Raw genomic sequence first — 143,194 nt, 5'->3', positions numbered from 1 at the left:
AGCCGCCATGGATTATTCAATAGATGGCGACCAATTAGGTAGCACACTTGGAAATCAAAAATATGACAATTAATTTTTGAGTCAAAAGCATATTGATCCAATGCTGTTGGAAATGAGTCACTCCCATCCAAGAAACACCACATATTTTGAATAACATAAATTGATCTATGTAGTTCAAAATATGACGATCTCACCCCACTCGTTGATCTATGTTGTTCAAAAGATGTGGTGTTTCTTGGATGGGAGTGACTCATTTCCAACACTGGATCAATATGCTTTTTGAGTCGAAAATTAACTGTCATATTTTTGCTCTCCAAGCGTGCCACCTAAGAGGTCACCATCTATTGAATAATCTACGGTGGCTATCTATATTGATTTGCCCTATTGACTAACGTCATGGTTTCTCTAAAAAAATTAACTAGAATTCAGGGGATTATATTTAACATTTTCTTGGAGAAAAAATAATAAATATTTTTTTTGAAAAGTTGAAAATGGCACCACACAAAAAATTGGATATTAGGAAGAGTCGAAAATCGTTCTTAAATGTGCTAGGAAAAAAAGAGTGGTAGGCACAATTTTCAATTTTTAATTTAAAAAAATTTTGGTTTTTGAAAAATTGATTTTGGTTCATTTTGATAAAATCTAAAAAATTGTTACTTTTTTACAAAATATTTCTTTAATGGATTTTATTTATATAATTTTTCCTAAAAATAAATAATATACATTTTGATTTTATATATTATGCAATATAGTTTATGAATCGTAATAATTTGATTATCCCAGGTGGCATACTCGATCGACTCTTCAGACGTGACAAACTTGAGAACCATAGATGTATACATCTCGAGATACACTTTTTATGGGAAAATACAGTCATGTATCCCAAGGTACACAAATATACAAGGACCAAACTTGTCACATTAGGGGAGTCAATTGAGAATACCACGTGAGATAGTCAAATTATCACAATTCATAGTTTATATATATATATTTTATCAAAATGAATTGGGGTGGACTAAGATTGTTTCAAAAATATTGATTTTTTTGGTTTGGTTCATATCCGGAATACTACATATCATCATATCAAACCAGATCTACACTTGAAAATGACAGATCCAATCAGATCTAGACCAAATCCGAATTAATAAATTTCATATCAGGTTGGTATTGATCCGAACAACGTGATCCATTTACAACTCTAAATGTTACTACCACTCAAAGTCTCAACCACCAAAGTAGTCTTTTTTCCATCCGACACGTACTATATTGAGATTGAACGAACGCGTCAAAGTCTCAACCACCAAAGAAATCTTTCTTCCCCTCGACACGTAATACATTAAAAAATGGAAACGCTAGAATGACACAGGGCATTTACTGCGATTCTCACAAATCTGACGTGGGATGTGCACATAACCATAGATGTGTTTCATCGCGATATCAGTAAAAGTCATCTATGATTATGTATGTATTTCCATGTCAGAATTGTGAGAATCACAGTAAACCCTGTGTCACCAACTCAAAATAACAAATATATAAAAAGCACTTTTCAAACCTCAAAATAACACATTTAGGCTTTCCATCCAACGTATAGATGAGATGAGAGAAAAAAACATATTTTTCTTAGAAATCGATTTTGAATTTGTAGGAATTAATCCAAATTTTTAGAAATCCAAGTTCTTGGGACTTCTTCTAAATATCCTCCTATCTCAACCGTACCTTTGATGGAGAGCTTCATATGCCTAGAGATTCTGATCTCCAATGGTGATATTGATAACCTCAATAATCATGTGTTTGACTTTTTAGGTAAATTACAAGTGTATCATCATCATAGAGTTACATTTTTGTAAAGAAATATGAATCAAGAAAAAACATTTATGGTCTGTGCACACCACCAAGACATCACAGTATTGTAGGAAGTCAATTTAGCACAACTCGATCATAAATATAACCACTAAAGAGCTAAATAATATCTTGACTTGTATCTTGGTGAAAAATATTTATAGTTCTTATATACTTTTATGTCAAGATGTGCGATATGAGGTACGATGTTAAGGTCACTTCAACATTATTCATAAAATATTTAAAAAAAAGTTCTATAGTACAAAATTATAAGATAACAAATTCGTGGTTCAAGTTATTTATGAAAGAATGATGATTGTGGAAGAGTAGGTTTGCACATTGAAGCTGCTGAACAACTACCCATCTTTAATACTTGAAAATTTTGTTTATTCTCGATTAAATGATAGTTTAGTGAATATTTATGATACCTCACTGCACATAAAAGAATGATGATGTTAATTGATGTAGCTCCCCTATCATGATAGAAATTGATCGAAATATCCTCATCTTAGACCTCTTACCAAAAACACTTGGCTTTGACCTAGAGTTTTGATTTAAAAAAACTGCCTTTTGTTCTCCCTAAGATTAGATCAAATCTCTTGAATTTTTTTGTTTTTCTATTGTTTGACATATAAATCAGGAAAGTTAATGAAGTTTTTTTTTTCTTTAATCTTAGATGACTTTACCCAATAAATTAAGGGTTTTTTAGGGGGAAAAAATCGAGGATTGCCTTATTAACTAAAGTGTTTACTCTAAAGATTAGTTGATCTATTGATTGTTGGGAATTTTCTTTCCAGGGGGAAATGAATTCTCATGTTTGCCCCAGGGAAAATTTCAAGAATTGAGCATACATGTGGTCTGGAATGGGAAAACATCTTCCCATCAAAGAAGATAATACTTTGGATGGGAAAAATGTTTTTCAAGGAAAATGAGTAATCACATAACTTGAAAATCATATTTTCCTTGAAAATCATTTCATTACTTGGCAATAGCTCAAACATCAAGGATATGAAAATTTTGCCGTTAAAGCTATAAATCTTTGATAAATCACGTACCTTCAAATTTAAATAAACAAACAATTAAAATGTATATACATACAATATAAACTTTTAAATATTAAAATGTATATACACTTAAATTCAACCCTCATTTAAGTGTGGGAGTGGGGTTTCAAATCCTCCTATCTGGGTGTCGTACACAATCCGGACTCTGCTTAGAAATGGACTCTCGCGACCTACTTCGCAAGTCATCAGAACTTCGTCTACGTCACATGTATTTTGTGTATATCCAAGATCTTTCTTTTGTGTAGTTTATTGATGAACCTAGGGGTGTACAAAATACCCGTTACCCCCATAAACCCAGCTTGAAAAGCATGCTAGAAATCGACCCGATCTTGAAAAATACCCAAACACAGCTTAATTTGATTCAATTACGATTTCTCTGACCTAGAACCGACCCAAACCCGTAATTAACCAACCTGTAAAATACCAAATACTCGAAAAATATTTAGAAATGTTTAATATAATTTGCATATACTATATTTTTTTATAAATATTTTTAATGTAGAAAGATTTATATATTTTTAAATTTGAACTTTAGTTTAGATTTATATTTTCAAGTTAAACTAATCTATATAAATAAATCAAATTTTAAATTTTAATATATGTCACATGAATATGTACCCGTAAAATACCCAGAAAAATTGGATTTGGATAAGGTACGGGTATATCCTTTTGATCTTTACCTATACTCAAAAATTAATAAGTTGGTTCTGATTTAATATACTCGTACCCAAAAAATCGGGTTGGGTTCGATTCTGGGTACTTGAATGTACGCCCTTAGATGAAACTTCAAACTTTTGTATGTGGCTTGTGCTAAATAAACATGTCTAAATTACGAATAATATTGAAGTGACCTTAAGATTGTACCTCATACCTCACTTTCTTAACGTGAAAGTATGTAGGAACCATAGATACTTTTTCACTCATTTCTTAAAAATAATTTCTCAAACTACTTTTTTTTTTTACGGGCCTCATGTGCCATCTCACCTGACACGTGTATAACATTAAATAGTTACCTTTCTCAAATTATTTATCTCCTCCTAATTACTTTCTTTATCTCTTTATTGACTTCTTAAACCAACTGACATGACCAATTGATTATATCATACAACTAACAATTTATAATCCAAAGCATTCAATCCACTAACGAATAAGATAGAAAGTGATACACAAATTCCGAAGGGATCAATGCCTTTAATTTTAATCAATTTCATAATAGAACCTTTAATGAGTATCATCATCATCTCATCTCAGCCAAAGTCAGATACTTGATGTTGAATGATGTGGAGTTATTAGAAAATTATATCCACATGAGGTAGTTAGGCCAGCCAAACATTCGCACAAAATGATCCATAAAAGTTGACTAGTTATTTTGAAACTTGGATGAGTTCACTCAATTCAAATGGATTTCAAGGAAACTCGGGCGGGTTAATGATATTTGAAATTTGGTTTGACTACTGTTGTAGCTAAAGCCTTTAGAAATAGAAATAGAAATTAAATAAATATATTTTATAAAATTTAAAATATTTTCATATATTAATAATATTTGCTGTATATGTTTTATTTTCCCCAGTAAAGTTAAGTATTCCGAGTTTTTGAGTTGACTTGACTCGTTGAAAGCTTTGTTCCTCACTAATATGGTACGGGTTGCGTTCCAGTGCTGAGTGGGCAATAATGACGAGCTGTCGGTCAAGTCAGGTGGGCTGACCCTTTAGTACAGACCATCCAATTTGGAATAATAAGGGCCATGTTTACACTGATTATCATTGTCAAAGCCTTATCTAAACATTTTGTTTCAGACTCAATCATGTTCAGAGTCACGTTTTCTATTATTAAAATTTATTCTTTTTTAAAATCGGCAACTTGTACATTCTTTTGTAATTCAACTTATAATGGAGACTTCGTTGAACTTGTCTTTACGAAAGAGAAAATCTGTAATTTGTCTTGGGATTGATGAAAAGATTTTATTTTTTATGATTTTATTTTGATCCAAATTTTTCAATCCTAAAAATGTATATATAAAAATACTCTGACTTTCAAATTACTTAATGTGAAATAAGAATTTTAATTTCTTGTTTGACATTTATTTAAAAAAATAATAACTTGTAGCATTTTTTTAATAGGATTTTGAGGGTTTTGACTTTAATGATTGTTATTCTATCCATCTAGCCTTACGAGATAGATGACACCATTTCCTAACCGTAAAGGGTAGCACACATTCCCAACATGATCCTTGAAGTCGGGTAAAATTACATATTTCCATTTGTTTGACTTCTAACTTCGAATATGAATGTATTATAATTGAACAATGGACACAACTGTCAGTACCTAACTTCGAAGATGGACTTCAGATGCCTGAAGATAACACTATTATCTTTTCAGTAAATTTCGATTTATCCTCTAATATTTTCCAAATCATCATCTCAAACGACTTTCTCTTAATTTTTCATTTATTGTAGTTACTCCCACATTTTCTCCAATTTGTCTATTTTTAATATTTCTCCTTTTTTTTTTTTTTTTTTGGTACTCTTATATTTAACTCCCTATAGATTTCATGTTATACAATCAAACTATATGATAAATTATCTATTCTCACAAAATTCCAATCCTTTCTAAAAAATAATTTATTAAGAAAGATGTTCTAGCCATATGAGCTACTGGGCCACCCAAATTGTTATTAGTTGTTGATCTTTATAAACATTGATATAACCTAAAAAGGAAAATCAATTGAAGTTGAAAAATTGATCCGCCAAACTTAAATGAAATTTTAGGCCAATATTTTATATCGTTGAATTACTCTCGAGTGAGTTTTCAAGAATGACTTGACATATACAATTGGTCCTCTAAAACATTTATAATCAATTTTATTTTGTCCAAAACCTTACCAAAATCAATCTAGCCCATATGGACCTGATTAGGACTTGACCATACCAGACCCAATAGGGGCTAAGGTTGGGGTCAGGGCATATAAAGTAGTATAAAGGCTTAGCTCTACGTAGGTCTGTGTCTTAGAAAAAATTACTTAAAAGACCCTCGAAGAGGGATTTCTTTCCAAATAGTCCCTAAATTTTCGATGGTAACTTGGCAAGACATTTAGTAAAATTTTCTTTTATAAATGATCTCTCATTATTGGCGAACACAACGCTTTTATTATTATTATTATTGTCAAGTTCACCACTTTTATATACTGTCGAACTCGACGTTTTTTATTTATTATCGAGATCACAATTTTTATTATCGAACTCACTACTATTTACTATCGAGTTCACCACTTTTATTTATTGTCAAACTTGACACTTTTAATTTACCGTCGAGTTCACCACTTTTTATTTATTGTAGAACTCGACACTAGTAATATAAACCCACCCATTTTTAATTTTTGAGTTTTTCGACTAAAATATTTGGAAAGATCGACTAAAAACTTGAGACATCGACTTGTTTAGATGATTTCAACCCCAAAAAACCATTCTCGGTCGATTTTCATCCAAAAACTAATAAATAAAAATGAGAAAATCCTAAACTTTTTACGTACTTCTTCAAAATGTTTATATACAAAAAAAGAGTGTTGCTTTTTGAACTCAACCTGATAGGAAAATTAAAAAACTCATTGACGTGGCATAGGCAAAGAATCGTAGATTCTTTCCCTTGAAATACATGATCGACCTGTCATCTATAGTTGTGTATTCTGAGAGTACAGTTGTGTACCCCAACCGAAAGAATCTACAGTTCTTTTCGCATGACACGTCAATGAGTTTTGAGTCCGATTGTCAGGATGAGTTCAAAAATAAAACCTTGAAAATGGTTTCTTCTTCTTTCTTAAATCCTTTCTGACGAAATGGAGTCATCGAAATTCGATTAAGATACCAAAAATTCTAAATTTTTTATTACGAAAACAGCGAGTTCAAACAGTTAGAACATTCAGTTGGGAAACATGTGGGAGATTAGATCCAAGGACAGTTAAGAAAAGAAAAGTCTACTAAATGAAAAATTAAGAGACCGCCTCAAACTTAAGGACTATTTATAAAGAGGGCCCTCCATGAGCGTCCTTTAAGTAATTTTCCTTAAATACAATAAATTTGTTTGTCCATGTGCGCTCCATGTGGAGGCATTTGCCCCATTACATCATAGAAGAAATTGGAACTTAATTCAAACAGCTATTGCCTAAAAAGTAGAAAACAAAATTCCTTCCCATAATAAACCCTTGGCCACATACACCCCCCTAAATTATTAGGAATTTTTGAAGAAAGTGATGTGAGTAGCATAGTGGCACAGTCAGATCCAAGAATAATTTGATTGAGAAAAATCTATATAATAAAATACAATGGTAGATCCCACTCTTTTTATCTGAAGATTTTTACCTATAGACAATATACCTGGAGGAATTTTTTTTACATTTTTTCTTTACTTTTTCCCAAAAGTACCTTTAATTTTATTCTATTCCTTCTTTTGCCCTTTTCCAAAATCACCCCTCTCTTCAACTTTATTGTCTTTCCCTTTCATTTTTTTTTAAATAAACCATCAAAATGAAAAAAAAAATATTATTGATTTTGAAAAATACATATTTTATGTATTAAGTATAATATAAGATATAATATTAATACTTATTTAAAATTTGTTTTTTTAATAATTAAAGTTAAGTATGCTATAACAATTTAAGGTAAGATCATTTTGAGCTGCCAATCTAGAGTTTGGGACTTAAGATTGCGCATGGAAAGAGTTGGAAAATAATTTCCATTGAAAAAAGCAATTGTCAACCCTAGTCTGAAAAATGCTTGGCTTGGAGGGGAAAGGTTTTACTCGCCTCCTAATATTCTCTCACGATTACCCTCACGTCCAAAACTAAAAACTCAACTCTCTTTTTGATATTTTCTTTGGTGCAATCAAATCGTAGATTTATTTTTCTCATGACCATGTTCTCCACGAAATCTATGCAATCACTAATACCCTTGTTCAAAATTCAAGTATACGACATTACATGATTTTCAACCATTTCAATCCGGGACTTGTGAAAAATGACTAAGATATACACCCTCACCTTCAACCTCTCATCATTTTAAAATCCTCGTAAATTTGTACAGTTAAATGATTGGCCCTCGTCTTCAACCTTGAGATTCTATCTTCTTTGACCATTATTAGGATTAAAAAGTTTTTAACAAGATATTGAAGATAATGTTGAAGATTGAAGTTTACAAAAATGACTTTATAAGGAAATATTAATTCTGATTGACAGTACCAAAGTTTTTATTAACTCGATTGATATTTCAAAAAAGAGTCGTGCTGGAGTGACTTCAAGATTGTACCTCATACCCCACATCTTGACGTGAAAGTGTGTAGGAACCATAGAGGTGCCATGTGAGGTACACTCAGGTCACTTCAGCATTATTCTTCAAAAAATTCAGGTGTCATCTCAGATACCTCATGAATCAATGTGATTCACATTTGAACATGTCATCCCCATCGCCTTGAAGTTGGGGATGACTCACCCGAGTCACCTTGTTTAATGAGGACTTGCTATTAAACCATATACTCATTAATATATTTATGGGAAGAGTGGTTGTTGGTTATTGCCGACAATGTAGGGGTTGTGTTTTGCTCAAGATTCATAATGCACGACAGATATATAAATATCAATCAAGCAAGCTCATTAATTTGCATGAATGCTCATTAATAGTTAAATCTATAAATTTTTATTTTTCCCTTTAGTAGAACAAATAAAATATCCTCATTGGTGATTTGTATTAATGGACATGCAGCAATCTCATTAATTGAGATGACAAGGTCATGGGTCAGGCTATCGGTGGATCAGATCGTATCAGACCTGAAATTTGATCCATTTAGAACTGATAGCTTCATATCAGGTCTTGAGAAGGTTTTGATCCGATTTGTAGCTTACCATATCCTTTATGAATCAACCCAGTTTTGATTTCATATAATGCGAGAAAGTATGTAAATTATATTATATATTTTGTTTAAATTTATGAAATTTATCTTTATTTTGCGTCTAAAATTGGTTTTGGACCCAACTGGTCTAATTCACATTATATCACAATGATGCCCAATGGGGTTAGGCGTAGGGCAATAAGTATTGTGGTTTGTAGAGTTTAATGGTATTGGTCAATGCGGCTCTGTGATATTTCTTTATTTTAGGATTTTTCATGTAAATCTTGTGTTATGGTTGATTTTTTTTTATTTTTTATGATTTATTCTCTTTAACTCTTCGCATCATGTGTTGAGATTGGAGCTTTTCCAGACAATAAGTGACACCAACGATGATTTCATTGTTTTATACTTAAAAAAGGGTTCAAATTTTCGTTGACACGGGTTCACATTATTATATTTTTAAATAATAATAAAATGATGAAATATTTACTATAAAAACAAGAAGATTGAATATCGTTGATGCAAATCAAATTAATTAATTTTTTAAATTATAAAAATACCATTTCATTATAGTTAGTGACACACCACATGGTAAAGTTAGAATATATTCATTTGAAAAAACCTTTAGCTAAAGGAAGGTGAATAAGCTTTTAGAAAAAAAAAAATACAATTAAAAGTAAAAGTAAAAAAACAAAAAAAAAAAGAAAAGAAGAAGTAACATTTATAAAAATAATTTTTTTAATATAAAACATTTTGACCCTAAGTGATTTTATGAATCCTAAATAAACAAAATTATCATTTTACCACATTTATTAGTCAAATATTCCTAATAGATTTTTTTTTTTTTTTTTTTAACCAAGGGTTTTCATGTTGAAACAATGGTATTTTAGACATTTATTATGAGCGAATTTTGATATTGAGCAATTGGGAGAAAAGTTGTTCTCCTCTTCAGAGTTGTGGGCTCCAATCACTGACCACCACCTGTCCATCTGTAAACGGAAGTAAAAAAAATACATTCCAAAATCCAAATGGCACTCAAAAGTAGTATGCATAGATTTTCCAAAAATGGCAATTGGGTAAATGGACTTCGATTCTCACATTGCTGATGTGAAGGTGCACACAGAACCACAGCCATAGATGTTTTTCACTCGTATCTCGATGAAAAGCATGTATGGACATCTTCTGTCTTAGTCGATTGCCTATATGTTACACCCCATGGGCCAATGTCCATATTAACCCCAGAGCCCTACCATCCACGATTTTAAATCTTGGAAAAACATACTTCTTGGCTCATTCATGAATGAGACCAAGATCACTCTCACACGTCGGTCTCTGACTATTTTTAAAATCATGTTTCCATAAGTCTACAAAACTCAATTTTCATGAATGTACACAAAATTTACATGGTTCGGTAGTATGCCTACCTCATTGATGAGATTCAGATCAATTCACTATATCCTTGAAAGCAATTATAGCCCTAGAAATCCTTAACCATCAAATTCATGATAAGAGAAAGTCCTTTCTTTATTTTAAACCCTAATCTCTTAACAAAGAGAACCATAAAATAAAAAATCCAAAGTACTCATATTTGTTTGATTGGGTTTTCAGATCTAGTCATGGATTGGATTGCATAAATTCAGGATTAATATTTGATTAATAATAGAAAAAAAAAAACTTCTCAAACAATAACTACACATCAGATTTGGGGTCAATTTGCAAACAATCCAATGATGATTGGTTCAGATCTGAAACCAATCGTAAGCATCGGATCATAACATTGTCAAATCCAATTCTTATAGAAACCTCAATATTATCATCCAAATCCAATCCAATTCAATACCAATCAATCAGGATGGGATTCTTGTCAAATCGAGTCATGTTTGATAAAAAATCAATCCAATATATTATTAAATCAGATCCTTATTTGATTTAATACACATTCTTTAAGTGGAAAAATAAATAAAATAAAATTATCCTAATAAAAAAAGTAGTTAGAAAGTGGATCCAACCAAATATGGAGAAATTAAGAAAGAAATTGACCACAGTCAAGACTTAAGACCTACCTTCCAGCATTTGTTGCACCAGATCTATACTTAAAGGCCCACATCATGACTCTCTTGAGGACATGTCGTTTCCATACTTTATGGTACAACGTATTAAATTGCAATAAATAGAATCACCCAATCAGGACGGGACAGGCGTACTCAAACAAATCTGATAAATATACGACAAATTCCCTCGTTTAATACTCTACATTGTGTGAAAATATTTGTTTCCGCATTTGGAAAATGCTGCGCTGACTTAGTTCGACACTGCAATAATGGCCTAATGAGTAAGAGTTATTCTAAACTGACTTTGCTCGACACTGAGTTGACATGACAATAGACAGTGAATCATAGATCTTTTTACTCTCGAAAAAAGGGAAAAAATCTATGACTTTCTGTGCGCAGTTTCTATTGATGTCTGTTCAGCATTTTTCCCATGAGCAGTAAATACTTATCATCCAACGTATTTAATTTGAATAATGCTGAACTGACTTTCCTTGATATTGCACCCAGTACTGTATTGACGTGGCAGAGGGTAGAGAATCTGTTTAGAAAGACTTTAATTTATTTAAATGACACCAGTTCTGTTTAATAAGGACCTTTTGATCAGTATTAGGTCAAACCTGAAATCTGATCCATTCCAATCCAATAATGAGTTCGGATCAAGAATTCGGGTTCTAGTTAGGACCAAATTTGATAAGAATCCGATTTGGTAATCATCATATCCATTTAGGATCAAACATCTCCTGATTCGATAATGTATTTGAATTCTCTCTTTTTTTACTCTTTTTTCCTTTTTCTTTTGGATGGTAAGTGATGTATATTTATATTTATAATTAATTTAGATGAATAGTATGTGCTATATTTTATATATACTTTTATTAAATTGAATCGGGTTGGATTAGGGTATACCAAAAATATGGATTTTATGCTTCAAATCAAGAACAATAAATATATTCTCGATTGGTTCCTGACGTAAAATGCCTTATCTGATTGGATCTAGGACTTGATAGATGGTGAATCATGCATCGACGAACCTAGTACTCTTGGAGGAAATAGTGCTTTCATGTATGTCTTTTTCTTTCAAGCCTACAAGGAGGGGCATTGTCAGGATTTCATTGATTTCTCCCGTATTTTCTAACCATTTTGTAAGACCAGTAGCTTCACTTTTGGTATAACTTTATGCTAAAAAAATTTATGTCCAAAACAATACTCTCAACCAATTGATAGGTCTAGCATTTCACCTGAGTGAGTCGCCGTAGGGTTCAATCCCATGATGGGTAAGTTTCTTCAATATACGTTGGCAGAGAAGTATATTGATCACCACACCTAGAAAATTGAATTTATACGGTCCCCCTTCAAAGTAAAATTTATACCCTTTGAAAGGTGGTCTTGATTAGGGTAGCATCCTGAGCGGACTGTCCCTAACTCAATCCAATGGATGGACGAGCCTGGGCCGAGTTATGTGAGACACTTGTCTGTATTTTCAAAGTGATGACAAGCTACTCTTGACCTAGGATTTCTCTAGGGAACTAATTAATTGAAGAGTCATGTTGGAGTGACCTTAAGATTGTACCTCATATCGCACATCTTGACATGAAAGTGTGTAGGAGCCATAGATGCTTTTTGACTCGTCTATAGATGAAAAGCATATACTTTCACCTCAGGATGTTCCATATGTGGTACAATCTTAAGGTCACTTCAGCATTATTCTTAAGTAAAATGATCTATGTACTCTTATTTTCATTCTTTTGGCAAAAATCCTCAATTATTCTCCCCAAAATCCATTCTCTCCAACAACCTCTAATTAAGTATTTTTACTCTCATATTCAACCCAAGGTTTGATTTTCTTCCATCTTCAAATCTTAAGAACAAGATAAGACTTTTGAAGAAGTTGGAAATCGTGATCTTTTTAATAGAAAAATCAAGAGTTTGAAGATAATGGATTATTGTTAATCAGTACATAGGGTTTCATATTTGGTCGATCTTCATGTACATACGTGGATTGAACTGATTTGAAACCCGACAGAATTATCTGATGGCTGGTATGCTATTAGTGACAAAATTCCTTTTCATTACACAATTGAATGCATGAGTTGGCATACAAGTACATCATTAGATATAAGGAAGACAGTGTTAAATAGGTTGAAAAACCATTACAATAATGGCCCTATTTGAAAATAGTGAAAATTTATTATTATTATTGGGGTGGGGTGGGGCAAGGGTTGCGACCTGGGCAGGTCAGAAGGTAGACAAGGCTCAACTCAAGTGGTAGAGTTCTCAACTTGAGTCCAATTCACTGAGCATCAAACCTAAACTCATTAACCCATGCTCACCCCAAGCTTGTGCCTCCGAATTCAGGTTGAGCTCAGGTTAGGCCGAGCTTCATGTTCAAGAAATATGTTACATATACGTAGATTTAGCAACCTTGAACTCAACTTAACCTGAGCATTGAGCCTAAGCACATTAACTCATACTCAGCCCAAGTTTGTGCTTCTGAATTCGGGTTGAGGTCAGGTTAGATCGAGCTCCATCTTCATCTTTAAAAAATCTGTACATGTCTATATATATAGTACAACAATAGACGCAAAGGAAACAAATAAAAAAGAAAAATAGTGTTATCTTCTTGCCTTGCATCAAATATACGTAGTAAAAATAATTAAAAACTACTTTAAAAATAAACAAAAATGTACAATTAGTATAAAATATTTATGTTGCATAGTCTTGAGTTCGGGTTGAACTAGGTTATCAAGCCTTATGCTTCAATCCAAATTAAGGTCAGATTGAATCATTCTAACCTGGATCAACTCATGTTTTAGTTGTATAACTCAGCCTAGGAATGAGGTTGAGGTTAGCCTGACTTTTGGCCATAGATTGAATATGAGGGCATTTCGGTCATTTTCAAAGATTCTCTAGACTGAGCTCAAGGGGCATGTTATCAATTTGAAATAGTCAACAAAATCTTGAGTGGTATATTTGTACATCTTCACCCCACCAGGGGTTAGCTGAGATGGTAAGAATGACTAAGTTCCCTTCTCAAGTCACACCTTCGAGTCTCTATATTTAACTACCATCACCTCCAGGTGCATGGTACATGCGGCCCGCCAACATCTCCCTTTTTAGAGTGGTCAGTGCTTACAACCTCATAACTTAGGTAGTTGGCCATAAATTAAAGCACCGTTGATTCTTTATCAATGGGACCTACTAAATAAAAGATAATTTATGAGTCTTTTTGTTTGTCACATGGCTTATCACATGGCTCATCACATGGTTCAAAAATACGTATTAAATACTCATTGTGAGTAAGTTTGTTTTTTTTTTCCCGATAAATCCAACAATTTGGTGCTCTTAGTACGATCAATTCGCCCAGACTTCTGATGTCAAAGTTAAATTCTCTGTACTTTTTTATTTGAATCACATAAAAAATGCCAGTACCGTAAGGCCTATCCTTATATTGACATTTTCCTCCTTGTTTTTTCTAGCATTTTTTCATATTCCTCCATCGATTTTAGTTGATCATGATCACCATTTCTCTGATAATCTCGTCATCAATTACATTCCAATGAGATAATAAAATAAAAATCTATAACACTCTTTAGTCGATGTAGGATAATTCTATTAATACGAATTTTTATATCTATTTATCCATAAGTCTTTTTGTAATGAGTTCAATAATTTGTTGCAAGCGAGATTTGAACCCAAATCTTTTGTATCATCACCCAAAGACTTTACCAAATAAGCCAGTTAACACTTCTTTTTTTATGATAGGGGTGTTCGGACTCATATCCAACTCGAGGGATTAGATGAACCAGGGTCGGAACCAAGGCTTATGGGACCCTCTCCTGGGCTCATACTAGGTATCGAACAAGCTAGCTCGCACTTGATAATTAATACAAGATTTTTTATTAAATGCTATGAAATAATATATAAAGAAAGATTTGAAAGAACATGAATAAAAATAATGAAAGCAAATACAAGAGTAATAAAAGACTTGAGTTTGTACAAAGCAAAATAAAGAACAATTAATTTTGTAGACCCTATTGGTACGTGTGAGACTTTGTCAAACTCGATTCATGAGAAAAATTGTAATTAGAAATGTTTTAAATATACAAATATTTGAGGCACCCCTTGTTTTCAAAATGATGATTTACCCACTTGACCAAATTCTAAGCTCAAAGATCAATAGAAAATGAGATAAATACCCATCTTCAACTTCTCACCAAAAACCTTTGATTTTCCTCTCTAAAACTAATCATCTTTTACGGTGAGGGTAAATTTTTTGCTTCCTTCATCTTCAATCTTTAGATTTTCTCTTTTTCAAACTTTGAACATCAAGAAAAAAAGTAAGATTTTTGGATTAAAAAAATTAATAAAAATCAAAGTTTTATCATAAACGAGATTGAATCAGTTAAAAAAAGTTTATCCTAAGTATTCAAAAACTTGAAGATAAAAGATTTTTAATGAGAGAAATTGAGGGTTTTCGTCTCCTTATTAAGGAATCAATTGTTAATGACCGGCCATATTTGGCAGATCAATCATTAAGGGTAAAGCTAGCTACACTCCTTTCTGACCCGACGACAAGAATGGAATGTACGAGCCAAGTCAACCAAAGGTTGAAGACAAGGGGATTTAGGTTATTTTCATTAGTCTTTCGTTGTAGACCGAGGTCAAGGGGGTCATATATTATCAGCTTGACAATAGGACCATCTCAAATAATAACCAAAATAGTGGAGGGGTATGATTCAAATAGTGTCCTAAGTAATGTGGTACAGTTTTGTCTCTCTTGGGTAGGGTGTGGTTGACCTTGATTTGTCCTCCTCATCACCATAATATCAAGTTTAATTTATCTTCTCTGGCTACAGCACCGAACACTCCTCCATGTGGTAGGTTTCAATCTAATTTCCCTTTAATGTGGTCACCTATAAAACAAAATTAAAAATAAAAATTTAATGTAGAAACCTAACTTCACCTATTGTTGATTAAAATTTTAATATGGCAAAAATTGGGGATCTGAAAGTTCTATTATAACTTTTGAATTATTCGATTATGACAGATTAAAAATCATAAATAGGAGATGTCCCACGGGGATTGTTATCTTGGATCTCTTTTATATATAAAATCATTTTATTTTATTATATAATATAGGCCTACATTGCTCATGCAAGAGGTGGGGGATGTTCCATGAGAATTTGTTATCTTGGATATATTATATATAAAGAAATCATTTTATTTTATTAATAAGTAGATTTTATTGAAAAAGTGCTCGAAAAGATAGATGAACATGGGTTTTATTAACGTGTGTCCAATACTTGTTAAAGTGCAATAAATAAACCTTGGAAATTAGAATCTGAGGGTATTTTGGTATTATAAAATATAAAAAAAAATTTGTTAACGTGTGATAGACAGATGAACATGATTTCTATTAACGTGTGCCTGGGCCCACGTTAAAGTGCGATAAATAAACTTTGGGTGCCCTACAGGCATACATTAAAGTTCAATAAATACACTTTGAAAATTGGAATGTTAGGGTATTTTTGATATAAAATCTAATTTCCAAAGTGTATTTATTGTCCTTTACCATGTGTCCAAAGGGCACACATTAACAAGACCCGATGTACATTGCCAAGAGAATCAAAACTAAATGGTTAAAGTGAAAGAATATTTTTGAAGTATTATGTTACTATGTTGAACATTGAAGAGATGAGAATTAGGTCTGTAAATGGGCCCGGTTTCGGCCTGCATGACCCAATATATGGACTGGATTTAAGTAGTGTTACTTGACCTATTTAGGTTTTCGGCTAGACTCAAGCTTGGGAACTAGGCCCGTCATGCAGCCCAATAATTTGAATTTCTTTTTTTAAGGAAAAGAAATCTATTAATTGTAATTATAATATATTATATATTTTTATTTTATACATGCCGGCCAAACTAGGATTGAACCTTGACATCATTTTGCCAACAAACTCGAATTGGGCTAAGATTTTCAGGCCCAATTAGAAGAAACATTTAAATTGAAGATTCTAAAAAAGTGATAGAAACACCCAAAGTACATAGATGGAGAAAGTAAAATAGATATGAACTCATTTGAATAACAAAAGACTTCGCTATTCGTTTATCCGACCCACAAAATTTATGTTAAGGATGTGTTTTAGCATACATGTGTCATAATATTTACAAACTAATGGAGGGGAAATTATCAAAATAGCACAAACTTTTTAGAAAATTCCCGAACCAACCCATTATAAATTAAAAAGTTTTTCCAAATTGAAAGTTTTGTCTCCTTGACTATTGTCTTCTCTTTTAAACTGATGATAAATGACCTCAACGTTGTGTTTGGACTGAGAGAAATGGAGAGAAGAAGAGAAAATAAATGAATTTCTTTCCATTTCTCTTGTTTGGATTGTTTAGTAGGGAGAGAAATGAAAGAATTGGAGAGGAGTAAAACGGTGAGTTTTCTCTCTCCAAAAGTGCAGAGAAACCCTTTTAAAATTTCAATTCTGCCCCTAGATCTTTTTTAAGACATTTTAAATTTTCAAATTCCAATCAGAACCCAATCCATGACAGCCCTAATTTCAGGCCCATTTATAACAAGTCTGGCCCAAGAACTAAAACAGGCAAAGCCCACCAGAAGAAAATCATTATCAAGGACAATGATCCAGTAATGGGCCTACTTTATATTTTCGAGTCCATTAAGCCTGTAATTTGCTATACAACAAACAATCAAGATACCATGAACTAGTAAACGAATTTGATATATTTGACTGCTGAAAAGGATTAAAGAAATGGGTATCTTTCCCTCTAGAGAGGTCAGCGCGGATCAGGTCTGGATCAGACATTAAAATCCTAACCCAAACCTGGCCCGCGTAATAGTCAGAATGGACCAGGCCCAATAAAATTAGTTGTGTCCAGACCCGACCCAACCCTGAAGATGTTCGACCTATTTTGAAGTTGGGCAAGCCAGCATATCTTAATTTATAAATATAGCTATAAAATATTATAAATAAAAGTATAATATAAGTTATTTATTTAGGGTTATGGGCCTTGATCAAAGTCTCATACACGATTTTGAATTTTCGATATTTCTTTTTTTATTTCTCATCATACTCTCGACTAATTTTTTTAAATCTGTTTGTTTATTTATTTATTTATTGTATCTTAAATGTTTTGGCCCTCTTAAAAAATCAGATTGGGAAGAGGTTGATGGATTCATTAAAAAAAATAGTAGTAAAGGGAAAGAACATAAAAGATAAAGGAGGAGATTAGAGAAAATAGTAAACAAAATCGAACAACGGGAGAAAAATAAGAGGATCATCATTCTCATTGTCATTGTCACCTACAATATAATTATTACTTCACCGTTAAATGTTATAATGATTTTAAATCTTGTCCGAGACCAAGATAACTCACCTAATTCATTCTGACATCGTCCATGAACGAGATGGATAGACAAGGCATCTCACGTGCAAAATCTCACAAAACAAACAAGATGACTCAAACGAGATTTATATGTTCAAAATCTCGTCTGAACCAGTAAAACTCATCCGAATCAACTGGGATTTGGTATACTTAACTTTTAAAAAATTAATTTTTTAAATATTTATTATCTAAAAAAAATGATTTTATGATTAAACGTCTTCTAATCTACCTTATTTTATAAAAATTTATAATTATATTATATATATATGAATAAATAAGTATACACCAAGTAATCTCATCCATGAACGAGACCAGGCGTCAAACTGAGTTTCGAAACCATGGATCATATTAGTACTTCAAATTTTGTCTTTTTCGGGCTTCCCATTCTCCTTTCGGAGTCTTAAACTTAGATCATCATAATGTTCACTTTCCTTGATGCATTTATTTTCGTCATTTGTTCTATCTTGATTTTACTTATCTTAAAATTCATAATTTCTAACATGATTTAAAAACTCATCCGGGATCAAGATGATTGGTGTGAGTCAACCAAATCATCGAGGCTATTGGGTGAGAAAGTCAATGTGAATCATCTATTCATTGACTCGTATGAGATGACTTGTCCAATTTTTGGAAATATTAGTCCAGAGTTTTCATAAACTCGATTGAGTCAACCAGTGTTGAAGAAAATAAAATCTTTAGATTGAAGTGTCGATGGGGAGTCAATTGGCAAATCAGTGATTAATTCATCTATTTAATCGTTTTGCAAAATTCAAAGACTTATGTGTGGAATCCAAAAAATTTTATAGGGCATATCGGGTTTGCCCAGACAGACCGTTAGATGGGTCAAGCGTGGGTCACTCACATTAACAGCCCTAAGCTCAATATCAAACGGAGGTCAAAGTTTTGTCCTATATAAGTTAAAGTGATTTATAAATTAACAGTAAAAATTAACGGTTCTCACTTTTCACTTGGGGTTAGAAGTTTCAAAATGAGCTGTGTTGGGTTATGTCTTCTAGTTTTGTATATGAAGAGTTGTCGTGTATTCAACCCAGATCATTTGATGATCCGCTAACGATTCGTATATCCTCTTTGTAATATTAAATATATAAAAGATAAGAGATGAAATCCTAGATAGGTTAGATAGATATGCGAGAGTCAGAGAGTAATTATAAGCATGTTCTTCTTTGATTATTATAGTAAAATCGTCGTTTTCACCTGTGAATGTAAGTCTATATTTTGACAAAATCACGTATATCTTATATCTTGTGAGATTATTTATATTTTTATTGATTTATACTTAAAATCTAAAGGTTTTCTCGAATAAATTAATTTTTTATGATTATCATCTCTTCAAAGTATCAATTTATTTCGAAACTTTTAACCAACATAAGACAAAACACTCTTGCTACCTTATTGGCTATTGAACTGGACCCAATAAATAATTGAATAACTCTGGTTTTTGTCAAAAGACATAAAAGCTTTTCTCCACCGTAGCTACTCCCATTTATCAAATGACACGTTTAATGACTTTCCCCGACATTGATAGGGACCAATCAACATCCATACTTACTGGTGGAAATCAACATTTCTTATTATAATTAAGTAATAATTATCAAATTGATTTTTTTTTTTTTTTTTTTTTGTAAATTCAAACATGCTTAGAATCATTAAATAGGGTAAAAGAATGTAAAATAATCAGGGTCAATTAAGTAATAATTATCAAATTGATTTATTATTTTTTTTAATTCAAACATGCTTAGAATCATTAAATAGAGTAAAAGAATGTAAAATAATCAGGGCCACGGAAAAGAACATCGTATGTGCACAACTCAATTATGGATGTCGATGGGTCTACACCGATTAGGTTCCTAGGAATTAGACTATAACCTTTAATTTTTCTTGGTTCTCAATGGAATCAGAATCGGAACCGTCAAAATTGTTTTCTTTAAATGGTGCCAACTCTCCATTTCTATCTTCTTAATCAGTTGGATTCCAAGAGACCGGATACAATTAATTCCAATAAAAATAAAAATAAAAGGACCTAAAATCACCTTATTGATTTTAATTTTAGTTTAGTTCCAATTAATTGGGTGGTTTGTTGTTTTTTTTTTTCTTATCATGAGTATTCCTACCCTTTGGGTGAGACTAATCCCACGATCACACGCACTGCCCCTTTGAAAAGTCCTACGTGCAACTAGTTGAGTCAAGGGTCAACTGGACCCTAGAGGGTGGTCCCAAGAAATTTATAGCTTCGTGGGGTTTTGAATATTTGACCTACCCTTCCTTAGGAGCTTATCAAGGTTCGACTTGTCACTAGACCAATCCCATGGGGTTCAATTAATTGGGGACTCATTGATGACCCTACAATTGATAACCATAATTTTAAAACTCCATCAAATTCAAAAATTGGGTAAGTACCATTTGCTATTGTGAGTACACGTTCTCATTGATTCAAACCAAAACTAATGCAAATTGGCTGATTTTTTGAAAAAAGTTTTGATTTTCCGACGCCCCCTCAGACATACACTACTTGACGTGGTGTGAGTTAGAATCATGGATTTTTCTCGGGATACACAATTGTACATCTCCATAAATATGTGCAGTTATGTATCTTGAGGAAAGGATTATAATTCTAGCACATGCCACTCCAGCAGGCATATGGGAGCATATGTCAAAGGTCAAAGGGTATTCTTTTGAAAACTCAATAATTCAAATTGGTTTGTACCGGTTGAGATGTTTGCTTGTTTGTTTTATAATTATATAAATGTATTCTTAAGAATTTAATTGTTTATATAATTGAGATTATGTGATTGTATCATCTTCTATTAAAATAGTTCATAATTCACAAACTCATTTTAAAAAAATATATAAATGTAAGCTATCAATTAAATTTGAATCTTTTGAATCTTGGATTGACCAAGTTGGGATCAATTGGTTCGAACCATACATGGCCAACACCAAATCCACATTTCAAAACCATGTTACCAACCGATTGGGCCAGATTTGAGCACTTGATAAATTATATATTTTAGTTTATTTAAATATAAAATATTTATTTAAATCTTACGTAAAATTGGATTTGATCAACGCCAAAGATTGGTGAGATGGCCAACACTACATCTTGGGAAGTGAACGTCTTGAGTTTGAATCTTCCCTTAGAGGTCACACTCAACGATTTATCCCAAAAATTTCCTAATGCATGTGGGGGAGGAGATTGTATATGCCCTGAGAATTAGTTGTGTGTTCTAAACACCCCAAATAGACAGATATCTTGATTAAAAATAAAACTAGATCTTTACGAAAAAGTGATCAACTTTTGGTGAATTTACAATTCTGACTCACTGGTCATATTAATTAGCAAATCGTGAACGATAACAAATTCAGAGGATTTTAAAGAGACTATTTTGCAGGTTTGAAGTCACTTTAAACCTTAGAAATAGTCACTTTGTTCTCAATTTTTTTTTTAATGAAAATTTAATTATTTATATTTTAATAATTAAAATGAAAAGTGACCAGAATCATAAATAGTTCATTTTCAGCTCACAAAATAATTATTCACCCTAAAATAATATAATCATACATGATTTGATTGTTATCGAATAGATTTAAATCATAATATTAAGATCCGATTAAACCTCAATATGACAAGGTTTCAATCCAATAAGTATCAGGGGGAGAGAGAGAGAGAGAGAGAGACTCATTCTATTAATATTAACAAAAGGCCTACATCTTTAAACGCGTGATAAAAAACTAATGGTTTCAGTGAGACCAATTAAACATTAGAAATTGTTTAGAGAGAGAGAGAGAGAGAGAGAGAGAAAACAACAATGTGAGGAGATATATAAAGGAATTAAAAGACAGGAAGTCGCATAAACGCATCAGATTCGATTAGTTTGCGGATGAGAAGTAGAGATAATGGGAGGAGAAAAAGTAGCTTTTTGTTCCTTTCTTTCATTCATCTTATCTTAATTTTTTTTTATATTAAAAAAAAAAAAACATATATATATATATGAAGAAAGAAATGAGTATCGAATCAAATCGGGCATTTGTTCCCTAACAATCCGATTCTATTCTCCACTCAAAAAGTATGACAAATTATGATGGACCACCTTTAGATCAATCAAGATCATTGAGTCATCAATCTTCTTTGACAATTAATAACATTTGACCCCTTCAACATTAAATATCCTAGGCCTCATCACCTTGTCCATGAATTGGTTTTGTCGATTACAATTATATAATAACTCGGACAAATTTTGTTAATTTGGAAAAGTTTCTTTTTTTTAAAAAAAATTGGCAAATTTTGGGATGAAATAATAGACCAAAAAATTGGGCATAATCAAATCGGATTTTAACAAATCCGAACTGATCTGATAAGGAATTTATTAAACCAAAATCAAATGCCCAATCCTACCTGAAAAATCAATATTTTTAGACCATCTTAATCCAATCCGATTCAATTTAAGAAGAATATAATTTCAACACATAATTTTTTGATAGGTATAAGGTTAGTGGTTAGTAAATAAAGTTGACTTCAAGAGGATTTAGGCCTAGGGTGTGGGAACAACACTCTACATATCTTATCATTCAGTCGTGATAATTTGACACCCCCACATGACATACTCAATCGATTCCTTGATGTGCGGTGTGTCAGAACGATAAATTTTCTTTCATTGAGACACACAACTGCACATACTTATGGGAATGTGTGATTGTATATCCCGAGACATAAAAATGATCTATGGTTCTGGCACACCCCATGTTAGGGGAGTCGGTTGAGTATGGCACGTCGGGGAGTCGTATCAATAGCACTCCTTACCAGTTAGCTAAGTTGACACTTCCTAAACACATAATTGGATTGGTCATTATCTATTGGAAAATAATTGATTTAAAATCGACTTGATAAGTTATCGATTCAATCCTAATCAAGAATCGTATATTTCACCAAACAACATAAATGATGAAAACTACCTTTGAAGATCTCTCTCTCCACTTGCGCGAGTCTTAACAAGCATACATACAAATGCATTAAAGAAGCCCATGCGAGTTCCAATCAGATGGCATAAAGATTCCTAAAATGACATACTTTTAGTTAGGAGTCATGCTGGGGTGACACAATGATGTGGTGGTCCACATATAACCATAGATGCTTTTCCACGAGACACGAATAAAAAGCATCTACGGCTATGTGCACGTCATCACTTCATTTTTGTCATCTTTGTGTCTCCATCTGTGTCATTCCAGCATTTTCCTTTAGTTAAATCTAGTCCAAAGGAATGACCAATAAGTTTGATATTATTGTCATGCCATGTGGCACTTATGTCAAGAAATATGAGTTGGAGAAGAAAATACATAATTCCTAGCGATTTGTACTGCTCTTATTTTTACAATTTTTTTAAAATCTAGGGATATATTTTATCAAAAAGTTTTTTTTAACCTGAAAATATTTTCTCTGAATTCATTAACATCCCTTCCCTTAGAAAATTTTATGGTTCATTTGTTAGGAAAACTGATCCCATGGAACCTAAATTTCTCAACCATCTCAACGGTTCCATTGGACTTTCAAAATTTCTAATACTCATCCCATAAAGAAGTGAACGAAGGCATAGTTTACTCTGTCAAATTGACTCAACATTTGGATGAGTTGACTCAACTTAATTGTATTTCAAGGTGACTCGGTTCACAAATTAGATAAAATCAACTTATACAAAATGATGGAATCACATCAAATGTTAGACCAATTTTATTTTATTTTTAATAAATAGATAAATAATATGGTGGCGACTAGAAATGAACTAAGGACCATGGTTTAAAATATCGTATCGATTAAATGTTTCGATTAATGAGAATATCGATTCGATATCAACCTATACATTCGATATAAACCAAATACATTCACTATTTCGAGGCCAATGTTTTATATTGATCTGGACCAATATCGATATGTATACATTCCAATATTTTAGATCATGCTAAAGACTATGGTATCATCATCAATAGATTTTACCAACTAGATTAGTTGGTATCTTATATAGAGTTGTGATAATATGACGCCCCATCTGACATGCACCCATCATAGAACCGTAGATCATTTGTCTGTGATGGGGGTGTGTGTCAAAGGGGGGGGGGGGGGGTATCAGAAAATCATTACACTTATATATAATACATTTTTATAGAGAATGAAAAATAATTTTTTTTTAAATTAAATATTAAAATGTTTATAAATTAATATATTTTTATTTGACTCATCCGAGTTGAGTTGAAACAATATCAAAGCAATGACGTCATATATCCTCTAAAACTTATTTTATTCTAAAATTAATAATAGTGGGCCAGCCGAGTGATACTTTCTCAATACTCATCTCTCTTTCTCTCTCACTCATGGCATTAAAAGTTTAAAACCATCTTCTCTAATTCTCTTCTTGATAGCTAATATCACTTTCGAAGACAAATGAAAGGAATCGATCTCTTCTGTTCATCTCCAGCTTCAACAGCCATATGTGTGAACATGGACCAACGGTCCATGGTTCGCCATGGCGGTCGAGCCATAGACCGACACAACCCACACCTCAGAGACGGTCGAAGAGCAGCTAGAGCGCTTATTCCTTCTTCCTCTAATTCTCAACCATCCACAAAGCCTACTAATAAATCTTACCATCAAAAGAGTAGGAAGAGTTCAAAAAAGTCAAATGACCTTATTAGCCCTCCTGGGTCGTCTCGATATCTCTTGAGTGAAACTCCTGTCTTTGACGTGTTATCGGAATTCGAACCGGTTTCTGTGTTGGACCCGATTGCTTCATTGGTTCCGGTCCAACCGGCTAAACCTTGGTTTGTTAAGGCAGATGATGAATCTCCTGCTTTGAAACCTTCTTCTTCAACTAGATCTCCTGACCAGGTTTTTTTTTTCAAATTAAATTCTCTCTCTCTCTCTTTTGTTATAAAAATTAGTACAAATTTATTTTTTATTATTATTATTATTAGAGAGCTTCTATTGCCATGCCAAATTTTACTAACAGCATTCCAAGATGTTTGTGAATTCTACGGTGATTTACATATGGATTGGAGTGCTGTTAGTTAAAGTTGGTGTGGCAATAGAATCTCTTTATTATTATTATTGTGACCTGAAAGAGTTTTGGCAGGTTGTGGTTTTGAGGGTTTCTTTACACTGCAAAGGCTGTGAAGGGAAAGTGAGGAAACACATTTCTAGAATGCAAGGTAATTTAAGCAGTTTCAGGAAAAAAAAAAAACAAGGAATAATCTCTAAAGGTCTGTTTGGATGTAGCATGGAGTGCTCTAAAAGGCATTTTTCAAAGCTAATATTTCCACACCAAATTTCTATATAACACACCAAACAATTATCCCTTTAATTTCAATTTCTTCTTCTTCAAAGGATTTTTTTCTTTTTAATTTACCAAGGAAGAAAATTTCTTTGAACTCTAAAAGAGCTGGTTCTGAGAGTAAGGGAGTGATCAAGAAAGAAATTGAAGGTTCGTTTTGCTCCTTTTTTTTTTTTTTTGGGTTCCTCTTCTTCCATTTTTTTTTTTTTTTTTTGTGCTCAAAAAAAAATCTTGTCTTTTTCTTTATCTGGTGTGTGATATGTAGTTTCAGAAATTTGTGTGCAATTAGAAAATTTGGTGTGGCTATATATTCTCTCTTTTTTATTAATTCAAATAGAAAAATAATTTTCTCCCCCTTATCCAACAACCCTTTAAAAAATTTTGCATAAACCAAACATATCTTTAACATATCCTTAATACATAAGATATTATTTAGCAATATTATGATTGGTCAGACGATTAATCAAAATCCTTGTTAATAACTGAGAACGTTGGGCTATCAGAAGGCTTGGCTTTGAACATAATGGAATAGAAGGATAAAATTCTTTTAACAAACCCAAATCTTTTGAATAATTTTATTTTGTTATTGTAAAAAGTTGGGCTTATTGTGTATGTTATTTGCAAATGTGAGCAGGAGTGACGTCATTCAACATAGACTTTGCGGCAAAGAAGGTAACGGTGATCGGGGATGTGACGCCTTTGGGCGTTCTAGCAAGTGTCTCGAGGGTGAAGAATGCACAATTCTGGCCATCTCAATCATCCTCAACATCGCGGTCCTTCAACTCGACTTACTCTTAAATAGAGGAAAAAAGCCAATTGTAAAATTAACTCCATTAGGGTTTGTGTGTGAATTATTAGGAGTTGTTTAATATTCTAAATCGAATAGAATCCAATGTTATTTAGGGTTATCCTAATCCACATCTCTAATGCTATAAAATAAAAAGACAAGAACTTGTTTGGATTTATTCTACTTTCTCACTTTAAAGTAACATATTAACCATAACCTTTTTTTATTAGTTACATAATTTATTTTAAGGTCCGTATCTATGATTGCATGAGAAAATCGATTGAAAAGTGATTTTTGGTAGATAATACGATTTGGATGTGCATAATTGCACATTTTCACAGAAAAAATATTCTCGAAATCAACTTTCTTTTTGATATTTTCCTAAGTTCAATCAAATACAAGAAAACTCTTTTTTTTCTCAAAAAATATTTTTTCTTCGATGATACACAACTTGTATATAAAGTTATCTCTTTTTTCCTACCTAACATGTTAGCACAACCCCTTAACCACCATCCCCACTCGTGGTCCATGGTTGTGGGATTCACACAATACTGATCTTGATTACATCCAACGGTCTGGACCTAAGGAGGATGGGAAATGGATGATACTATGATTTTCCTTACGATAAATATGAGTCTGTTTGGTCGCATTAAATTACATTTTATGTATCTTGAATTAGATTTTCCTTCATCCCGTGATAATAAACCTTGGTCAGATTAGCTTCAAAGTTGTTTGTCCAACATTGATCCTAACATAGAATCAGTCTACATGTTGTTTGTCGGATATCAATGAAAGTCTATTCTAATGCAATAAATTATTTAAAGATGTATTTTATATAAAATTTTAACTACAAAATATATATCATAAAGTAAAATCTTAACAACTAATTTTTTTGTCCATTTTTTACTCTTTTCAATGTCCCTTAAAAAAAGCTAAAATTGTGACAGGATTTTCATTATTTTCTCAATCAAGGATTTTTGTTTTGTAAAACAATTTTATCCTTACTCTTTGTTTTTTTTTTCTTTTACATTTCATATTTAAGTAGCCTAAAATAACATGAAACCCAATAAAATGTTGATTAATTACTTTAGTCATAATAGATTATCTTTTTGGAGAAATTATAAAAATAAAAATAAAAAAAACTTAATTAAACAATTATTTATAAAAAAATTAGTACTTTTTTTTATAAATAATTGTTTAGTTAGGTTTTTTATATTATAATTTCCCCTATCTTTTTTAGATGGATCTAAATATAAGATTATAAATCATAACGTGAGTTCACATTCTAGCATTCAAAAACATGATCCAATGGCATAGGGATGTAGAGGAAAAAAATTTAACAACTTTGAAAAAATAAATTAAAAAAAAAAAAAGTTATTGTATACCATTGAATTTTACCCTTGGATTTGAGAGTTCAATAGCCATCCATTTTCAAAATCTTGGATGAAGCTCAAAATAATCTTTCTTTTTTAAATATTATTTTAATCAAAGTTTTTCATGAAATTTTGTGGTGTTGATTTGCTAATGTAGTAATCCATGTGGGTCTAATGACCTTTAGTAAGATTTGAGATCTTACTAAGGTTGTAAGAAAAATGGTTTTCTTTTTTAGTTATGATAAGACTTTTGTTATAATTTGAGAGATGTGGAAAGGGAGAGACGTGGGAAAGGGGAATTCTAGTCTTTTAGTGGGATTTCCTTTTCTTAATTTTATATATAGGATTTTTAAGTTATGCAATTCTCATATTGGATTTGTTAAATTAATTTTTTTTTTTTCGACAAACGCTAAATTAGTGGATAAAGTATCTTACACCGTGATTAGGATATCATAATAACAGAGACAAACACAGCATGAAAAACTTCATCACACATAATTTAGACTTTGGGGTAAAAATGATAACAAAGAAAAGTGCAAAAATGGTGAAAGATATTTATTAAAAGGGTCATATACCCAATTTGGTATTTATTGATTCTTCCCAAAATAGGTACTGGCATTTGTGATTTTACTCCTTTAGGATTTATTTCAAGTTGAACATAAGGGTATAAAGGTAAATTTAGTTTAATGTCCGTGCGATAGATACCCATTTTGGTAAAAATAAATAAATACCAAAATTGATATATCACCCTTTTTATGAATATTTTAAAAGGGTGGTTGGGTCGATGATTTCGATGAATATATGGCTGTTTTGGTAAAACACTTGATAAATTAATCTATATGTTCAAAGTGAGACATTTTTACATGCATGGCAGACAACTACTTTAGATTGAGAGCACCAATTTCCTAGCATGCGTATATGTAGGGCCCCAAATTTGAGGATTACGGATTCAATCTGTGAGATCATAACAATATGATATGGGATATAAGCTATCATCGTTGTCGTCGTCTCGTCATCCTCTACAATCCTAGTTCGCCATTTAACCTGCAAAGCTATTTACTTGGGTTCTCTTTTGTCAAAAACAAAAAACAAAAAATCCAAACCATTCCATCAAGTCACTTTTAGTGAATTTCTTCAAAATTCTATGGTCCTTCTTCCCTGATGAATAAGACATGCAGCTTAAATAATGGATGATACATGAAAGTAAATTTCTTTCCTATATGAAAATATATCAGTCCAATCTGAAATTTCTAACCCCATTAAAAATGGTTTACAAATTAATGATAAAAAAAGTCAACGATTCACAATTCTAAATCACTTTTGATGGTGATAGAAGTTTCAGATTGGACTGATTTTATTTATTTATTTATTTTTTTTATGATGATCTCCTCATCATAGAGATCATCCTCATAAAAAAATCAATCAAATCTGAAACTTTTAAGTCATATAGGATAAAAGCATTGGCTCTGTGTTGTTTCTCTAACAGTGTCTACCGAACAAGACCCTATATATATTGGAGTCCATGATCAAATAAATAACTGCGGCAACTGGTTCAACAATTGTAAGACATGCTTGTCTATCGTAAAATGAAAAATCATATACATTGAGCCGTCCCATGTCCAGATGATCTCTAATCCTCGATGATTTATCCATGACCAGGATGAAGCTATAGTGAAACTAAGCGAAGGTCCGAATCAACAGATGCATTGTGTTTGGGGTGAAATGCCATTCGAACCCACAATTGGCCAATTCTCCCTAAAATGCATTAGAGCACATCAGGCAACAATGGACTAGATATTTAGGGGGTAAAGCATTATTTCAAGACAAACTCTGAATCACATCATGAGCTTCTTTAATTTTTTTCATGTTAGTTGTTGATGTTTTATGCAGTGTACATGTGACCATGGTGGGTCCTCATTCCTCAAAGTGACCAGAAGAGTTGTACACATTTTTTATTTTTTTCTATTTCCATGGACAATGGGATGGTTATTTGGATCAGAATGATCAATAATTAATCACAACTTTTTATCTATGTGCCTCCACACATTCCATCAAATGATGATGACAGCAAGGTAGTTTAACTTTATTAATGTTCTTGGACTCCTTTTTTCTTTCTTTTGCTTTTGAGATTTTGGAAGCTTTTGCTTCTTTTTCATATTTGGAGGACAAGGTTGAAACGTCATATATAAGGGTAGCTTTTTTGGGTCTAGAAGCAAGAAGAATTCTATCTAATTTCACTGATTAGGTTTTGATGTTTTGGTAACTTTTAAGTTTGTTTGACTAAGAAACTTTACTTTGATGGCCAAAAAGAATTGGGAAATTTGGAAAAAGTGAATTATTCTTAGGTGTGTGAGTGTAATATAATAACTTGGGGCGGTGCATATGGTCCCAGTGATTATGTTGTCTTCATTATGAGTTGGCGTATGACCCATATATGCACTGTCTTGGTGGTCCAAATTTTTAATATATCAAACAAGACTCTTTTTAGGCCACCCAAGTTTTAGTTTTGAGAGAGTTCTTATCAGACATACCCCTTGGTTTCAGTCTTTCAGAGGATTTTTATTTTTATTTTTATTTTTATTGAAGATGAGGGTAATTTAGTCATTTTATGTTAGTCTCTCATGCCAGACTGAAATCAAGGGGTGTGTCATCAGCTGGAAAACATTAATTTTCATCAACACATCATCATATAATTCTAGAGAGTAAGTGATGGAAGCTCAACTTCCAAAAATTGTGATTTTTCTCAAAAAAAACTAGTCATCTTCAAACTCTGTAACCTAATCGACCTAGTTTTCAATTCATCAATTTCTACTTTTTGAAGAAAATCTTGATTTTTTCACTAAAATATCATCATCTTCAAGTTCTTTAACTCATTAAACCGCATCTTTAATCCATCGACTTCGACCTCTTGAAGAAAAAAAAAAATTACGTGAAAATCCATTATCTTTTACTCCTAGAATCCTATCTTGTTTGTAAGGTGTGAAGGTTGATGGAGATGTCTTAAATTTAAAGAAGAGGAAACAAAGTTTTACGTTAGAACTTGAAGATTAATGAGGAGTCAAAAATCCACAAGAGATTAGCTAACAAATTTTTGTGTTTAGAAAATTACACTCTTTGGGAGGGTATTTTGGGTATTATAAGTAAAATCAAGATTATATCGTTTGCTCATCGCCAATCAGTAACACCAGCATTTTGTCAAGTGTAGTAAGCCGAATCTTTTAAACAGATTTATAGACACCATTCCAATCAATAATTTATATCATTATGCCTGCTTGTAGTAGTTAGAGAATCCCTAATAACGCAATAAATGAGTTTAGTTATTTTTTCTTATAAAATTACACAATTAATTAAACATATTTTTTCTAGGAAAAAATGACACAAAATTAGTGGGTTTGGATCATAATAGTGTTGACCCGTCTAACACAATTATTAAATGGGTTGGATTTGGTTAAGGATGTTAACCCGCTTTACCTATTTTAACACATTTATTTATTTTGTTATTAATGTGTCGTTTTAAATCATGAAACATAAGAGGTATCTCAAATATCAACAATTATTTAAGGATTTTCTAAATTACCCCCTCTTTTTACTTTTTTTTTTTTTCTTGAATTTTGTAGAACTTTTTCAAAATACTTTTTTTCAAATTTTATAAAATATAAAAGGTGTTTTGACATACTTTTCAAATAATTAATTATTAAACTTTTAATCTGGGAAAGAAAAAAAAAACACTTTCCTTACTAAGTTATTTTTTTATATTTATATTTATATTTATATTTCAATATGAGGTTTTCATTTAAATCTAGAAGTTATAGTATTTGATTCCCAATTTGGTGATCCATTTGGCAACGAAACTTAATTTATGTTGGTTGATATTGATTTATAGCCGTGTGACTTTATTTTTAGTAATGATATTTTATTTTTGACACTGTAAAAGAAACATATTTTTTTCAATTACGATTAGAATTTTATTAAACAGGTTACATCGGTCGGGTTAGGTAACCTATTTAAAAAATGTATTGGGTTATGATTTACGTTTTTGACACGATTATTAAATGAGTCGAGTTTGGGTTTGATACATTTTCATGACAACCTTAACTCAACACGGCCCAACCCATTGCCACCCCTAGTTGGGCAATAAGCCCTAGCCCGGCAAAGACCTGACCCCTACTTTTTTAACTGGACTGGATCAGGTTAGCGAGACAGAAGCCCAATTTATAACTCTACTCCTAGGCACAAAGGCAGGCTGGGAATAAAATGAGTTTTCTAGTGGTATGACATGAGTTGAAAATGCCAAAAAAAAAAAATTAATTGAATTAAATTAATATTTATGTTTGGCTCAATGTCTAAAAATGCAAAAAAAATGGAAACTTATTGATGTTTATATTTGGTTCCATGTATTTTCTTTGTAAATAAAATTAAAGGGTAAGAAAACCTTTGTTGTCTCTAAATGTACAAAGACTAATGCTGAAACGACACAAACAGAGACACAAGAGTGACACAACCGTAGATGCTTTTTACTTGTATCTCATGGAAAAGCATCTACGATTATGCGCGCGCCACCACGTCATTGTGTCACCTCTGTATCCCCTTTTGTGTCACCCCAAAACAACTCATTTTTAAAATAATAATAATAATAAAAAAAAAAGAGAAAGCTTTGACAAATGATAAAATCTTGCCAAAGTATTTTGAGCTTTTTCAACTCCCCACTTATTGGACACTAAAATCATTCAACACGAATGAGATGTTGACACATGCAATGAAAATTTCAGATTTATTGGTTTGTTCAAATCACGTGGCACAAGCTTATGGATGTTGAATCATTTAGAATTAAGTATGGGATCTTTGTTGTCTCTAAATGTTTAACAAAATTTAAGGCAAACGTATCTATATAAACCCCACCCCCAGCTGATGTAGCATGAAGCAATTGTGTGATAAAAAGACTGAATTTATCATGCATCTTGTCCATGTGGATTATGATCGTTGTTCTTGGCATTTCTTTCAATCCAACAAAAGCCCGAAAGGGTTTCTTGGAAATCAAGAACCCGGTGTGGTCTTCTCATACCACAAGCTAACGCTTGGGTAATAACAGGGTTGGCAATATTTGACCAATCTGTGTTTGCAGTTCAATAGTTTCGTATTCCCAATATTTGACAAATCTGTATTCTTCAGCAATCTTCCTAAGGGACCATAGACACTACCACCTCTTAATCACTATATCTACTCACTATCTGACCCTCCAATAACCCAAAGATTCATTAAGCCGCCCTTAATCAACTATGTATCATTGTAGTTTTTGTCACCCACAGAAGAGATCTACAAAGACAATCACAAAGGATGATCATTTGTCTTCTAATAAAATAAGAAAGATTCTATTGCCACACCAACTTTTGCTAACGCCAGAAGCTCTCTAAAATAAATGTAGAAACATATTATAAATCCTTCCATAACAATTTAAATAGATGCTACCTTGTCCTAATCTTTTGAAGATTACTATCAACTCCGCATCCCAATTGGTTCCTCCCTGGATTAAAGCTGAAAATACGTCACTTGATGATTTTCTACACTCCAAAAAGGTATACTTGCCCAAAGACATTCTGACAAGTTCCCTAGGCCCAAAGACATTCTAATAAGTTCCCTAGGACCAAATAAATAACTTACAATCCCAGAAAGAATGGTTTAAATCTAGAGAGAAATATGGCACGAACATCTCTATTCTCTCTAGTATGCTTATTGATCTCTATTTATGATAAACAGGTGTAATACAAGGCTTCAAAAAGACATATACAGCCAACTATCAAATTGAGAGCTACATTCGTGCTACTACCGATGGCAGTATGAAATGGAACATAAAAGTATGCCAAAAGACAACCTGCTAGGATCACAGAAACAATCTAGGCATTGATCTAGCACCGCAGAACAGGATCAAACTACAAACCGAAGTGACTGGCATACTAATTCTGTCTGATTGGTTAATCCTGAATAAGCCCCTCATTGTATTGAACTACAATGGATAGTTATTATATCCTCTTCTGCTAACATGTATCACTTCCAAAGAAGCTAATATGGAGGGGTAGATCTTGTGATGCACTTTTGCTTCTCTTTGTAGGTCACATCACTGATTAAGTAGGAACAATTAGTCCCTTTATTTTCATATCGTATAAGGTCAAAATCTTTCATTTGCTTTCAAAATTATACAAGGTGGGAGTCTAAGCAAAGTCTCAGAGTGGTAACACAATTTTCGGAACCCCACCATAACCTTTAAGCATAAAAAAATCTCCAAGAAGAGGAAAGATCCCAAGACACAAAATGGTCATTTCTATCTTTTTTAAAGCAAACAAAACCCCACAAACTCCAAATCACAGCATACACAACTGCTGAGCCAACCCAACTCCGAAATGTGTTAAAGCATCCCAATAGTATTTTGAAATGGAGATATTTATCTTTAAAAGCACTTCTTAGAATGATCCATAACACAATCAAAATCAGAATCGCAACAAAGAATTTCAATTGTCATTGATTGGAGTCTCTGAACAAATGGTGTAGTTCTATCATCGGCATCATCAAAGCTTTATCGTCAAAATTTGGAGTTGGGTCAATGAATCATGCTCCTCCATTCACTTATGTCTCAAGCCACGTCTTTTATCCATTCAAGTATGAATCTGTTGTAACTACCTTAATCCACTTTTTTATCTTTTTAAGTCTTTCCACTCATCTATCACAACATCCCCATCTCTGCTACACTCAATTTATGAACACATTGTAACCCCAAGGGGTGGCCTAGTGGCAAGCCGAGCCTTGATAAGCTCCTCAGGAAGGGTAGGTCAAGTGATTGAAACCCCACGAAGCTATGAATTCCTCACGGCCACCCTCCAGGGTCCGGTTGACCCTCAACTCAACCAGTTGCATGTAGGACTTTCTGAGGGAGTGGTGCGTGTGACCGTGGGATTAGTCTCACCCGAAGGGTGGGGATACCCACAATAAGCAAAAATAAATAAATAAATAAATATATGAACACATCGTTTCTTGATTGCCCAACATTCAAACTCCATAAAGAATGGCCAATCTTAATACGATGTAATTAGTCTATAATATACAAAATGACAATGAAGGGCATTTAAATTCGAAGAGATGAGGCACCCACAACTTTAAACCACCATGTCAAATCACAACAAACTAGAAAATCAATCATCTATTCTTCCCAATTAAAAAGTCTTCCTCCTTTTTCAAAAAAAAATTCCAATAACCAAGATTTCAAGACTCAAGTAAATATATAACTGACTACAAAATTTGAATTCATGCCTCTCTTAAAAACACAGATTACAAAGTAACCAACTCCACTAAAAATGAACAAAAAAAAAAAAAAAAACTATCATCTAAAACAGAGAAGGAAAAATATAAAACAACCTCATTGTATATGAATCGCTCTTACCATGCCTAAAGCCGCGATCTTTTGCTCGAAAACAAGAAAGAAGACCCCAAATCTCTCAGCTTTTCGAACCCATTAGCTGTTTCTCCATCATTTGAGAGAAACCCTTTGTTGACATCATATTTTCCTCAAAATACTGAGCATAGGGATGCTCCTTTGGTACAAGGCGCCGATACTTATCGAACAGTTTCTCCGCCTCGTCTTTCTTCTCCAGCAAAGTATAAATAATCCCCTGACATAGATAAGGTCGAAAGTCCCTCGGCTCTTCTTTCACAAGCTCTTGATAAACCTTCAATGCATCCATATAATTCCCCTCAATAACCCTAATTTGGGCAACAAGAAGCTTAAAGTCTCTCAAATCTTCGTTCTTTTTCTCAATCTTACACCTCTCCATAGCATTCTCAATTCTCTTAATCACATTCTCTAACTCACCCGATTCTAACTTTGAAGCCGTCATTACTAAGCCATGGTAAGCTTCAACAAACAGTGGGTCTTCGGAGAGTATCTCTTCGAACCCTTCTTTCGCCAGTTCGACATCTCCGCTATAGCTCCTGAGATGGGCTTTTAACAAAGGCCATTGCTTCTCCAAGGGTTCGATTTGGACCAATCGATCGACTATGGAGATGGCTTCTTGAAGCTTCTTGTCCTTGATCTTGACCTCCATTAGGGATCTAAGGGATTCAACTTCGTCTGGGTAAGAATCCAAATTCTCTTGTATGGATTTCTTCTCCTCTTCATCGATTGATTCGACTGTGGGTTGTGCTATGGGAGTTGCGAAAGAGGGTTTGTTGAAACGGCTGAAGAAAAGAGAGGTGGCGGCGATGGCGATACAGGTGGTTTTGAGGATGGAGGACAGCGGTTTCACAGTTTCAAATAGTTTTTTTTTATGGTGGTTTTGTGGGTCTGGAAAGAGATTGATAGAGGAGGCTTTGAGAATCAGTTTCGTTCGTGAGAGGGGTTTGGGTGTGATTGAGAGAATGGGTTTTGAGAATGATGAGTGGGAATGGAGTGAGAGATGCAGAGAGTGTTGGTGGTGACTGATTTTGGTGAGGGATTCCATTTTTTCTGGTTTGGTTTGCTTTGGTGCTCTGGTTTTGATCCTCTGTCTCTCTCTGCGAAACACGCGGAAGGACGAGTGGCCAAAGCCCAGACGATAAGAGGAGCTAAATTCTAAAACCCTTCTCCCACGTGGGTTTCAAACTCGGTTTTCTGATCGTCTGTTGAAATGACTCGGACGAGTCTCGAATGAGACGAGTTGAAAATCCCTTAAAATGGCCATTAAAATATGAGAGTTGCTATTGCCACACCAACTGTGTGCAATTTTTTTTGGTGATTTATATAGGAATTAGTGTGGCATTAGTAAAAGTTGGTGAGGCAATAGTAGCTCTCTTGAAATATTGAATGTTTCGATTAATGGAAAAATCGATATGGTATGAATCGATACATACCTGATACATTACCAAAATATTCATGTTTCGAGGTCAATATTCCGTTCCCTTGGGAGCTTTTGATGCATTGGGTATGTTCAATTGTTCGTATAATCAAACCTACTAGATCTTCGATAATGCTAAAGAAATAGTTAGGAAAAGAGTGAATACTATTTGCAAGATTAAACTCTTTTTTGTTTCAACCAAGTTTTTCGAAAATCTCATATGAGATGACTTCGGTGTTAGATGAGTCTTTTAGGTGGTCGATCTTTAATGTTCATTCTATATTATGTCAAACTTCTTAAATTAATTACTCATCAAAATTTAAGCGTACAAATAGTGTTTGCCCTACCTTCCATGTGGTCCAATATGTGACGTGAATCTAGAATTTCTAATGCATCTCCATAATGAATCATAAGGTCAATATGACTTTATGTGTACCCATATTTATGGCTCGATAATTTTTCAAACCTAGTGTAGTCTTGCCTTTTTATGATATTGATTTGCATTGCTACCACAAGTATGGTATGCATCGTGACAGTTTTATCATCTGTCACCCGAGAAAAGTTACATCTCCACTTAAATGTCGGCTCATGTGAACAAGGAATTACAATTGTAACTCTCATTTTTTATCATTCAAAATAGTGTTCAACAACAAAGCTCTTAAGACGATTTCTATATGCCTATATTTCTGTGCATTTGAGAATTCCATTAGTCTTGAGCACTATTTGTGGTGTGGTGAGACATGCACTCCATTGGCATACCTTAGTCATATAGGAGAAAACATCCCCAAAACCACTTGTTTAAAGCCAACCCCACATTCATCAAAAATCAAAATCCTACCATCATTCACATTGCATAGTGGATTGTCCTTATCTATGCAGTTAACATCAATATTTGACACTAATGGGACATTGTACTTTTGTTGAATCTCTTGTAAGAGATCCATGTAACAATATCAATCAACATCAAGTCTAAAAATGTGTTTTATATGACTCCTTATTTTGACACCTTAACATATTGTGAATAACAATACCAACCACCAAATTCCACCTAACCAACCCAAAAATGAAACCAAAAAACTTGAAATATACTGACAAAAATAACTAGAAATATATGGAAAAAGATTTAAATAGAATAGAAAATAATCATTTAATTATCTATAAAATTTAAATTAAGGTCATCCTCTCGTGCAAATATTAAAATTAGGGGTACGCCTTCTACAAGAGTGACAACATGCCAAGCTTTTCTAGTAGAGTAATGATTTTCTGACTCCATGACATATTCAAAATACTCTCATGACGTGGCATGTGTTAGAATCATAGATCTTTTTGCCTTGGAATACACAACTACACATGTTTATGGGGATGCACATATGTGTATCTTGAGGCATATAATCTATGGTTCTAGCACATGCCACGTCAAGAGAGTCAGATTATCACGACTCTTTCCAATATTGGCAAAAAGCTCATTTATATAAAAACTAATGAAATATATGTTTTTTTCACAATTTATGAAGCTAACATTCTCAACGTTCAAAACCTTGAAAATAAAGTCCTAAAATATTTCAAACAAAATGTTGAGAATCAAAACATACATATTAAGTGAAAAATGTCATCTATTAATTTATAAGTTGGATTACTTTTCCAAATAAGCTCAATGCTTCCAATTTTGTGAGTACAAATATGATAAAGTCATTGATTATAAACACCCTAAAATTGTGTAGAACATTTCCAAAAATATTTGATAAAGTGGTAATAATTTGAAATTTTGGGAAATCTTCAGTGATTTGGGAATCGTTGATCAAAACTCTAAATTTGTGATTTTCCAAAAACGGAGGATTATTATACCCCAGAAATTTCCATGAGACCTTAAAGCCTACGTAAATGCAGTGCATGATACTCAAAATTGATCACCCTTAGAAAATGAGTGAATCGAGGTTCAATGTCAATCAATTCATCTATCGTAACAACTGAATAGATAAGGATGACCCTTTGGTAATCACTTATTCCATAGAAACTTTATGATTGATTTGTGAACGACATGATAGCTCGCTCGTACAAAAAGCTTTGGTGGATTACCAATAGTCGTAGTCACCTTTTAAAAGGAGGTTGTCAATGTAGGGAGGAAAAAAAATTGTTCACAATAAAGTCAATTCGGAATTTCACGAAAGAATCAAATCCATAACGATGTCTATGTGGCATGTTTAGTTGGAGTTTAAAACACTCAAGACTGTTAATCAAGTTATTTTCTTTGTAGCGCAAAGTCCAATGTGTTTTAACTCTAATAAAAGCATGTCATGTAGACACCATATGTTGTTATAGGAAAGGGACATTGTTCTTATCTTGACAATTCACAAAATATTTGATTGACCAATTGCACGAATCCAAATATTTTGAAGGTATCCAAGTCATAAAACTACCCACGATAGGCTTTGTTCGATTGAGTAACTGGGAATATGTGAAAGGCTAATGATAAAACAACGTGCTGACACATACGCAGTTTGTATACAATTGACGTGGCAAGTGCACAGAATTGTAGATCTTTTTCATTATGTATCCCAAAAGAAAAAAGATATATGATTTTATGCATTTGTCATGTCAACACGTCCAAATCATGTACATGATAGCATGTCATTTATCATGATTCTATGTGAAATTTCGAATGAGCGGTGCTACATTGCCTGCATTGGACATTGGGTTCAACACTATGATGATTTGGTGCACAAATATCCAAATATTTATTTTCTTGAGATACAAGTTAAAAAATCAACCGTTCTCCATGCATTGTCAAGGCAATTCAAGTATTTTTTTTATTTTGAATTGGTTTTTCACGAACAAAAAATATCTAAATAGGGAGGGGCATCCTAAATATTCATCGAACCGAGGAAGGGCATATCAACAATTTCAAGACAAAAAGGACCCACTCACAGAGGGGTTTCTCCGAAATTTTGAAAAGTAAGGCTGCTTCAAAGTTGGATTCAGAGTTATTGCATCTAAATCACACATAACGTGGCCCCACTCCAATGCACTAACCGTTAGAAGATGTTGACATCCGTCAATCACGGTGTCTCACACATAAACTCCCTAGTGAGGCAACCGTTGCATCATTAAGTACTATATTATTTTTACTATCTAATAAAATTGTGGCACGTGTATAATGTTTAGTCGAAAGTACACCTTTCGCCTTTTTCGTAACACATTTCACTATCTTATTGGTCGTTGGACTAAGTAGCATCCAACGATAGAAAAGTTATTACTTCTGTAGAATTCGTACAGAACCGCACAATAAATATCATATTATGCTTGACTTGACGATGTCCGTGCCGTCGTTGTATTCCTAAATTACCCTTAATTCTTTAGGTCAGTTGGCCCATATTAATATAAGATACTTATGGTAGGACATCGAGGTGGGGCACATACATACAGATATTAAATTTGGTTTAAAATAACATATACGATGTTATTATAATGTCCGTTATAATTATGTAAGGATCCATTTCGATTTTTGTAAAATAAGGGACAAATGTTGCAGGCTCTTTTAATTTTTAATTGTTGTTATATCTTTAAAAAATGAGAAATTTTGAAGTTCATCATGATTATGTTATTAAATGATAATTTACGTATATGTCGTATTATAATTCAAAACTCAACCTCTATTGTTGACGAATATTTGTGTTACCTAATAAAATTTTCACAAAAACTAATATATGTCGTGAATCAACAATATTCCAAGTAGTGCTTTCCTTATTACTATGCTTTCTTCAATCTCTAGTGATGATGACCTTTACACGGATGCATATCTTTGTTTTCTAAACAATAACGAGGTTGATGTGGCGGCAAGTGCATAAAATTGTAAATATTTTTCCTTGTGTATCCTAAATAAAAGTTCTATGGTTTTGTGCATTGGCACGTCAACCGTGTACAAATCAAGTATGTTATTTCGACTATTGATAGAGTGGTCTAGCTCCAACCTTTAGGTCTACCTTTGACTAAACTACAGTATAAAAAAGTAGATTGAAAAGTCTTAGTATGTTAGTAGCAAACTATGGAGCAAGTGACGAAACAATACTTTAGATTGAGATCCGCAAGAGATTAGTCAAGTCAAGCCGTAGTGCGATAGTAGCAAAGTTCGGGTCCACCCAACAAGCGGAGGCTGAAAAAGTTGGGATCTAAATCGAGGTCCTAGCAACCCAACCCAACCTACCTATCTGAAATCGTCCCTGTCAGATGCAGCGAATGCGGCTAAAGTAGCCAAAGTTGTATGAATAGCGAATCGAGGATCTGGATCTGGTGATAAGTATGCCAGAAGCTGGAAGGTTGAAGACTGCAGAGCCAAGGACAAGGTCGAAGACAGAAGATAAATAACTTCTATTGAAACCTCAGACAATCTACTTCAATTAGGCCTTGCAGGCAAACAAGTTAACTTGTAGAGATAAAATGAAGTCCTATATAAGTGAGACAATGGATTATATTTTCTTATAAGGTAAAGGTGATCCCTAGAATTATGGCCACGTCACAATGATGTCAAGGGGAAATAGAAGGATACCCAAATTGTGTGTGACCCCTTCGAGGAGGGAAAACATTTAGGCCAATTAATGGATTCACCTTTTTTGTATGTTTCAATCTTTCATATGTCTACTTGGCGTGGAGGCCTATTTGGATTTCAATTTGGATTTGATGCCAACTGCTAAGATAAAGCGCAACAATTTTCACTAATGGCACTCCTTTGTTACTTGTTCTTTTAACAAAAATTCGTTCCTTCACATTGTGTTTTATTTTAGCATTTGTGCTCCGATAGCACTCCTTTCCTTGATACCTAGTGGTTCTAGCACTATACTCTTTGCTTTTAATCTTGTTAACTTTGAAACTTCAACATCTACTGTAATAGAACCCTGAGAAGCTGCTTTGATTCCAGGGACTAAAACACTACATGTTGAGGAAGAAATTTTGCTTATCAATGAATCTACTGATGGTTGGTGCAAATTCATGCCCTCGAAATATAACTAGAAAGAAGAGGATTGTTTGGATTGTTAAGTGGGGAGAGAAGAGGAGAGAAAAAAAAATATGAGTTTTCTTTATCTCCAAAAGTAGAAAGAAGAGAATCGAAATGGAGAGAAACCTTTTCAAAATATTTTATAATTCCAACTCTACCCTTAGATCACTTTTAATATATTTTAAAATTTCAAAGTTGTCCCGAGTTCTCTTTTGTCAATCCAAACATGGTGGAGAGAAATTTAGTTTATCTTCTATTTTTTTCCCTTCTCTTCTCTTAATGAGTTTTTCTTCTCTCTACTTCTCTCAATCCAAACATAGTCTTAGTACGAATTGTGCTCCATTACTTTAAGAGAAAATATTTTTACTCCACTATTATGATTGCACTAAAAAAAATGGAAAAAATGTATAAGATCATGTTTGGTGACACTTTTGAAGCTTGAAGTTTGAAAACTAGAAATCAGAGTTCAGAAGTTTCATCCAGTATCCCTCACCGTTGGTTCATAATTTATGAATTTCAGTTTTGAAGTCTAAAATTTGAAATGAAACCAACAGAAAAAAGCTTCTGAAGTTGGAAGTTTAAAATTAGAAAGGAATCATGGTACCAAACTTCACAAACTCTCGAATCAATTTCAAAGCATCATGATCTATATAAATACATAAAAAATTGTAAGAGCTCAAGCTAATGATAAGTTTGGTTTAGATTTTACAAGAACTATTGCTTATACAATGGGTTATTGATAAGTCACGATGATCTAACGCCCCCATCACAAAATCACAGATCATTTGCCTTAGGATAAACAAGAATTTTTTTTATGTTTATGCATATCCCTAGGCAAAATGATCTATGATTATGTGATGGGGCGTGAGGAAATCTTTATTTCTTTCAAGATGGGTTCAAGTAATTTTTTTATTTAAAGATTGGAGTGCAACTGTTACGATGTGCAACTAATCGGGGAAAAAATAAAATAAAAAAACTAATTTAATTTAAACCTTGTAGTCCGCCAAAGACAGGGTGAAGAGAGGGAGAAAGAAATCTCAGACGCAGGGAAACGTCCGTTAGCGTCGTTAACTTATAAAAGAGGAAAAAGCGAGAGAGAGGAAAGAGAAGAGAACGCAATTGGCAAGTCAACTTTCAAACTGTCTCTCTCTCTCTCTTCTCCTCTGTCCGCCTAGTTTGACCGAGTTTTTTAGTCCTCATGAATTCCTCGAATCTTCACTTGGATTTGATCAAACCAAGCAAATAAAAATAAAAAAAACACGTCCAACGAAGAAACAAACGTCTCTGTCCATCTCTGCTATTTTCCCCCAAATTTCCCACGCGATCCACTACTTTTTTCTCTAATTTTGGTCATTTCTAGGGTTTTGATGAATTAGGGTTCAAGGTTTTTAGATACTTCGTTGATAATGGTATCTAGAGGAATATTCGGATGGTCTCCACCTCACATACAACCTCTAACACCAGTTTCAGAGGTTTCAGAACCTCCAGAATCTCCATCTCCATATTTGGATTCTAGTACAGAACCAGTACAGTTGGAGGAAGATGAAGGGATCGAAGAAGTGGAGGAGATCGAACCACCACCAGCAGCTGTGCCGTTTTCTAGGTTATTTGCTTGTGCAGATAACTTCGATTGGTTTCTCATGGTTGTTGGGTCGTTGGCTGCTGCAGCTCATGGAGCGGCACTTGTCGTGTATTTGCATTTCTTTGGAAAAGTTCTTCACTTGCTGAGATTCGAAGAATTAGATTGGAGATCCGAAGCACTGTTTCAGAAGTTTTCAGAGGTAGGTTTCGAAAACCCTAATTTCGTTTTTTCTTTTGTTCAGTAAAGTTTTCTAATTTATAGTAGCAATTCTGATATAAAAAAACATATTTTTAAGCAAAGTCGTTTTGAGGGGAACCTCTTGAATACTGTTCTACTAGTGTTAGGTCTGGAAGAAATGATGGGATTAGTTAAGAAAAGATGCGTCTTTGGGTTTCAGTCTCTGTTTCAAGAATCCACTCTGAGCTCAAAATCCAGAGATTGGGCTTATTGTATTCTGTAAACATTTTCTATAAGCCTGTTGTAAACTTTCCTGTTTCTTGTAGTGTGAGACGTTAAGAAACTCCATCCGAGCACTATCTTACTCGATTTAGTGGTGTAGTAGAAGGTGCACCAACGATCACTAAATCTTGGCCCTGATTAAGTGGCGAAGTTTTGTTGGAAGAAGAAGAGTCGGAAATACGCTGTTGTCTTGGGGGGTGGGGGGGAGAGATTTGAATAATAGGGTGTTCATATCGAAGGTTGTTCTTTTTTGTAAGTTATATTCATCAAGGCTTAAATTGCAAGGGTGGGGCATGCAACTTGGTTTCTGAGATTAATGACTGGTCATGCCTTTCAACCTCCCTTTTGAAGACTTCCAGATGAGCAACTGATTACTGTTAAGGCGGGCATAGTACTGATAAAAAATTGATGCGATGTTCCATCAAACAATGTTTTTTTTTTGGCCGCCTGCCTTGAAGCGACCTTATTAGCGAGTAGTGACGACGCACCATTCTTAATGGCAAGGAATTCAATCAATCAAGCTAGGAAACTACTAGCTTAACCACTTGATCGTTGACATTGTTTCAGTTTCAAGAATTTTTTGAATTTCAACATTTCAAATTGTGCAATAATTTTGATCAATTCATATATAAAACTTTAGTATCTGATTGAAATTATCTGCAAAATTTTGAGATCTTATTGTGATTTCATCATGGACTGAAGTTTATGTGAACTATACGATTTTAAAACTAACATCTAATGGTGGTTTATGGTGGTGGCTATTAGGAAATGGGCTAGAAACTCTTGAGGTACTATCATCAATTGAGGTATGGGATGGGATGTGGATTCTTTCCTTCATTATAATGTGAGGCCACTTCTCTTGTTGAGTGGGTGTCACATTGTCAGGTGACCATGACCATGCCATCGATCCTTTTGTAGTTGAAGTGTGGGTTTGGCTTGTTGGAATATCTCTTATGTACAGATTGAGAATTTTCTCTTCCTTAGTGGGATTATAGTTGGAAGGCGTTGCAATTATAAGTGGTTGAAAATCATTTAATAGGAAAATTGTTTTCAATTCCTTGGTTAATTTTCACCGATCATGGTGACAATCTTGTAGTTGAAGTGGATGCCAAGAAAATTAGATGATGGTTAGTTGGGGGAATTGGCGATATATTGTTATGGTTATGGCGACTTCCTCAACACAATATTAGATGCAGCAACTTAAGAATATTTGTGGTTGTTGGGTCTTGGAGCTTTTTTGAAGAGGTTAAATGGAGCGAGAAAGTTTAAAAGTCTCATTGTGAGTGTGAGTGTGAGTGTGAGTGTTGGGGGGGGGGGGGGGGTTGATGGAGAGATAAGTTGTGAGGCATGTGGATAGTTGGCCATGAAGGAGTAGGAGAGGTAATATTGTACATCTAGTGGTAAAAGAAAGGAGGTTTGTCATGGGATTGATTGTTTTGAAATCATAGATTTCATGTTATTGGTGTTCTGATCAAAAGGGAGTTTCCTACAAAGATTTGCAAGCTAATGGATTCATTTCATTATGTGATGTGGCTAACACTATATTGGGATGTGCATTTGAAAGTCATCACGTCTTGTGAAGTTTGATATATATCTTGTGAATGGGAGCGATTAACATTGGTTGTTTACTGGAGTTGGTTATGCTATTTGGATTGTTAGGTATACTAGGTAATTTTCATACCTCTGGGGGTTGTGTGAATATTTTAGGTACCCTTAATTTTCAAGCTGATGACTTACCCTCCTTGACCGTTGTCTTCTATGAGAGACTAACATAAAGTGACCAAAATAACCCTTGTCGAAAATCCTTAATTTTTCCTCGAAATCCATCATCTTCAATCTTTAGGATAAGGGGTTTGATTTATTTGTCAATCCTTGATTTTCCACCAAAAACTCTTGGACCCCCCCTGCCCACAATCTATCTTCTTCAACGTTTGAGTTGTGAAGATGAAGATTTAGGGTTCGAAAAGAGAAGAAAAAGAGAAATAAGTGAATAACAATAGAGAGAGAGAGAGAGAGAGAGAGAGAGAGAGAGAGAGAGAGAGAGAGAGAGAGAGAGAGAGAGAGAGAGAGAGAGAGATGAACATAGTAGACAAACCTCTCTCCTACATGTGTGTTTGTGGACCCACTTACAAAAGTTATGGGCCTAATACTACATATACTAAAAATAAAATAATAACTCAGACACTCCCTCTCAAGTTTGGAGTATAGAAATCAAGCATGCCCAACTTGGTACATAATATAGAAAATGAACTTCTTGGCAATGCCTTTGTGAGGACATCTCCCAATTGATTATCTGACTTGTAGTACGGAGTAATGATTTACTTAGTTGACACCATATTACGAATAAAATGACAATCCACCTCAATGTGTTTTGTTCGCTCATAAAACACGGGTTGCTTTGTCCTTATCTAAAGTATAGTTCTATTAAATGACAAATTTTGGCCGGTGAGTTACTTTTCACTGCTGCCAATGCTTTCTCTTGCTTTCAGCGCGTCTCTCTTGGATAAAGATTTTTGATAAGTTGGATAAAGATTTATTTGGCAAAGTCATCTAGGATAAAGATATATTTTATTTTCAAATAATGTGAAGAACAAGTGGCTTTCTTTTTCACCATAACTATATACGATGAAGGTTTTTTGAGGAAGAAGGGGGTGTTTTGGTCTCTTTCATCAGTTTGAAAATGGTGGGGATAATTAAAATATTCACCAACGCCTTGAGTGATACGTCTAAACTACCCTAAAATATGTTCTAAAACAAATAGTTCTTCCAAAATTCTTTTATGTGAAACAAACAACAAATAATTCTTTTCATGACATTTTCTTCAAACTCCATAACATAATCAAATGGCTACAAAACATAGCAGGGAAATTTTTTTTCCTGTTGAAGATTTTTACACAATTTTTTTTCCAGAGAATGCAAATTTCATGGGATACATATGGGGCCTAATGTTGCGTTTGATTTCCGGAAAATCAATTTCTGGGAAAATGGGATTTTTTGGTGTTTGATTCACCATTTTCTAGGAAAGTGCCACTTGCTTGCGATTGTTGGAAAATGATTTTCCTGCGGGGCAAGAAACTTTAAGGCAAACTCTTTGATGTTGACCATATCTTTCATTAAAATCTGATTTTTCATGTGTAATCAAAAGCAATGTTGTCAAATTGCATATGTGGTCATGTGTGAACAACATATGTTGTGCGCATATGTGAATCACAATACCCCATATGCAGTGACATGTTGAGAAAAATATATTTTTCCCAAAAAAATTATATAAACTAAGAAAAAATAGGATTTTTTTTTTTTTGCAAGAATGTATAACTCAAAGAATGGAGGAGAAGAAGACAAGATGGTGATTTTCTTATAAATTTAATGATTCAACTACTCAAAAAGTAAAATACCTTAAATCTTCAAACAAGCTTCTTCAATTCTTGATTCTTGAATGTTACAAAATTCTTTAATCTTGAATTAGAATGATTGATGTAGAAATTTAGAAGTTGAAATTTAAGTAGAAGAAGATTTGAAATTGAACTTTAGATTGGAAGAGCTTTTTGAGAGAAAATGTGTACTTTGTAGATAGTAGAAGCAAGCTAGAGAGTAGTCGGAATTGAGAGTGGGTTATCTATAGAAGGTTTAGGTTTAAATAAAATAAAAAAATTCTTTTGTGTATTGGACACATGCAATCACGAACAAATTTATGTGATGGTATATTGTTCAATGATCATATTTTTGCCTATGCAATCATGGCATAGGTGAAAATATGATCCATAATTGCATACGGAAACTATGATAAAAAGCCAGCAATTTTTTTTTCTCACCGAGAGCAATGAAATACACCTAAGTCTCTTATAAGGATGCATATGATTTGGTGCTTCATTTTTATTTTATTTTATTTATTTTTTATTATTATATATATATTTTCTTTGGGGGGGGGGGGGGGGGGGGTAGGTATAAGTGTTTAGTTGTCATATCTTTAGCCAACCCCAAATCTTTGGGATAAGGTTCTGATTTTGATGAGTTGTAATATCATTGGTTGCAGAGTTTTTTAAGACATTTTTTTTAATGTCCATCTGCTTAAGTATCGCAAATTACATGTAGCAGTAATTCTTAACTCCTAAGCTTCACTCTTTCTCAATTTTTTTTAAATTTCCTGTATGTTTATATGTAGTTTCGATAAACAAGAAATTATGTCAATGCAGTTTTGATATATTTGTAGTAGGACAGAAGGTTGAAACTACTCTTGTTGAGGATCTTGAGGTGAATTTCTATATGAGCTTGATTGGCAAACAAGGTTCTTTATAAGCAAGACATGGAGATTTTTTCAGGTTCCTTTAAATAAGGACTCTCAAGAGCTAATATTTGTGCCTTTGGAAGGTCTTATTAGATTGTCTTTTGTCCTTCCTCTCTGAATCTGATTGCAGAATTTAATTTCTATTAATTAAACTCACTGGGAAAATTTTAATTGACAAATATACATGGCATTTTCTGTTTATTGGTTGTTGGTTTTGAGTATTCCTTCTAAACGACAATCATATTGTGGTTACTTTAGTCTGAGACGGGATCTGAAGCTTTCATAGCGTATATAAGATTATCTCCTCCTTCAGTGAAATCACTCTATTCGGCATCTCCTCCCCCGCTTTCCTAATCATGCACATACGCATGCCTACAATTTCACATTATGTAACTGGTCCAAGAGCTTCGTCTTCATTTGTTGTGAAGTTTATATCTAAAGATATTTTACTAGGATTATGTATGTGTGTATTTAATTTTTTCTCAATGTGAAACATCATTATCAAATCCTTGCCCCAACTGTTCAATGTTAAATATGTGTTTCTTAATATATATCATTCCAAGAATTTGAATTCCATAGTTATAATATTTAGTATTAAAAGACATGATTCTAAAATTAAGTTTTCCAGGGTTTGAACATTTTCTTACTTATTTGCCTTCATAGCACAGGCAAGGCTGATCCATTGTTGGCCTTTTTGGACTTAATCTTGAATTTTTTACTAGGTTCATTGTTTTATTAAATATAATTATGTTTCTTAGAATTCACGAGCCCAAATTTGGTTTTATTTAACTTCGTCATTATCCATTCTGCAGCATGCTCTACAGATTGTTTACATAGCGTCAGGTGTTTTTGCCGCTGGTTGGATTGGTATGTCAAACTTCCATCATTGCTAGTTTCTCTGCGATTTTTATGTGGTAGATGATGCTCTAAAACCTCCAAGATTAATTTGTTCTGTGTTATAGAGGTCTCATGCTGGATTCTTACCGGAGAAAGGCAGACTGCAGTCATCAGGTCAAAGTATGTTCAAGTATTACTTAACCAGGACATGAGTTTTTTTGATACGTATGGGAACAACGGGGACATTGTGAGCCAAGTGTTGAGTGACGTGCTGCTAATTCAGTCTGCTCTTAGTGAGAAAGTATGTTTCATAATTTAAAATGTTGCTTCTTGAAAGGGATCTATGTTCCACTTTGATGTTTACCTTCTTTTAAGAATTTGGTCTGCATCATGCAAATGTTGCACATATCAAATGCTACTTCTGATAATGGAACTTTGATGTAACAGGTTGGTAATTATATTCATAACATGGCGACCTTTTTTTGTGGTCTTGTCATTGGCTTCATTAACTGTTGGCAGATCGCACTCATAACATTAGCCACTGGCCCTTTTATTGTTGCTGCGGGAGGAATATCTAATATATTTCTCCATAGACTTGCTGAAAATATTCAAGATGCATATGCTGAAGCAGCAAGTGTTGCCGAACAGGTTATTGTTCCCATTCTCTATCCTGTTATTTGAGAGCTGCTATTGGCACCCAATTTTTTTTTTGCTTAGTACACCTCACTTAAAAATAAAGAAAATAAATGAATGGTTGAGAATGAGTAAAATTGGGGTGCCAATAGAATCTCTCTCGATTAGTATTTTTGCTAGATTACTATTTTTGGGTTTAGGATTTATATGAGCCTAATCATAATTGTAAACAACTACTGAAATTGTTTGAACGAGTGTGTTTTAAATTTTAATCTTAATTGGGGTGTAATAAATATTTTAAGAAATTGGGGTATAATAAGTAAAAGTCGGGGTGTAATGGCAGCTCTCCCACCTTCTTTTCCAGATGGTTCTTAAAATTGGAATTAGATGATAACATATAGTTGAACGATCACCATTAACATTGTTTGGGTTTGTGGTCTTTACTACTTTAGTGTAGATTTCTCTCGAGAACACTCTGGCTAAATGTCAATTGTTATATAGTTCTTCATTCTACTAAAATCCGTGCCTTAATATGAGAATTGAGTTCGATATTTCCTGTGTTCCTTCTGGTTTTAATGTGTAGAAATAATAAAACTAAATAGAAAGTCAAGGATGTTGGGGATAACACTGAAGGTTCCAGCTTGGTCAGTTTTTGTGAGTGGTAGTATCAGAGTCATGGGTTCAAAATCCGCCCTTCCTGCTTGCCTATCAAAAAATGTACGTGATAAAACATCTGTTTTTGTGGTTTTTTCTCTATCAGATGCTGCCTGTTATCCAAGTCTTTATTATTGGAAGCATGTAGTAGAACTTTGAATTTAACAAGATATGCCCATCGCTAACGATTTCTATGCTAGGTACTGACTCCATGGATACTCTTACATGATGACTATGTTACCCCTCCCTGATAAGTATCAACTAATGTGAGAATAAATTTTCACCTCTTTAGTGAGTGGCCATACCCGATGGCAGACTTGAGAAATGCCTGATATCATGATGCAAGCTTTGGCATCTCAATCCACAACAAATAGATTTCAGGAGAAGAGGTTCAGATTCTTAAACCTTGTTGAGGTTGGGAAGGAGAGGAATTTGAGAACGTTTGAGGGGAAGGCCAACTTGTTTCAAGAGATTATCCTTAATATTATAGGTTTTATCTTTTTTTTGGTGGAAGTTGCTTACGACCTTTGGAGGGTTTTTCTCTTTAGATGGGACCTGCTTTGTAGGTCCTAATTCTCTTCTTTGGTTGTATTTCCTCTTGTAGGCAGGCCTTCTTCCTTTTAAAAATAAAATAAAATAAATCTCATGGTCTGTCAAAAAAACTTTTAATCAGATAACTGATTGAGAAACCTCTAAATACATTGGAGAGTTCGTTTCGAGATTTACCACAATGATTTCATGACCTTTGTGGAGATTCTAATGCTTTGGGCTTCAAAGGCGTGAGAAAAGTTTTACTCTGACAGAAGTAACGAGAATAGGGGCATTTTAGTCATTATCAGGAAAATGTTATATACTTGAAATGGATGGGTGTGATCTGGTACTTAGGTCTTAAGTTAGGCTTTTATGGTTTTGCTTTTGTATAAATAGATGATATGAAAACCTGAAGGAGACTTGATTATTGATGATATTTTTTTTTTCTTTTTAGGTTTTCATTTAGTTTATTTATTTATATTTATTTTATTCTTGGGATTGCTTAGGGTCCAGGACAAATCCTCTACCTCAACTTGCTTTCTGATATTTCTCTTCAACCTCAAAGAAATTGTTGAAAACAATATCTAGTATCATAAATATCATCATTGTCGAATTTTATGAGAACTCTGATACAAACGAATCAACCTAAGTCCATGAAGATGACGTTATGCACTTATCCAAATCTGGAATCTCTTTTTGGATCTATCAATTCAGCTAATAATACAAGCTCCAAGTTTTTTATTTATTTTAATTCGTTGACCAAATAAACACCTTCTTTGTCCTCTGGATATCTGGAGAAGATTGGTGGTAAGTCCCGACCTGCAATTTGTTGTTTAATAGCTAGACCATTCAGATACTCATTGAAGTTTGGTGATGTGACCAAATCTTCATTTTTTGAAAATTGTTTAACTATGATAAAAAGAAAAGATCATAACTAGTTATCTCAATACAAAAATGTTCAAGAATCTCCACTCTTTTAGCTATCTCAGCATCACAAGCACCAAAAGAAGACACGTTCAAATCTCTTTCTAAATTCTCCCGAGGAAAGATCTGATCTGATTGCACTTGATGTATGCAACTGGAACAGCGGTAAGGCAAAAAGAAATGAGAAAATGAGATGTCAATGCAAAGATTTCTTAGAGGGAAATCTTGAAAAAACTCTTTTTGGTAGGATTTTATCTCCAGTTGTGAATTTTTAAGATATCCATTTTTTTCTTCCTTATTTTATATGCCTACCACTTTTGGCAAGAGGACTGATAAATAAGATGTTGAGTCGGTGCATTGAAAAACAGGACATATCCAGTCTCTTTCATCATAATTGATTGTAGAAATAACATGACATTTGTTTATACTTTTCTCCTAGTTGTTACCTGAGTCATTCACAAAACCGCTCATTGCATTTCAACAACACTTGACTCTATTGAGGCAGGTTGCAATTTAGTTTTAAATGCTTAAATTGGTAGTAAAATACTGTCTGAAAATGAATTCCACAATAAAAATGAAGTATAACTGTGTAGTAATTTTTTTTTTGATCGATAACTGTGTGGTAATATTTTGTTAGTCCAATAACATGTTTCATGACCATTGCTTGGTAATGGACCATTTTCTTACATGTGCAGGCTGTCTCGTACGTCAGGACTTTATATGCATTCACAAACGAAACATTGGCCAAGTATTCTTATGCAAATTCGCTCCAAGCAACACTGAGATATGGTATTTTGATAAGTCTTGTGCAAGGCCTTGGACTTGGATTTACATATGGACTTGCAATATGTTCGTGTGCTTTGCAACTCTGGGTTGGAAGATTCTTGGTTTCACATGGACAGGCCCATGGTGGTGAAATTATAATAGCTCTATTTGCTGTTATTTTGAGTGGCCTGTAAGCATCTAGTTCTCATTCTTTTCATGCCTTACCTTGATTATTACCTCGTTTTAACAATCTGGTAATTGTGATCTCTTGTCATTTGTAGAGGATTAAATCAAGCAGCAACAAATTTCTATTCATTTGAACAAGGGAGAATTGCTGCATATAGACTTTATGAGATGATAAGCCGTTCAACATCTTCCATTAATCAAGATGGAAATACCATAGTTTCTGTGCAAGGAAACATTGAGTTCCGGAATGTGTATTTCAGCTACCTCTCTCGTCCTGAAATCCCTATCTTAAGTGGGTTTTACCTAACTGTACCTGCTAAAAAAACTGTGGCACTTGTTGGTAGGAATGGTTCGGGAAAAAGCAGTATTATTCCTCTCATGGAGCGATTTTATGATCCTACATTAGGTATTATGATCACATTATCCTGTCTAGTGCTTGCCCATTTCTTCTCCGTTTCATTTTATAAATATTGGACTGGAAATTATGTTGTGCTGCAGGAGAGGTCCTTTTGGATGGTGAGAATATAAAAAGCTTGAAACTAGAATGGTTAAGAAGCCAAATTGGACTTGTCACCCAAGAACCTGCCTTGCTAAGTTTAAGCATTCGAGATAACATTGCTTATGGACGGCCCAATGCTACTTTTGATCAGATTGAAGAAGCTGCCAAAATAGCACATGCCCATACATTTATCAGCTCACTTGAGAAAGGATATGAAACACAGGTAGGAGAAAAAAAATGGGTGTCAACTTAGACCATATTACATACTACAGTGACTCAATCTATTCTTTCTTTTAATTTATGCATTTCAGGTGGGTAGGGCTGGTTTGACATTGACGGAAGAACAGAAGATGAAACTTTCTGTTGCTAGGGCAGTGCTATCAAATCCATCTATTCTTTTACTTGATGAGGTCACTGGTGGTCTTGACTTTGAAGCAGAAAGGGCTGTTCAGGAGGCTCTAGATATCCTTATGTTGGGACGATCGACTATAATAATAGCTCGACGGCTTAGCCTCATAAGAAATGCTGATTATATAGCTGTGATGGAGGAGGGCCAACTTGTTGAAATGGGTACTCATGATGAATTGCTAACCCTGGATGGTCTATATGCAGAACTTCTTAGATGTGAAGAAGCAGCAAAACTTCCTAAAAGGTATATTTCACATGTGAAGTCCTTTGTTGGATGTTTTACTAGAATATGCCTTATCCAAAGCTATTTGGGTCAGCAGCATGAATTTGAACTTGTAAAATTTGATGTTTTTCTAGATCATCATCATCATCATCAAAGCCTTACTGAAAACAATTATATCATCCATTATCTCTGGTTGGGCAAGCTAGTGTAGGATGATAATTTTTGTATTCACAATCTCTTGTTTGCATCATTTTAGTCATTGGTCTTCCAGCTTCCTGTATGGGACTACTTGTCCTTGTAGGTATCTTTGGTGTCATTTCTTTTGTATCTATCTAGTTTTTAGTTCATTTTGGTATAGAAATCTGCAACTTAATTCAGGTGCTTGATGTTTGTGTTTTGAATGGTGGAATAATATTAATGTTGTCGATGCAATAGTTGGGATAAGGCACTGCGAATGATATTGATGATGAGCATGAACTTTTTTATCACTTGGACAAGTTGTTTCTTTTTATCCAAGGTGCTTGTTTGGAGTGCTTGGTTCCCTAATCTTCTATTTCGTCTCTACAAGTTGTCAATTTAAGGACTAGTTACTTTTTATGCTTTCTTTTACCTTTTTTCGATTCTTGTTGTTGCCTTGGTGTTTTTAGGCAGGTCGCCTCAACCTCCTTGTTTGTTCTTCGTTTTATCCAATGAAAACAGGAAAAAAGGAAAGAAAGAAAGAAACCTTTTTGTAACGTGTCAGTGATCTATTTTACAGCTTGTAATGCTTATTGCTGCTGGTCAAAATTATCCTGTATAGTATTCTTCTTATGTGGCCATTGTTGTCAATGTCTCTTCCCCCCTTTTTACTTTCTTTTTTTTAGCTTTAGTTGGAGATGGAAAACTGGATTTCGTTTTATTGATGTTTTCTCTATACTATACTTGTAGGACACCAATAAGGAACTACAAGGAGAGAGCAGCTTTCGAAATTGAAAAGGATTCATCAGCAAGTCAAAGCTTTCAAGAACCATCATCTCCTAAGATGGTTAAATCACCCTCGCTTCAGAGGGTTCATGGTTTCCATGCGTTTTGGCCCCCAGATGGCACCTTTAACTCACATGAATCCTCAAAAGTTCAGAGCCCACCTTCAGAGCAAATGCTAGAAAATGGAATGCCCTTGGTTGCAGCAGAGAAAGCACCATCCATAAAAAGACAGGATAGTTTTGAAATGAAATTACCTGAGCTGCCCAGGATTGATGTTCATTCAGTACACCGACAGACATCAAATGCTTCAGATCCTGAATCACCTGTTTCACCTCTTTTGACGTCTGATCCTAAAAATGAACGTTCCCACTCAAAGACTTTCAGTCGACCCCTCAGTCAATTTGATAGTTTGCCCCTGAAACAAAGGGAGTCAAAGGATACACTACATCAGAAACCTCCACCATTTTGGAGGCTTGCAGAGCTCAGCTTCACAGAGTGGTTTTATGCTCTTTTGGGGAGCATTGGAGCTGCTATTTTTGGTTCTTTTAATCCTCTTCTCGCTTATGTTCTTTCCTTGATAGTGGTGTCATATTACAAAGATAAAGGGCACCTCTTACGTCATGAAGTGGAGAAATGGTGCTTGATCATCACGTGCATGGGTATCGTAACAGTGGTTGCCAATTTTTTGCAGCACTTCTATTTTGGTATAATGGGGGAGAAGATGACCGAGCGAGTTAGGAGAATGATGTTCTCAGGTAAACGACATATTCTCTACTCTTATGTGTGTCTTCATAGGCTAAACATTATCATCTTTTTTATGCTTCTATTGTATAAGAAATATCTATACAATCTTCGATGTGGGCTAATACATGTTCATTTCCATCCAGCAATGTTGCGCAATGAAGTTGGATGGTTTGATGAAGAGGAGAACAGTGCTGACACCTTGTCAATGCGCTTGGCAAATGATGCTACATTTGTCCGTGCTACTTTTAGCAACCGACTTTCGATATTTATCCAGGATACTGCAGCTGTTGTTGTGGCTATTCTTATTGGGATGTTACTGGAATGGCGATTGGCACTTGTGGCTTTAGCAACCCTGCCCATTCTTATTGTTTCTGCTATAGCACAGGTTTTTTCCTCAAGCCTCCATGCTTTGCTGGAAAGAAGCATTTCATATGCATACTTTGATGCAGTTATGATCCAAATTTACTTTGCAGCCATTTCTTTGATCAATTAAACAACTTCTGATGCGACATTCAACATCAGTTGAATGTATAGAATTAGTTTTCTATGTTCAAGAAGTGACCAAAAATAAAGTCGAGGAAGTTATAATGGTCTCAATGCATAGATTGCTCAGAATCTGTCATTAAATGTCCTAGTCAATCCAATTATTATTATTATTATTATTATTATTATTTTTTTAAAGTATAATATATTGAAAAATAATCCAATTATTAATTTTCTCCACACATTAGTTGTTTTTGTTTCCATCAGTAGGCACAATAAGGGAGGGCTTAGTATTAAAGGCAATATTTTTCATCATTGATGGTGGTAAGTCTACTATGATAAGGAACCATACCTGTTAAGGCTATGTTTTGGGGTGGGAATGCCTTGAAGAAAGGACACTATTATTTCACTTAATGGGAAAAAAAAGAAGAGGATGAAAATCTGTATGATTCTCTACTTCGTCAAGGATAAAAGGACTAATATAGAATAAATAATTTTCTTGCTTCTTTCCTTTCTCTTCTCTTGTAGTATGTCTTTTTTCCCATATAACAATCAGGTTCTCATTAAAACCCAAAACTAGTATGCGATTTTTTTGAGTAGAAAGTAAAAAAAACATCTGCAACAGGTACTTGTTCATGAAATTTTACTTTTGTTTTTCTTTCTTCATATAATCTTCCCAACAATTATATTGTTGGGTATCCCTATAAAAATATTTATTTTGTTGGGTATCTATAACACTATATTTTGGGTTTAATGAGAACTTGGAGGAAAGAAGCAAAAAGAAATATTTCTTATATTTGCACACCTTGATTGCATATAGATCTTTCATGCATGCTTTTGCTTGACGTAGGGACCTTTTTATCAAAGGTCAATCTTTCTTTGCTTCTGTGTCCAAACATCGATCTGGATTAGAATGTTAGGTTCCCTGACTTGGTTTCGTGATAGGGGAGGATTCATCGAGGATTGTGTACTTTTCATCATTAATCTCCTATCCATCACTTCCAATTTTTAGTGCTTAGTAATGAAGCACTGTAAATATTTTAATTTGTCATTTATCTAATCCTCTGAGTGGATGTGGATTTTCATTTTGCAGAAGCTGTGGCTTGCAGGGTTCTCCAAAGGGATTCAGGAGATGCATAGGAAGGCATCTTTAGTCCTCGAAGATGCAGTTAGAAACATATACACTGTTGTGGCATTCTGTGCTGGTAATAAAGTAATGGAGCTCTACAGATTGCATCTAGTAAAAATATTCAAACAGAGTTTCCTCCATGGAATGGCCATCGGTTTCGCCTTTGGCTTTTCACAATTTCTGCTTTTTGCATGCAATGCTCTCCTCCTTTGGTACACTGCTGTCTCTGTTAAAAAAGGCTATCTAGATCTGCCTACAGCTCTCAGGGAGTACATGGTCTTCTCCTTTGCAACCTTTGCATTGGTGGAACCTTTTGGCTTGGCCCCATACATATTAAAACGACGAGAGTCCCTCATTTCAGTGTTTGAAATCATAGATCGTGTTCCAAAGATTGACCCAGACGATAACTCTGGGCTGAAACCTCCTAATGTCTATGGAAGTCTTGAGCTGAAAAATGTTGATTTCTGTTATCCAACTCGCCCTGAGGTGATGATATTGAGCAATTTCAGTCTCAAAGTCAATGGGGGGCAAACTTTAGCTGTGGTGGGAGTTTCAGGGTCTGGAAAGAGCACTATAATTTCTTTGATAGAGAGATTCTATGATCCAGTTTCTGGCCAAGTTTTACTGGATGGACGAGATTTGAAGCTGTTTAATCTGAGGTGGTTGAGAAACCACATGGGTCTCGTTCAACAGGAACCTATAATCTTTTCAACCACAATAAGGGAGAACATCATATATGCAAGGCACAATGCGACAGAGGCTGAGATGAAAGAAGCTGCAAGGATAGCCAATGCTCACCAATTCATCAGTAGCTTGCCTCATGGTTATGACACGCATGTTGGCATGAGGGGTGTGGATCTAACTCCTGGACAAAAGCAGAGAATTGCCATTGCTCGGGTGGTCCTGAAGAATGCACCCATCTTGTTATTGGACGAGGCCAGCTCCTCTATTGAGTCGGAGTCGAGCCGGGTGATTCAGGAGGCTCTTGATACATTGGTCATGGGTAACAAGACAACCATTCTTATTGCCCATAGAGCGGCAATGATGAGGCATGTAGACAACATTGTAGTTCTCAACGGTGGACGAATTGTGGAGCAAGGGAACCATGATTCCCTGGTGGCAATGAATGGTTTGTATGTACGATTGATGCAACCTCACTTTGGCAAGGGCCTTCGGCAGCATAGATATGTTTAGGCGAGGGAATGTGGTTGATGTACATTATGGTTGGTTCATCGGTAACGTTTTCAATCCGCCCATTTTGTGATCGTTGGAGACATCAACACCAACAGGGTCTTTCTCGATAATATCTTTGTTGGTGGGGAGTTTGTAGAATGGGTGAAGAGAAGTGGTGAGTTTGTAATTTATTTTGGATTGATGTGGTGGTAAACATGTTCAAAGGTAGGATTCACGGATAGAGAGCTTGTGGAGTTTGGGTGAGGGAAGGGGGTCAGAAAGCACTCTCGGGTATGCGCTCTGAGCAGTGGTTGATATATTCTTTTGGATATTCGCATTCCATGATATATTAATTTGTTAATTTCTCAAAAGAGGGCTGGAGGCTATCGTAATCTAATCTTTCTCTGCGGCTGTTGTGGTTTTTTAACTGTGAAATGGTTTGATTTTTTTTTTTTTTGGCTTTTTTTTTTGGCTGGTTTGGAATGATTCCTTATAATAGTTCCCGCAGGACATGTTCATTTGGTGAAACAACACAAGAGGTTCAGTACTGCGACAGGTCGATATTTAGCTCGCACATTTTTGTAATCTGCATAAATAGAGAATGTAAGTTATTGAGAAAATGCAAGTTACCTTACAATGAGTTGTTTTTCTGAAAAAAGCAGAGCTATAAAAAGCACACAGTGGTGGTTTGGATTTTGGGACTTTTGCCTCAAATCTTCTATGAACCTTCTTCTGGAAAGTTGTGGCTTTTGCTATATGACAAGAAAATGTGATTGATGTTACCATCACAGTCCTGTGGTGTGGCTTAGGGTTTTTTTCCCCTCCTAATCGTGTGGAAGCTTGATAGTTTTGGAAGGGTCTGGAAAGATGTAGAATGTTCTATAAAATATTCTAGAGAATTGTGGAAGAATCTAGAAAATTATTGGAAGTTATCTGTTGTACTATATGAATTGTGCATGGTATCTGATACCATAAGAATGATAAAACGTATGCTTTAGATTAAGTCTTGGATTATTTCATATCTCATAGCTTTGATACCATATTGGGAAGACTTGGTCATTATTAAAGCTTCATGTGAAACGGAAATGAATCCTTTTTCGCACCACCATGATTCGTATTACCAGATAAGCAATTGTCCCTTATTTGGCTACAAACCTCTAAATTCTAACTTTTCATATTCAACAGCATTCTCTCAATTTTACTCTCCAAATGTTACACAGATGGGATGGGTTCGTGACATTTAAGGGTTTTTTTAAGTTGTTGGAAGCAAATTACTTAAAGGACCATAGCAGAGGGATTTTTTTTCTAAATAGTCCCCAAGTTTTGGGTGGTCTCTTAATAGTCCATTTAGTAAACTTTTCTTTTCTTAACAGTCCATGGACCTCATCTCCCACATTTCTCACGGTTGAATGACACCATTTGAACTCATTGTTTCCATATAAAAAAAGTTGGATTTTTGACTTCTCAATCGAGTTTCGGAGACTCCATTCCGTCGGAAAGGGTTTAAAAAGGAAGAAGTCATTTTCAAGGGTTTTTCAAACATTACGAAGATGTACGTAGAAAATTAAGATTTTCACCTGTTTTTTTTCTTAGTTTTTGAATGAAAATCGATCAAGAATAGTTTTTTTGGGTTGAAATCATCTAAACAAGTCATCTCAAGTTTTTAGTCAATCTTTCCATGTATTTTAGTCGAAACACTCAAAAATTGAAAATGGGTGGAGTTCCCCACTTTTTATTTAAAAAGTGCTGAACTCGACAGTAAATAGTGGTGAGTTCGACAGTAAAAATTATGAGCTCGGCACTAAATAAAAAAGTGGTGAACTTAACAATAAATAAAAAAACGTCAAGTTCAACAATAAATAAAATGTGGTGAACTCGACAATAAATAAAAAAGCATCAAGTTCAGCAATAATGAGGACCATTAAGAAATAAAAAGTTCACTAAATGTCCTATCAAGCTACCGTGCAAAACTTAGGGACTATTTAGAAATAAATCCCTCTGCCAGGGTCCTTTTAAGAAATTTTCCCTTTGAAATGAGAACTTGCTCCAGAGCTGCTCAAATGTTTTGCTGTTAAAATGGCTCCAAATGAACTTGCAACGTTATTTACTAATTTGATATTCTGTTTTTCCCAAAAATAAACGGGTTTCTACAAAGGTGCAAACCTCGAATATATAAGGGGATCCTTCATTCTGGTCCCTTATACTCAGAACAAGTTCATGCCAACTTCATTTTATGTCTAGGGTGGTTCTTCCTAGGAAGAATGCACACCCATATGTGGGTCCCTATATTATGATGATCGTTGCCCTTCAATGGTGGAGGGAATTGTACTCGGAGAAGAGTTATCCAAGTCTGGATTGAATCGATTAGCATTTGTTGAGACTTGCCTAACTATTGAATTCCGCAAGGACTCAAAATGAAGAACCTGATAACCATCTACCCTTTCTTGAAGGGCATCTTCCCTCCTCAATGTCTCCATTAAAGTGAACATAGAAACCGAGTAATCATACTGATCAGTAAAACTGTCCACGACGTGTGATCTGCAAAGTGGGCAATTAGAGTGAGACTCAAACCAAGTGTTGATGCAAGAAATATGGAACGAATGTGTGCAGTTGGGTAAAAATCTAAGCCATTCCCCTTCTTCTAATTCACCCAAACAAACTGCACAGTCTACATCTTCTTGGTCAATTCCATCCTCAATTTTCTTCCTGAATTGAATGGCAGGAAGAGCATATAACACTGATGAATCAAGCCCTTGGCCTTGGAATTGTAGTGAAGGGTCATCTGGATTTGTCTCGTTCAGAAGTCGTCGCCTTTGAATCAAGTTTCTGAAGGGAGATTCAGAGAAGAACCTTTTGAGGAATCTGTAATAGATAAAGAAGAGGAACATGGCACAGAATGTGGTGACGAAGGATACCACATATGGGTTCCATTTTGACGGTGGTATGGCTGGAGATGGTGTGGGACTTGAATCCATTTCTGAGAACCTCTCCATTGGGATAAATTAGAGACATTTATTTCAAAGTTTTGTTTGAAAGTTGGCGATTAGAACGAAGCAGTGATGGAGACAAAGTTCTAGGCTGCTGGTGATAATTCTGAGGGTTCCCATAATATTCAAATCTGCAAACTGATTGTCTTTCGATGGAATTCTTTATGTAATTGTTGATGCTTTTGCTTTCTTTCTGTAGCTATTTGTGAGGCTTTCTCAGCCTCCTTGTATTCGGTTTTCCTTCCTTTTCAATATATTATACTTTTCAAAAAAAAAAAAGAATCTATGGGCTGCCAAACTAGAAAAAATAAGAGAAAAACTTAAAATCAATCTCCTGCGAGAAAGTTGGAACTTGGGTTCTCCTTCGATTGTTCTAAACAAGACCTCAAGACCATATAAATCTCATCCATTTCTTCATGTTTCTTGTCCCCAGTAACAAATATATGAACTTTGCTTCTAATCTCAATCCAACTACAACCAGGAATCCTCTTCATCCCTTTCTCCCTCATTTCCTTCCTTATCATCGATACACTCTGCCATTGACCGGCCGCAGAATTCGCATTCGACAGCATAACATACGACGAGACGTCTTCAGGATCTAAGGAATGGATTTTTCGAGTAGCAACCTCAGCCAATTCCATGTTTGAGTGTATCTGACAACCTCCAAGCAATGCCTTCCAAAACCCAATTCCAGGATCGAAAGGTAGCTCCCGTAGAAACGTCTCAGCTTCCTCGAAACGCCCCGAACGAGAGAATAAATCAACCATACAAGCATAGTGTTCCGGCCTTAGCACACTCGGATCTTCTTTTCTTGCCATATTGAAGTATGAATAACCCTCATTGACAAGACCCGCATGATTACAAGCCAACAATAAGCACAAGAGAGTTACACTGTTGGGTCTAAGACTTGAAACTTGCATCTTTTGGAATAAGTCCAATGCTTCCTTTCCTCTCCCATTTTGAGCGTACCCACAAATCATGGCATTCCAAGAAACGATATTTCTTTCAGGAATTCTATTGAAAGCTATGAGACCGTCTTCCATGCACCCACATTTGGCATAAAAGCTAATCAATGAATTACCCACGAAGACATCAAGCTTACCCAATATCTTAACAGCACAAGCATGGAAACTTTTGCCCATACCAAGAGCTGCTATATTGGCAACTGCACTGAAAACACAAGGAAAAGTCGATTGATTAGGTCTTAACCCTTCTCTACGCATCTCGATAAAAAGATTCACAGCCTCTTCAGTGTGGCCCATTTGGCTATACCCACCAATCATTGCATTCCAAGAAACTACATTTCTCTCTGGCATCTCCCAGAAGAGACGTCGAGCTTCATCAAATCTTTCCTTCTTCAAGTACCCATAGATCAAAGTGGTATAAGATACCACATTCGGTTCATGAGTATCTTCGAAAGCTTTTCTAGCTTCCTCAATGGTGCTCAACTTGGAATAAAGATCAATAATCGAACTACCAACAAACACATTCGATCGAAGACCCATCTTTGATGCACAAGCATGTAATTGCTTCCCTGCATTGAGATCACGTAGAGCGCTAGACGAGTGAATTACAGTGCCAAATGTGAATTCGTTGGGTCTGATATTCAAGAAAAGCATTCGAGAGAAAATACCCAAAGCATCCTTTTGACGATCATGTCGAGAGAAGTGACCTATTATGGTCGTGGCTAATACTAAATCCCAGCCTGACGTTTCATCAAATAACTGACGAGCATTGGAGAATGCTTTCGATTCGCAGTAAGAACGAACAAGATCTGATTCAACGTATGAGATTCCAAGTTTGAGGTAATGGGCATGAAATTTCTGGGTCTCAAGGAGATGGATACAAGAGAAACTGTGGGTTTTTTTGAATAATTTGAAATTGGATCCAAGAGTAGAAGACATCAGATACTATGCGTGCATAATGGGCCTAATCGGGTTAGTACGTTCTGGTATCGAGTAGGCTTATCTGTATAACCAATCACATATTGTGGTAGCTTTGGAGTTTGGATGTGTGGGATGAAACTACTTCGGCTTTCCGTACAATGTTGGAAAATGGAAGGTTTTCTTTTTAATTAGTCCTTTAACTTATACAGGTTAGCTAAATAGTCCATTTGGTAAATCACTCCTTAAATCCCACATTCGACATTTCTCATGGTTCTCTAAAAAATTGGTATTTTCGGGATTGTCCATTTTCAAAGCCTCATCAAACTTAAAATATTGTCATTTTTCTCAAAAAAAAATGTTTATCAAATATGATCTACAACATGATCCATGCGAGGCTGAGGTGTTAGATTTTCTTTCTTAGATGTCAAAAATTCAAAATCTCTCGAGGTTTCGTCATGAGAATTTCGCGAGAGTTTTTATCATTTTGAAATAATAAGTTTCACAATATCACAAAAATTCCGCGTGATTTTTCTCTCTCCTTCCTATGGTCTTCAGGGTGAATCCGTTAACGATCATGACCTTCTCTTCCAATGAAGGAATTTCTTCCACCGAGAAGAGTACCTCTGTTAGAATACGATCTGCCTACACATCTTGCTTTTACTGCTATATCGAGAATTACTCCACATATTACTTGATGTAAAACAGATAGTGGATTTGTATTATATACGAAGATTCAACTTTATTTCGAAAGCTTTCAAATAGAATGCCGGATCAATGCCTATCTTTTTTTTTTTTTTTTGAAAAAGAGTGTCAATCTCTATAATTTAAAAGTCACTAGAGGAACTAGTGGGGACATCGTACTATTGAGATCTTTACCCAACCAAGTGTGGGCCAAACAATAATGACCAACTGATCCAAGAAAGTGCCACATGGGGGTGTGGTTCATGATATCAAGATTTTATAATCCCACCAATGGACAGATGCCACCTACTATCTTTTCAAAATTTCAAATTTCAACAAATGAAATTTGAGACCTCTCCACTAATTCAACGCTCACTAAAAGAAAAAAAAGAGGAAAGGTTATAGTTTCAACCGATGTTTGAGTTACAAAGTCAAACGTATCATTTAAATGAGAGAATCTGTCCCTAGAGATTCCCTTTATAAAACTGATCCTAGGATCCAATACTTGATCCCTAGAAAGCGCGCCTCTTTTTTGAATTACATGTGGGACCCACCATTTTTAAATGTAAAGAATCTCCATTGTCTACAACGGCTAAAATTTGTATCGAATAGCCGTTAGCAAGAGAGAGGACACATTCCATGAATTTAACGCCTCATTTTCGTATTTGAAAACATACACAGATCACTCTTCTTCTTGGCTAAACGAAAGACAAAGAAGTCGGGAAATCAAAATTTAGGGCAAAAAAGATACTCAACCAAGCAGATCCTTCAAGATCAATCTCTAGGTTTTTCGATCTAAGCCTAAATATTCGGTGAGAATATCAGAAGAAACACCACTGTTTTTGTGTTACAGTTAACATCTTCCATTTCTAATGTTGGATCTTTGAGGTTTTTTTGAGATTAGGGTTCCTCAGATTTTTCTAATTTGGGTTCTTTTGTTTGATTAGTGATCCTTAATTAGGTCTGAAAACGATCAATCATGCATTTTACTCCAGATCAACCAAGAAAAGTGGGATTAGGATTAACACCATCTCCTTCTCCATTTCTTACACCTCGCCCGGAAAGGCGACGAACAGATTCGAGATTAGATGGGAACCTAAATCGGCAGGACAGAGATCGAGAGGTCCATGTGCAAGTTCTACTAAGATGCAGGTTAGATTTTGTTTTTTTCAATTAGGGTTTTGATAATTCAGTTTCTTTGTAAGTGTTTGTGACTCCAAACATGTAATTGTATGAAAATTAGTGTATCTTTTCAAACCCTCAATTGGACAATGCCTAAAACAGCTATTCAAAGCAAATCTTACGTTTCTGCCTACTATTGTAAGCATACATTGACACAAAAGTTATGCAACACAGAAAGACATAGAATTTACATGGTTCAGCAATGTGCCCACTCCCCACGGATGAGATCTAGATCAAATCACTATATTTTTAAGCAAATTACAGTCCTTGGAGATCTCTAGCCACCACACCCAGAACGAGTGAAAGCCTTTTCTCTGTTTTAAACACTAATCCCCTCACCCAAAGAACCTGTAACAAGAAATATCCAAAATACCCATGTTCATTCAGGTTGGGTTTTTGGATTTTTTCATGGGTTGGGCACACACACCCCTTTAAGAGGCGCAACCAAATAGTTACTATGCTATATATTTTGGATGAAATTGAATTGGAGCCCGAATAGTTCTAAGTACATTCATTTTTATATCATTTTTCTTATTTCCATTTCCCCCGAAGTAGCATCTTGTGGCCCTTGTATCCATCGAATATTTAAAACCATGCCATCTAGAGAGGTACATTTTCTTAGGTAATTCATGGTGATGGAGGTGAACAAGTAATTCTACAATTAAGGTACAAGTACGCCACTTCCATAATATGTCACCAATGCTGCCTACCTTGGTACTCTAACGTACTGGCTATTGCGTGGGTTCTCAATCTTGGCTCCCTTTAGCTAATTGGATTCATCAAGTTTTGAAGCATGAAATATATGTGGTTGACCTAGCTTTAATATTATCAAAGTGGAGTGGAGGAGGTTATGGAAAATAGCTAACTGATTTGGAATTATTTTATCCAATTCAAATTCCAGGCCATTAAGTGAGGACGAGCAAAGGCTAAACATTCCAAAGGTGATATCATGTAATGAACAGAGAAGAGAAGTCACTGTTTTGCAAAATATAGCTAACAAGCAAGTAGATAGAGCTTTCACCTTCGATAAGGTATGCCATTTCCTTTGTCACAATGTTAACTTTTTTTTTCCTTTTCTTTTTAGACAACAGATTACAGAGTATATGGACTTAAATGTTTCTGTTTTTTTTTTTTTTTTTTTTTTTGAAATATTTGTCAGGTCTTTGGGCCCAAAGCACAACAAAGATCGATCTATGACCATGCCATTTCCCCAATTGTCAATGAGGTTCTTGAGGGTTTCAACTGCACTGTCTTTGCTTATGGGCAGACAGGTACTGGCAAAACCTATACAATGGAGGGAGGTGTCAAAACTAAGGTATTTAACAGTAATTTCCTTTCATTTCTCTCGTTAAATTATAGTATTTTCTTGTCTAAAACTTCCTCTTATTTGTTCTAGGGTGGAGATTTGTCCGCCGAAGCTGGTGTTATTCCAAGGGCAGTCCGCCAAATATTTGACACTCTAGAAGCACAGAGAGCTGATTATAGTATGAAAGTAACCTTTTTGGAGCTCTACAATGAAGAAATAACTGATTTATTAGCTACGGAGGACTGCACTAGATATGTAGATGATAAACAAAAGAAACCAATTTCATTGATGGAGGATGGGAAGGGTGGTGTGATTGTAAGAGGTCTTGAAGAAGAGGTTGTTTACAGTGCAAATGAAATTTATAGCCTCTTGGAACGAGGATCATCCAAAAGGAGAACCGTGGATACCTTGTTAAATAAGCACAGCAGGTAGCATTAACCCTAGCTTTATTAATACATGATCCTGATGACCATATGAGAATAATTAAATGAAATGTGTTTTTCTTATGCAGCCGGTCACATTCCGTCTTTTCCATAACTATTTATGTGAAAGAAGCAACTGTAGGAAATGAAGACCTCATCAAATGTGGCAAGCTTAACCTCGTAGACTTAGCAGGTTCAGAGAATATTTCTCGATCAGGCGCGAGAGAGGTATGATATAACCTTGTAGCTGTAGGTAATACTGTCGAAGAAAATCCTAGTGTGTACGGTTATAAACTGAATCCTAGTGTGTTCGAAATATCCTTTACAGATTTATTTTAATAAGAATATAAAACTAAAGACAGAAACAATAATTATGTGTATTGCATTATTAAAGTTAAACACCTTAATATCTTTCTCCAAAATCATCTATCTATAAGAAAATTGGTTTACTAATTTCAGGCTCGAGCAAGGGAAGCAGGAGAGATAAACAAGAGCTTACTAACCCTTGGCCGTGTCATAAATGCACTTGTGGAACATTCTGCCCACATACCGTACAGGTTTATTTCAATAGCAATTCTAGCACAATCAACCTAGTCCATGTAGGTTTCTTTGTTTCCTTATGTTACCAACTTTAAGCAGGGATAGCAAGCTGACACGATTGTTAAGGGACTCCTTGGGTGGGAAAACAAAAACATGCATCATAGCAACAATTTCTCCATCTGCCTATTGTTTGGAAGAAACTTTAAGCACACTTGATTATGCTCATCGTGCTAAAAACATCAGAAACAAACCAGAGGTTTGTACGAGTACTCCATCTAGCAAGTTTTCTTGAACTACATATTTTTATATTTATTTGCTGAAGATATTCAACCTCATTTTTTCAGGCGAACCAAAAAATGTCTAAAGCTGTGTTGCTCAAAGATTTGTACCTAGAAATGGAGAGAATGAAACAAGGTTTGGCACTGCTGCATTGCAACTTCACTTGTTCTGATTGAGAATTCTTCCCAAACTCATATATTTCCATACCCAACAAACTGATAACAGATGTGCGAGCTGCAAGGGAAAAGAATGGTGTTTATATTCCGCATGAAAGATTTTCCCAAGATGAAGCTGACAAGAAGGTTTGTATCTGTTAGCAAACTTCCATTTTCTCTGGTTTTACATTGTCAAATATCCCACCACTCTATTATACGCTTATTTAAAGAATATCCTTTTAATTAATTTCCTACATCTAAGAAAATATGATGATAAGATGGTCAAAGGCATCCTGAGGGATGATTGCAACTCCATTGGCCTTTCTCTGGAATCTGGGCCATTCCACAGTTTTCTTTTCGTCATTGAAAAGAAAGTGATAGGTTGGACACTTTAGTCATATGTTTGGTTTGGTTTGGTTAAAACCTAAGAGATCTCATACATTGACCTCCGTGAATGAAGGGTCATTTGATGTGCCACATGTTCTGATATTCAGTTACAGAGGAATTACCTCCTCTTTTGCTCAATCTTTATTCTGCATGGTTGATTTTCATCTTAATCAGTGGCATTTTGATGCATCATTCAGGCCATGAATGAGAAGATAGAACAATTGGAGATTGATGTAGACCTCAAAGGGAAGGTATGACTTGCTTGCCATTTGACAATCCTTTTTCTGATTGTTTGATATGTATATATGTGTTCTGATATTGCTTATTGCAGCAAGTTGATACATTTCGAGAGCTCTACCTTACCGAGCAAGAACGTAAACTGGATTTGGAAAGTGAGCTCAATGAATGCAAGGTAAGTCATGAACTTGAAATTTGTGGTTTACTGCTGACTAAGGCATTTCATCTCAACTCAGAGTCTAAATATTTCAAACAGATAAATTTGGAGAATTGTAGCAAGGCCTTGCAAGAGCTTCAAGAGAATCATAGGATAGCCATTTCAACCCTGAAGGAGAAAGAGTTTATCATCTCAAATCTACTACACTCAGGTAAGTGAAGTGAACTGAGCTAATCAAATCACAGTTATCTCAAATCTACTACACTCAGGTAAACAGTTGATTGATTGAAACATCTTTAATTTTTTTCTAACATACAAAACAGAAAGTTCAATACTCGAACGGACAAAAGAATTGTGTGCCAATTTGCAAAATGCGTCAGAGGATATAACAGCACTCTTCACCAAAATAGGTATTCAGAGCTCTTTTAAATTAGATCAAATGAATTCCATTTTTTGCATGAATTTTTAATTTCTTTTTTTCACTTCACCTGGTTAAGATTAAGAATATTTAACTTTCTTACAGACAGGAAAAACAAGTTGGAAACAGGAAACCATGAATTGGTTCTTACTTTTGGATCTAAGCTTGATCAGAGCTTAAAGAACTTACACAAAATAGTCCTGGGATCAGTTTCTCAACAGCATCAACAACTAAGATGCATGGAGGAGCATGTAAGCTCATTCCTTGCAAGTAAATGTGATGTAAGTGAAGAAATCTTTGCGTGTTAAGTAATGTTAAAGGTTGCTTGATTTGCTACATATTTATTTGATTCCCTTTTATTATTTGTTGTCAGGCAAGCAAGGTCTTGGAATCAAGGATTGAGAAAATAAAAGGTACTTATATTTCAGGAGTCCAATCCATGAAGGAGCTTGCCAACACACTACAAAAGAGAGCTTCCTCCAACCTCGAGCAGATGAAATCAACCATTTCAACTCAAACAATGGGCGTCGAAAATGTAAGAAGTAAAAGAGGCAACAAATTATCTTTACAATAAGATGCAGCTGTCCAAAATACAGGATTTTAGTGACTAATTTTCAAATGTTTGCTCTATTTGCAGTTTCTGGTCAAGGCAGTCATGGAGTCTGAGGAGGTTATTCATGAAATCAACAGTTCCCTTGATGAACAAAAACAACTATTGGCTTTCTCTGCTAAAAAACAACAAGAGGTAGGCAAAGCTGTAATTTGTGCTTCACTTGAATCTTGATTGGATTCATCTTTGTTTTCCTACATATATTTTATGGTCTAAATTGTTCTATTTCTTAATCATTTCATGGAAACTATAGGGACTTCAAAGGAGTTTGAATTCAGCACAAGTGATTTCGGAAGCTACAATAGATTTTTTTAATGACCTTTATCATCGTTCTTCTAAACTTATGACGATTCTGGAAGAAAATCACAAGGAAAAGACCCACCAATTAGAGGCTTTTGAGAAGACATTTCAGGTCAAAGCTGATTTCATTAATGATTGGTGTATACATTGAGGAGAGAATGGACCAACTGATGAAATTTATTGCTTATTTTGCACAGGAAAAGTCTGCAAGGGAGGAAAAACTGGCTCTCGAAAAGATTGCTGCAATATTAGGGACTCTAACATCTAAGAAGACAGCTATGGTCGGTCAATCATTCAATTAACTTGTCACATTTTTGTGTTTCGCTACCATGACCAGTTAATAGATTATTGTCTCTCATCTGTTTTCTATGAGCAGGTCTCAGAAGCCATGAGAAACATGGATGAAGAAAATTTGGAAGTAAAGAAAAGTTTGCAACATGAGATTCTCGGCATAGAGAATATTACAGCTGGTGCTAAAAAGGAATGGAATAGATACATAGAAAAAGTAGAAAGTCAGTTTTTGGAAGATACATTCTCGGCTGCTGAGACCAGGGCTACTATGGAAAACATTCTCGAGGAGTGGTAAGTTTTAGTTCTCTTCACTCCACATTTCTAATCTAATATGCTTTCGCAATATGAGATTTTACAAATGAAATCTCTGGTAGACATGTAGACATTGAAACATAGTCTTAGATATAATGATCCGGGACTGCAACTTATCTACATGGTCGTATGGTAAGTATGTTCTAGTGGTTTTATCATGGTTTAAATCTCTAAGGGGTCATCTATTTAAAATTCGTCCAAGTAGTCATCTTGGTCTTGTCCGATATTTAAAATCATGGTTTTACGTGTCTATACAGTGGTATGTATTTATTCTCTATATCTTATCTAATTCGACCTTGCTTTTTCTATATGAACAAAATATTTGTATGCTAATTTATAATATAAATATTGACTACTATATGAACAAAGTAGTCATCTTGGTCTCGTCCAAGATTTAAAATCATGGTTTATATGTCTATATGTATTTATTCTCTATATCTTATCTAATTCTACCTTGCTTTTGCTATATGAACAAAATATAATTTTGTACGATAATTTATAATATAAATATTGCCACACCTGATGAACCAAATATCCATAAAATGATAATATTCAAAGATGTAATCATGTAATTTAGGTCATACGCATAACAGATCTGAATATTATCAAAAGATGTCAAAGATATGATTAAAGTATTTTGTTGCAAGGTTAAATAAATAGTCCAATACATGTATGAAGTGTGTGGCATTGCCCACTGACAGATAATTTGTTTTCGTCCTTGATATGCAGCTCCAGTAGAGTGGGTTATTCTAGAAAGCAATGGGAGAACGCTCAGTTGGGCGTAAATCATCTCAATAAGAGCAGTTTTGCAGAGATTGAATCCACAGTGGAGTATGTTTTGTGTTCCTTGCATAGCTGAATTGTATACCTAGTCTTCTACATTTCATTTTTATCTCAACTCTGTTGGTTTTTTTTCCTCCTTTTTACAGGGAAAAGAGTCAAGCAAATCAAACTGCTCTTGAAGAGTTTGTCTCAGTGTCCTCCTCCACAGATGCAGAATTTGACACAAGAACCTGTGATCTGCTGACAGCTGTTAACAGTAAGTCTTTTAAGTCCCCTTCAATTTGCGTTCTTCTTGGTAGTAGAAGGTGCACTTTTTAGGGTCAGTCTTGACGAGGGAAAGCTCATGTATATGCAGATTCACTCCAGCTGGACCACGAAGCTAAGAAGGAAATCGAGTCTATATCAACTTTATGTTTCGATCAGCTTAAACTAATACAAGATAATCATGGTGAAAGCATATCAAGTATCAGAGACTCTACAGACCAATGCCTTAGGAAGGAGTACTCGGTATGTTTTCTTGATGAGTCAAGAATCTTTTGAAAGAGCTCTATAGCTATTTCATCAACTGTGTTGGACTGATTTGCATTCATATTTTCATTAATACTGAACCTTGACCTTGATTTTATGAATCGACTCTAGTAGTATTTGATTTAAAAAACTTTGAAAATCCGTCAGTATTATTCTTGACATATCTGTACTAATTCATTGAATGGCTTAATTTAACTAAACAGGTGGATCATCCTACTAGGACAACACCTAAGAAACGACCAATAGTAGTTCCGACATTAGCATCCATCGAAGAGATGAGGACACCTGCCATAGAAGATCTGGTGACGAAGATGAGATCTTTGAACTGTTCCAAACGTGGCAATGCAGAAGGAAAGAACCAACGGCAGCAACAGACATGCATGGTATCGCCAGATAGATCTCCTTTCGGAGTTGTCAACTGATCAGAACTAGTAAGGTAGAATGTAAAACACATGAGTGATATGTCCATCGTATACAAGATGATGGGTCTTGCAAACTTCAGCTGCTCATGCCACAACTCATCAACTGATGAGTGTTATTAGTCCATTTATGTATACAAGATTGACCAAGAACTATGATATTATCCAACTTTCTCATTTTAAAGCAAGAGGGCACTGGGATGGGTCCTTTGTTTTTAGCTCATTTATGTATTTTGATTGATACATGCAGAACGTGAAAGCTAAGAAATGTGCCATACAATGCTTTATAATATGCGTTTTTTGGTAAATGTAGCACATTGGCTTTGTTTTTAGCTCAACCATTAGAGGCTGCTTTTGGTAATTACTGGAAAAAAATTATTAAAAATATGAGTAATTTTGATATATCCCTAGAGTTTTGGTGTATATTTGAGGTACCCTTGTTTCCAAGCTGATAACAACAACATAGTCCTTGGCCCTTGGTTGTCCTCTGTGAGAAATTATCAGAATGACCGAAATACCCTTTTACAACCCCTTAAGAGACTTCAGGAAAAAAAACACAATTTTTGTAAGGGTATGTTTGATTGTACAGCAAACTATAAGGAAAATGGTTTGCCATGGAAAACTTGAATTTAACGGTGTGATTGCAAAATAAATACAAAAAACGGGGAAAATCATTTGCCATGTGAATGAGATTTGCAGTTAGAGGCAACAAATCTTTTCTCACCCCAAGAAAATGATTTGTCACACCACCAAATTTGGAACTCATAAATACCCTCACTTTTACATTTTAACTTGATGTAAATAGAGTCATTTCGGTCAAAAATTTATAAAATTACAATAAACGACCCTATAATAAAGTTGGTTAGTTTTCAAAACTACAAAAATATTATTTTTATTTATCACATAATCTTTAAAAAAACGTTTAATCATTATTTTAAATTATAACTAAACCCTTTTGATACATGTTTGTTTGCTCATACCATCTTTGAATCTATTTTTTTTTTAAAGAGAGAAATATTTTACTTACTAATGGTCGTTGAGTGCAAATATGGATTATCAAATTGGCAATCGAACACCATAGCCCTCTTGATTTCATGGAAAAAAACTTATATCCTAAAAATGTATTTTTGTTTTTGTTTTTTTTCAAACTTGATCCAAGGTTTTGTAAATGGATAGCTACCAAATTCCCAAATTTAAAATTAAAATATACTATTTTAAGTTTTTTTTTTAAGTTCATAAAATTTTGTCCTCCACATCCCTGTGGCATCAGATCATGTTTTTAGACGTCACAAGATGAAAAATACATTTACAACTCAATTTAAATGAAAGATAATAAAGAGATTTTTGCCTGATTTTCCCTGATGTGCTCAAACAATGAAAAAGGATTATCATTGCCTCGCAAATGATTTGTTAGGTAAGTATTTTTTTTTTTTGAAAAGTATAATATATTGATCAAAGAAAGAAAACAAGAGACAAGGAGGCCGAAGAAGCCTTTAAAAAACAAAAAGAAAGAACTACATCAATAATTACATAAGGAATGCCATCTAAAAACAAAATCATCAAAAGTTATCCCCGAGAACTCTATATTCTGCTTTGACCAAAGGTATAACAACCCCAAGATCTCCAAAAAACTTGCATGAGGAGAATTAGTCTTATTATTGAACACTCTGTTATTTCTCTCGGTCCAAATCCCCCAAGCAATAGCAATGGGAAGCATAGCCCAAAGGATCATTTTTCTGGTGTGGAAGGCGTTACAAGTCCACTTTTTTAACAACGAAGAGAATTTACAAGGAGGGACCCAATTAAGATGGAACAGATCAATGAAAATCGACCAAATATGATAGGAAAAAGAGCAATGGATTAATAAATGATCGATAGATTCCCCATCACACATGCAAATGGGACAACAATTTGGAGTGATCCAACCACGCAAAATCAAATTGTCCAAAGTAAGAATCTTACCAAGAGAAGCCAACCAAACAAAGAAAACTACTTTAGAGGGAACTAACCTGGACCAACCATTAACTATCACTGGGGATCTCTCTTCGTCGCAAGTGAACCACTCATAGAAAGACTTGACAGAGAATCTCAAATCCTTCGCCCTTGTCCATTCCCACTTATCCTGTTCACTGTCGTTGAGTTGAACCGCATGCAAGAGATCTAGGAAAAATGTCACCTCAGTTAACTCTCAATCATTAAAATTTCTTATAAACCCCAGATTCCAAATAGGGCCCGACTCGTTGCCAACCAAACACTGCTGAATAGAGCAGTTCTTCTTTGCAGAACAAGTGTACAAGGACGGGAATTGGTTTGCTAGAGACGATGTGCCACACCAACTATCCTCCCAAAATCTAACTCGATCTCCCACACCCGCTTGAATCTAATCCCCATCTCGAAATCTTCTATCCCTTTAAGAACCCCTTTCCACACACTACACCCATACGGGTCTTTAACCTCTCCACTAAACCAACCTAACCTCCTTTTCCCATACTTAGCCTTAATCACCTTCCTCCACAAACTCCTCCTTGAGGACAATGAATCTTATAAATGTAATATTATCCTTGAGGACAATGAATCTTTTGAGAAAAAGCATGGGTTTTTGGCAAGAAGTTGAAGATTAGGGTGTTTTGATCATTTTCTTTAGTATCTCATAGAAGACCACAGTCAATAGGTATTTCTTTCAGGTTATAGTTGTACCCTTGCTTCGTGTTCAACTTGAAGGAGTCTCTCTGTAAATCTCTCGCTGTTGTTGTTCTTGAAACAAGCGAATATGGTTTTGTCCAACAAAAAGCTCAAGCAAAATCTCAGAGCTGCTCTTGTAGAATCTTTAGCAACCAAAGAATCCACAAAGCAAGACAAGAAATCAGAGTCTAAGTCCTTCAAAGATCTTCTGAGCTCTGCAACGCAAAAATCCATATTGTCCAAGAGAGAGAAGAGAAGAAAAATTCGATCTTTAAAGGGTCCAAAGGCTGTTGAAGGAAGTAATGGAGAAACCCCAGAAGTGAACAAGGAAACTAATGGTTCAGTGGTTTTGGATGATGATAAGAAGAAGAAGAAGAAGAATAAGAAGAGGAAGAGAGAGGATGATGGAGGAGATCAGGAGAGAGAAAATGGGGTCTCAGAATCAAAAGAGGGGGAGAAGCCATTGAAGAAATCAAACAAGAAAAAGTTGAAGGAGAAGAAGAAGAAAAAGAAGAATAAGAACAAAGGGATTGAGCCTGCAAATGAAGAAGTTAAAGAAGAACCAGTGGAGGTCATTGAGAGGTAAAAATATATTTTTTTTCTTTAAATGTTTTTATGTTGCTGTTTTATGGCTTTTATATCTGAGGTCTGGAAAATTTGGATTTTTTTTGTTCGAACCCATGTTCTCTTTCCATACCATTTGAACTTTATTTCTTTGAGATTGAAGATGATAGAAGAAGTGGCTTTTTTGTTTGTGTGCGTGCGTGCGTGTGAACTGATTTTATTGAGATTGAAGATGATAGAAGAAGTGGGTTTTTTTGTATGTGTGTGTCTATGAACTGATTTTATAGAGATTGGAGATGATAGAAGAAGTGGTTTTTTTTGTGTGTGTGTGTGTAATGTGATGTTGGGTTATGTAAATAAGACTATTTTAGATTGAATTAAAGGAGAAAATGTTGTTATTTTTATGAATTGGGTTCTGGTGGTCACTGATTCTGTATGTTGTTTCAGTCAAGAAAATGCAGATGTTGCTATTTTGCTGTTCTATTGTTTGTATATCTGATGTTTGGAAATTTTGGATTGATTCCGTATCATTTGAACTTATGTTTTTGAGGTTGAAGAGGATTGAAGAAGTGGGTGTGTTTGTTTTATTGTTTTGTATGTAAAGCTATTTTCACATTGAATTGAAGGAGGTTATGTTATTTTTCAATGATTGGGGTTTTGGGTGGTCACTGGTTCTTTATGTTGTGTTGTGTTGGTTCAGTCAAGAAAATGCAGATGTCGCTCCAAAGATTTACGTTGGAGGCATCCCATACTACTCAACTGAGGATGATATACGGAGCTTCTTTGAGGGTTGTGGTACCATAACTGAAATTGACTGTATGAGATTTCCTGAGACTGGGAAGTTCAGGGGGATTGCCATGATCACCTTCAAGGTTAGATTCTCAATTAAATAAGTTTATGCCTTCATGTTAAACCTGTTCATTTTCAAATTCAATTACAATTACATTTAGCATATAATTTAAATTAGTCTGTGTTCCTTTACAACTCTTTTCGTTGGCAATTGTAGTAGCCTATTGGGTTTGAAGCACAAAAATCTGAATTGAAATGGTAACAAGTAAGCAAATTTCTAGAAAATAAGCTTGGATCATCAAGGGGCGTAATATGTTCGTATGGTATTCGTATGATCTTAAAGTATTTTTGCATGTCAGACCTTTGTCCTGACCTACTATGTAGCAATTAAATACCTCAAAAGAATCATGCATGAAGCCTCTCCTGCTTGTTGCAGTCAGTGTCCTTATATCTTGTTGGAAAATCATGTTTCACCTCAAAGATTCAACAATTGCGTTCAGATCTTGGTCTAAATTTTATTTCTTATGGAGTCAACTAGAAAATCGGTTGAGTTGTCTCAGTTTGGGTAAAATCTGACATTGTTCTATAAATTTAGACTCTTTAAAATCACCACCCTTGTGCTCCTAATAATTAGTTGCCTCTTTGCGTGAAATGATCTGATTTCTAAGATTTGGTCCGTTAAGCTTGGGAACCAGCTTTCATATTCTCTTACATGGTTATGCCTTTCTATCATAATTGATTCTTATTTTTTAGGTTCCTGGGCTCTTCATATCTTTTTTTTACATTAAATAGTTTTTCTGTTACAGTACTTTGATCCTCTGTTTGGTTTTGAGCTTTAAATAGGTACCCACCTCCCTTATAGCCTTCCAAAGTCATCCATTAACTTTCCTGCGTCCTCTAGCTTTCTTCCAATTATATCAAAGCCTCTATTACCTACAAGTTGGGCCCTGTTATACTCTACCTCCACCATTGAAATGGGGTGCGGATCTCTCTCTTCTTGCTAAAACCTTCTTTGCAATAGAAGCATGAATTCCTATTAGGAATTAGGAGATAATATTACCCCAAGTTCGTACGTTACATAAATTTCAACTAAATTATATAGGTGAGGACTTGTAAATTGTGTAGCTAGGGGTTAGGTCACTTTTCTTCACTCTTAGATGAGGACACAAACAACCAATAATGACCTAGAAAAGACACATTCACCATGAAGTTTAGGTCACTTTTTCTGCAATAGTTTTCCATATGTTGAATTGCTAACTAGGGTCCTTATTGCCACCTTGAAAATCAAGGTGTACTCTAGTTGATGTAATCATGTTACTGTCTCAAGGGGTGGACCTAATTAGTATTCTGAAGATCAAACCATGGCTCTTTCGGTATTTCTTAAATTGAACATAATCAGGCCCAGTTTCGGGTAATTGAAGCCGATAGACAAGGTGAGGATGTGGTCCACTTGGTTTACTAGATTAGCCTCCTTAGCTCAAGATTGATGCTAATATGGTAGTAAAGGAAAGACTGAATGAGTATAGCAACAGACCATATTATTCTTCTTACTTGTAACTCAACTCGGTCAAGGTTTGAGTCAAAGTCGAGAAGGTCTTATTACTTAAGTCACTGCAACCTCACCACGCTGTTTGTTGTTGATTCCTAATTACTTAAGATACCATTTATAATATAAATAAGTCATGTTATTCTTCTTTTAGCATGGAAAGAACTCAAGAGACTTTCCAAATTGATAAGACAATTGAGGGGAGGGGAAGTCCCCTAGTTGGATTGTTTCACATGGCATATACAACCTTTAAAAAAGCTAGCTTTTACCTGTATTTTGACATTATTTAGGATATATATGCTGGAATTGTAACTAAAATTAGAAAGGTTAGTAGTGAGACAAGGGAGTTTCCAGTTACAATGGATTTGCACTAGGGATCTGCACTAGGCTGGTACCTTTTGCACTAGTTATGGATGGATTTACCAAGGTTGTTAAAATTGCTAAGCGGGGCCAAGCTGTGAACCCCCTTAGAGCCTAGGCGGGGCTGAAATGACAAAAAAAAAAGAAAAAAGAAGTGATTTTCTAACTCTCCTGACATGGTTGTGCATAGAACCATAGATTTTTCCTCGGGATACACAAGTACACATCCCCATAAATGTGTGCAGTTTTGTAACCCGATAAAAAAAAATGGTTCAATGCACAGTCACATCAGGAGAGTTTGTCAGAGGGGGGAGTCATTTCATCATTATTCAAAAAAAAAAAAAATGATGTTTCATTTTCTTTTAGGTAATAAAGCTCATATAAAAAAGAATATAAATATACCATAACCAATATCATGTCAACTACCTAGCAAGCTGATAAGTCAACACAATTAACATTTAAGAAAGTCGGTTCGGATAAGTTGAGTGATTTCAGACCTATTAGTTTGGTGGGCTCGGTGTATAAGATTATATCTAAAGTGTTAGCCTCGAGGTTGAAAATAGTCCTCCCCAACATTATCGAGGATGAACAAGGGGCCTTCATAAGGGGAAGACAAATCTTGGATGGAGTTTTGATGGCTAACGAATGTCTTGACTCGATGATCAAGGAAAAAAGAAGAGGGATGATTGGAAAAATAGATTTACAAAAGGCATACGATCATATGAGTTGGGACTTTTTGGAATATATGATGGGGAGAATGGGGTTGGGACAAAATGGATTAGTTGGATTATGAAATGTGTTACTACGGTGTCCTATTCGATTCTTGTCAATGGGAGCCCAGCTGGTTTTTTTAGGGGATCGAGAGGTTTGAGGCAAGGTGACCCGCTGTCTCCGTTCTTGTTCCTTATTGTTGCAGAAGCTCTGGGTAGATTGTTTAGGAGAGCAGTGGAACTAGGAAGGCTTTCGGGGTTTAGGGTGAACGATGGACCGTTGATTTCTCACTTACAATTTGCGGACGATACCTTGGTTTTCCTGGATCATTCGAGAGATCAGGTGAGGGTATTATGGGTCCTCTTGTGCTGCTTCGAGGCCATTTCTGGTTTACATATCAATTTGCATAAGAGCAAGCTCTTTGGAGTGGGAAACGTGAATGATATGCATTTGATGGCTGCAACCTTAGGCTGTGGGCATGATGTTTTACCTACGTCTTATCTGGGATTACCGCTGGGAGCACCTTACAATAGCATCAAAATTTGGGAAGGGGTGTTGGAGAGAATGGAGAAAAGATTGAGTACATGGAAGGCCAAGTACCTATCTAAAGGAGGGAAAGTTACCTTGATTAAAAGCACATTGACGAGTATCCCGGTTTACTTCCTATCCCTGTTCACGCTCCCTAAGTCGGTTGAAATCAGATTGGAAAGGCTTATGAGGAACTTTTTATGGAATGACAAGAGTGGTAAGAGGAAGTATCACCTTGTTAGATGGAAGGTTATTTGTAAGCCCAAGAAGGATGGGGGGTTAGGGATTAGAGGTCTTAGACTTGCTAATAGAGCACTTCTAGGGAAATGGCTTTGGAGGTTTGGGGAGGAAAGGGGTAGATTGTGGAGGAGGGTCATTGTAGCAAAGTACGGGGAAAAGAGGTTGGGTTGGTATAGCGGTGAGGCTAAAGGCTCGTACGGGTGTAGTGTTTGGAAGGGTATTTTGAAAATGAGCGAGGAATTTGAAAAATGGATTAGATTCAAAGCGGGTACGGGGAATAAGATCAGATTTTGGGAGGACAATTGGTGCGGCACATTGCCTCTAGCAGTTCAATTCCCGTCCTTGTATGCCTGTTCTACAAAAAAGAACTGCTCGATTCAGCAGTGTTTGATTCGCAACGATAGCAACTCCACTTGGGATTTGGGGTTTAGGAGAAGCTTTAATGATTGGGAGCTAACAGATGTGATATCTTTCCTTGACCTTTTGCACTCGTGTCCTCTCAATGATAGTGAACAAGATAGATGGGAATGGATGAAGGCTAAAGACTTGAGATTTTCTGTTAGCTCGTTTTTTAAGTGCCTCAACCCTTTTGCCGAGCAATCCCCCTTGAGATCTATCATTTGGTCAAAATTCGTTCCAACTAAAATATCCTTTTTTGTTTGGTTGGCTTCCCTTGGGAAGATTCTTACATTGGACAATTTGATTGCTCGAGGGTGGATCACTCCAAATTGTTGTCCTCTTTGCATGAGAGATGGGGAGTCTGTCGACCATCTTTTAATTCATTGCACATTCTCTTACCATATTTGGTCAATATTCCTTGGTCTTTTCTGTATTCATTGGGTCCTTCCTTGTAAGTATTCCCTGTTGTTAGAAGGGTGGGCCAGTAATGTCTTCTCTTTCAGGAAAAGATTTCTGTGGGCTATTCTTCCCTCGGCTATAGCTTGGGGGGTGTGGAACGAGAGAAATAACAGGGTGTTTAACAATAGAATGAGAAGCTCTCACGGCATATTCTTGGAGATCTTGGGCTTATTATATCTTTGGGCGAAACAGAACATCGATTTCAAGGGGATCACTTTTGATGATTTCGTTTTTAGATGGAATTCTTTATGTAGTTTTTGATGTTTTGTTTTCTTTTTAGCTTGTTGCTCTCTTAGAGGCTTCCTCGGCCTCTTTGTACTTTTTTCCTTCATTTAATATATTACACTTATCAAAAAAAAAAATATATATATATATATATAACTGCCAAAATTCAAGCGGTTTAATCCTCCTTTTCAGATGTCGCCCCTCCAAGTTTGTATGAATATTTGAGACACTCTTTATGTTCTAAAATTGATTAAATACTCCTTAGACCATGGTTTCTGCAAAAATATTCTGTAAAATTATCATTGTAATCCCAATTTTTGAAACCCCACTTGAAGCAAGTGGAGCCTAGGCTTTTAAATGATCTAGGCAGCCAAAGTGAGGCCTAGGCCCAGCTTTTGACAACACTGGGATTTACCATTAATAGTTCAGAAGTCGTTTGGTATGTGTTTTTTGGCGGAGAATGTAGTAATGGCAGATGAAACAATAGGGAACAAATTCAAATCGATGGATACATTATAAACTCAAGGGTTTTAGGATAAATAGGACCAAGAAAAAATATACATTGTGCAACTTTAGTCAAGACACTTCTAGAGATGAAGTACTTACGACTATTGACGAACAAGCAATACCCCAAAGAGACCATTTCCATTAAGCAATACCCCAAAGAGACCACTTCCATTATTTAGGTTCAATTATGCATAAAGATGAAGAAATTGGTGAAGATTTTCCCATTAAATTAGTATTTGGTGGATACAAGGATTACAATAATTATCATTTTGATCATCGCTTCTTTTTTGCAGACTGATGCCGCAGCAAAAAGAGCCCTGGCCTTCGATGGAGCGGACATGTGAGTGCATATTAGAATGAATTGCTCTGAGGACACCTTAACATTTTGCTTCATCATTCACACATAACATATCTTCAAAACTTTTTTCTTTGTCTCAGGGGTGGACTGTTTTTGAAGATTCAGCCCTACAAGACAACCCGGCCTCAGAAGTCTTCAGATTTTGCTCCTGAGATTGTTAAGGGTTACAACAGGGTCTATGTGGGGAACTTATCTTGGGATATAACAGAGGAGGATTTAAGAAAACTTTTCTCAGGCTGCAAAATATCGTCTATTCGGTTTGGAGAGGACAAAGCAACAGGAGAGTTCCGAGGCTACGCTCACGTGGATTTCTCTGACCACCTCTCTCTAACAATGGCCTTAACGCTAGATGAAAAGGTGGTGTGCGGACGACCAGTGAGAATAAGATGTGCAGTTCCAAAGAAAGTACCCGAAAACCACTCAATATCAGACTTCATAGATAAGAAGTTTGAGAATATAAGTCTGAGTTCCGGTGGTGGAAAGAAAAGGCGAACATGCTACGAGTGTGGTGTGCCGGGCCATCTTTCCTCGGCTTGTCCTAAGAAGAAGGCAGTTGAATCGTGAGTTCTAGTTCTAATTAGACTATTGTAATGAAATCTTATTTTATATAATCAAAGGTATTACAATTTTGAAATGTTTTGATTTTGTCGGATGTAGTGTTTTAAGAGTTTTGTTCCCATTGTTGGAATTTTAAAATAACCAAAGGTGGGTGAGTTGTGACTTTTGTGACGAAAGATCATAGTGAGCTTCATTTCATTTCTGGAAGAATTGCTTTTCTACTATTTGTGGATGGCTTTTATCATATATTTCTTATGATTCAATTTTAGAGCTGTGGCTGCAATGAGTCCATGATTCAAATGCCTACATGTTTTGGATTTGAATAATGATTTTCTGATGCCCCCTCTCAGACATCCGCCCCCCAACATAGCATGTGCTAATACCATAGCAGGATACACCACTGTATATATTTATAGGGATGTACAGTTGTGTATCCCGTTGGAAAAAACCTATGGTTCTGGCCCATGCCACATCATCAGGGTGTGTGTGTCAGAGGGGAGGGAGGGGGGGGGGGCATCAGAAAATCACTGACTCTTTGCATTTACACCATATTTTGTAATAGCTTTTATTGCCACACCAACTATTATTTGTAACACCCTGGTCAATAAGATTAAATGGACTTGGGATGTTGGATGGGAAAAATTACCATGCGATTGAGTCTTCTAATAAATATGATTTCCAAAAGATAACGTCTACAAGATCTATGTTTATATCTTGTTAGAAGATCAATTTGTACATAGAGTCGTCATGGACAACTCATCATCATTGTTGTTGTCAAAGACCGATCCATTTTCACATTACTAACCATATGCAATTTTAACTCGAGGTAATGAAAAAAAATTTGCCATGGATTGAGCTCATTATTAAGAGTCATCTTCGATATACCAAGGACTCACTATAGTTACCAAATTGAGTTCTCAGTTTATAGAAAATTGAATCCGATGACTATATTATATAAAAAAACCATGTCCTCAATCCATCAGCTTAAACCTTGCAAAAAAAAACCCTAAATTTTTTTCCCAAAAATATATCATCTTCTACTTCCCCAAAATTATTATCTTGTTGGTAAGATACGAAGGCTGCAGCAGATAGATCTCAAGGCTGCAGAGGGTAAAAAAAATTACTCAAGAAGTTGAACACAGAACACGAGTGGTTTTGTAAACAAAAATGGGTGTGTGTGTTAAGCAAGAGATTGGAGATGATGGCAATTTAAGTCATTTTCTATTATTCTCTTGAGGAAGACTGAGGTCAACGGATAAATCATCAGTTTAAGTAGGCATTTACATCTTAAAATTACAAAACCAGAGTTTCCAAAAAGAACCTTTCAGTCGACTAAAATGAGGATGGAAGTGAAGCAGTTATTAAGAGAGAAGAAGTTCTGGTTCGCATCTGCTCTTATAGTATGGGCTGCGGCTCTTCAGGTAAGTAAAAACCCTAAATCTACAGATCAACAAACCCCAATTTCTATTCTTCCTCTTTTATTTCGATCGATTAAAATCATGGTTCTCTCTGAGAAGTTCAAAATCATTCTAAGTTTTCATGATTCGATCTTCGACAACTCCTCCATTGTTTCCATTCTTGGTTTTCTCTTCGATTTGATTTTGTTTGTGTCTCGGATTGTGCAGGGGCACATGATGTGGTTACAGAAGCAGAATTCCTTCAAACAGAAATTCGGAACCCTAGAAGAAATTAGAGACGGAGATGAGCAGTGAGAGAACTCTACTTACTCTGCTGGTATTCTTAGCTTCTGAGATAGATCAACTTTGTTAATAAGTTGTCTTTTGCCCCTAATTTCTGTATCTAGTTGCAGATCTCAGAAGAAAATCACTAGAACCTATTTTAAAAATAATAATAATAAAAACTATTAATTTTCAACTGTGGTGTTGAAATTACGTGAGAGAAATAGAAACATTCCTGTTCTTTATTTTGATTTTCAACTGTTTACGAAGAATACTACCATTGAGTGTTAGTTCCAAGTGTCCTTAGTTTTATTATGCTTGCATTTCTCTCAGAAATTCAGAATTATTGTCAACTTGAAGCAGAATTTCAACAAATCGTGAGTTTCGATATGAATCTCCATATCGCTTCTATGTCAAGATGATGACGATTATGTACAAAATCCAAAACCATTAAACAGAAATAAGTACTATAGATGAAATGGGGGTTTTTTTTTAACATATATAGATCAGGGTTTAGGGTTTTCACTTTGGTTACCCTCTCCCTGCAGAAGATGATGATGTTGATACCATGGTTTTAAAACTCCTTTGACATCTCATCTCGCCCATGAACAAGACCAAGTTGTCTACGGATAAAGTTTTCCTATACATTTGAGTCGTCTTGTTTAACAATGACACAAATGAACCATGGTTTTAAATTTTGTCCGATATGTTTGACTTATCTATCAGTCTCGTTCGATATGTTTGACTTGTCTATCAGTCTCGTTGGTGGCCGATTTCGAGATATATTGACCTAGTTGCCTCAATCTCAGACCAGATTTAAAACCATAGTTGATACAGAATCCAAATCCATGTAAGTATTGACAGAATATAAAGATGGGGAAAAACAGACATTGAAGGAAAATAGTGTTACAAAAATGGGAAATTTTATTGACCCACGGAAACTCTTAAGGACCCTCGTATTTTTAGGGATACCTCTGAAAGCAAGAAAGCATTCCAATGAGAGAGAGAGAGAGAGAGAGTCTGTTGTTCATAAACTATAAATAGTATTTGATCAGGTTTCAAAATTTACAGCAGCCACTAAACCATGAAAATAACCAAAACATTTAACCAACAAAAAAAAAAAAAAAAAACCCAGATCAAAACATACACCCTACTGAAGTTAAAACCCTAAAACCAGTTAAACCATCAACCCATTAAATCCTTCTCTAAGAAGAAGTAAACTTGGTGACAGCCTTAGTACCCTCAGAAACAGCATGTTTCGCCAACTCACCGGGAAGAACAAGACGAACAGCAGTCTGAATCTCCCGAGAACCCAATGTATGTTTCTTATTGATGCGTGCAAGCTTTGAAGATTCCTGAGCTAACTTTTCGAAGATATCGTTGATGAAGCTGTTCATGATTCCCATGGCCTTGCTCGAGATACCAATATCAGGATGAACTTGCTTCAACACCTTGAAAATGTAGATCTTGTAGGTTTCGACACCCTTCTTGCCTCTCTTCTTCTTCTTTGACTGGTCTGCAGAGGATCCTCCCTCCTTTGGTAATCTCTTTCCTGCTTTTGGTTTCTTCTCTGCTGCTGGAGCTTTCTCTGCTACAGCGGATTTCTTCTCCTCTGTTGGCTTTTCGGCTGCGGGCTTCTTCTCTGCGGGTTTCTTCTCTGCTTTGGGCGCCATTGGAGAGAAAAATTGGGAGTTTTGGTCGGAAAATTGAGGAAGAAATTTGAGAGAGTTTGTTTTGAAAAGGTATGTGGTTTTGATGAAGAATAGGTGTGCGTTGAAACTGTTTATATAGAGATTAGTAGATGGAGTTTACTGGAGAATGGAGTTTCACACGGATCGATGACTTGGCGATATCTTATTCGTAGTTTTTCTAAGAAGCTGGGATATCGTTATTTCTACGGTCGTGATGCGATTGAGTTTTTTTACTATTTTGGGAAAATGCTGGACTGACTTAGACGTTTTTGGTGAATTTTTGAGATACCCGCTGGTTTTCAAATTGTTGAATTGATGACGTGCCACATACCGCCATTTTTTTTTTTTTTATTGACTAATGGAAATGACCTAAATGCCCTCATCTTTTTCTTTCGACTTAAAACCCTTGATTTCCTCGAAGTACGAGTGTAATCATTTATATTTATGATTCTAAGTTATGTTATTTATTTGATTCGTGGGTTGATGAAAATAGACGGAGATGAATGCATTGGAAGGTTGAAGTGATTAGTAAGGTGAATAAGAGATTGAAGATGAAAGATTTTTTAAAGAAAAAAAAATCAAGTTTTTCTTATTTACAATTTGAAGATAAAGACCAAGATCGAAGGGTAGTGCTATCAATTTGAAAATATTTATGGGGATATCTAAATATCATTAATATGTGGGAGGGTGTTAAAAGAATTAAAGCAAAATAAGAAAATTCGTTTCGTTCACTGCCTTTACAAAGCTATAGGGAATTGTACTGCAAATTGGTTTGGTTCAAATCTCAACAATGACTTGGGTAAGCTTGGTTTGGTTCAAATCTCAACAATGACTTGGGTAAGCCTAGTTCTGTTCACGCGCTCTATGTCAGCAGTGTCCCGATCACTCCAGCATGACTTATGGATTACAGGTGAAGGCATTGTCTTGCCCAAGTTATGTACCCTATATCAGCAGTGTCCCGATCACTCCAGCATGACTTATGGATTACAGGTGAAGGCATTGTCTTGCCCAAGTTATGTACCGATTCTTTGCTTCCCGTCTTAAGAGAATGAGGTAGACTGACGATGGCTGAATTTTAAGACTCGTAAAAGTTGACGTAGCAATCAAAATTTTCTAAATAAATTTGGAATCATTTCGCGATACACCCTCATGAAATTATAACATATTCTATCAAATTTGATAAGAACAATTAGAAAAACAAAAATAATACCAAAAATTCTCTTGATAAGCATTCCAAAGTCTTCAACATAAGTTATTTTTTCCTCTGTTTTACAATAACTCTCCACAAATGTAACATAATCAAGGTTAGGCTATTCACCTTGCCAACTTAAAATTTAAAGTTTAAACTTCAATACTAACTTCTGGATCTTCGCTGGAATGGAGCCCACCAAATTAGAAGTAGATCAATCAAAACTTCAAACACCATAAAGGGAGGGAGATACGGAACGCGTGCAGCACTTCACCCGCCTCAAACTCTTTAGCTTCTTCACACTCTAACCCTCACAAGCCACCCACCTAAAACCTGCCAATTCAAGGACACAAATGATAACATATAAATTAATTAATTAAAAAAATAAAAAAAAGGTACAAATATGGGGAGAAAAAAGGTCCACCACTAGGAGCACAGTATGAGAGACAGAGAGAGCATCAATAAGGAGACATGGTGAACAAGCAATATTGGGCAGCTCCAAAGAGATACCCTAGGTTCAAAATCAAGGTTATCAGATGATTGCAACCATCAAGGAAATTTTTTATAAAAAAAAAAAAATAAGGTCAGATGACTGGGATAATCTAAATTAGGTTGATTTTTTAGCCCATCAGAAGAATTTGCCCAAATCCTCCTATACATGATAGGCATTTCATCACTAGGGTTAACAAATAAATCAACCACATTGAATTCATGGTTCAAAATGCTATGAGCTAGCAGCTACCCGTCAATATAAACAACAAGGAAAATGTTAGCCTCAACCCACGGGTTGTTGGGTTGAGGCTCTCCAACAACATGACTATTGGAATGTTAGGGATTCCCAAGAAAATGTATCCCTGGGAATAGTGTATTAATCCTTAGAAGATGGGAATCATCTTGATGGAGAGCCTCAACTGTGGGTTGATGCTAGAAAAATCCAAAAAACAAGCAGATACCATGAAGATTCAATGTTCAATGCCATAAGATAGTGCCAAGGCAGGAGAGTGGAATTGTGGGTCTGTTGGCCAATGAGGAATGCAATATTCCAATAAAGGAAATGGCTGTTACTATGGGATGCTCATTACCCCTAGAATGAGCATACCAACCTCGTAAGGCTCAGTAGAACACTAATGACTATTGGGGCGACATTGTGGATGTATGCATGAGATGGATGACGTTTGGCACAATGAATTGGTGAGTGTTTGACATGCACCGTGCAAAATTCAGATGCCTTCATTACTTAGATGCTTACCCAAGGATTGTACTACAGGTGGGATCATGATGGTTATAACTTATAAGTATCACGACATGATTCCGAATAGCAGGTGTATTCATGTCATTCTAGGCATGTGCTAGCATGGCCATAGCTTATGCACTTCCCACTGCTGTGAAATTTTTAGGTTTGTGCTACCTGGGCCACAGCTAGTGCACCGCACGGTCCCACTCTTTTAAGATTGTGATACCAAGGCCCAAGACTACAAGTTAACAGGCAGAACTAATGGATCAGCAAAACATTCTATCAAAGTTATTTTTTTCTCTGCAATAAAAATCATTCAATGGAGAAACTGAACTTCAATCAGCCCCACCATACCCATACTTCAATATTTCAGCCTCCCTTAAAACACCTTAAAACAATAATGCCACTCTATCGTTCTACTTGGATCAAAAGAGTGACATGCAGAGATAGGAGATGCAGGGAAGGTCAATCTAGTGATTTTTCCCATCTTGTTTGTCTGTCTCATAGGGCGAAAGAAATCAAATCAAGCCTAATACCTTTATGTGGTCCAAAACATCCATGAGAACTGCATAGATACTCCAAGATATATGAATCCAATTCCAGGCACATTGGATCTAGATAACATTCTTGGTTACATTTAGACCAATTGCCCTTGTAACTAAACAAGAACACCTTGAACTGCGAAAATCAACGAAGCAAGTTGTACATTCTGGCTCATTGGATTTAGATAACATTCTTGATTACTGTTAGATCAATTGCCCCCTTGAAACTAGCCAAGAACACCTTGAACCACGATGATAATCAACCTCAATTTGGGGTAAGTTCTCTAGAATATAGGGACAAAAAAAGGATCAAACGATTCAAGATTCTTTCAGAGTTGGCAGGTTGGAGAAACTTGAAGCTTTGATGCCTCTCAACAGATGCGGAACCTACTTAAGCACTAACAATACAATACATGGCTTTATGCGACTCATCATGGGAAGTGAGAAGCCACAACCACAAACTGTAAAAAACTTGATGAGAGAGTTATTAAATCTGAATGCAATGTTTGACATCCACCCAATTGGCAACCCTATGCCTAAAAAGGACAACTGCTTTCCTAAATACGGTCCACCAGCCATCCTCAATAGTCAACTCTACAAAGACACGGACTAATTAAAAAATCTCCCAGACAAGGCCAACTTAACATTTCAAACTTGTCAATTCACATTACACTTCATAGGAGATTTATTGAAAGGAAACCTTTGCCCAAATAAGCAGCTAAATACCACTCCAAGAAAAAAAAAAAAGGACACGGAAAATGAGCGGCAGAAGACACCCACATGATCACCAAGCACCAAGGATTCAACCAACCCCATTGATCCAGTTTTAAAGATTCCTAAACAACTCCCTAACTTTCATGAAAATTTTACAATTATAATAAAAAAAGGGTAAAAAGCACCCATCCAACTAGTAGCTTCCCCTGTCAAATAAGGAAAACAGCATTCTGGTCCTTCCGAGCATGATCACCATTAAAGAAGTAGACAGCTTATTGAAATAAATTTAAGATTTTGGTCACTGCAAAGCCTTTGATTAAACTATTTAAACATTTTTAATGGCAATAATAAATTAATAAAAGGAAAAGTCTAAGAAGTTAATAAAACAAGCAAAAGTACAATACAAAATAATAAAATTGTAATACAGATGTAACCATGCAAAGCAATATCCGGTATTGATATCAGTATCGTGTGGACAGATCTACATTGGGCATATTAAGTATCAGAGTACAGAAATAAAAATGATCTCGGAGCCCCAGTCAACTTTATAAATATAAATACTAGGAACTCTCCAAAGTAGGATATAATATACCATGAGGTTCAATGTTCAGGTCATCATGAAATGCGAGGAATAAGGTGGAAGTGATAAAATAAAGAAAGTGTCCCTTGCCAGTTGCCACATGAAAGTTCAAGGCAGCAGAGTCAATGCAACCAACTCCGTTGAAGAGTCTGACCCATGTTTCAACCAGATTTGTGTCAAAACAAGCCAATTTGCCTTTGTGATGAGGCAACACATCGAAAAAAAAAAGATCATCAGAAATAGAAGTTATTTTCCAATAGAAAGAGAAACTAAGATCCTAGACCATCATAGACAAGAGAGGGAGAGAAGACACCTATACCATTTTTAGCGGATTTTCAATGTAAAAAATGAGTAAAGAGTCAAAAGAAACAGGAGGTTGAGAAGACCTGACTATTACAACTAAGCTACCCAAGCATGCTCTTAATCTACAACAACTCCTACCTAAACATGAAATAACTCCAAAAAAACTAAAAACTGTCGAACTCCTTCAAGAGTTTACACCAAAAGAACCCGAATCTTGAGATGCATAACGTGTGCTCCTTCCCTACAAAGATTTTGTTGTTTCCTTCTTTCCAAATGCCCCAACACACGACAAAGGGAATTAAGCTCCAATAAATTATTTCTCTATGCATCAATGCCTTGATCTGCCAACTTTGAAACAAATATCACACAAAACTAAAAGGCGTTTACACCACAGGACCGCTAAGATGCTAACAATGATTTCTTGAAAGGTGTGTTCGAACCCTTCAAAGATTTTATTTGTTTCTTTCCTCCAGATGCCCCAACACACAACAAATGGAACCAAGCACCACAAAATCCTTCCCCTATACATCAATGCCTTCATCCACCAAATCGAAACAAATACAATACAGAACTAGGAGAGCAACAGTAAGTGTGGAACAAAGATAATAAATGCCCCCAAACATCCCTAGCAAAATTGCAATGGATTAGCAAATAATTAACATATTCACCACTTGTTTTAATACCCACAATCTTGATCATAGATCCAATTATAAAAACCCGTTAACAGTTAATGGGTTAGGAGAAAAACCCATACCTTGGAGAAGCAGCATTCAAATTGCGGTGTAGAATTCGCCCACTTATCGAATCTCCGCCCTCAATCAACTCCTTCAAACCCAAGTTCCCTCCTTTTTCCTCTTTCTCCTCCTCATGCTTCTCCTCGTTGGTGGGCACCTTCACTTGCAGCCTCTCGAAGTAATTCCCATAAATATACTCCGGGGCGTACCCATTCTCTTCGTCGAACAACATTATATGACCGTGCCACTCCCAAACACGATAATTTGAATCAGTTTCTTCATGGAATCCGACACAAACATGGTGTTCGCCAATACTAACAGCTTGACCCGAATTGGGTTTTAGGGATTCAATATTTCCAGTGAGGATAATTCGGATAATGTCCTTCTCGAGCTTAGATTCTTCTTTGGAGAGTAGGGTTTTTCCTTCTCCATCTTCACCATCATCTTCATCATTTTCTTCGTGGAGTGAATTGGTGTGGAGGAGAAAATCTTCGATGTTTTGGGAGAGGAAAGAGTTGGTGTTGAGGAATGGAGGGCGCAGCTGTAATCTGCCCATTAGACTTTGAAGGAGAACGCTTTCGATGTTAGCGTCGCTGTTGAAGGAACTCATCTTCGATCTTGGTTTCTGGTTTTGGTTTTGGAAGAAGGGTTTATGAGGAAGAAGAGAGGAGGAGGGAGGGGCGGAGAAGGTTTTGAGCTGAGTTGAGGCCAAGTTTGATGCGAAGTTCTTGTACATCAAACGCTATACATATCGCGGAAAATTGACAGGTCATCATTTTTAGTTTTGATGTATTGTTTTTTTTTTATAAATATAAATTTTATTAATGAAGAAAAGGAGAAGAGGAGGCTGAGATAGCCCCCAAACAACAAGACAAAAAAAGAACAAAAAGGAAAGAAAGAAAGAAAGGAAAAAATACAAGCCTGACGGGGTGCTACTAGTCACAAACGATTCCCAATTAAATACAAAATCTTGGAAGCACACTCCCTCAAAGTCTTTACTCAACTTTGACCAAAAGAAAAGAAATCCCAAAATCTCTAAAATCACAGTGTGAGAAGAGCTCTCCTTGTTATGGAACACCCTGTTGTTGCGCTCTCTCCAAAGGCCCCAAGCAATGGCGAAAGGAAGGATAGCCCAAAGATGCATTTTTCTAGAAGAGAAAATATTTAAGCTCCAACCCTCTAAAAGCGCAAAAAAAGATAAAGGAAGAACCCAATCCACCTGGAACGAGATAAAAAGAACATCCAAATAACACGAGAGAAAGAACAATGAATAAGAATGTGGTTGACAGACTCCCCGTCCCTCGAACAAAGATAGCAAAAATTTGGGGTGATCCACCCCCGACAGATCAAATTATCTAAGGTGAGGATTCTTCCCAAAGAGGCAAGCCATAAAAAGAAAGACACCTTAGAAGAAACAAGAGCGGACCAAATGATAGATGGAGAGAAAGAAACCTCACTCGATGGAAGCAAGCAATAATAGAAAGACTTGACAGAGAACTTCTTATCCTTAGCCTTGAACCATTCCCTTCTGTCCTGCTCGTTCTCTCTAAATTGGATCGAATTAAGGAGATCTAGAAGAGATGTAACCTCCGTCAATTCCCAATCATTAAAATTCCTCCTAAAAAAAAAAAAAAGTTTTGATGTATTGTAAGTTACGTATAGTTTGATACGGAGTCGGACTAGCCTTACTAATTAGAATTAATAAGGATTTCACCCTCACTAAGGGTCCTTGCGCTCACCTTGTACCATCCAAAAACATGATCCGATGCTTCGAGATGTTGTAGAGGACAAAATTTTGTAAATTTTGAAAAGTAAAATTCAAAAAAAATAAAATAAAATTTACCATTGAATTTTAATTTTAAGTTTGAGAATTATTGAAAGTTCACTAACTTTCCTTTTTCAAAATCATGGATCAAGCTCAAAATAAGTTATTTTTTGGATTTCTCTTTTTTTGGACCTGAGTTGTTTTTATGAAACTTAGGGTGTGTTTGGATTGTTGATGTAGTAATCCATTTGAGCAAAACAACATTTAATAGGACTTAAAATATTACTATATTAGTAAGGAGAGTGTTTCGCTTTGATATGATTTACGGCCACCTAACATTTCAGGGGTGGACCTGTAAATAAACATTCAACTGGGATTGTAAAATTTGATTTGTACGAGATGAGGATACTAAGATGGATGAGTAAAAAGGCTTTGAAAAAAAAAAAAAATAGAAATGAATGCATTCGAGAAAAAAATATAGTTACTATGGAGACGTTTGTCTCATCAATTAGGTGCTCCCCACGAAAAGTATCAAGCCCAATATATATTAGTTCTATGCAATCATTACAAGCAACAACATATTCTTGACTATATCAACCATGAAAGTGAGAAAGGGCAGCCAATCCTACCTCGGCCAGCACAAAAGTTCCTAGTTGAGAGACTAACTTGCATTTCATTACCTATGAATACCACATGTTTTTTCATCGAAGCAGTCACGATCGTGACGCGAAAATGCGTGAGTGTCCTCAATAGCCAAACATTTTCGATATTAAGGATGAAGTAGTTTAATTCTCTTAATAAATAAAATAAAACTTTTCAAGGAAGACAACGCACTAATCCAATGCCCAGTCAGTCATCCATCTAAAAAGTCGTGCAAACTGATCCAAAATGAATATATCCCTTGAACCTCATTAAGTGTGGAATTCCTCATCAAAACTTTTGTTTTATTTGTAAAAATGATGGTGAATCAAGTAATCACATCTTAAGTCATTGTCATTTTTCTTTCAAAGCATTGAGTTGTTTTTTTGTCTCTCTTCCTGGTTGAATGGGTTTTTCTTAAAGCAGTTTTAGCCCTTTCCATGGGGTGGTTTCTTAACAATTCTTCGATAGGAAAAGAAACTTGTGGGTTATCCTTCATTTTGTTATGTACAGGGAGTCAAGGAAAGGGATAAATATAAGAGTGTTTTGGGGATTGGACAAGCCTATGAAAGAAGTGATTATAAACATCTTGAACTTATTGTTCTTGTGGAGTAAACTGAGTAAGGACTTTGAAGGGATTTTTCTTCGAGCATCTTATCTTCGAACGTGAGTCTATTTGTAGTATATATATTTGTTTAAAATTATCCTTTCTTAGTTTTGTTATTCTATTCTCTATTTCTCTCTTCTTCAAGTTTAAATAAAATCTAGTCGTCGTTCGTCTCCCTCACCTCGCCACTTCGTCGAAAAATGAAAAGGTAACCCATCTTTCTTTTTCAATTGTGTTAGTATGTTATGAAGAGATAAATTATCAAAGTCTTCAACTTCATCTTCTTTTTTTTTTTTTTTCATAATAAAAACTCATAAAAAATGTACATAAGTCTCTCTCTCGACTTTAAAATGGATTTACCCATTTATGGAAAAGCTTTTCTTAAAGAGTTTGATTCATTGTTTTTTTTTATGAAAACCTTTATATTGTGTTTGTTAGATGAAATATACTATACGAACCTAAACTTGGATTCGTTAATCTACCATTTACGGAGTAATTTCTCGCTAATCCATCTAAAATATCAATTTTAAAATTGTAATTTATTTTTAGTCTCATTGAGCTTCTTTTAATTTTCAATTTATATATATTTCAGTTAAAATTTTATCATAAAATCATTTTCATTTTTAAATAGGCATTATTTATGATATAATCAAAAGGGTTCATCTTTTGAAAGAAAAAATAATAGTTTTAGTTTTGTTATTTTTAAAAGTTTAGAAATTGTTTTATCACAAAAATTTATTTTTGATTAATTAATCTAAGTTAAAATCTTCATATTTATTTACTTGATAGCTAGAGATTTCAATAATAGATGTAGCTTAAAAACAATTTTAATGTATTTTTTTAATTATTTGAGTTTGAAAATTCATTCTCATTTTTTTTTTTTTTTGAAGTAAATTTCATAATAAAAAACTTATTTTGAAAGTGGATTCAGTTTTTCTTTCTTCTACTTTTAGAGTTAATTTCTACTATCTTCTTCACTTTCAAATTTTAAAAATATTTTGATTCAGGTTTTTGAAATTGGTTTTGAAAATAACTTAGATCTTCAATCATTCCTTACATGTAAGTGTTAAATGATTTTTATTTTCTAATTTTTTCATGATTTTTATTTTCAATGTGTTATGCGTGATGCTTTATTTATGTTGAAATAATAAGTATGTTAATGTTTTATTTATGCTAATTATGTGTTATGCGTGATACTTTATTTAATATTTATTTTGCTTAATTTTAAGTTTTAACTATTTTAATTGTATTACTGAAAATAACAAGTATGAGAATCGAGAATCGTTCCAAATCAAGATTGATTTAGATTGGTTCGATTCTATAGGATAATTAGATTGATTTGGTTCAAAATTTGTCAAAATCCAAATCAATCCGAATCATATGCACCCCTATTTAGTATGGGAATACAACTGTATAAAAAAAAGTGTGTTTTAATAGTGTGAAAATAATTAGAGAGCTACTACTGCCACACCAAAAATTGCACAGAGTTGGTATGGCGTTAGTAAAAAATTGGTGAGGCAATGACAACTCATAATTTAAGAAATTGGGGTGTAATAAGTAAAAGTTGGGGTGCCCAGCTCTCTTTTGCAAGACGGATGAAACCTAGAAATGAGGGTAATATCGTAATTACAATACACATATATTTTTAAATCTATTTCGTTTCAACTCTCGAGGTCGAAGATCAAAACCCTAGTTTACGCCCTGCAACACTCCAGGTACGCCCTCAATGTCCAGATAAAAGATCTATCCGATTTCTTTCTTTCTTTCCTTTTTTATTAAAAAAAAAATATCCTTTTATGTTCTTTAAATTTGTCCACATCAGTGTTCGCTCTGTTATTTTTTCAATGCGATTTGTTTCAAGTATCTGAAACTACGAATATTTTGTATTTCTTTTGATATTTTGTTTAGGATGAAATATATTTATTGTTCATGGAATCGATTGGTAGTTTTCATGAAATACATCAGTGTCTGATCATATGGTCCTCGATCAGACAGTTGAGGTGGTCTGCTTAGTATGATTGTTGTGTTGGATCCATTTCCACGGATGGCCTAGAAAACAAACGATCTGGATTGATTAATCAATGGGTTTGCTCAAGGGACCGAGATGATTGATGGTTGGGATGGTGTTGGAAAGTTATTTGCAATTTATCACACATGATATACATAGATTTACTCATCTGATGCTCCATATAACCTTTATTTTGATCAGCATTTGCATGGAAACAAATCATTGTAGCCATTATTCATTTTTTTATTCGTTTTTGCTTCCAATTCATTGCTGGCTTTTGATTCAGTTGGTTGTAGCTGTCTTGATTAGATTTGGTGATGATGATTCTTAGTTTAGTTTTTTGTTTTTTGTCTCCTCCAGTTTTTATCTCACTCGATCTCTAGTTTGTAACAATTATTAACACCCAGGCAAGTCTTGCTTCAACAAGTCCCAAAAATGGGTTGGACCTTTGGATCAATTTTCAATCTTAACCCACTGTCTAATTATGTTTCTGTCGATGATTAGTCAATGCTACAACTTTGGCCACAAGCCCTTTCTCTCATACTCATGCTTGTCAAGTTGTTTTTCTTGATTTATGAATATAGATGGCATGAAATGGCACCCCTTGTGGCGTCCATGTGACATGCGTCATCAAGCGCTTGTTTCCACGAGGATAAGTGCAATTTTGGAGATTGACATTTTGAAGATCACACTAAGACCAAACATTCCCTTTGGTCTCCGTTTATTGAAGGGCATCCTAACGTGCATAATGTGGGTATTTTCATAAATTTTGGATGCCCTTCAATACACGTGGACCAATGGGAATGTGTGGTCTCGGTGCGATCTCCAAAATTGCACTCCGTGAGGATGCCTGAAAAGGGGTCCACTGCCATTTGTGTGTAAGTTGAATCCCATTAGCTTAGGGTAGTTTGGGATTGTGCCACACCAGGAGATGCAAGATAGAGTAAGAGAAGAATCTACCTTGTGGTAGGCTCTAGACGCCTCCATTAAAAAAATTGGCAGGTTCTAGACAGCCTTACCACGTGATTGACATTCCGTTCAAGCGGGGACTATAATGATGGCATAAGGGAGAAGAGGAAAGAGAGATTTTGGGAATATCATCACTAACAGAGGTGGTTAGGATGGTTGGCATGTTCACTTGTCTGTGATTGACTTGTAGAGCTTAGTTCTTGCCGGATTAGGCCGCTGACAGCTTGACACCTTGCAGTTCATCGAGCGGTAGAGTGATGCAATGATTTGGTGCCTTACTTACGCATAAGGTGAGAGTGAGCTCACCCCCTATCCTTGACAAAGAAATGGCTTCCCAAGACCCATGTGGTCAGGGAGGGGTTCCCCTTCTCTTTAATAAATATGATTCTCTATGTGGGTTTAAGAAGATATAATCTTTTGAAGGGTAAAGGTTTTATCCTAGAGGTTGAAGAGATTGAAAATGATCGATTGTTAGGGAAAAATCAATGGGTGTGCCATTAGTTTGAAGAACGAGTCAATGAGGATTGTTAGCTCTAGGAATCAATTGAAAATTCTTGGTCTTTATACACTAAGTGTTGCGTGGGTGCTGAACAATTGGTGAAAGATTATCAAACCATGAAAACTTCTCACATTAGTCATCTTTGGTGTTTGCTACTCTAGTATTGCTGGCATATTTCCTTTATCTACTTTTACCCCTACCAAGAAGAACTGGTCGTCAAACACATCTTCTTGTTCAATGTAGTAACCAAGTTCGGATTTGATGATTATTCAACGGGGGTAACTTTTTTTAATTTGGATAGATCTAAGAAAGTTTCGGCAAAAAAATCATAATTTTTTTGGGCTTATCCAAATGAAGCTATTGGTTTTCTTCCACAATCCATAAATAGTTAATTAATGGTAGTATGTTTTAGTTCCAACTTAGGTGTTGCAATTTCTTTTGCTACCAGAGCACACAATCATTTGTTACACTAGACTCTCGTCTTTCTTCCTAAATAATCAAACTACTTTTTTAGGATCCAATTGGATTGTAAAATCATAAAGATTTGGATTCAAATTGAATCAAAACTGAAATCACTGGATCGTAATATTCATGGGGATTTTTCTCTACAATTTATAAATATGAAATAATATCATAGAAGTTAGAATTTTTTAAAATGTATAGGCTAAGAAATCCATAACTCTTGTCATAAAATCATTAAGCCTGTACAAAACTTAGACATAATGATGAAATAGTATCGGACAATCCTAATATGCACCGTAGAGAGTAGAAACATTGTTTTAAACTCATGGTCGTACAAATGGTAGATATTTTCACAGATAAAGTAAACTCATGTATCATGACTTAGCTATACGGGAATAAAGAGAAAAAAGAATAAATTAGACAATCCTTATACCAAGATACATCAACTGTTGCAAGAACACATCCTGAAGAAATCATGATTTATCTCTGAGCTGTCTAGGAATGAAGAAAAATAACAATTTACATGATTATCATACTTAAATACACTTCTTCATTGTGAAATTAAAAACTGCTGCAAGAGCATATATTGAAGGAGCATAGTTCCATACGAAATCATTCTGATAAAATCCTAACATGCTCTTGCTCACTCTATACTTTACTACTTTGTCAATTACAAGTCTTTTTTTTTTTTTTTTTGTCTTACTACGCATAAACATTTTAATAGGTTACCATAAAATATAGAATTTTGATTGTGCACTCAAAGCCCCCCTTATCCCCTACATAAGTAGATTTAGTAGTTAGAGTTTAAATTTTACAAATTCAATTCATATGAGTTGAATGAGTCTTAAATCTTGGCTCTTGATCTATTAGGAATTCGATCAATAACAACAACAAAGCCTTATCCCAAAGATTTGGGGTCAGTTAAACGAATCATGTTCCTCCATTCTACTCTGTCTAAAGTTACTTGGTTGGTTGAACCAGGTATGATATAAAATGTGCAATATAATCTTATGTTTTATCCTTAACTGGCTTAAAGTAAACCAATCTACCCTCTCAGCAAAATAGGGGATCTCTAGCTCAATTTAAGCCTTAAGGGATCATTGCTTGGAAAACATACCGCATCATTGGGGAAAGTGTTGTCACCAATTATATTGATTTCTTGCTTCTTTTGCCCCTTCGTATAATGTAATTGAACACATTTCCATTGATATCGAATTTAATTCCGCATTCACACTATTTCATGTCTATGACATCCTTTTTTCCTTGCCTTGTGAACTTGATTTGATAACAAGACTCGTTATTTATTGTACCTTTGGATTCCTTGTTATTATCGTGTGATCAATTCATTATACTTTTGGCAATGTTCACACTTCTGCATGTAGGCTAGTTGTAGCTAATGTGCAAAAGCTGTTTGGAACATTTGTTCTTTACATATTAGGCCATTAGTAGCCAATGGACACCTCAATATCTTTTGTATAAGTATCGGGCTATGCCTTGGGGGATCTAGTTATATGGCCCAAAGGAAAATTGCCAAGGGGTTGTCTAGGAACTCGACTAAGGCTGTAAAGGTCCTCTGATTGCTCCTTTGTTCGATGCGTGAAGGCGTATCAGCCTCAGCCTTTGAGTCAATTCACATATCTTCTTCGACTATAAATTGTCTCACTAAAGTTGATTGGCTTTATCATGAAATAAAAATGATATTAAGGAGTTTCACAATAAGTACACCTTTCTTATCCAATCGATTTTGAATGGCAAGAGGAAAACATCTGTGCCATGAGCACAAATAAGGATGAATGCGGAATTAAATTCGATGTTAATAATACTACTTTCGATTTTATTTGTTGAAAAGTATAAAACAAGCAAGAAATTCATTATAAATGGTGATGTTGACAACACCTTTGATGCGGGAGTACCTCCACGCTTGGCGGAGTGGCCCATGAAGTGGGCCATGTGATGGGAGTGACCCACGACGAGAAGCATGTTGGTTAGGTCGCTTATGAATTGAGACCTTGTGACGGAGGTTACCCACGGGATGGGGTCCACTAAGGGGATGGCTTGACCTGGGATATGAGATAAAGGAATCAATCTCACGCTCCTCAATGGGTTGCTCATGAGGTGGGGTCTAGTGGTGTGGTGATCCATGAGGTGGGTCCTATGTTGGGGGTGCCCCATGAGATGGAACCCACTAAGTGGGAGGGCTTGATCAGGTACTCTGAGAATGAGATAAAAGAATTAATCTAACGCTCCTTATATGTCGCGACTTTTGTGGAGTATTGATCAATGTCCTGCATCAGCTTTGCCCAATGATACAATATGTTTACTAAGCTATGATCCTAGAATATTTCAAAGCTTAAGCTAGGTTTATCTTAATTGCGACTCTTTATTTGGTTAAAAGATGTACCTTGATTTCCTTGAATCCCGTTGAGGTTAAAGAAATAATATTATATTGCACATTTTATACTCTACTTAGTTCAAGTAATTCTAGACATAGTGGAATGGAGGAATATGATTCGTTTAGTTGACTCCAAATCTTTGGGATAAGGCTTTGTTGTTGTTTATTGTTATTAGATGAGTTCCTAGTATATCAAGACTTAAGACTCATTTGATTTATTTAAGTCGAATTTGTGAATCTTAAGCCTTGGCCACTCAATTTACTTATGCAAGAGATATTTGGGTGGGTGGGGGGAGCTTGATTGCCAAATCTGACTTTTGGATTTATTGATAATCTACTAGAATTTTTATAAATAGTGAGAAAAAAGGCCATAGTTGATATAATAGAAAAGTATGGAGTGAGTAAGGACATATTAGGTTTTCTCTTCCATTCTTTTCCTACTCATTTTTTTTTCTTTTGGTTGAGGAGTGTTCGATTTAGTCGAAGATGCGATTGAGATTTCCAGCAGACCATTCGAGGGTAACACACCATTTTATTTTGTGTGTGTCATCATCCCTCATCTATGTCTTCGTTTTGCTCATAGATGAGTGTGTAGGGGGTAACCAACGAGGGTAAAAAAAGGATATTGGAAAAGGGAGAACGAAAAGATGGGGAATGTGTCGTTGACCATCAAAACATGGGACGGGGCAGATTGTGGTCCTCATCATCTAAATGAAAATAGAAAGAATAGAGTGGATAGAGAGAAGAAGACAACATCAGAAAAGATAAGAGAAAGAGGAATGAGAGGAAAATAAAATAGATAAAGAGGCAGCAGAACATAGATGGATTTTACTCCTTGTCCAATAGATGGTTCCATGCAGCATTAGAAAGGAAAAGGTGATTGTTATTGGGTTGGATTGAGCCCAGGTAATGAGTTTCAGTAAGGATCTGATCCAATAAGATATTGGGTTGAACCCGGACCTGACCCAGCTGTTATCAGATCTGTTTCTTACTGACCTCGATCCGATCTGATCTGATACTGAATCCAATCCATTGAAAACCCTAATCATGTGCCAATTTGGATGAGCATTGGGAACACATGGGACACCATCTTAGAGCATCAATATGAGGTTTCTGAGCTCTTGACCTTTTTTCCATCTCCTTGAAGACCTTAGTTGAACCTCTTAATTTATTGACTTTAGGGAATCCTCTGTGGTTAGAAGGTGCCAGGTGCCACCTTTGCTAGGTTGGTTATAGTTTGTAAGTGTTGATACCATGACCTGGGTTCAAAACCCGCCATTGCTTTCTATTACTGATCTATAATCTTGATTTCTTTGCAAAAAATTAAAAAAAATTGAACAATTGGTCATTTGGAGATTTCATAATTTTTTTTATCACTCGTCCATTCTCCATGGTTGAGCCTTTAAACGATTTGGACTTAGACATGCTATGCAATACCTTTTTCACTCTCTTGCAGCTGCGATTTAGTGAGGATGGTGAGGGTTAGTGTTTTAAATGATGCTCTTAAGAATATGTACAATGCGGAGAAGCGAGGTAAGCGACAGGTCATGATCAGACCGTCATCAAAAGTTATCATCAAGTTCCTCTTGGTCATGCAGAAGCATGGTATGCAACTTTACCTGCATTTTTCTCTCTTTTTATTCTGATATGTCATGTTCCCGTCGCCCTTGCCTCTCTTCTGTTCACTAACTTTGCGATTTGGATTTGCTCTACAGGTTATATTGGTGAGTTTGAGTATGTTGATGATCACCGGTCTGGTAAAATTGTGGTTGAACTGAATGGAAGACTCAACAAATGTGGAGTCATTAGTCCTCGTTTCGATGTTGGTGTCAAAGAGATAGAGCCCTGGACTGCAAGGCTTCTTCCCTCGAGACAGGTTTGCTAAAGCCGCTTGGTTCCTTAAGAAACTCCCTACTAAAAAAAGTTGTCTACACCCATTTTTTACTTATAACACACCAATCCATCTGTGATGGACTGCTTAATTTCCAAAGGGTTGGTGTGTTGCAAGTGAAAGTTGGCATGGCAATAGAATTTCTCTAAAAAATGTGGTAGATCGGAGGGTTTTGATAATCCGATCAGATGGGTTTTGGTCTTGAGAGATTTCCTACATGGTTGATACCCTTCAAATGATATCCTACCACGGACACGCACACCATACGAGTGATAACTATATCTCCTTATGAGTAATTTATTTGGCTTCTTGCGATTACTAATGGGAAGAAAAAAAAACCATTGCAGTTTGGATATATTGTGCTGACGACATCTGCAGGCATCATGGACCATGAAGAGGCTAGGAGAAAGAATGTTGGTGGTAAAGTACTTGGTTTCTTTTATTAGGCATGATTTTTTTCATGAAGACGGATTTGTGATTTTTATGGTTTCGGTTGAGAAATTTGTTGCTCATCTCTGAACTTATGATGGTTTTTAAGTTTTTTTTTTTTCTTTTTATTCTTGTACTTAACTGCATTTTGTTAGCTGCCATTTTTGAAGAAGGTAAAGATCAAGATTTTCACCCAGAGAGTTTTAGATGGAATGGTTGCATTAGAGTCTGATATAGGATTGAGTTACAATTCAAAATCAGGATCTAGAGCTGGAAATGTGGAATCTCATATGCATAAGAGACACTGTCGGCAACAATGGGACGAGTGAGCTGTTCCCTTAACTCAATTGTAGAAATGTCTGGTTATGAAAAATGATTTCGCTTGAAGTGGGATTTTAAGATTATATGCTTTTTATCTGGAATTGAATTTCTCGATTAAAGTGTTTTTGAGGTAAAATGTTTTCCCATCCCAATCCCAACCCTTGAAAATGATTATACCTCCTTCGATAATTCTACTTTAATGTAATGTATTTTCAAGCTGACCTGCTAGATCACCTTGAAATGCAATTTAATCAAGTTGATTTCACGGGTTATTAAAATGCTTAAGAACGTCCTCTTTTAAGTCTTTGAACGATTGTGTGGAGATGATTGATGTGGCTATAAATCAATATTCATGAATGAGTCAACTTTCTTGAAGGAGACAGTTTGAACCTTGGATGCGTGTGTGGAGATGATTGAAGTGGCTATAAATCAATATTCATGAATGAGTCAACTTTCTTGAAGGAGACAGTTTGAACCTTGGATACGCGGTTAAGAAAAAATGGCCACATAGGTAATCTAGATTCTAGACTATCGAATTGGTAGGAGCCACATTTCCTGAAAAAGAAAAAAATACATTTGCAAGAATGGTTTAACCATTTTGGTTAACAACTTATTTTCTTAATCGGTCATCTTCTATAATAACTAAATGTTGATTTCTTTCTACACTCCTGTTTTAAGTTCTGAGAAATTTACCATTCAAAGCTTCTCTGTTCGAGTTTTCGTAATATTTTTTTTTCTTCAAAGAAGGATAAAAAAAATTAACTATATGGTTATCATTAATGATTTCTTGACTTGAAAATTTCACTCAGTTTGTACGTGGCTGTTGTGGCAAGGGCAGAGAACTGTATTGTTTTCCTTTGTATACCGAAGAAAAAGATCTATGATTCTATGCCCTTGCGACGTTAGTGGTGTACACATCGAGTGAAAATTTTTGGAGTCCAAAAATCACAGCTCATTAGTTATCATGGGAAAATTTAACAACCTGATCGACTTGATTTTTTAATCTAAAGGAGTAAATTGGTTGGGTTGGGTTGGCAGGTTGACCTGGCCTATTATTGCCACCCTTAGTCCAGAAGGATTATGGCATCTATCTATAAGACTAACATGTATTAATTAGAAAGGGTGAATGATTATCCAATTATTATATATTATGTTGAAGCATTATTGTATCAAACCTTTGATACCAACATCTTCTTAAAACTGCCATCTAATAATTACTATTTGGCACCATCTTTGTGGTTTAGGGTAATAAATATCATTTTTCGCTAGGATTCAAAACAGTAGTATTGTTAATGAATCAATCTTACCCTAAATTGGTTCGATTAGTATCGGATCCAATAAGAATGCAATTTGTTACACTGTCTCACATTTTATCTGATTCGATTCTCGTAAGGATCAACCAATCTAATAAGATATTGGATTAGAATCCAAATTCTTGATCTAGACGTAAAGTTATCAGACAAAAAAAACATACAGGATTGCCCTCTAATCTGATCCATTGAAAACCTTACAAAATATCACAAATGGGTTTGACAATTTTGATAAAATATGTTAAAATGTATTCCACGTGGCAATAATTAATATAAAGTTGGATAAGATTAGTCGAGTAGAGGATCCACGGCTGTTGTATAAGTGCATGGAGACTCAACCGTGTAGCCTACACGTGTCGAGAGAGAGAGAGGGGGGATAGCAATCACTCTACGCGTATCTTCCACCGTCCCACGTTGTCGAGGACTTGCTAACTTGCGCAGGGTAGAAACTGGCACTCCATTAAATAAGGGCAGAGTGCGTAGTACGCGCTTGCAAGGTCGGACGTAGAACCGATCAAGTGTCCCTTATTTGGTATAAACTCATTCTCTCTCTCTCTCTCCCCTAAATCTTCCACGGTCGACCAGTGCTGACGTGTCATAGACGCTTTTCGCATCTCTCTCTCAGATCCTGTTTTTCGATCCCTATTCTGGTTAATTTTTTACTGGATTTGATCTCTTCGGTTCGCTTGTTTATTTTTTTTATTTTTTTTTTTAAATAATTTTTTTGTTTCATTTATAGTATTTTTTCCCCATATTTTGCAGAGACGAATCGAATCTAGGGTTTTTAATTATCTTCTTCAATGGCCGCTCCACCTGCTAGGGCTAGAGCAGATTACGATTACCTCATAAAGCTTCTTCTGATCGGCGATAGCGGTACGAAATTCAACGTTCCGCATTTCTCTCGTTCATCGATTTCTCTTTTTTTTATTTATTTAAAAATCTAGTTAGTTTTATCTTCAATTTCTGTCTGGATCTCTTTTCCATATTTGGAATTTTGTTTTTCCTGGTGTGGATCATGGTAGGCCGGCCACTTTGATCTATTTGGTTTCAAGAAGATGGATTCCGGTTCGACTTATTCGAGTCAACGTTGTTCATGCCGAATAATGTATATAGAAACGGAGATCTAATTGGATTGCGTGATCCGAGTCTGACTCGATCACATTTTGTAAAAAATTCGGTTGGATCGGCTGGGTTGAACGTTAAGGCACTCCACTTCTACATTGAAATTAGTCTCTTAGCTGGATCTCTAGAATGTTAGCAAAATTTCAATCTTGATTTGAAACTCGTTTTCTCTTGATGTATTATGATTTTTTTAAAAAAAATTATTTTTTGGAAAATATTATTAGTAGATCTCGTGGCTCTGGCAGAATTGAATGGAGGAACACAATTAGTTAAGCATATCCCAAATGTTTGGGATAAGGCTTTGATGATGATGATGATGGTATATATTAATTTGTCTCTTGTATGTTATGGATCCTTGATTTGTTGCTCAAATGATGGAATTTCATGTATTTTGAACTTTAGCTTTTATCTTTAATAATTTGAAAGTATTTTTTGTTGTTGTTGTTGTTGTGGCATTTTTAATGTTTTAGCTTTTATTGAATCGGTCTAGATAGGTTTGTGGCTGGCGGGATTGGTTGGTCATGACTGGACCATCCTGTTTAAATTGGGATCGGTTGATGTCCATTGCATCCAGAAATCAGCTTTGGAAATCATAAGTTTGATAATGTTTATATTGTGGACTGTAAAGATTTGTTTTTGGTTGAATTTTATTAATGTTGATGGTGCAATATATGTGTGGGTTTTATAGGTCTTCTAGTTTATTTGGGAATTTGGTAAACATGCAATTTTTCTTTTTTTGAGGACGTGTTCTTGCTTTTGATGATCTAAGATAATAATTGGGAAAATGATCAGAATATACCTAGAAAAAGAAACACCAATCATGGTTCATATTTCTTGAAGTTTACTGTTAAGAAATGCCTACCATTTATAACATACGAGAGATAAAGCTAATATTAGAAACAAAACAATATCTTGATAATTAAGAAAAATAGAAAGAAAAAAAAAAAAGGGTCAACAAATTGTGGGGTACATACCTAATCTTTATGCCTTTGATCTTCAATTCTAAACCCCAAAATCCAGCTCAAAGATGAGATTTGAAGTTCACCTCCTAAACTAAAAAACAACAGTGAAAAAAGTTGCAGTAAGTGGGAGTGTTTTAATGTTTATATACCCCAAAATCATGCCCAAAGATGAGATTTGAACCTCTCCGCTGTGCCACCCTCCAGGGTCCGGTTGACCCTCAACTCAACCAGTTGCATGTAGGACTTTCCGAGGGGGTGGTGTGTGTGACCATGGGATTATTCTCACCCGAAGGGTGGGGATACCCATGATAAAAGGAAAAAAAACCTCCTCTCTCCTAAACTCAAAAATAACAGCTGGAAAAGTTGCAAGAAGTGGAGTGTTTTAACGTTTATATACTAGTATGTTTCAACCTGGTTAATCCGGTTCTTTGTATGTTGCGGGAAGTGGAGTGTTTTAACGTTTATATACTAGTATGCTACATCCAATTCAACCTGGTTAATCCGGTTCTCTATATGTTATTGCTCTGACCTGACTGGGACAAACTGAACCTTTATTCCACTTTTCCAGTTGCACAACTTCCAATGCACAGCACTTCAAAGTTCATTTTGTCATTTCATAAAAAATTACTTTATTGCCTGCTTCTGCTTGCCTTCTATCATTGTCCTCAAATCTCATTTATTACCTTTTGAGTTAATGTGAATTAGAATCTTATTTAATTGATTCCACCTAATTTTATTCCTTGCTTGAACCCTAAATGCCCAATTTTCTGAAATGAAATTGTCAGATACAATTTATATTTAATTTGGTCCAACCTTTTGAGCATCTATAGATGGGTGTATTGTCTTGATTTAATTGCTCCATTTCTGCCACAAGGAATTAATGTTATTTATGTTTTTTTATAGGCCTGAATTAACTTTTCCTACCTTTTTTCCTTTCTTATCTTAAAGACCTATAATATTAGATGTAGAGGGCCAGAGCTCTGGGGGCTTGTGCTTATTTGATTGGGTTATCTCTAATAGTCTATATGATTTATTGGTAACAATTGTGTGAACCAGATCTGGTTTTATATTATTGCATGATTAATTCATCGAATTATTAGATTTTGTGTGTATAAGGGCTCAATAGATGGCTTGATAATTGGCACAGTAGTTTTCTGGTATTTTTTTCTTCATATTTTATTTGTATTTGGTGTCATGGGATGTTCCCCCTTGATGATTCTGCCCCTGGAATTAAGGGGTTGTTCGCTGGATTATTCGCCTAGTGGGGAGAAGTTGATGGATCAATTTACTCCTTTCCCTTTTTATCTATTTCATGGTATATATTATTTCCTTTTCTAGTAGTGTTAGAGAGCATGGAGGTGAGAAACCTGTCATTTAATACAAGTTTTGATGGTCAGTTTGTTGCAAAGTAGTCGTGAATTGTTGGAATTTTGAGGATTGTTGTTTCTTTTCCACACATCAACGATAATCTATGCCTTTCTTTCTGCCTGATGAAATTTCTGTTAAGTATGATTCATAGAAACATTTGTTTCATGTATTTCTCTACCATATGCAGAAATGCGGATTCATAGGAAATAATTTCCATGGAAAAAATTCTATGCATGCATACTATTGCATAAGCATGCCAATTTTGGGGACGCTGCGATCTTCATTGTACCACAGAATTTATTGTTTCATCAAAGATTTTGGTGGATTACTATCTCTTGAGTCGTGGCTCAAAACCTGTGGAACTTAGTAAGCCTTTTGAAGAAGATGTAAACAGGTGACATCACGTGCAATGAAGAGAATGATTCTTATTTATTTTGGATGAGTAACAAATATTTTTTAATAGAAAATAAAAAAATATGCAAATTTCTGAAAGACAATAAGAAAATACAATTAATACTTGGAACTTGAGACTTTAGTCTTCATCGGGAGATCTCATAGCACCATTCATATCCTGTGACTTAACAAGTTCACTTGGCCGACCATGGACATGGATTTGTAACAAGTTGACATGTTTTATGCTACCTTTGCCGAGAATGAATGCATGACCATTGCAAGATGATGCTTTTTTGGGCCAAACAAAATATGGAAATGATCAAAGCAAAATCATGGACATCTTTTCTTGAACTATTGGAACATTTGGCTTTAGAGTCTTAAGTCCTTTCGAGGATGCTTCCATGCTCTGCTTGACGCAGTATTTTTAAGGAACATAATGGAAGGATTTTTTAAAGATTCAACCATCCAATTTTGTGGAGGTTCTTAATTTTCTGGACAAGCATTCTAAAAGAGTTTCATGATATCAAGGTTGAGGAATTTGCATCTAGTTGGGAATCTGTAAATCATGGCAGAATTTTAGACAATTCCCCCGGGATAAGTATTATATGTAAAGTCTGCCTGTATTGAAGATGCTTTTTTATCCTCTTTGCATCCGCTTATATCAAGTCATACATCCTTTACTTATCTGCTGAAATATCCCTTGGCCTTTTACACTTCATCTATGAGCCCACTCATGCTTTATAATATCATTCAACAGCTTTCCAGTTGTGCTAGTGTCTTGGTTCTTATGGACCTACCCTTCTAACACAGTTGTTCAAGATTAATCAAAAGTGATACTGTCAACTTATTAAGTCCTCCGGAAAACTTTTTTTTGAAAGTGATTTTCACCCTTGTCAAATATCATAATGTTAGTTTGCAATGTTTTTTGAGTTTCGGATTCAGTTTGATTTGTTTTTTATTCTTTCTATTTCTTATTTCATTTTCTTTTGTAAGAATTCTCCTCGACCTCTGCCTTGTTTGTTTCCCTTGTATTTTTTAATGATATTTATTTACTTTTATCTATTTTTGCAGGTGTGGGCAAGAGTTGCCTTCTTTTGCGCTTTTCAGATGGGTCCTTCACAACCAGTTTTATTACAACCATTGGGTATGTGCTCTCTAAATTTTAGCATCTACTGCAACTGCAATATATTATAAATTTCTTTTCTTTTCATCTATTCTTTTTTTTAAATACCATCTGATCTTACAATGTTCTGTATTATTCCTCCACAGCATTGATTTTAAGATTAGAACAATTGAGCTTGATGGCAAGCGTATCAAATTGCAAATCTGGGATACAGCTGGTCAGGAACGGTTCCGAACAATCACAACAGGTATATGGTTAATGCTTATGAGAAGATTTGGGCTTTCAATTTAATAATCAATGATACTTGGCTTGGAGCAAGATGGTAATAGCTCTCCTTTCCTGCCTGTTGTTGTGTCGCATATGAAGGATGGGGCATATAGCTGTCCATAGTTTGTCCCACTTTCGTGATCTCATATTCTAAATGTTGTCTCCTAACAATCTTGCATAATCACCATAAATAAAAAGAAAAAGAAAATAAAAATCTTGTATACTTTATTCTTGTGAATAATCCTGAATGATGAATGGAAATATCTATAGATCAGAGAGTTGGATCATTTGACAAGGTATTTAATAATCAATTTTCACTGCATTCCTAGGCCCCAACTTTTATTGTCAGAAGTGTTCTCCTAAAAGAGTTAAAATTGTTTTCTGCAGCTTATTACCGTGGAGCTATGGGCATTTTGCTGGTGTATGATGTTACTGACGAGTCCTCATTCAACAGTATGTGCTCCGCTTGTTTCACACTCACTATTATAATAAGTTTGGATGGCTAGATTTGTTTTTTTTTATTTATGAGAAATTCTATGATCCTCAAAAGCTTCATGGTACCCAAAGGAGGAGGATCAGGTATCCACCTTGGTGGACCACTGAATCTGTATATTGTTTTGATAGTTTTCTCTTGATTTTTTTGTGTATCAAACCGATTGGGTACACAGACTTCTAGATCCATTTAGATGATTGGCAGATCTGCCTGGGGTGTGCAATTGAAGTTTTATGTCCTACTCTGTTTACAAAAATTCCCGAGTTTTCTATTTTTTTCTCAACTCTAATGAAGAAGCTTGCTGGTTTATGTCACCTTCTCAGACATTAGGAACTGGATCCGAAACATTGAACAACATGCGTCTGACAATGTCAACAAGATACTGGTGGGGAACAAGGCTGACATGGATGAAAGTAAAAGGGTGAGGTTTCTACTCTGATTTTTTATTTTATTTTTGTGTGTGAAAGAATGGAATCACTTCTTTCTACTTCCATGGATTAGCTGGGATTGTGAGCTTACATTTATGTTTTTAACTCAATCTAAGAGTTTTCTCTCAAGTTGCTTTAGTGAGGTTGCTGGTTCGATCACATATCACCCCCCCCCCCCCCGCCCCGCGGTGTTTAAACTTTAAATGAATGAAAAAAAAAAGATGACAAATCTTAAATTCCTAACTTAAAAATCTCTCCACAGATATATACACACTCACTCTTTGGCATTAGATTCCTAACTTAAAAATCTTTTTTTAGGCTGTGCCTACCTCCAAGGGTCAAGCACTCGCTGATGAGTATGGTATCAAGTTCTTTGAGACGGTAAGAGAAATTGTTCCTGATGCTGAATCTCCTTGCTTTGAAAAGTATGTTTTTTAATTTTTAATTTTTAATTTTTTTTTGAACAAATACTGAAAGATATTGGTTCTACAGAGTGCAAAGACGAATTTAAACGTAGAGCAGGTTTTCTTTTCAATAGGAAGGGATATAAAGCAAAGGCTTGCGGAAACTGACTCCAAGGCTGAGGTAATGGCTTTTCTCCATTCTATCTTGAGAATTTAATCCATCATTTTTTCAAATCTCATTCGGGATCAATGTTTCAGTCAGGAGGAAAACTAAAACAATCTTTGACTGAAACATTCCCCAGACATCATCATTCAAATGTTTAATTCCAGTATTGGCTGAAAAAACGAATTGTTCCCCCTTTCAAACATTTTGAAGAAAATTGGAACCATGGTTTTCTTGTTTATTTTTTTGTTGCCTTTTGTTGTGCTTCAAATGTTTTGAGGTTCCTTTTTCGGTTTGGATAATTGCAGCCACAGACAATCAGGATTAACCAACCAGACCAGGCATCTGGAAGTGGCCAAGCGTCACAAAAATCTGCTTGCTGTGGTTCTTAAAAAGAGAATCATAACATATGACAGAGGAGAGAGAAACCTGTCGGAAAAAACAAAAAAAGAAACACTAATATGGCGTGTGGGATGGGGGAGAGGGGGTGTTTGTATTTTTCTTCTTATTATTCTTTTCAGCTACCACTTGTTTTTAGTGTGTGAACTGTGGAGGGGTAGTTTCTTTCTCACTTATTTGAGGAATTTATTCTACTGAGACAGATATGATCTTTCCTTCTTGAGTAGAGATCACAGAACCCTAATATTGTTGCTCTCCTTTGATGTAGAGAGTTAAAATAGAAGCATCTTTCCTTCACTCTTTATATGATTTGTGAATTAAAAACAAAAACAAACAAAAAAAAAAAAATTATATATATCGCTCGCTATGTCATTTAACAATAATTTATTAAATATATACAGTGTCTACTTGCATTGTAACTGTCTCGAAACCCTGATTCTGCTAATAGTCATTTATTTGGTAAGTGGAAACTACTGACAAAACATCAAGAAACTTACTTCATGGTCATCTCTCCAATCCTTGAGGGTTCCCTTATAGTAATTTTATCTGATCAAAACATACTTTGTTAAAATCTCCTTTGTTTGTTTTCCAGGAAGTTGTGTTAATTCTTCCTTGCATGTATGAACCCATGTCTATTCCTCTCATTTGCATTTCAGCTCTGAAAAATATGGCTTCATGCTTCTGTCCCTCCGTTTGAAGTTTGATGTAGAGTGAGAGTGATCCTTATTTCAGTCTAATAAGCTTCTAAGCCTAGAAACTAAAATTAGATCAATTTCTCTTCAACAACGGTGCATGCCTTGGGCTTTAATGGGTTTTTGAATACCAATTTTCCAATCCTCTTGAGATAACCTGAACTTTCCAAGCCCAGTATAATATATTGACAGTTATGCTCTTACCACACTACTCACCACAACAGATACAACACCAACAATGTTTTAAGCTCTCAATTCAACTGATTTTAAGAGTTTCTGTTGCGATTGCACATCTCTGAAGGTCCAGGGTTTAAATTTTTGCACGGTCTCACAATATTTAAATGGTACACAACGTATCTGATTTCAACTGAAACCATGAAAAAAAAAAAAAAAAGGAATCCAAACATCACATAATTCAATTGATACGAATTCAGTTTTTCTCTTGGCTGAAACATTGCCTTGGAACAAGATTTAAAACCTTGCTCAAGACAATTCAGTGCATCTTTTTCTCCCCTTGTAATGTACCCTTAATACGTTCTCTTGAATTTCTGCTTGTTTTAATCTTTGATAGAGTTGCTTCTCATATCATTTATACGATGAAGCACCCTTTTGGTGTTATAAGATTCTAACTGAGACCGGGACCCACAAGGATTATTTTCTGTGTCAACCCTTACCATCATTGTGATAGTTTTGACTACCATTTGATGTCACTTTTAATAATTGAGGAGACAAAAAAAAAAATTACGTACCAGGAGGGAAAGTCAAATGAGATTATTTGGTCATGCTCAACAAATACCAACATTCACCCAAAAAGAATTACGAGGAAGATAAAAAATGAGGTAAATAAATAAAGGTAATAAGGGTGGATATTAGCAAAACCATCAACTGGAGGAACACGATTTTTAACCTATATATTATCAAAAGGAGATTGAGACAATCTACATTGCAGAGAAGACTCCACAATTTTGGAGCAAGGCCTTGATGATGAGGCATAAAAACATACAATGATTCCCAACACCACATTAAACCACCCCTAAACTAAACAATAAATAACAACATAATTTTATTTTATTTTTAAAATAAATATTTCAAAAAAGGAGGTTGAAACAACCTACCTTACAGAGAAGACTCCAATTTTTTGGGGCAAAGCTTTGATGATGATGATGAGACATAAAACACCCAATGACTCCCCATACCACATCAGCGCAAAATGGTAAATTCAAACCACCCACAAACGAAACTAAACAATAAATAACTCTTGTGGAGCTATATACCCCACCAAAATAGGGTTACTACTTGCATTGGAAGCAACATGGGACTCTAGGGTGAATATCAATAACAAGAAGCATGGATTTTCAAACCCTCCTGGAAGAGATACTAGTTCTCTTCCTCTTGTGTGGTGTACCCGTTGCTTTTTCTGTTCTGCCAAGATACCTTTGTCTCAAAAAACAAAATGGTCACTCATGTCCTTTTCTTTACAAGTACATTAAAGTATCTTTTAAACTGGTTACATAATTTTACCATAAAATTTGGGTTCTGTAAAAAGTAAATAATATTACCAAAAAAAGATTGCATGTTTTCTGTGCGCAAATTAAATATTATCCTACCTTCCGACTTGGGATATTTGGTTTTTTTCATCCTTCCCAAAGATACGCTGAAGTTCCCGAGTTGCTGCTTGAAATGATTCTGAAAGAACAAAGACAGTGTTTGTGAGAATCTCCAGCCATACCTTTAACAAAATGGTGAAAATGACTAATTTACACGCATCACCTTTCCAAATACGGAAGGATTTTTGATTAATAGGAGAACCAGTTACAGTTTGGATGGCTTCAAACAACAAGTTTTGAGGTGTGCTCCTTAGCTCTTGGACTATTGCATAAATAGTCTTTCCATTCTCAAAAAATATGTGATTATTTGGGTGTTTTGTTTTGCAACCTGCATGTCGCTCGAACTCATAAGCATTGAGTACCTACATAAACAATTGATTAACAAGCACATATAAGTTGGAAGCAAGGTTTAAAATGTCATGCCAATTGAATGTTTTTGTTGATGAAAAAACTGATGCATTCCCAAAACATTCAATGTTTTGTATTGGTCTCAGCCAATACGTATCAACTGATACATTATGATACATTCCGATATTTTAAACCATGGTTGAAAGAACCATCTAAGAGCCTTAAATTATAAGACTGACCTTAGAATTATTACACAACTGGCAGCTGCACAAATACCCTGAACCTTTTATAACTCCGCAAAGACCCTTCTGACACGCAAGAGAAATAATTACAAACACCACTAAGCAGCAAGTTAATGTGAAAGATTGACACATATTAATGCAAAATATTAATAAGATTTACCTCTCGAGACCATGAAATATACTTCACAGGAACTCCATCAAGGATACCCGTTGACAGCAAGCTTCTGACATTAGAAGGGAAGTTATTCGGAGGTACCTTCTTAGACACCTTAAGATCCATCTTATTCTTAGGAATTGTGTCAGATCCCATGGTGGCCATTTGAGAAGTACTTACAATCACGTCAGCGTTGGAATTAACCAATTCTTCCCCATTAAGGGCTTCTGATGGCTGAACTGAAGATTGACTCATTAGCAAGTCATAATGGCTTATGAGCCTGCCTGAGGGGTTTGTCTCAGGTTCCTCATGAAAGCCACTAAAAGATATGGTATTGCTATTTCCCTTATTAAAGCTTTGACCCATTGATGCAGGCATGCAACTGTTGGAGTCGTTGACCTGTTTGAAAGACATGGAATCGTCCCCCATACTAAATGAGTGACCCATTGATACGGTAATGCCACTATCAGTGTCCTTGACCTGATTGAAAGATATGGTATTGTTATCCCCCTTTTTAAAGTTGTGACCCATCATGCTACAACTGGGCTCAGCCTGATTGAAAAATAAACTATTGTGGTTGTTCTTGTTTAAGGTGTGACCCATCAATACAGATAGGCTGCTTTCAGAGTCCTTGACTTGATTGATTTTAACTTTTCTAATTCCACCATAGTTGAGACACGATCCAGGATCATCCATCATAGGAGACATAGATAAAGCAACAGAGGCATCGTTTCCAAATTGTTCCTCGATACTCCTACCCAAATTTAAATTCCCCGTACCAATTGGTGGAATATTCCGACCATTGAAGTTGATATTCCTTGCTGGCTCTGATCCAAATAACTGGTCAGTGTATTGGCTCTGGACCGATTGAAAACTGGGAGGATTTTCCCATGGAGAAAGATTTCCATTTGGAACTCCTGAAAACGATCTGTTATTCTGAATTTCTAAAGCTTGCTTCTTATTGGAGAACATCTCTGGTTCAGTAGCATCCAAAAGCCATTGATGAGCACGTTTAGGTTCAATTCTGGAAGAATTATCATAAGCCACCTCGCCATTGTTTAAACACCCAGTGTCCTTTGCCATCCAAAAAGCTTTGCCCTGGAAAGACTGCAGGATACGATTAATTAAAATGCCAACGAAACAACAGAAGTTTCCCGATTCAACAACAGCTGATTTAAAAGAGAGAATGGAACTCTGTTCTCTAAGCTCAATATTATGCTGAAGTGACTAAAGATCCAAAAAGGAAAGATCATCAAAAGCAGACAAATAATCAAGTTGAAAAGGAACAGCATACTGCATATTGGAAAGAAGAAAAAAAGAACACTTGATCACCCAACATAAAATCAAATCTAATCTACAATAGTCCACTGCAGCAAGTAAATTAAGCTTTTCCGAGAATGAGACCATGGGTGCAACAAGTGCTTCTAGGGGTAAATGGATGACTGAGGTAAATTCAATAAGGTATTTTCCACCTGAGACATTTTTTTTTTTCATTCCTTCCATGATCCCTTTATGAGAAGGCTACGCTTGAGTCTATGGCCAAAAGAGCCCATGCATTTTCAGCATGAACGTACAGATTTTATGAACTTTTCGAAGTCGGTTCTAAATAAATCTGAGACTTGAAAGTTGAAACAATAAATAAACCCATGATTTCAATCAGGATACTGGCAAGAGTTGGGGATGCAAGACTTCTTGACCATATTGACCTGTTTGCGGTGCCATGCTTTTTAAAGTAGATTAATGAGTCCCTCTCAAATCTTCCTTTGTGTTTTTTTTGGGTTCCTTATTTTGACATATTTCTTCTTTTAGAATAATGAACGAATCATAGGACCTTTGTTATCGAAAGCCCTTGGATTCCTTTCTCTCCAGATGGTCCAAGCAACTGCAAAGGGTAAGATGCACCACAATAGATTTTCCCTAGGGGAGAAAACTCTGGCATGCCAGCTCCCAAACTACTAAACATGCCATAGTCTGAACTTTGCAGTTATAGCTGCTTGATATGGAGGTTTCATTGGAATAGCTTCCATGTATTTGTCCATAACAGGCATCAGTTATGTGGAAAACATTGATGAGAAGCATCCTCTGCAAAACAGATGATGATATTGAATACTACCCCTTTAGATGCTTCATACAACCTACCTATATTTTTTCTTTTGATAAGCAAAAAATTTATTGATAAAGGCAAAGGTCAGGCGAGGTGACCAACCAGGCAACGACAGATTACAAAGTGGCTACTCTAAATGCAAAGCGCACACCCAATCCCAATTAACTACAAAATCTTCAAACACAACTTCTCTAAATTCATCAAAGACTTTCAACCAAAAGGAAATAAAACCCAACACCGAAAAGATGATCGCTTGACGGTCCAACAACCTTGCTTCAAACACACTTCTATTTCTTTCTTTCCAAACTCCCCAACAAGTTGCAAAAGGCAAGCTGCCTCACAAATGCCTCTTCACTCCCAAAAAAGCATTACCTTGCAACCTACCTATATGAAGATTTCCTCTTAACTGATTAAAAGAAAAGGGGGGTGGCCACCACTACCATAACTTAAGAACTCAACCAATGGTGGGAAATTCATACCCATATCATGATCATGATATCTTTAAAGACTAAAACTGAAGAACCAATGTTAAGGAATTCCAGTACACTGGAGTGGGCCTGTCCTCCCCACAATTGATCCAAACTGGAACATAACAAACAATTGAAAGGAAATATTAGTGAACATACATGAAGAATCAACCATCATTCCCAGTATTCTCCGTCTAGCAGAATCATTTGCTATTATTCTTTTCTTCTTTATCATTCCAAATCTTAAGCTCCTTGTCCTTCTCTTTCATTTAATAATTTACTCACCAATTGATTGAAAAAATAAATGCAAGTTTGTGGTTAGAAAACCAAACAAATGTGAACCACGACCCTTCACATTCTCCCATAAATGACTAATCTTGAGAGACCATCAAATGCAATATTTTACAAGCTAATTGTTCGGCATGCATCATTTCAGCTACACATTCCCTATGTGTTGCTTACTTGGTGATTCAGGTTAGATTATATGCTCCAAATTCTGAACCTTATAGAGGTGCAAGATAAACTTCAGTGTGCCTTCAATGGAGGTATAATGTAACCTCCAAACCAAATAAAATAAAATAAAAGACCTCCAAATTTGAGCAATTCTTCTATGATAGTGTTTCATATGTTGATATGCAATATATACCACCGATGTAATCCTATGAATTTATAACAAACATCAAACAGAACACACAAATTATCACCGAACAAAAATTGATCGTCAATCGAATTAGAAGGAAAAATCTAAAAACAATAAGTAAATCATGGTATGGTTATCGATTTCAAAAATAGTATTAAATACCCATCAATTGAAAAGAATGCAAAATCTAAAAACAATAAGTAAATCATGGTATGATTATCGATTTCAAAGACAATATTAAATACCCATCAATTGTAAAGAATGCAAAATCTAAAAACTACAAGTAAATCATGGTATGCTCATCAAATTTTAAAGACACCATTAAATGATTAAATATCCATATTTCATCCCGACTAAATGAATTTCGCATTTTTAACAGAAATTGAAGATTTTGATTAACAAAATCAGCTCCAACAAGGGATTCGAACATACCATTTTTGCTCCTTAACTTCAATATGAAAGGAAAACTTTCTAGGACACAAACAACTTCCACATCACCACCCGCGATTAAAACCTAAAAAATCTCTTGCAGATCTCTCTTATGTTATCTCAATCTCAGGATTACGATTCGGTAATTTGATCAAGTAAACCTTTTCGAGTACGAATTCAAACTTTCAATGCAGATACGAATCAGAACAAATGTCAAAGCTTTGATCAGAAAGAAAAGAAAAGAATAGATCGATTTTCTTTAATATCCCTTCTTCACCACTAGAAACCTCCGCCTGCAGAAATCAAACCCTAGAATGTAAAAAATCCGCAAAATGTCCATAAAATTCAACCAAAATCGAATGAATTTCACTTCAAATCAATTAAACACATAGGGATCGTAGAAGATTTTCTGGGGAAAAATCTTGAGACTTTCAAAAATTACAACAATAATACGTAGAGCGAATCAAAGAAAAAATCGAGATTTGATGATCTTCACCTTTGAATCATGATGTTTGTAATCTGAACAAACGGTTGATCTTCGATCCGAAATCGAAGAAATTTCCAGCCGCTCTGCGACTGTAAAAGATCGAACTTTGAAGAAGGAACTCTGGAGATGGACCTTTCGATGACTTTGTGTTCTTTTATTTCTTGTCGAGATTCGGGAATGGATTTGAGGGGATTTAGACATACACCCTTTCACTTTTTTCTGAATATTTGAGAAACCTTCTTTTTTAAACTTCTGATATAGCCCCTTGAACTCGTTCTACTCTTAAAGACTAAAAAAATATGACCTAATCGCCCATTTGACAAAATCAATTAAACTCGTTTTACTCTATAATCTCAAGTGTGACACAAAAGAAAAGTGTTTGTCGGAAGAAATCTCGAGGAATTGGAAGCATCAAAGCCTAATTTGGAGATGCTTTAGATGGATTAAGATCATGAATGAAAGGAAGCCTAAGAAGATGGTCATTTGCATTTTTCCTTTCGTCCACAACAACATTAACTTGCCAAATAGGCCTTCAATTTCATTGATTTCTATTTAAACATTGTTATAATTCTATTTAAACATGTAGTAATCTAGTTGAATTTTTTAGCTTGTTTTTGGACCTTTTTGTATTTATAAGTATTATAGATGTCTAATGTGGGAATTATTTTGATTGTGCCTCTTGATGGGGGTTTGGGGTATGTTATTTGATTCATGAACCAATCAAAAAATCCAACCTGACTAAATACACGTATTATTAGAGTAGTAAGTACGATGCACTGTAATCAGGTGTATTGAGATGCACCAATATTAGAATAAATCTCTTATTAGATTAGATTTTTCATAATGTTCATGTTTTCTTGTGAGAGCCCATCTAATGGCTGCAAATTGATATTGTTGGAAACTATGATCAGGGATAGGGGTGGAGTCAGGATTTAACTCATGTGGGGGGCAATGTAAGAGTGGAAATTTTTTTATGAAAGCAACGAAGATTGTAATTTTTTTTTGTGGGGTCAATATAACAATGGAAACTGTTTTGTGGGAGCAAATAAGAGTATAAAACAAATTGGGATGCAATAGTTCATTACTCCGAAGAAGGTTTGAAAATTCTTATAGGGGCAAGTGCCCCCATTACCCCCACTCTAAATCCGCCCCTGAATTCAGGGACTTGTTCATAAACGATCAAAGTTGTACCCTTAACAACCACACGACCATCAAAATTTTGGCCATTAGCATATTCAACCAACCAACTCCACGGTCCAAAATCAATTAACTCAACTTCGTTTGGATCAACCATTATAAAAAAAGAGGTTTGCGGGTTAATGGATACTCCAACCAGATCAATGATTAAGTCCACAATGGAGCCGTATTGAGATCATCTCAGACCCAAAAGAGGCAATGACTAATTAAAGAACTCACGATGGTGCCTATATTTGATTCTTTTTAAGGCCCAATTGAGGCCATTCGATCATCTCTTATTTCCAGGTTCATCCATCAACGATCTTATCATCTGGGACATCTTCCTCAACAATATTGGAATAGGATCATACTATATGGGATTTACTTATATTAAGATTAGATTCATTGAATTTATTTTTCTATACAAATCCTATCAGGATTGATTGTGATTCATCAAAAGTCAAAATATTTCTTATTTGAATTCTTTTGGATGATGGGGTTAGGATTTAAAATAAAAATAATAATATTTTAACTTCTTTCTAGTGCGATGGGTAGCTAGGTATCTCTACGACTGTAATCTTTCTCAAGTATATAGTGATTTGATCGGGATCTTATCTTTCTCGTGTGTATGTGACCGTAATTTTGTTTTATTTTTAAAAGGTTAAATGAATTGTTTGTGTATATGGATATTCTTCTATCCTTTTGGAATCTCCTGTTTTCTTCATGTTTGTGTGAATTTCAAAGATAATGAAATTGCTTTCTTTAGGGGACAATTAGCAGAGCTACTTAAAAGCAAGGGCTGAAATTCTGTGCCACTGCAGTGGCATGTACTGCTAGATTGACAGCCACGGAACCAATCACAATTCACAACTTACTTCAAATTAAAAATTTAATAAATTAGCATGAAAGACAAAACAGTAAAAATACAAAATGATTCGAACTAAACATCTATCTCACACTTTAATCAAAAAAATAAAAGTAGAAAACAGTGGCTCTGAAAAAGCTGAAGAAACATTCTTTTCCGCTATTCTTTTGGCTTTTTAAAATCCCTATAACTCACAGTGATCGATACCAAAGCCCATCGACCACCACACTGCATGACGTAAGCCAAAATGCAGGCACTATTCTGTCCCTGTCCCTGTTCTTACTTTTGCTACAGCAGCCACTCCTCAGTCCTCCCACCCCATCACCACAGCCTCATTATTATCCTCTCTCTCTCTCTCTCTCTAAACTCAGAATTCTATTGACCAAAATACCCATCTAACATCTAAATATTTACACTTATGCACCTAATAAGACCACGTGTCAGTGGCACGAGGCATGCCATTTAACAAAGCACGCGTGCTTCTTGTGCCAATGTAGTTAGTAATCTTTACTTTAGTCCTGCAGTAGCAGGAGCTATCATCACCATCGCAACACAAGCAGATGAACTTTGTTATCTTTTGTCATCGTTACTGTTTGATGTTTCTCTTTGAGGGTAAATGATTTGATGGATGAGAATCAGGAAATTGTCTCTATGCAGCTTTGTGGTCTCATTAGCAGAAGTTGTTCTTCGGCTTGGACCTTTGCCAGGCATGCTAATGACTTGTTGGCCTTTGTGTTTGATAAAGAGATGTTGTTGGGTCTCCTGAGCTTGTAATTTTTGTTGACCAAGTCAACTTGTACAGAAAATAGAGAGTAGACAGGCCTGTGGTCTGAGAACTTTGACTCTCCTCTCATGTAGGACATCTGCTTCAATCCTTCTCCCCTCCATAGTATTCTGTCACACCTGCCAAACCAAAAATTACTTTAAATTTTTAGAGAAAAACTATCTTCGGTGTTTAATGTGCACCAAGTAAAAAAAAAAAGCCAGATTGTGTTTATCTATCTTTTTTTATAACTCTTCTTGTGATCAGTTAACTTAAAATTTTGATTAATAAAATTTTCTCATAATTTTAAAAATTAAATTTCATCAGAAAAGGATGTTCTATGGCACTTTTTGCATGTAGCACCCAAGACCTCAGAGCCCTCTAGTGGTTCATGGCTTAGATTAGATTAAATAATATATATAATTTCATGCACACAATGTTGGTCCAAATGACACCTTGGCCCTCTAGATTTCCTGGTCTAGAAATTGGGTTTGAAAAAAAAATTAAAAAATATTTTTTTTAATCAGATCTTGATTTTGAAAATGATCACCCAAATTTAAATTTTAAATTCAACAGTAAAAACATGTGATCGTTGTTGATTTAACAGCTTGACACACCTTATTTGATTTTTGGTATGTTAAAACAGAAGAACTGACTATTGGTACATTGAAAATTAATGGGAGAGAATAAGAATATTACCAGGCAGGAGTTCTTCGCTTTTCTTTAGATTTGGAGCTTTGGAAAACATAATGGTCTGAATTAGCAATGTATTTGTAGGTAGGAGAGAAATATATTCTCCCTTCTTCCCATCCTTTAAATACCCGCCCAGCTCGCTGTTCCATACGAAGCTGCCAATGTAAATTACAGTGCATAGGTAAGTCCAATGCCGTTCAAACAAGCCATCAGCTTCACTATCTCATTTTTTCGTTGGGCACCATAATTATCCATATAAAAAAATTCCAAGGAACCCAACATAGCTTGAGTGCTATAATTTTGGTGATACACTAAGAGAAGTAATAACATTTCAGATGTGTTCTCTCTTTACCTGGTCTTTCTCTAGAAGTGCTTGCCAGTCGTTCCTCTCAAGAAGCTCATGTGTCTCACCACATCGGGTTGCAAGGCGATAATTTAAATCTCCAAGCCAGATAATCTTACTGAAAAAAATATTGAATTATTTAACAACTCAGATTTTCTCCAACAGGGATAAGTTTTCTCCATTAAGTTGCTTAAAAGAGTAGACTAATTGAAGGGATAAAAGACTCACTCGTGTTCTAAGATGCTATCAGGGGAGAATAGCTGTCCAAATGTTCTATGTGATTGAGGAAACCTCGTCTTCTTCAATATTTCCATGACATCAGAGTTTCTCCGGACCTCGTCACCTTCTTTTTCACCGGAAGTCAAGTGGGTGCATACAAAGCAGAAGCTTGTCTGGTGGAGTGTCATACTGATGGAAATTGATCCCTGTTGATATCAAAACAATGTAAAGGCTCTTGATCACATAGTGGGAGAATATGATCTTGTAACCAAAATCCAAGGTTGAAGAAAAGAGATTGTGGAAAAAATAAAATAGGCAAGAGATGAAAGATGGGAGTATTTTGGTCATTTTTTATAATCTCTAATGGAAGACCGGAGTCAAGGGACTATGTCATCATTTGAAAACACATAGTGGGGTAGTCTAAAATCTAAATTATCTATTTGTTATTTTATTTTTTTGGTTTATAATTCTGTAATTCAAGAATAAAGACTAACCTTATTTCCCATATAGCCCATGATGCCAGTCCCAACGCATGAGACTTTCAAATTGCTAACGTGGTGGTAAAGGTCAGCTCGCACCCACACACATAAGAAGATGCCCACCATTTGCTTGCTTGCAGCCAAGCAATACTGACCACCCATCGCACAACCAGGCTGCATTGGTGATCCTTCTTCACTCCAATTTGAATTTCGTTCTAAATCCTCTTTATCCAACTCATCCTCCATAGAAAGCAAATCAGAGAAACTGACTCTGGGTTTCAAGTACTGCTGATTTTCAAATTGTGGTGGGCACTGTTTCCATTTGGACATGGTGGCACTATTGTAATTTTGACCAACTTCTGTGTCGTTTCCAGTACTATTCAAAGCTTGACGGATGAGGGAAAGCCACTTGGATACAGGACCACTGTCTTCTGCACCTAACACATTCCCTGCGTTCAAAGGGACTATTTCCTGAAACCTGATTTACGGCACACAAAAGAAAACAGAATTAGTACCATTAATACCCCACACCTGTCCATTCGGTCTTACTCTTATTGCAGATCAAAACAAAGACCAAATTAAACAGGATCTCACCCTCCAAATTTAGAAAAACTCCAAAAATGAATAAATTCTGAGATCATTAGAGATTTGGGAAAATGGGAATATCTAGAAATAAATGGTTACAAGTCTTTTAAGAAATTAATGTCTCTCTCTGATTAGGAGATAAAGACAAAGAGAGAAGGTAGAGAGGAAATTACCCAAGAACATAAATGTCAACAGGAGCAGATGTCTGTAGCATATCCCCTAAATTCAAGTCCGCATGCGGTGATTTCCCTCCTACATTCCAAGTCCCCACGAACATCCTACACCCCATCAAGCAAATTAGTCTTTCTTTTCTTAATAACATACCTCAACATGTATATAATTTTAGCAAAACACCATCCTCACAAATAAAATTCCTTTTAGATCCCTATAATAATAATTATTATTATTCTTTTTTTTTACTTCTACAATTAAATTAAAAAAATCTCTCCAGAGACCAGAAAAACCATTTTGCAAAGAATTTGTTTGGGATATTCACGAAAAAGTGATCAACTTTTAACTAATTTACAATTCCAGCTCTCTGCTCATTCTAACTACGAAGACACGAACGATAATGAATTTAGAGGTTTTTAAAGTTACTATTTCGCAGATTGAAAGTGGCAATTTCACCTGTTTAAAGTCTAATGGGAAATAGTCACTTTAAAACCTTCAAATTTATTATCGTTCTGAAATTTTTTTAAAGAAAACGTTATAATTCATATTTTGATAATTAAAATGAACAGCTACTCAGAATCATAAATAAATCATTTTCACCCAAATATTTTTGAAGAATTGGGAGTAAAATGAAACAATGGGGATAAGAAATTTGTCCCTTTTTTTTTTTTTTTTGGGAATATATTAGGAAGCATTCAGATAATATTTAAAAAAGACACAAAATAAAGTCAACTTGTGAAACCAAACCAAATTGGCAGAAAAGTCAAATAGTCAAACAAAGACTCACTGAAATTAGTGGTGTACCTGAGGTTTAGATTGTCGGTAACAGCTGGCGTCTCCGGTTCAAATCTTGGCCTTTTCAGACTTTCAGGAACCTCCATCAGCGACTCTTCTAATCACAATTTAAAGATGGTTTAGTACTTATTTGTAATTACTATTAGAGAGCAATTCCTAGAGATTACAGAAGTTTCAAATTCCCAAGCTAATTTACCGTCCAAGTTGCAAATAATCTGACCCTTAAATTCTTGATGGGTCAGGTCCACAACAAATGGACGGGAAATACATATTGGCGTACCAAATTTAATTTTCTGCGTTACACCAAAAAATACCTGAAAAATCCGAACAGCTCTTCCATCTATCGCTCCTTCCATCGATCGCTACAGGTTTCAGTAAAATATAACAAGAACACTTTAGATAAAATTAAAAAAAATAAAAAAAGCGTTACAGAACAACACAACGAACGAAAATAAAAGCTAAAATAAGGAATCTCACATGGAATCGCATAATCTGAATGAAACTCATCCGCTCTACTCTTTAAATTCAACCATTTTCTTACGACTTGTTTCGGCCACGAAGACTGCAAGAAATTTCTGTCGTTACATTTAACGATTCGAATTCGATACTCGAATAGTCGATACTGTTAATTAACAGAAATTTAACAGAAGATCACGTACCTTGTAATTGTTACTAGGATCTTTCCTCATTGCTCCACCTTCAGATCCTTCAATAAAACCAACCAAAGATCTTCTTAGTCTCTGTTTCGAACTGTAACTGTTACGAAACTTATATTAGAGAACTTAAAAGGAGTGTTTAATAGAATTTAATGACGTTTTACAGCTAGATTATAATATATATAAAAAAAAAAGTTGAAGAAAAGAAGAATCAGAGACATGTTCCCGTAAAGAAGAAGAAAGAGACGGAGAACTAAAAAAAGAGAGGAGAAATGTGTGTTTTTTAAAATAATAGAATATTATGCTAATAGGTCAGGTTATTCCTTTATCTTCACGAATGTTTCTTTACAGAGGAGAAGATAGGAGAGGCTTGAAGAAGAAAAAGTACGAAAAGCTTAGAATCTTATAGATCTTGAGATTAGATGGGAAAATGATTTTTTTTTTTTTTTTTTCACAAAAAAGTTGTGAAAGATGCAGAAAAGGCTTGAAATAACTAAATAAAGAAGGAAATTTGGCTTCGAGATATAGATATCTTGAAGATGGCTAATAAAAAAAACAACAGATCAGAAATTGCAAGAGCAAGATGTAAGAAAAAGAGGATTAAAAAGAAAATCAGATCTGAAATCCTGTGTTCTTCCGTGGTTCTGTATCGCTGAAAATGTGAAATAAAGAAAAGTGGTTGCAGAGCTTCAAATTACAGTAAATAAAAGAAACACAAACATAAGTACCAGAGCATAGATAAAATCTATCGCCAAAAGGCCTCCATTAACGAAATCGATGCAGAAACCGAAGAAATCAAACCAAAATCCAAAATTTCAAGTTTGTTTAGAACAACATTGCTTTGGGAAGATCTAAATTTAAATAAGAAGATCAAACGGCAGAGAAATACTATTGAAACCGGTCAAAAAGATATCATTTTTCCTGCTAAAATAACTGAAAAAAGAGGGAAAAAAAAAACAAAGAATCTAAACAAAACTTACAGAAATCGAAGAAGCACAAGAAGCTCTTGTTGGTGTGAGACCACGTAAATGAGACCAAAACAATGCAAAAAAAAAAAAAGAGTGCTTTTCGTTCTCCTCCTTTACTCGATCTTTCCTTTTCTGTCTGTTACGATTAAAGCAGTTTGTAAAAAAGTAAAGAGGGTTTAAAGAGAGAGACTACGCACTCTCTCTCTCTCTATTTGTTAGTGGCGGAGAAGATGAAAGAGGCTTTGGAGGGTTTCTTTCTCGGAAAAGCAAAAGAAAGTTCTTTTTCTTTGTCTATTTACAAGGGGAAGTAAATGAACTGTGGGAGATAAGTGAAGTTTATCAAGTAAGAGCTTATTTATTAAGCGTTTATGACTTACGAGTGCTTCGGAAAAGTGTGATTTGACTCTTTTACCCTGCAAATGTCACCTATCTACTGGACCACTGCTTCTTCTTCTTGTCAAATGACAAAAATAACCTTCATCATTTACCTCAGCCATGAAATTTGGCACCGAGGGTCGTGTCAGATATTTTGATCATCAATTATAAAGATATATATAAGTATGAGTATGATGATTGAAAGGTTATACTCATTTATACCTGAGTCAAGCTAGCCTGACTATCTTTGTAAGATTTCAAATCTTACCTTGGATTACCACATTGACCATCCACCACCTCAGCCTTCTACATTTCATGGAAAAACATAAAAATTAAAAATGAAAAAAAAAAAAAAATGAATAGATCTTGATCCAAGGTGCAGAGAATGGGCAACTATCAAGCTCCTGAATTTAAAATTAAAATATAATAATGATAAAAAATAAATTTTTAATTTTTTTTTAAGTTCTTAAAATTTCATCTTTACATCCGCATATCATCGCCCCGTCTTTGGATGTCAAGAGGTGAGATGGTCAAGAAACTTTTTTTACTAACTTATTAGCTAGTAATTTTTTTTATTTCATTTAGGAAGAGTATGTAATTAATGTAACAAATAACGATTCATACCAACAGCTGAAATCCCCAACTACACTCTTCATCAAATCAAATCAAATATGAATTACATTCCTCAAATCTTCATCTCAGTAGTTTTCTAAGGTCATAACGAGAGATCATCGTCTTTTTCTTTCATTTAGTCCCATTCCATCAAAACTTAATTAATGTATCTTTTGGATTACATTCCATCACGAGGACCACTTTTGTTCTCCCTGGATCACATATGTTATATTGATTGTTCTCCACTCTCCTATCCCGATCCACTCAAATCTCGAAACGACACACATTGGATCAGTATTAATAGCATACTTACATGCACAAAATCTCAAGGTAACATCAATCGTGATTCGATGTTATCTAGTCTTGTTTGAAATTAATAGGGTTGGCAAGGGATCACTAGGGTACTGGATCAATGCCACACCAATACTAATCTGGAATTTTTTAAACATGTACCCTATCCCTCTTTGTTTCTTGTTTTCTTTCTCTGATCAATATATTATACTTTTCAAACAAAAAAACATATACCCTATCCGATCAGAAAACATACCTTATTTTCAAATTATCAATGTTCAAAAAATATAAAATCATATAAAATTTAAAAAAATTTACTTTCTAACTACAAATATAGAAGGAAGTCAAAAAGACTAAAACATTTTATCTTATATGTATTTATATGAAATTAAGAATAAAAAAAATATTAAAATATATTCAGATTGGTTATTTTTTCAGAGTGGTATGAGGTACATCCAAAATAAAAAATATATATTAAAAAAGTTGATTTGTGTTAGTTTTTTTGTTTAAGTAATTACCTCATCATTATAAAAAATTACAGTTGTTTAAAATGAGGATTAGACGCATAAAAACAAAATCCTCAAATCTAACAAATAATAACCTCATAAAAAGTGAAAGAGCATGTGATAGTCTCTATTGGCATCGCAACTTCAACTTTTACTTATGCTCTATCAAACAATTATTTTTTTTTTTTTTAATTGGAGTATACTAAGTAAAAGTTGGGGTGCCAATAAAAATTCTTTTTTTTATTTATTTGATTTGAGTGAATGGTGGTTTGAAGAAGGGCTGGTTAGAGATCAAAAGTCCCGTTTGTAGCTGTTCTTAGAAAGTCAAACTCTAAATGAACTTTTCTATCCTCAAGCCATGTTTGAGTTGTTGACATTGGAAGACTAATACATTTTATTTTATGGTATAGTATTTATTTTTAGGGATTCATGTTACTTAAGAATCCTTAAGAGTATCTCTCCAACTCTTTTGAGACTAATAATTTACATTTTAAATTATCTCATAACCCAAGTGTCAACCTTGATCATTATACATTGAAAGATAATTTATATTGCCACACCATTTTTTTATTATAACATATTAAACAATTAAATAAAACAAAATATGTGCAATGTTGAAAAGCCTATTTATCTTTTATGATCGCATCTCTTTCATTTATTTGTTTTCAAAGTAGTTCTTTAATTTGAACACTACTTGAGTCAGTAAAATTCTCCAATTCTGAAATGGGCGAGTTAGAGACTGATTGAGGAAGAAATTGAAAATTGATTATTGTTAGATTGTCATTGCAATGTATCCTTTCTTTTTTATTTCAAAATCTCTATTTTTATGTCTATAATTCTATTTGGTGTATTTATATATAACTTTGTTATACAAAGTAGGTGTGATAACATCAGGTCTCGAAAGAAATTTGATTGATTATTTATATTCATATAATTAGAGTATTTTTTTCGTTAAGCTAATGATTTCTTGACTCGAAAACTTTCACTCAATTTATGCTGGACTAGCATGGAAAGGGCACAAAACCATTGATCTTTTCCTTGTGTATCCCAAGGAAATAGATTTATGGTTATGTGCCCTTGCCACGTCAATTGAGTATAAATCTCGAATGAAATTTTTCGAATAAAAAAACCACGACTCTTTTCATTATGGACCAAACTACTGGAAGAAAAGAATTAGTATAAAAGTCCATGATGAAAATTATCAAAATTTATACTCAAAATCTCTAACGAGGCAGATTTTTTAAGATTGGCGAGGGCCCATCCCACTAGTGTTAATGATAAGAGTCAAACTATATAAAATAAAAAAAAAAGCAGCAATATTGATGATTATGTGATAGCAGTGGACCCAAAGAATGTACGACGTCGTAAATTTAGACTTGGATGATAAAAACAGGCCGTCTTTGGACTTCTTGCTTAGTTAACGGTTAAGATATTGGTTCCTTTCAATGTGGATAGAGGGCCAAGATTTATCTATAGTTTTGACTTTGAAATAACAGATGGGGACATTTTTGAGAGGTTAGAGTCTAACCTATGGATCACAAGAGACAAATACTTTGCTGTTAGACTGCGACGTCAAAAGGACAATGGAGCATGATAAATTACCTACTAGTAGACACCATGTCGAAACACACGTGTTGTACGTGTATAACAAAACTTAGGATTTATTGGTGATTAATTGGGAAATATTCAGCAACAAACGTTTTGGCAAAACATTTTTCAAAAGATGGGTTAGAGGTTTTGGAATAGGCTGATTTTTGGTGAGGAGATCATCCTCACTGAAAATCAGTCCATTCCAAAAATTCTAACCCCAATTTACAAGTTGAAAAATCGTGGACCGTCCATTTTTTATAAATCATTTTTTATGGGATTAGAAGTCTTGGAATGGACTGATTTTTGATGATAATGATCTTCTCACCGTAGAGATCATCCTCATAAAAAATCAGCTCATTTCAAAACCTCTAACTCATGTTTTGAAAAATGTTTTGTCAAAATGTTTGTTGCTGAACATTTCCCACTTATATATATATATATATATTTTCAATGGCAAAACATTTTTCAAAACATGAGTTAGAAGTTTTGGAATGGACTGATTTTTGGTGAGGATGATCTTTGCACCGTAGAGATCATCCTCACCAAAAATCAGTCCATTCCAAAACTTCTAACCTATGTTTACAAGTTGAAAAATCGTGGATCGTCCAATTTTTAGAAACTATTTTTGATGAGATTAGAAGTTTTGGAATGGGCTGATTTTTGGTGATGATGATCTCCTCATCGTAGAGATCATCCTCACCAAAAATCAGCCCATTCCAAAACTTCTAACTCATGTTTTGAAAAATGTTTTGCCAAAAAGTTTGCCATTGAATACCCCTATATATATATATATACTTCCAAATCACCTTATATCCTTGATAAAGATTAGTTAGAATCCTTTGACTCGTGAAAAAAAACACATGATCCCATTCATTTAAATATAAAATTCAATTATTGAGATTTATCTTCAAGATAAGTATCTCTTAGATTTGTTTTATTAGGATATGCATATATCTAAAATGCTGGATTTTGTAGCTAAATGACTGTGATCATGTATTTTCTTATGAGTCATTCTTCATGAGTCAACGGATCCCGACTCATAATTATAAAGATTTGTACATAAGAAAAAGGTCAAACGAGAATTACTCTTAGGTGACTCACACGTAATCCTCCATGTTATTTGTGAATATTTCACATACCCTCTATTTGCAAACTAATGATATACCCTTTACTTTAACCATAATCTTCTAAAGGAAATAAATGAAAAATGACTTATACACCCTTAACTTCAATCTCTAGTAAAAAGCCTTGGATTTTTAATCTTAAAATCAACATGTTCAATTTTTTTATAAGATCTTTTACCCTTACCATTATTAATCTTAATTTTTTTTTCTCTTTCAACCTTCAAAAGTGTGGATATTTGAATAGGAAAATAAGAAATTTCTCGAACATGTTGAATGATGTAGGAAAAGTGGCAGAAGAATTCATGGACCACTTGGATCGTCAAAAGTCCAAGCGTAAGACTTAGGCCCACGGATTCGGACATGCAATAGAGTCAGAATCATTCGAGGATACCCATTATTGAATGGAAACGACAAAATCTTATAGATTAATAGCTTTGCGATTTAATTTTGATTTTTAGACTTAATTTCATTGTTTACCTTATTTTTTAGACTTTTTTGTTACTTTAGGAAAGTTTTGATTTGTTAATAACTTTCGTTTTAGAAGTTAGAATCATACACCGTCAATTCTGCTTTACTTCTATAATTAAATCATTTCTATTTTCATACTTAATTCATTTTTACTATTTTCACAAGTTTTCTTATTTTTGGTTATTTTTGTGTTTTTTAGGAATATGACTCTTCTTGTATAATAATATTATAATTAATTTCAACACAAAGACATAGTTTATCCAATGAGTTTTCTTGAGAATTTTTTTATTTTCTGGTGGATTCTAGTCTTTCTTTTGGATATTGATGTTGATCATATCATTTCATTGAATCAATTAAAAATAATTTACTTTAGAAGTTGAACACATTGAAAATGATTATGTTTTAGAGAGAAAAAATGGTGGGATATGATTATATATTGAAATATGTGGGCATTTAAGTCATTTTAATGAATATTTTATGAATTTTAAAATACGGGGCATCTCAAATATTCACCAAAAACGTGGAGCGTACGTGTATAATTATTTATTTATTTATTTTTGTGTTGGGTGTGTACTGTTGTCAGCTTATGTTAAACCTCCCCCTAGTTTTACTGTCAGATGGCTCAGCGAAGTCCAGAGGAGGATGGACCATCCTATGAGATATAGACCTTTACGTCTACTACAATTACAACTACTGATAGGACACTTCAGATCTTTTTAATGTTTTCATGATACCCTACCATCTAACATCTTTTTGGCTAATTTTAGATCACAAGTGAGATAATTAAAATATGAGTCCAAACTAACCTCACTAATTTAGTAAGGATTTCACCCTCACTAAGGAACTTTGGGCTAAACTTGTGACATACAAAATCATGATCTGATGATTTAGGATTGTGTGGAGAATAAAATTCTATAAACTTTAGGTGAAAGTTCAATAGCCGTACTAATTATCGAAACCTTAAATCAAGTTAAAACAAAAAAAAAAAATTTGAATTTTTTTATTTTTATTTTAGATGTAAGTGTTTCTACAAAATCTAAAAAGTTGTGGTGTTGAATTGTCAATGTGATAATTCATTCGAACAAAACAACCCTTACTAAGGTTACTTAGTGAGGAAAATGTTTCTCTTAAGGTATTGGATGCCATGGTGTCGTTATTTTTTAAAATTGCAATCATCCCCTCAACCATGATTCAATTTCTACTTAATTCCTCAATCCTTTAAAGGGTAGCGGTGGATTTGACCTTCTAAGAATAAAAATATTTCAAGTGGCAACCATCTCATCTGTGGTCAGAGTGTCCTTGATATCATTGCATAAAGTCAAATTTGCATTTTGAAAGCTTTCTGTGTGTACTTCAATAATAGCATAAGCTTGAATGCTCTTATATAATTGCTACTTGACACCACCCATGGCATATTTAAGAATAGGAAAATCCTAGAGCCATTTTGTTTTTCAGTGTTTCACACTGCATTGATGTGATGGTCATAGATAAGTTTTTTCGAGATACGAATGAAAAGCATCTCTGATTATGTGCACACCTCCTCGTTAGTGTAGTGTGGCACATAATGGAAAACGAAGTCCCCCAGCACGACTCTCAAGAATAATGCTGAAATAACCTCAAGATTATACTTTATATATATATATATCTCACTTTCTTGACGTGAAAATATGTAGAGAACCATATATGCTTTTCATTGAGATACAAGTGAAAAAAGCATCTATGATTCTTCCACACTTCCACGTCATGAAAGGAAGATATAAGGTACTATCTGAGGTCACTCCAGCACTATTCCATGTTTAAATGCCCATGAAACCTAGGAAGGGATTGCCCCAGGCCAAACCTTGGTCGAGTTAGAAATTTCCCATGAAATGACCTTGGTGGTGACTTTAGCTATGAGAGGGGGCCATCAATACAACACCCCCTCTCTCAAAGAAAATGCCAATCTTTTGAGGATTTCTAGAAGGGAGTATCAAAAGTTGAAGTAAATTATACTTGACTTTTATTTCTTCCACAAAACTTCATTGACAAGTATTTGTCGGTAAAGACTCCATAGAAGTGCCATTGGATCTCGTTTTCTTGGAAGGGGAACATAATCTACTATTGTCATGTGAGTCCCACCACTAAATATGCATGTCTAGTTGGGCCAAGTTGAAGTATTGATTTTACATAGGAAGTTTAGAGTGCCTATGACACGATCACATCAAACCATAAATTCTTTGAATGAAAAGGAGTTCTTGAAACTTGGAAGATGGGGTTTGGAAATGAACTTCGATTGTGGGAAGTTGAGTAAAGAAGTTCAAGAATTGGGAAGCTTTGTCACTTTTAGTCGTACTTAATGTTCTAGTAGAAGTTTTTAAATTGTAATTGCCTGTACATAGTACGCATGGAGATGGTCAAAGTGTATATGAACTAATTCTCACCAACAAAAGATTTGGCTTTAGACATAGTTGAATAGAGAGGTACAAGGTTTGTTTAGCCAACCCAAATCTTTGGGATAAGGCTATCTAATTGTTGTTGCCTAGAAATAATCCTTAGCGACGAACCACATGAATACTCTCTCTCTCTTTCTCTTATGTGTTGCCACTATTGCGGGAAAAAGGATTTAGATTTCTTTTTCCATATTGAATTTTGGCACATTGAGATGTTCGATTAAGGCACTCAAGTGTGGCTTCTAAGATTGATCTGCACCTATCACAAGATTAATTGATGCTTTTAACGAATGATTTTTAAACGAGACAAAACGAGTTAAGCATCCTCAACCCTTTTATGTCTCATCCAAATCGATTTTTCTCCATCTTCTCAACCAAGTGAACCATCAATTTTAGTAATAAGGATTTGAGGAGGGTAAGGAGAAATAGGGAATCAGTGCTACAGAGTTATAATGGTTAAATGGTTAAAAACCATTGTCTTAATGTCGAATGAGACAACTCGAACGAGACGAGACATTTCGTCCGAGTCAACTCGATATTGGAGTTGAACGAGATGAGACATGAAACTGAGTTTAAAAATCATGTTCTGACGTTCGATACACTTGCCTTCATATTTGAGTCCCCCACATGCTACTCAATAAGAAAATTTAGCTCGAGGAAAAATTCAATCTAAGTTAATTAGCAAAGAATAAGTTGGGAAGTATTTCGACTCCTTCCTTTCAAGGAGGCTTCTTTTAATTATCTGTGTCTACTTAGCTTTTCTATTTGAAAATCTTTTCCCTTATGGTAGAAGGAGAGGAGGGTAAGCTAGAAGGTCTGGGAAGGAGGAATGGGCTTGATTGGCCAATGATTTTACACCTGAATTGGAATTCAAAAAATAATAATTTTTTTATATTTATATGTGTGTTGTCATCCGACAATTGAGATTCAAGTTATTAGGGAGAGTATCTCGAGGAATAGATGACATCCCACAATCTACACGTATAAGTTCCTGATATAATTGTGCAAGGTAACTCACACAATAACACCAACCAACGTGTGCAAATTGGACCAACTTCCTCTCTTTGACTTTCATTTACTTGTCCTTCCACGTAATTTATATGTTGTCGATATGGTTAAACTAAGAAATGAAATGATACAAGATAATGAAAACAAACTTGACGTCACATCAACCCCAAGGGGTTGGCTCAATGGCCATTTTGAATAATGCCATCGTGAGTATGAATATTTATTAGCTCCTCAAGGGGTCACCCCTGAGGGTGCACTTTCACTTATCTAATGCGTGTGATGTGCGGGCATTATATATAGTGCGGGACTAATCCTTGGACAAGATCATAGTCTATGTATAAGGCAAAATCTAAATACGGGCCCAACTAACTATACACAGGGATATCCAATTATCGGGAAGAGAGAGAGAGATGTCATATCTTTTTATTTACTAATTAAATCGAAACTATCGATTCATTAGAAGATTCTTTCAATCGGCTAAAATATGTTATTTGAACGTAAATAGATTTTAAAGAATTATATTTACATATTTGACGATACATTCCGTACTTACTAAAAATACTGATTCATATTTACCAAACCTTCAAGCTAATCCCATTAGTGTGTCACTACACAAGAAATATTTTTATATGAGAAAAAATATCATTTCTCAATCAAGAGTAGAAAAAGTGGTTGGGCAACCAGTAATGAGAAAACTCCCAATAAAAAACAGCACACTTGGCTTTATTCTAATATTGCCAAGTGTCATGGGCGTTCCTTTGTCAAGAAAAATGGCAAAAAATAAAGAAAAAAAACTGCAACTTCTGTCCATGATGAGATGAACTTGGCCCTTTATTTTTCAAGAATTCTAATATTGAAATCAAAATTATCATTTAAAAAAAAAAAGTTAAGTTTAAAAGAGTATAAAATGTGGGTCTGTTATAGGAGCTTTGATACCTTTTGACCTTGTGAAACCCCATCTCACACTAAAATAATCACATTTTCTCTAATAACCTAACAAGTGGTGAGTGATAATTAAAATATAAAGTTCTTGATAAACCTTAATTAGTCATTGTTGAAGCAACCAGACACGTGCTAATCCCTAGCTTTAAATTGTGGATCGATTAGATTATGCAAAAGATCCTTAGCTTTTTGAATCGAGCCATTATTTGATTTCAAAAAGTGATGATTAGGGTTAAGTACCCCAATCATGTTCCCCTTAATATAAACTAAAATGTGGACTCTCACATAAATATTTATAAAGTTTATATTGCCACACCAACTTTTGCTTTAACATCTCAGTTAGTGTAAATTATATATCACGCTAAACAAGAACATAAACAACAACAAAAAGAAAAAAAGAAAAAGAATCAGAACGGATGTCTGTTGAATTAGGTTTTTATCAGATCTCAATATTAGGACCAAAATCCAATCTGATAACAATCCGACCTTGTTTGTATCTGATCAAATCCGATTTGATATACAAAATATGTTATACATTTTATACATTCTCACATTTTATTGGATCAAGGCATGTTTGATCCAAAAACGATCTGATAAGTTACCAAATCGGATCCTTATGGGAACCCAAATACCCGATTGAGATTAGTAAATATCATATTAGATTTTGAGTCTTATCTGATCCATTGATAGCCCTATAGAGGGTTGTCAAATGGATTGGATTAGACCCAAAATCCGATCTGATATCTTATTGGATCCGGTTTGATTATATGTTAGAAAAAATATATATTATATTATATTTTGTGGAGATGTATGAAGTTTACTTAGATTTTGTATATAAAATTGGGTTTGGTTTAATTCGTACCCAATCTGATTGTTAATGGATCGAATCTGGATCTTAATATTGAGTTTCAATATATAAAAAATAAAAAATAAATAATCGATCCAATACTTATCAGATCAGTCTCAGATCCGATCCTTATTGGATCGATACCAAATCAACCTCAATCCAATCCGACCTGATCCATTGACAGCCCTAACCCTAACAGACACCATAGTTAATTTCATAATTTGGTGTGTTATGAAAAAAATCCGACCCGATTCATTGACAGCCCTAACCCTAACAAACACCATAGTTAATTTCATAATTTGGTGTGTTATGAAAAAAAGAAAAAAAAAAAAAAAAAAAAACTTAGGCCTGTAAAGATAAGTTCACTTTATTTAAACAAATGATATTGGTTTGAAGATATCCTGATCCATGATCTTCTCCAATAGTGCTAATGTGACCACTTTTCGTTACTTAAGAAGATTCTAAATATCATGCCTAACTTTGTGTTTTAAACCTAACCCAACATTTATTGACTGAGATTAAATAGGTTGAAATTCAAAGATATATACAACTCCACAGTAGGCAGATACCTTCTAGGAGGCAATGATATTGCATCACTGGTTAAATATTTTAACTGGGTTATGTCTCTTTCATGTCTACAATTAGGTTGAGATATTCTGTGATAAACATGTTAATGTGGGTTTAGGTTATTTGATAAACAACTTCGACTCCTAAAAGCGACGTTTTTTATATAGAATTAGTGACTGTATCATACACCTTGATCTCATTATATTAATTATTTAGGTGTGGATTAGTTTAATGGCATTATTTGATTGGTAAATTAATGATTTTCATATTAGCTTTTTGACGAGCGCAATATTGCGAATCTTGAAGACTTAGTCCTTAATTGGAGGTTTAAGGCCGGTCCAATAATAATAAATGGATTAAAGTAAAAGACAAATGCCCTTCGTTTTGTACTAATTAAGAGATTTGTTCCTTAAATAAAAGTATAAATATCTACTAATTAAGTGAAAAACTTTGTTTTGATGCGGAAAACAATGTGATAAAATCACAATCACTAGAAGATTAATTTACATATTGGATTAAAGAATAACTTGAAGAATCTCGAATTTGATAATGAGAGATTTCAGTGAATATAATGGAACCCCGTCGATTTAATTTATAGGGTAGGAAAAAAAATTGTTTTTTGCTAGAGTGGACATTTGTCACCTTGCGATAGACGTTGATCGATTTGGGATAGTCATTTCTATGAAATTCTTTTTGGGAAAATTCGAAAGACCGGCTATGAAACAAGAGAGAGAGAGAGAGAGAGAGAGAGAGAGAGAGAGAGAGAGAGAAACCTAACTAACCACTATACATAAAAAAAAAAAGCAAGAGATAGACGACATAAAATAATAAAGTAAAGGGAGAGAGGTACATGTTGTGGTTTGTGGTGTTTGATAGTACCAATCAACAAGGAGGTATTGTAAATCAAGCCACGCGTTCACGTCAGTTGACCTCTGAGTTTTCTCCATAGTTGATGTATTTTCGTAATTTTACTAATATTATGTAAAATCCTAGTTAGATTTTTTGGGGTATTTATATTTCTTATTTTTTGTGAAATATTATAATACGTAATTACGAATTTTCTCTTCATAGTGGAATCGGTGTGATCCGTGGACAAACCTCAATTTTGAGGGAACCACGTAAAATCTCTCTTTATTTTTGTGTGATTGCATCATATCTTTTTTTTTTTTCTTTTGATTCGTTTTCTTAGTTTGATTGCATCTGTTTTCTTAACAGTATATGTATAAAGCCCACAACATAGTAGGTAAGTATTTATTATACTATTTAATAATTTATTTGTAATTTAAATGTCAAAGTGTAATTTGCAAGTATCCTTAGTGTATGACACACATCTTGAGGTACATAAAACCACTTAGGTACCCGATCACAGAGTGAATCAAGCGAATAACATGTGTGGCTTGCACTAGTATGCAATAGAAATATCTTAAATTTGTTAGGAGAAGGGATCCTTAGCTTCATTAACATTCATGATTTTAAAACTCGGTTTCGCGTCTCTTCCTGTCCAGGCTCGATATCGAGTCGTCTTGGATGAGTTTTCTAATATGTTTGAGACGTCTCGTGAGACAAATAAAAAAATTAAACATAAATCTTAAATCTCGATCAAAATATAATTTTGTGAGTTGATCTCGTTCAATTCCAATACCAAGTTAACTCGGGCGACACTCCTTGGTCTCGGATGAGTTTAAAAAACATGTTAACACTTGAAACCACTTTTAAGTTTGACATTTTGTGACGCGGAAAATAGGGATTGAAGCCTTAGGTATAGTGGGTAGAGAGCTAAAAAGATGATGGTGACTCGTGTAGTAGTTGCAAGATTGATTTAGAGGGATGCTACTGCCACACCAATTTTTAATAAATACATCCCATGTCATATGAAATCAGTAGAAGAATTTGGCACAAATCTTGTGTTGATCTCGGTAAAAGTTTGATACAATGAAACAAGTCCAATAGGACTATGGAACCAAACTGGCAACTGAGTCAAAATCATTTAAGGAGATTCATTCTTAAATAAAAACATCAAGATCTTCAAGATCCATAAGAACTTATAGATTTTTTATTTTTAGGCTTAATTTTTCGTTTACCTTATTTTTTAGACGATTTTATTATTTTAAAAAAGTTTTATTTTGCTAATAATTTTAGTTATAGAAATTAGAATCATGCTTCATTGATTCTCCCCTACTTCTAGGTTAAGTAGTATTTATTTTCATGTTTAAATCATTTTTACTATTTTGACTATTTTTGTTTTTTAGGAATAAGACTCTTTTCTATAATAGTATTGTATTTCTAATACGAGCGATAATTTTTTATTAATAAAATTTATGTTCTAAGAGAATTTTCTCTTTATTTCTAATTGCTCGTTATTCTACATGAATCAACAAGTTTTTTATGCAGAATTGTTCGATATTGTTTTTAGAATCAACGATTTAGTGAAGATTTTTTTTCGCCCAACATCAAAGTTGGTATGGTGATAGAAGCTCTCTTGATTTAATAGTAGGCTTAAATTAATTCAAATTTGATTCGAATAAGATAACTTTTTAACAAATATGACCGAATCCTGATTAACAGACGGTAATTTTGAGTCCTAATATGATCAATAAATAAATTTTTTCATGGTGGATCGGTTAACTTCTCGTCGAGTTGATATATAATGCATGGTATTTATCACACTTGTTCATAGGATCCACATGAGAGATGGGATTATAATTTTGGATTAAAGTAGGGTCCACATTAGTTTTATGATCGATTGAATATTCGAATCCGGATTAACTTATAGAGTTGGATTTTGGGATACACTTTTTATTCGGACCCATGAGGGTGATGGGTTTGTCTCATAAAAAAAACACGAAATCCTACAGTTGAGAATTATCGTAGGGATACATGATGTATATTTTGTATTGAGATCCGTTGATTCGTGAAAAAACACAAACCTCGGGATACATTTTGTATCCACTTTGGAATATATGTTTAATCGCGGGTGACTCGTGTGAAATCCATGAGATACATCACATATCCTTGGGACATGTTTTATTAAAAAAAAAATTATATGTTGGGACTTTCAAAAAATCTGGTAAAATTGGTGTGTTCGATCTGGTAAATTATTAAAATGAGAAGTTTTACCAAAATGGAAGGGAAAGATTGTTAATTTATGGTGTCAATCAAGTTTTCAAATATTTATCAAAATGGTTTTTAATCGTTTTGGTAACCAACTTATACATACCCAAAACATAAAGATTTTTACAGTTTCTTTTTTTGTGGCAGATTTACCAAAAACATGCACAACATTTCGAATATTAACCAAAATGGTACATTGTAGCAATTAATTCTGAAAACGATAAATTTACCGTTTTCGGAATTAATTTTTTTATCAAATCGGTAAAAATAATATTTAAAAAAAAATCCGAAAATACCCTTTTCTTAATTTTGACTGAAATTACGAATCAATCCTTTTCTTAATTATTTTTATTTTTATTTTTATTTTCAGATTTTCCCCTATTTTTACCGTTGACCAAGAGAGTGAATCCTAAAATTTTGTTGGATTTTGAGTTATTGTGAAGGTTATAATTGTAAATGCATATTTAAAATAAAAAAAAAGGTATTTTCGGTACAAAAATTTGCTTTTTCACTGTTTTAGTAAAAAAAATTAATTCCGAAAATAATAAATTTACCGTTTTCGGAATTAATGGCTACAGTGTACCATTTTGGTAATTAATTTCGAAAACTGTACCTTTTTGATAAATTATTTTGTTAATTTTTTTTGTACTCTCTTTTAAAAAAACATGTAAAAAAAACTCTATTTAAGTTCGCGAAATGGAAGAGATTGTGTGGAAGAAGCATCGATAGAGTGAATATCACCCAAACATAAACCGCAGGAAAGCCCAGATGGTCTTCTAACAGGGGTATTAAAGGATCAACTGTTAGTTATACAAGACTCACCATTTTGAGGGGAAAAAAATTTGGTTTATTTTTTGATCAAAATGATTAAAATTTCATTTTGGTAAATATTTTGAGAACCGGACATCTTTCTCTACCATTTTGATAAATTTTATAAAAAATTATGTGCATGTTATACTCATGAAAATAAGAGCTTTTTAACATTAAAATTACAAGATCTGAAATTTTCTCCCCAAAGTTTTTTATGGAAAACTTTTTCCAATATTTTAATTTTCATATTTTTTTCCCCAACATTTGAAAGACAAGTCCTCAATTATTACATGTGAAAAACTAAACTCCATGACTTCTATTAGCGGCCCAAATACACCATTGACCCATAAGAATTGTGGGCATGGTTTTAGGTTGTATTCATAGGACCTTTGGATCTGTATGTTTGGGCTATCAATGGATCAAGTTAGGATCGCATCGGGTCAATGTGATCTCAACCCATTAAAAATAGAATCGGATTTAGAATCAATCCGATAAAAATTAGATCAGGTTAATTCTTATAGAAACATCTATTGGTAATGTTCATATTTACAAATTTTAAATTTCGTCAACAATGTTTCAAATATGAAAAAAAAAATTGAGATTAACTTGATTGAGATATTTTTGTAACTTTTTTAATGAGATAAATCCAAAAAGTATGGAATATTCATTATTCTTTGGTATCTGTTTTATTCTGAATTTTAGAATATTCCAATATGGTGCAAAACTTTAAGCTATACTTATTCATAACATATGTATCTTAGACAAACACAAAACAATTAGTTTGGGTTCCATGCGACGATTACTAAATTGGTTTGGACCAAAATTATTAATTAACAATATGTTACTAATTATTGGGTTTATAAATTAAGAGAAAGTCGGCTAAGATGGCTTGAACATGTTTAATGATTAGATTCAACTTGAAGCTTGTAAAAGACTGAAAGGAACAAAATGGCTTTGGAAAGCGAAATGGAAGAACAAGATTATCCCAAATCTCTGGGACAAGGCTTTGTTGTTGTTATACAAATGATTAATGAACGATTTTGAGGATCGAACAAATAAATTCATTCATTCGATGGGTGGGTTTAGACAGGGAAGACCCAAACCCGTTCCGTTTATTAACAAGTGGAGACTTGAGTCCCAATTACCTCCAATTAAAATCTGTTTACACAAATATGATAAATTTAAAAAGGAAAAAAGAAAAAGAAAAATGGGATGAAGATCAAATAGCTTTTCTCAACAACAAATTCAAGATAGGATCTTTGTACTCTTGTCTTGGGATGTAAGTAATACTAGGAACTTAGAGCATCTATATTGGGCTTAGGCCCAATTCAGTTTTTATTTATTGATCTACCCGGATCGGGCGGTCTCGTTGCAGGCCTCCACCCAAAAAGTACAACTGGTTCGGGTCCAAGTAAGGTATGCTGGAAAAGAAGATCCAGAATCCAGATATGGGCTTGGGCTCAAAATATTGAATATGGACCTATTACAAATGATTGAATTTATAAAGGCCCATCAAATCCCATTTATTAGAATGGGTAAATCTACAATACAACCAGGGCGATGCGAGGATTTTCTTGTAGTGGGGGCAAACTATGGTTAGTTGTATAGTTGAAGAACTTGAAGATGAATGATTTTAAGGAGAAATTCAGAGATTTTTTATTAGAAATTGAAGAAAAGGACATTTAGATAATTTCTAATTAGTATATGAGAAGGCCGGTCAAAAGGCAATGTCATCAACAACAAAAATTGGGGGGGGGGGGGGGGGGGGGGGGGGGGGGGGGGGCAAATGGAGAGAGAGTAAGGACAAATGGGGCATGTAATTAGTTGAAAATATAGGGGTGTCTCAAAGTTTTGTGTGGGGGCAATTGCCCCCACCAGCTCCTTACTAGATCCACCCGAGTACAACCATGGTTTTTAAACTCGTTTTGACATCTCGTCTCGTCCATGAAAGAGATCAATCAACTCGAATGAGTTTTTGGGTACATTTGAATCATCTCATTCAACAATGAGAAAAATGAACAATGAATTTAAATCTCGTCCGATACATTGACTTGTCTATCCGTGTTGTTGGTAGACATTCCGAGACAAATGGGTTGTCTCGGTCTTGGACGAAATTTAAAATCACTGAGTACAACTTTACAAGTGATCTCTTAAGTCTTATGCTCATCAACTATAATTACTTCTAGATGAGATTGCTATATTTTATTTAACATTTATCTACTAAGTTTAACGAATTATTTACACAGTGTGTCGTGTCAAAGAAACTCACACAAGAAACGTCTGCATAAACAATAAAGCAGTGATGTGGCGAAGAATCACCCACGAGAAGTGTATTAATCAAATATCATTAACAAATAAAGAAAATTAAGTACGATGAATAGTAAAATTTCTTAAAAGTTTTATTAAAAATAAAATGAGAGATTTACTGGGGCAGACCCATCTGTTGCAATCTTATTAAAAAAAACTCCCTGACTTTATCAAGCTTTTTTTAGTGAACAATCCTTACTTTATGAATTAGGCCAACTTGACTAACCTAGTAAGATTTGAAATCTTACTAAAAGTCATTGAATCCACATGAATTATCAAATTGGCAATCCAACACCACTTAGACTTTATGAAAAAACTTAAAATAAATAAAAAAAAAGAAAACTTTTTAGCTTGATTGAAGGTGTTGAAAATGG

General features: G+C 34.8%; 13 protein-coding genes across 21 annotated transcripts; 7 read left to right on the top strand and 6 right to left on the bottom strand.

Annotated features, from left to right (window-relative positions):
* The first annotated feature begins 24,621 nt into the window (after positions 1–24,621).
* On the top strand, positions 24,622–26,496 carry LOC147395285 (protein SODIUM POTASSIUM ROOT DEFECTIVE 2-like). Its single transcript, XM_086452731.1, has 3 exons — positions 24,622–25,136; positions 25,381–25,456; positions 26,213–26,496. The coding sequence occupies exons 1-3, from the start codon at positions 24,693–24,695 to the stop codon at positions 26,374–26,376; spliced, it is 684 nt and encodes a 227-aa protein (XP_086308857.1). The 5' UTR covers positions 24,622–24,692; the 3' UTR covers positions 26,377–26,496.
* An 8,416-nt stretch (positions 26,497–34,912) lies between these two features.
* LOC147395284 (protein SLOW GREEN 1, chloroplastic-like) lies at positions 34,913–36,306 on the bottom strand. Its single transcript, XM_086451664.1, has one exon. The coding sequence runs from the start codon at positions 36,222–36,224 to the stop codon at positions 35,223–35,225; it is 1,002 nt and encodes a 333-aa protein (XP_086307790.1). The 5' UTR covers positions 36,225–36,306; the 3' UTR covers positions 34,913–35,222.
* A 6,293-nt stretch (positions 36,307–42,599) lies between these two features.
* Positions 42,600–58,760, top strand: LOC147395283 (ABC transporter B family member 20-like). The gene is made up of 11 exons (XM_086452086.1): positions 42,600–43,367; positions 48,725–48,779; positions 48,875–49,050; positions 49,197–49,397; positions 52,187–52,446; positions 52,538–52,848; positions 52,941–53,164; positions 53,253–53,593; positions 54,500–55,290; positions 55,423–55,664; positions 56,856–58,760. Exons 1-11 carry the CDS (start codon positions 42,993–42,995, stop codon positions 58,083–58,085), a joined length of 4,206 nt encoding a protein of 1,401 aa, XP_086308212.1. The 5' UTR covers positions 42,600–42,992; the 3' UTR covers positions 58,086–58,760.
* A 1,243-nt stretch (positions 58,761–60,003) lies between these two features.
* On the bottom strand, positions 60,004–63,639 carry LOC147395282 (pentatricopeptide repeat-containing protein At5g42450, mitochondrial-like). Its single transcript, XM_086452087.1, has 2 exons — positions 62,685–63,639; positions 60,004–62,585 (listed from the first exon to the last, which is right to left on the bottom strand). The coding sequence occupies exons 1-2, from the start codon at positions 62,953–62,955 to the stop codon at positions 61,378–61,380; spliced, it is 1,479 nt and encodes a 492-aa protein (XP_086308213.1). The 5' UTR covers positions 62,956–63,639; the 3' UTR covers positions 60,004–61,377.
* Positions 63,640–64,237: 598 nt separating this feature from the next.
* On the top strand, positions 64,238–72,247 carry LOC147395281 (ATP binding microtubule motor family protein). The gene is made up of 24 exons (XM_086450308.1): positions 64,238–64,430; positions 64,566–64,770; positions 65,702–65,831; positions 65,960–66,115; positions 66,197–66,534; positions 66,618–66,756; positions 66,988–67,085; positions 67,168–67,324; positions 67,413–67,482; positions 67,573–67,649; positions 68,087–68,140; positions 68,221–68,301; positions 68,383–68,494; positions 68,607–68,693; positions 68,807–68,982; positions 69,075–69,236; positions 69,339–69,446; positions 69,565–69,723; positions 69,809–69,892; positions 69,988–70,193; positions 70,944–71,045; positions 71,144–71,253; positions 71,353–71,504; positions 71,729–72,247. The coding sequence occupies exons 2-24, from the start codon at positions 64,598–64,600 to the stop codon at positions 71,945–71,947; spliced, it is 3,150 nt and encodes a 1,049-aa protein (XP_086306434.1). The 5' UTR covers positions 64,238–64,430; positions 64,566–64,597; the 3' UTR covers positions 71,948–72,247.
* A 2,308-nt stretch (positions 72,248–74,555) lies between these two features.
* On the top strand, positions 74,556–82,212 carry PHIP1 (phragmoplastin interacting protein 1). The gene is made up of 4 exons (XM_086450309.1): positions 74,556–75,208; positions 75,891–76,062; positions 81,248–81,294; positions 81,393–82,212. The coding sequence occupies exons 1-4, from the start codon at positions 74,715–74,717 to the stop codon at positions 81,874–81,876; spliced, it is 1,197 nt and encodes a 398-aa protein (XP_086306435.1). The 5' UTR covers positions 74,556–74,714; the 3' UTR covers positions 81,877–82,212.
* A 959-nt stretch (positions 82,213–83,171) lies between these two features.
* Positions 83,172–83,794, top strand: LOC147395279 (hexose transporter). Its single transcript, XM_086450289.1, has 2 exons — positions 83,172–83,291; positions 83,496–83,794. Exons 1-2 carry the CDS (start codon positions 83,208–83,210, stop codon positions 83,580–83,582), a joined length of 171 nt encoding a protein of 56 aa, XP_086306415.1. The 5' UTR covers positions 83,172–83,207; the 3' UTR covers positions 83,583–83,794.
* Positions 83,795–84,570: 776 nt separating this feature from the next.
* LOC147395278 (putative histone H2B.1) lies at positions 84,571–85,324 on the bottom strand. The gene has a single exon (XM_086450288.1). The coding sequence runs from the start codon at positions 85,220–85,222 to the stop codon at positions 84,755–84,757; it is 468 nt and encodes a 155-aa protein (XP_086306414.1). The 5' UTR covers positions 85,223–85,324; the 3' UTR covers positions 84,571–84,754.
* Positions 85,325–86,444: 1,120 nt separating this feature from the next.
* LOC147395277 (uncharacterized) lies at positions 86,445–91,198 on the bottom strand. The gene is made up of 2 exons (XM_086450287.1): positions 90,557–91,198; positions 86,445–86,762 (listed from the first exon to the last, which is right to left on the bottom strand). Exons 1-2 carry the CDS (start codon positions 91,144–91,146, stop codon positions 86,756–86,758), a joined length of 597 nt encoding a protein of 198 aa, XP_086306413.1. The 5' UTR covers positions 91,147–91,198; the 3' UTR covers positions 86,445–86,755.
* A 3,937-nt stretch (positions 91,199–95,135) lies between these two features.
* LOC147395276 (small ribosomal subunit protein uS8-like) lies at positions 95,136–102,393 on the top strand. Its single transcript, XM_086450049.1, has 4 exons — positions 95,136–95,262; positions 101,334–101,482; positions 101,593–101,753; positions 102,116–102,393. The coding sequence occupies exons 2-4, from the start codon at positions 101,350–101,352 to the stop codon at positions 102,212–102,214; spliced, it is 393 nt and encodes a 130-aa protein (XP_086306175.1). The 5' UTR covers positions 95,136–95,262; positions 101,334–101,349; the 3' UTR covers positions 102,215–102,393.
* A 1,886-nt stretch (positions 102,394–104,279) lies between these two features.
* On the top strand, positions 104,280–111,254 carry LOC147395275 (ras-related protein RABE1c). Of its 2 annotated transcripts, none has more exons than XM_086450046.1 (9): positions 104,280–104,478; positions 104,591–104,701; positions 108,745–108,817; positions 108,943–109,043; positions 109,451–109,516; positions 109,880–109,977; positions 110,303–110,365; positions 110,477–110,569; positions 110,860–111,254. In XM_086450046.1, the coding sequence occupies exons 2-9, from the start codon at positions 104,629–104,631 to the stop codon at positions 110,941–110,943; spliced, it is 651 nt and encodes a 216-aa protein (XP_086306172.1). In that variant the 5' UTR covers positions 104,280–104,478; positions 104,591–104,628; the 3' UTR covers positions 110,944–111,254. The 2 variants fall into 2 exon arrangements, with proteins under 2 accessions (XP_086306172.1, XP_086306174.1); XM_086450048.1 differs by having other exon boundaries at positions 104,316–104,360.
* A 1,823-nt stretch (positions 111,255–113,077) lies between these two features.
* LOC147395274 (uncharacterized) lies at positions 113,078–118,289 on the bottom strand. Of its 3 annotated transcripts, none has more exons than XM_086450045.1 (6): positions 118,130–118,289; positions 117,637–117,926; positions 114,000–115,091; positions 113,837–113,905; positions 113,413–113,611; positions 113,078–113,328 (listed from the first exon to the last, which is right to left on the bottom strand). In XM_086450045.1, the coding sequence occupies exons 2-6, from the start codon at positions 117,637–117,639 to the stop codon at positions 113,246–113,248; spliced, it is 1,446 nt and encodes a 481-aa protein (XP_086306171.1). In that variant the 5' UTR covers positions 117,640–117,926; positions 118,130–118,289; the 3' UTR covers positions 113,078–113,245. The 3 variants fall into 3 exon arrangements, with proteins under 3 accessions (XP_086306171.1, XP_086306169.1, XP_086306170.1); XM_086450043.1 differs by having other exon boundaries at positions 114,000–115,100; positions 118,130–118,288; XM_086450044.1 differs by having other exon boundaries at positions 113,837–113,902; positions 114,000–115,100; positions 118,130–118,288.
* A 1,878-nt stretch (positions 118,290–120,167) lies between these two features.
* On the bottom strand, positions 120,168–126,144 carry LOC147395273 (type I inositol polyphosphate 5-phosphatase 8-like). 6 transcript variants are annotated; one of them, XM_086450973.1, is made up of 11 exons: positions 125,846–126,144; positions 124,869–125,517; positions 124,687–124,771; positions 124,524–124,571; positions 124,219–124,306; positions 123,417–123,521; positions 122,674–123,136; positions 122,189–122,385; positions 121,970–122,078; positions 121,624–121,772; positions 120,168–121,064 (listed from the first exon to the last, which is right to left on the bottom strand). In XM_086450973.1, the coding sequence occupies exons 2-11, from the start codon at positions 124,896–124,898 to the stop codon at positions 120,797–120,799; spliced, it is 1,542 nt and encodes a 513-aa protein (XP_086307099.1). In that variant the 5' UTR covers positions 124,899–125,517; positions 125,846–126,144; the 3' UTR covers positions 120,168–120,796. The 6 variants fall into 6 exon arrangements, with proteins under 6 accessions (XP_086307099.1, XP_086307100.1, XP_086307097.1 ...); XM_086450974.1 differs by having other exon boundaries at positions 124,869–124,965; XM_086450971.1 differs by having other exon boundaries at positions 124,869–124,915.
* Positions 126,145–143,194: the final 17,050 nt, after the last annotated feature.

The sequence above is a fragment of the Akebia trifoliata genome, chromosome 8 (assembly GCF_017979445.1).
Source record: "Akebia trifoliata isolate Shusen 1 chromosome 8, ASM1797944v1, whole genome shotgun sequence".
In the NCBI taxonomy this organism is placed as follows: Eukaryota; Viridiplantae; Streptophyta; class Magnoliopsida; order Ranunculales; family Lardizabalaceae; genus Akebia; species Akebia trifoliata.
This window is presented reverse-complemented; position numbering and strand designations above follow the sequence as displayed.

Excerpts from the sequence above, each read along its gene's own strand:
- LOC147395285 (XM_086452731.1), top strand. The coding sequence starts at position 24,693 with ATGAAAGGAATCGATCTCTTCTGTTCATCTCCAGCTTCAACAGCCATA. Across the intron at positions 25,137-25,380 it reads CAACTAGATCTCCTGACCAG|GTTGTGGTTTTGAGGGTTTC; the intron begins GTTTTTTTTTTC and ends GAGTTTTGGCAG. Across the intron at positions 25,457-26,212 it reads ACACATTTCTAGAATGCAAG|GAGTGACGTCATTCAACATA; the intron begins GTAATTTAAGCA and ends AAATGTGAGCAG.
- LOC147395284 (XM_086451664.1), bottom strand. The coding sequence starts at position 36,224 with ATGGAATCCCTCACCAAAATCAGTCACCACCAACACTCTCTGCATCTC.
- LOC147395283 (XM_086452086.1), top strand. The coding sequence starts at position 42,993 with ATGGTATCTAGAGGAATATTCGGATGGTCTCCACCTCACATACAACCT. Across the intron at positions 43,368-48,724 it reads TGTTTCAGAAGTTTTCAGAG|CATGCTCTACAGATTGTTTA; the intron begins GTAGGTTTCGAA and ends TCCATTCTGCAG. Across the intron at positions 53,594-54,499 it reads GCAGCAAAACTTCCTAAAAG|GACACCAATAAGGAACTACA; the intron begins GTATATTTCACA and ends CTATACTTGTAG.
- LOC147395282 (XM_086452087.1), bottom strand. The coding sequence starts at position 62,955 with ATGTCTTCTACTCTTGGATCCAATTTCAAATTATTCAAAAAAACCCAC. Across the intron at positions 62,586-62,684 it reads TCGTCAAAAGGATGCTTTGG|GGAAGCAATTACATGCTTGT; the intron begins GTATTTTCTCTC and ends ATCTCAATGCAG.
- LOC147395281 (XM_086450308.1), top strand. The coding sequence starts at position 64,598 with ATGCATTTTACTCCAGATCAACCAAGAAAAGTGGGATTAGGATTAACA. Across the intron at positions 67,325-67,412 it reads ACATCAGAAACAAACCAGAG|GCGAACCAAAAAATGTCTAA; the intron begins GTTTGTACGAGT and ends TCATTTTTTCAG. Across the intron at positions 67,650-68,086 it reads AAGATGAAGCTGACAAGAAG|GCCATGAATGAGAAGATAGA; the intron begins GTTTGTATCTGT and ends TGCATCATTCAG.
- PHIP1 (XM_086450309.1), top strand. The coding sequence starts at position 74,715 with ATGGTTTTGTCCAACAAAAAGCTCAAGCAAAATCTCAGAGCTGCTCTT. Across the intron at positions 75,209-75,890 it reads CCAGTGGAGGTCATTGAGAG|TCAAGAAAATGCAGATGTCG; the intron begins GTAAAAATATAT and ends GTGTTGGTTCAG. Across the intron at positions 81,295-81,392 it reads GCCTTCGATGGAGCGGACAT|GGGTGGACTGTTTTTGAAGA; the intron begins GTGAGTGCATAT and ends TCTTTGTCTCAG.
- LOC147395279 (XM_086450289.1), top strand. The coding sequence starts at position 83,208 with ATGAGGATGGAAGTGAAGCAGTTATTAAGAGAGAAGAAGTTCTGGTTC. Across the intron at positions 83,292-83,495 it reads TATGGGCTGCGGCTCTTCAG|GGGCACATGATGTGGTTACA; the intron begins GTAAGTAAAAAC and ends CGGATTGTGCAG.
- LOC147395278 (XM_086450288.1), bottom strand. The coding sequence starts at position 85,222 with ATGGCGCCCAAAGCAGAGAAGAAACCCGCAGAGAAGAAGCCCGCAGCC.
- LOC147395277 (XM_086450287.1), bottom strand. The coding sequence starts at position 91,146 with ATGAGTTCCTTCAACAGCGACGCTAACATCGAAAGCGTTCTCCTTCAA.
- LOC147395276 (XM_086450049.1), top strand. The coding sequence starts at position 101,350 with ATGGTGAGGGTTAGTGTTTTAAATGATGCTCTTAAGAATATGTACAAT. Across the intron at positions 101,483-101,592 it reads CTTGGTCATGCAGAAGCATG|GTTATATTGGTGAGTTTGAG; the intron begins GTATGCAACTTT and ends TTTGCTCTACAG. Across the intron at positions 101,754-102,115 it reads GGCTTCTTCCCTCGAGACAG|TTTGGATATATTGTGCTGAC; the intron begins GTTTGCTAAAGC and ends AAACCATTGCAG.
- LOC147395275 (XM_086450046.1), top strand. The coding sequence starts at position 104,629 with ATGGCCGCTCCACCTGCTAGGGCTAGAGCAGATTACGATTACCTCATA. Across the intron at positions 108,818-108,942 it reads AGTTTTATTACAACCATTGG|CATTGATTTTAAGATTAGAA; the intron begins GTATGTGCTCTC and ends ATTCCTCCACAG. Across the intron at positions 109,978-110,302 it reads ACATGGATGAAAGTAAAAGG|GCTGTGCCTACCTCCAAGGG; the intron begins GTGAGGTTTCTA and ends ATCTTTTTTTAG.
- LOC147395274 (XM_086450043.1), bottom strand. Across the intron at positions 113,612-113,836 it reads AGTTGTGTAATAATTCTAAG|GTACTCAATGCTTATGAGTT; the intron begins GTCAGTCTTATA and ends TTGTTTATGTAG. Across the intron at positions 113,329-113,412 it reads ATCCTTCCGTATTTGGAAAG|AATCATTTCAAGCAGCAACT; the intron begins GTGATGCGTGTA and ends TTGTTCTTTCAG.
- LOC147395273 (XM_086450969.1), bottom strand. Across the intron at positions 124,772-124,868 it reads ATCCTAGTAACAATTACAAG|TCTTCGTGGCCGAAACAAGT; the intron begins GTACGTGATCTT and ends AATTTCTTGCAG. Across the intron at positions 121,773-121,969 it reads CACTTCTAGAGAAAGACCAG|CTTCGTATGGAACAGCGAGC; the intron begins GTAAAGAGAGAA and ends TTACATTGGCAG.